At 38.1% G+C, this 144,179-nt stretch overlaps 2 protein-coding genes and 1 pseudogene across 3 annotated transcripts; all 3 read right to left on the minus strand.

Annotated features, from left to right (window-relative positions):
• Window positions 1–50,166: 50,166 nt before the first annotated feature.
• Window positions 50,167–66,141, minus strand: LOC103101884 (butyrophilin-like protein 2). The gene is made up of 6 exons (XM_016433243.2): window positions 66,067–66,141; window positions 63,901–63,988; window positions 58,407–58,760; window positions 56,285–56,641; window positions 52,060–52,413; window positions 50,167–50,237 (listed from the first exon to the last, which is right to left on the minus strand). Exons 1-6 carry the CDS (start codon window positions 66,139–66,141, stop codon window positions 50,167–50,169), a joined length of 1,299 nt encoding a protein of 432 aa, XP_016288729.2.
• A 23,041-nt stretch (window positions 66,142–89,182) lies between these two features.
• Window positions 89,183–117,556, minus strand: LOC130453844 (myelin-oligodendrocyte glycoprotein-like). 2 transcript variants are annotated; one of them, XM_056795029.1, is made up of 5 exons: window positions 117,296–117,556; window positions 110,242–110,353; window positions 106,083–106,424; window positions 102,390–102,521; window positions 89,183–93,088 (listed from the first exon to the last, which is right to left on the minus strand). In XM_056795029.1, exons 2-5 carry the CDS (start codon window positions 110,318–110,320, stop codon window positions 93,009–93,011), a joined length of 633 nt encoding a protein of 210 aa, XP_056651007.1. In that variant the 5' UTR covers window positions 110,321–110,353; window positions 117,296–117,556; the 3' UTR covers window positions 89,183–93,008. The 2 variants fall into 2 exon arrangements, with proteins under 2 accessions (XP_056651007.1, XP_056651008.1); XM_056795030.1 differs by lacking the exons at window positions 110,242–110,353; window positions 117,296–117,556 and adding an exon at window positions 106,586–106,711.
• Window positions 117,557–134,365: 16,809 nt separating this feature from the next.
• On the minus strand, window positions 134,366–136,449 carry LOC100618365 (26S proteasome regulatory subunit 8-like; annotated as a pseudogene).
• Window positions 136,450–144,179: the final 7,730 nt, after the last annotated feature.

Raw genomic sequence — 144,179 nt, forward strand, 5'->3', positions numbered from 1 at the left:
AGAGTTTGGAGGATGTCTACCCCTAGCATGTGAAGACTTTCCCTAGGGGCACCTAGGTGGCACGGCAGATAGAGAGTCAGGCCTAGAGATGGGAGGTCCTGGGTCCAAATCTGCCCTCAGACACTTCCAAGCTGTGTGACCCTGGGAAAGTCACTTAACACCAATTGCTTTGTGCTTACTAGTTTCTTCTGCCTTGCAATCAATACTTAGTATTCATTCTGAGAAAAAAGTAAATATATATATTTTTTAAAGCCTTCCCAGGCTGAATAGGCATATGAGGTCAAGGTACTCCAATGGCCATGAAGGCATCAGAAGCAGAAGCTGTGGAGTGCCTGGAGTGTGGTCAGACATCAAAGCCATCAAGGTCATCCGCTGCATCCCAGGCCATTGCCATTTTCGTCCTGACTTTGTCTTGCTGCTTTGATGACTCTGGAGAAGAGACTGAGACTGACAACTTTACAATTCTGCCTCACTTAAATTGGGTGACCCTGGGCATCATGATTAGTCTCAGTTGGCTTCAGTTTCCTCTTATGTAAGATGGGGATAAATTGGAGCCTAACTCCCTACATCTCTTGCCTCTTTCTAGCCAAAATTCTCAAAAAGGCCTTCTATAACAGGCAACTCTACTTTCTCTTTTCTTACTTTCTTCCTAACTCATTACAATCTGGCTTCTGATTTCATCATTACAATGAAATTGCTCTTACCAAAGTTAGTAATGATCTCAGTTGCTACATCCACTGGCCTTTTCTCAATCCTCCTTTTCCTTGTTCTTTTCAGTCTTTTTTTTTAAAATATATTTTATTTGATCATTTCCAAGCATTATTCGTTAAAGACATAGATCATTTTCATTTCCATTCCCCCCACCCCCCATAGCTGACACGTAAGTCCACTGGGCATTAGATGTTTTCTTGATTTGAACCCATTGCTTTGTTGATAGTATTTGCATTAGAGTGTTCATTTAGAGTCTCTCCTCTGTCATGTCCCCTCAATCCCTGTATTCAGGCAGTTGCTTTTCCTCGGTGTTTCCACTCCCATAGTTTATCCTTTGCTTATGAATAGTGTTTTTTTCTCCTGGATCACTGCAAATTGTTCAGGGACATTACACCGCCATTAATGGAGACGTCCATTACGTTCGATTATACCACAGTGTATTAGTCTCTGTGTACAATGTTCTCCTGGTTCTGCTCCTCTCGCTCTGCATCACTTCCTGGAGGTTGTTCCAGTCTCCATGGAACTCCTCCACTTTATTATTCCTTTTAGCACAATAGTATTCCATCACCAACATATACCACAGTTTGTTCAGCCATTCCCCAATTGATGGGCATCCCCTCGTTTTCCAGTTTTTGGCCACCACAAAGAGCGCAGCTATGAATATTTTTGTACAAGTCTTTTTGTCCATTATCTCTTTGGGGTACAGACCCAGCAGTGCTATGGCTGGGTCAAAGGGTAGATATTCTTTTGTCGCCCTTTGGGCATAGTTCCAAATTGCCCTCCAGAATGGTTGGATCAGTTCACAACTCCACCAGCAATGAATTAATGTCCCTACTTTGCCACATCCCCTCCAGCATTCATTACTTTCCTTTGCTGTTATGTTAGCCAATCTGCTAGGTGTGAGGTGATACCTCAGAGTTGTTTTGATTTGCATCTCTCTGATTATAAGAGATTTAGAACACTTCTTCATGTGCTTGTTAATAGTTTTGATTTCTTTATCTGAGAACTGCCTATCCATGTCCCTTGCCCATTTATCAATTGGAGAATGGCTTGATTTTTTGTACAATTGATTTAGCTCATTATAAATATGAGTAATTAAACCTTTGTCAGAGGTTTCTATGAAGATTTTTTCCCAATTTGTTGTTTCCCTTCTGATTTTAGTTACATTGGTTTTGTTTGTACAAAAGCTTTTTAGTTTGATGTAGTCAAAATTATTTATTTTACATTTTGTGATTCTTTCTATATCTTGCTTGGTTTTAAAGCCTTTCCTCTCCCAAAGGTCTGACATGTATACTATTCTGTGTTTACCCAATTTACTTATGGTTTCCTTCTTTATGTTTAAGTCACTCACCCATTTTGAATTTATCTTGGTGTAGGGTGTGAGGTGTTGATCTATTCCTAGTCTCTCCCACACTTTCTTCCAATTTTCCCAACAGTTTTTATCGAACAGTGGATTTTTGTCCCAAAAGCTGGGATCTTTGGGTTTATCGTATACTGTCTTGCTGAGGGCGCTTTCCCCCAGTCTATTCCACTGATCTTCCTTTCTGTTTCTTAGCCAGTACCAAATTGTTTTGATGACTGCTGCTTTGTAATATAGTTTTAGGTCAGGGACTGCAAGGCCCCCATCATATGTGTTTTTTTTTTTTTCATTATTTCCCTGGATACCCTTGATCTTTTGTTCTTCCAAATCAACTTTGTTATGGTTTTTTCTAAATCAGTGAAGAAGTATTTTGGTAGTTCAAAGGGTATGGCACTAAATAGATAAATAAGTTTGGGTAGGATGGTCATTTTTATTATATTGGCTCGTCCTATCCATGAGCAGTTAATGTTTTTCCATTTGCTCAAGTCTAGTTTTAGTTGTGTGGCGAGTGTTTTGTAGTTGTGTTCATATAGTTCCTGTGTTTGTCTTGGGAGGTAGATTCCTAGGTATTTTATTTTGTCTAACGTGATTTTGAATGGGATTTCTCTTTCTAGTTCTTGCTGCTGAGCTGTGTTGGAGATATATAGAAAAGCTGATGATTTATGTGGGTTTATTTTGTATCCTGCAACTTTGCTAAAGTTGTTGATTATTTCAATTAGCTTTTTGGTTGAATCTCTAGGATTCTTTAAGTAGACCATCATGTCATCCGCAAAGAGTGATAACTTGGTCTCCTCCTTGCCTATTTTGATGCCTTCAATTCCTTTATCTTCTCTAATTGCTACTGCTAGTGTTTCTAGTACAATATCAAATAGTAGAGGTGATAATGGGCATCCTTGTTTCACTCCTGATCTTATTGGGAATGCATCTAGTTTATCCCCATTGCAGATGATATTAGCTGATGGTTTTAGATATATACTGTTTATTATTTTTAGGAACGACCCTTCTATTCCTATGCTTTCTAGTGTTTTTAATAGGAATGGGTGTTGTATTTTATCAAAGGCGTTTTCTGCATCTATTGAGATGATCATGTGGTTCTTGCTAGTTAGCTTGTTGATGTGGTCAATTAGGTGGATGGTTTTCCTAATGTTGAACCAGCCCTGCATCCCTGGTATGAATCCTACTTGATCATGGTGAATGATCCTTCTGATCACTTGCTGGAGTCTTTTTGCTAGTATCCTATTTAAGATTTTTGCATCTATATTCATTAGGGAGATTGGCCTATAGTTTTCTTTCTCTGTTTTTGACCTGCCTGGTTTTGGAATCAGTACCATGTTTGTGTCGTAAAAGGAGTTTGGTAGAACTCCCTCTTTGCTTATTATGTCAAATAGCTTGTATAGTATTGGGATTAACTGTTCTCTGAATGTTTGATAGAATTCACTGGTGAATACATCAGGCCCTGGGGATTTTTTCTTAGGAAGTTCTTTGATGGCTTGTTGGATTTCATTTTCTGATATGGGATTATTTAAGAATTCTATTTCCTCTTCTGTTAGTCTAGGCAGTTTGTGTTTTTGTATATATTCATCCATTTCTCCTAAATTGGTGTATTTATTGCCATATAATTGGGCAAAGTAATTTCTAATGATTGCCTTAATTTCCTCTTCATCGGAGGTGCTGTCCCCCTTTTCATCTTTAATGCTATTAATTTGCTTTTCTTCCTTCCTTTTTTTAATTAGATTGACCAGTACTTTGTCTCTTTTGTTTGTTTTTTCAAAGTACCAGCTTCTTGTCTTATTTATTAAATCAATAGTTCTATCACTTTCAATTTTATTAACTTCTCCCTTAATTTTTAAGATTTCTAGTTTGGTTTTCTGCTGGGGGGGGTTAATTTGATAGCTTTCGAGTTTTTTCATTTGTATTTCCAATTGATTGATCTCTGCTCTCCCTTGTTTGTTAATATAAGCATTCAGGGATATGAATTTACCTCTGATTACCGCTTTGGCTGCATCCCAAAAGGTTTGAAATGGTGTTTCGCCATTGTAATTTTCCTCGATGAAATTATTAATTGTTTCTATGATTTCTTCTTTAACTAAATGGTTTTGCAGTATCATATTGTTTAATTTCCAATTGGTTTTAGATTTGGTTTTCCATGTACCATTACTAATCATTATTTTTATTGCCTTGTGATCTGAGAAGGCTGTATTCATTATTTCTGCTTTTCTGCATTTGTGTGCTATGTTTCTGTGACCTAATGTATGGTCAATTTTTGTGAATGTGCCATGTGGTGCTGAGAAGAAGGTGTATTCCTTTTTATCCCTATTTATTTTTCTCCATATGTCTATTAATTCTAATTTTTCTAAGATTTCATTCACTTCTTTTACCTCTTTCTTATTTATTTTTTGATTTGATTTATCTAAATTTGATAATGGTTGGTTTAAGTCTCCCACTAGTATGGTTTTATTGTCTATTTCTTCCTTCAATTCTCCTAGTTTCTCCATTAGAAATTTGGGTGCTATATTATTTGGTGCATACATGTTGATTAATGATATTTCCTCATTGTCTAGAGTCCCTTTTAACAAAATATAATTACCTTCCCTATCCCTTTTGATCAGGTCTATTTTTGCTTTGGCTTTATCAGATATCATGATTACCACTCCTGCCTTCTTTCTATCAGTTGAGGCCCAGAAGGTCTTACTCCATCCTTTAATTCTGACCTTGTGGGTGTCAACCCGCCTCATGTGTGTTTCTTGAAGATAACATATGGTAGGGTTTTGGGTTCTAATCCATTCTGCTATTCGTCTACGTTTTATGGGTGAGTTCATCCCATTCACGTTCAAAGTTATGATTGTCATTTGTGGACTCCCTAGCATTTTGATAGCCTTCCCTAATTCTAACCTTTTCTTCTTCAGCTCTACCTTTTAGTCCCGTGATTTACTTTGAATCAGTCCCCCTTGTCCCCTCCCTTGATGTTTCCCTTTTTAGTCCCTCCCTTTTTGTTCCCTCCCCCTCCCCCCTCTCTTTCCCTCCCTTTTTGTTCTCCCTCTCCCCCTCCCCCCCTTGGTTTTCCCTTCTCCCTACCCTTGTTGGGTAAGATAGAATTCAAGATCCCAATGGATCTGGATGTTTTTCCCTCTCAGAGTTGATTTCCCTGAGATTGAGGTTTAAGTACCCCCCCCTCTTCCTCTCCTTCTTATAGGAGTTTTCTTCCCCTCTCCTTCCCATGTGAATCTTTGTGTGAGAACAATTATTCTATTTGGTCTTTCTTTACCCCCTATTTATACATTACATTTTCCCCACATATTAGTATATATAGATTGACATAAATGTAGTCCTTATAGAAGAGAGTTTGAGTAAAAGAAGAAGATAACATTTTTCCCCTTTCCTTAATATTTACCTTTTCAGGTATTCCTTGCTCTTTGATTTTCGGTATCAAACTTTCCACAGAGCTCTGGTCTTTTCTTTGCAAAAAGTTGGAAGTCTTCTATTTTGTTGAATGCCCATACTTTCCCTTGGAAGTATATAGTCAGTTTTGCTGGGTAGCTGATTCTTGGTTGAAGACCCAGCTCTCTTGCCTTTCTGAAGATCATGTTCCATGCCTTATGATCATTCAGAGTAGAACTTGCAAGGTCTTGTGTGACCCTGATTGGCATTCCTTTATATCTAAATTGTCTGTTTCTGGCTTCCTGTAGGATTTTTTCTTTTGTTTGATAGCTTTGGAATTTGGCAATTACATTCCTGGGAGTTGTCTTTTGGGGGTTTAGTGTAGAAGGTGTTCTGTGAGCTCTGTCAGTGGCTGTATTGCCCCTTGTTCTAGAATCTCTGGGCAATTTTCTTTGATTATATCTTGTATCACCATGTCCAATTTGGTGTTTATTTCTGGCTTTTCTGGGAGTCCAATTATTCTTAAATTATCTCTTCTCCCTTTATTTTCCAGATCTGTCATCTTGTCGGTGAGATATTTTATGTTCTCTTCTAATTTCTTGGTATTTTGGCTTTGCTTTATTAATTCTTGCTCTTTTACACGATCGTTGTCTTCCAGCTGCCTGATTCTGGCCTTTAAAGCCTGGTTTTCCTTGTCAGTTTCATCATACCGGTTTTGTAGATGGGTGAATTTCTTTTGCATTATTTCCAACTTTTCCTCTCAGAAGGCTTCCATCTTTTTGATCATTTCTGATTCAAATTCTTCATGGGTTTGTGGAGAGTTTCCATTTCCTTTGGAAGGTTTAGGAGCATTTTCTTGTATATCATATTCTATCTGCTCTGTATTTTGTATTTTGGCTCCATAGAATGTGTCCAAAGTCGCCCCTTTCCTCTTATTTTTCTTGGTATTTTGGGGCTTCTGTGCTTCTGTGGAGTTTGCCATCTCTGAATGTGGAGGATTAGTTTTTCTTATCTCTGTCTGGTGTTCAGAGGCTTTAGTCCTGGGCAGATTGTCGGTTCTATGAGCTTTCCCTGGGTTAAATTGAGTATGCCTCACTGGAACTGGAATGGAAGGGTCGGCCCAGGGTGCCATGCTCTCCCCTGGCTCTCTGGGTCGGGTTGCTTTCCGGAAGTTGCCTTCAGAATAGCTGGCCGTGAGGCTGTTTTGTTGGCCTGCGGGGGGATGGGCAGCGGCTTCCCGGAGGGCAGTGACTTTCACTGAGACTTGGATAGCAGGATCCAGCCCGTGAGGCTGTCTTGCCCGCCCTGAGGGTTGCTGTTGTTTTGACCTTGCTCTCTGCCATGGGAGCTCCGAGGGCAGTGATTTTCACTGGGACTTGGATAGAAGGCCCTGAGGGTTGTTGTTCAGACGACCCTGCTCTCTGAGCGGGGCGGGGCTGCGGCTTCCCAGAGCCTTGGACTCTGCGCTCCTACCCCTTAGGTCTGAGTGATCTCGGGTTCTGGCTTTTGAGGGGGGCTGTACCTTTTGATCCGGGTCCAGGTCCAGGAGGAGGGTTCCCAGGGTCTATGCTGTTGATCGTCTTGAATTTCGGCGCCTTAGGAGCTTATAGTTTGAGATCGGTTGGGAAGGGTTTTCCGGAGATCTGAACTTTAGCTTTCTCTAAGCCGCCATCTTGACCGGAAGTCCTCCGTTCTTTTCAGTCTTTGACATTGTTGATCACTCTTTTCTCCTTGATACTTTCTTCTCTCTAGGTATTCTGGATACATTTCTCTCCTGGTGTTCCTCCTATGTATCTCATGGCTCCTTCTGTTTGCTGCTTCTTCTGCTGGATCCTCATCCAGATCCTGTAACTGCAAGTGTCTCTCAGAGTTCTGTCCTTGGTACCTTTTGTGAAGCTAGAATTAACTCTCCCCTTGTCTATTTTTAGTTAATCAAATCAAGAACTTAAAGTACCCCTACTTAGTAGCTAACTAACCATTAAGTAAGAGAGTTCACAAATCACTTACTAGCTCACATCTTCAAGAGCCACAAGCACTACCTATCCCAGGTAGCGCTAGGCAAATTGGAGGGCTGTGATTGGTTCTCTGAAGAAACATACTTTCCCTTGGAGTCATTCTGCTCTGGTGGAACTCTGGCTGAGGATACCATTGGGACTTCTGGCTGAGGACTACTGGGAAATCCATGTGGAGATCAGGACTTGGGGAAGCTCCTGCCAGGGGCTGAGCTGGACTTCACCAGAGGAGCACTTAGGGCTGGTAGGCTAGGCTAGGCTTTGTCTCCTTCCTATATTTCCCCCTTTCACTATCTCTACCTTGTTGTAAATAAAAGCTGCTAATAGTCATTTTGACTTATGGGCTAATATTTTATGAACAGCAACCACAATATTATTTTTACTCTCATATTGAGTCAGACCCTAAATTTAATTGTTACACTTTCTTTTTCTCCCTCCATAATTATCCCAATTCTAGGAGTTCTATAGTAGAAAGTAGGTCTTCCCCTCACCCCCAATTCTTCAATGGAAAACCCAATCTGAATGATCTCTCTGTGGGGAGAGTTTAGTTTAGAAAGCTGAGTGAGACCTATACTCCAACCCCAGAGGAAATCGATCCACTTTTCTTTCTTTGGCTTGCAAGAGAGTTGGTTGAGAAAGGCCCCAAAAGGCTAAGGCTAAATAGGCAATCATATTTTATAATTGTAAAATATTCCTTGAGTTATTAAACATGTAAAACTTTTTATTTAGGGATGATTGTGATTTTCATCTAAACTTGTGAGTTTGTATTGATCCTGAACAATTGGCTCCTCTGAGATTCCTTCCTGTAGGTCACTTGAGGAGCAGGTGAAAGGAATCTTTTGTCGCTCCTCAGAGATCCTAGAGGATTGTGTTCCAAACTGGGAAGAAGTGTGTTTAAAAGGCATCTTGCCAATAGTATACATGTCAGACCTGTGGGGAGTGAAAGGCTTTAAAACCAAGCAAGACATAGAAAGAGTCACAAAATGTAAAATAAACAATCTTGATTACATCAAGTTAAAAAGTTTCTATACAAACAAAACCAATGTAACCAAAATGAGAAGGGAAGCAACCAATTGGGAAACAATCTTCATAACAAAAACCTCTGACAAAGGTCTAATTTCTCAAATTTATAAGGATATAAATCAATTATACAAAAAATCAAACCATTCTCCAATTGATAAATGGGCAAGGGACATGAAGAGGCAGTTTTTAGCCAAAGAAATCAAAACTATTAATAAGCACATGAAAAAGTGCTCTAAATTTCTTATAATCAGAGAAATGCAAATCAAAAAAACTCTGAGGTACCACCTTACACCTAGCAGATTGGCTAACATGACAGCAAAGGAAAGTAATGAATGCTGGAGGGGATGTGGCAAAGTCAGGACATTAATTCATTGCTGGTAGAGTTGTGAATTGATTCAACCATTCTGGAGGGCAATCTGGAACTATGCCCAAAGGGCGATAAAAGACTATCTGCCCGTTGATCCAGCCATAGCACTGCTGGGCTTGTACCCCAAAGTGATAATAAGGAAAAAGACATGTACAAGAATATTCATAGCTGTGCTCTTTGTGGTGGCCAAAAATTGGAAAATGAGGGGATGTGCTTCAATTGGGGAATGGCTGAACAAATTGTGGTATATGTTGGTGATGGACTATTATTGTGTTAAAAGGAATAGCAAAGTGGAGGAATTCCATGGAGACTGGTACAACCTCCAGGAAGTGATGTAGAGCGAAAGGAGCACAACCAGGAAAACATTGTACACAGAGACTGAAACACTGTGGTATAATCGAACTTAATGGACTTCTCCATTAGTGTCAATGCAATGTCCCTGAGCATTCTGCAGGGATCTAGGAGAAAAAACACTATCCACAAGCAAAGGACAAATTCTGGGAGTAAAAACACTGAAGAAAAGCAACTATTTGACTATAGGGGTTGAGGAGACATGATTGAGGAGAGACTCTAAATGAACACCCGAATACAAATACCAACAACATGGAAATGGGTTTGAATCAAGGACAGATGTGATACCCAGTGGAATCGTGTGTTGGCTAGGGGAGGGTTGGTGGGAGGGGGGGGGAAGAAAATGATCTTTGTTTCCAAGGAATAATGTTTGAAAATGACCAAATAATATAATGTTCAAATTGAAGGGAAAAAAAGGCATCTTGCCAATTGGATAAGGATGCAAATATTTCAAATGGGTGGGGGGGAGCTGAAGGGGTCCTTACTTTGTGCCTTGGCACCTCACCTAACATGGAGAGATCTATGTGGGAGATGCCAAGTCTGAGAGAAGACATTCTGTTTCCCTACCACATGCATGGGACAAGCTTCTTTCTATTGGTATAACTGAGACAGGTTGTGCCTTGAAAAGTACCAGACTGGAGTTCTCTGTCTCTGTCTTCTGGGTCCAGAAGAGGTGAAAGTCCTGTTCACTCATAGCATGGATACCATCAACTGAGCTGGTAAGGAAGGACTCTTTCCTTCCTCAAATTAGGCCATATGGTCTTCCAGAAACAGGATTAGGGTATAGGTGAAATCTATTTTTTAGTTTTTTTAATTTCTAGGCTTAGGCTGTGCATTCCTCATAACCCAAGTCATAGTGACCTTGGATGGAGAAATTGAGGAGAAATGTTGATTCCAGCACAGAAGGGAAACACTGATAAGCCAGGGTACCTGGACTTGAGTCTAAGGGAGGTTTTGGAGTTGGAGTTCCTCTATTATTATAGGAATTGTACCAAGCTGTGAACCTGAACTTGTTTTACCTGTTTCTGTAGTGGGTTGATTTCCTAGCAGTGACTTTGCCCCAGTACAAAAATTCTTAATTTCAGCTCTGAATAATTTTCAACCATTAACATATCTTCATATAACTTATTAAATATGAATTATAAACACACATATTAACTTATCGTTTCCCCTCTTTGTGTCCTCTGAAGGAATAAACTGTGCCTTGACTATTTTTATAAGCAATTCACCTCATTCCTACCCCAGAACAGTTTCCTGTCCTCCAGAAGTGTTGAATGAATGTTGAGTTTTCATGACTTTTTGTTTCCCCAAAGTGAAACTGAATATAGTAACATTTTTATCTAATGTAAGATATCATCCTCATGGTAGTCTGAGTAAGAGTTCATTGAACAGAATAGAAATGAAGCCAATTCCCTCAATTACTGACCTTTTCTTTACTTCATCTTGTCCCCCCCCCCCAGAAGAATGTCATCAAAAATTTGGCAAGCCCTGATTCTTCATCTAGGGATGATCCCTCTCCCTCCTCTGATAACAGTAACTAACATTGGTGGAGCACCTTGAAGCTGACATATGAAGTATTTTACACACTGTATCCCATTTTAGTCTCACGACAACCTTGCAATGAATATTTTTATCTCCATTGTACAGATGAGAATACCTAAAACTCAGGAAGGTTAAGTAATTTGCCTCTGGACACAACATAAGAGGCATGGTTTGAACCTAGATCTTCAAGAAACCAATCCTCGTTTTTTAAACTGGTAATCTATTCTGTCTATAGATGGTACCATAGCACATTGTGTGCATTAACTACATTCTAATTTATATCTAACTCCCTCCCAGATGTGAACTAAATGAAGAGTGAAAAGTGTATCACGTCTCAATATCTCCCTTCAACCCTATTGCACAGGTGTCTATGGACATTACGTCCTCAATAAATATTTGCTAAGTTCATGCTGAATATCTAGTCACATTTTCCCACCAAAAAAAGTTAACTCAGAACAATGACTTTTCCTGCCCCCATGGTTTCTGACCTATAGAAGACAATAAAATTTCATTGAATGATATTTTGAAGCAGTCCTTTGAAATAAAGAGGAGTCCTTCCTGGGAGAGAACTGGACTCAGTTCCCTACTCCTCCAGTGTAGGTGTGACTATCAATAGATTAAGTCATTGTCAGGGCATTTGATTTATGTCTAAGGAAATGCCTATAGGCCAGCCAGGGACACTGGGAAAAAGCAACCCCATTATGAGTTCAGGTGCTGAAAATGGCAAAAAGATGTCTCTTCCCAGAGCCACTCCAATTTGGAGACCTCCAGCCTCCATCTGGACAAGATATGGGTTTTCATGGTGCCAGGAGTCACCACTGTAAGAAATAAAGAAATCTCTTCTGAGTTGAAGATCCAAACTTGATTTGTGGCAAATTAAAGCTGGAGAACTCACCACGCCCAGACTGTGGCAAAGACCCCATATGGATGTTCAACAGTGTTTGACAAGTTTTTGACAATTAGCATGTCATTCACAAGGCAAAAGGTACATAGTATGTTAGACATGTTATAGAGTAACAAGGTTTGGTATCATTTGATATGAAGTAACAAATTCTAGTACAAGGTTAAGATAAGAAATTTGAATTAATTCTGGTCCAGAGCTATCATACTACCTCTGCAAGGGGTTAGGTAAAGTAACCTTTCTTGGCCACAATACTCTGGGGGGCCTGTAGTTGACATAGATCATCACAGGATCAACTGACCCCTGGACACACCAAGGTTGTTTTCATATGATCTCATCAGGTCAGCTATGCACTCACCATTCCAAATGAGCACAGCTTATTTCCTGTTGCATGAGTTTCAGCTTCCCTGGATAATGTAAAGATTAAAATTTAGGGAATATGGGAGAAATTAGTTTCTCTCTGCAAGGAGTATTATAAAATTTTTAGAGGTTTATTGAAGATTAAGGATTAAAGAAAATACAGGATAAGAAACACGTGTCCAGGCCATAGAGTGGCCTAGACACAACCTCACCTACATTATGAAAAAAGCCAGGCCTGCCCCAAAACGGAAGTCCAAGAGTCAAGAGAGAGCTCAAAAGCCTTTGAATCAGCTTAAATACCTTCTCGATCTCAGCCCAGGTGAGGTTACACGGCATTCTGGGGAAGTGGAGCAAAGGCTTGTGGGGATTGTAGTCCTGTATTCGAGTCTATTTTTTACAATAATTACATAGACCTGAAGTTCTTATTTCTCCATCAGAAGCTCCTAATCTACTTCATCATTATCATATTCTATTATACCAAACTATATCCTTTCTAATACTACATTTAATATTCTATCAGTAAAATTGATATCTTATTCACAGTTAGTTTGCTAACTGGATCTAATGTTTTCTAAAAATGATAGCTGCAATTACCTACCTAAAAGATTATATGTGGTCACTTGTTTTAGGATCAGTAATATAAAAGCAATCAAAATAATTTTCCTTTCACCATGTGGTCTAGTTTCTAGAATGGTGGCATAGCCCCATCTCTCAGCATCTCTCAGCATGGTGGGAGGAGTCCACCCATTGCCTCAGAGAGATTCAGAAGTAAGATCCTTTGCTTTATAATCCGAAAGTTGTTTGGGGGTAACAAAAAAAAAAGTAGAGGATAGAGTTAAATTTTCACAAGGGGAAACAGTCATAGTAATCTTGAGACCACCAGGTCTAATCTTATAACAAATGGAATGGAATTGTAGCCTAATTCTTCAGTCACTTGGATTTCCCACCCTAAAGGAATGTCAAAAGGAGCTTGCTAAGTCCTGATCCACCCAGGCCTGTGTGATCTCTCTGTCTTCTCTCAAGCACTCGTCACCTTATCATATGTGTTGCTTTTTATGCCTAGCCTTTGGACCACATTTTATACCTTTATGAACTTGTATTTTTTCCTCCACTATCCTTATGCATACCTTCCCTCCCCCTGAAAAAAAAAAAACCCTGAAAATTCTTAGAGAAAAGAAGCCATGACTAAGATAGTCTTCCTAAATTATCACTCCACTCTGAATCCAAAACCCAATTATCTGGCTCCAGGATGAGTCAAAAGTCTATCCAAAAAATCTCATGAAGAAGAGAAGATGTCATGGCATATATGCCAAGAGTAAAAACCCAACTGTTTTTCAATGACTTTTAATAGCACTATCATAAAAGTCCTCAAGGTGGTGGCAAATCTTCATGAAAGATATTACAAAGCCACAGAAATGACACACTGCTCTCCTGGCCCCTTGACCTAGAGCTTCTGGCAAATTTTTCCTGGCCCACAAAACTTTTACTACAGAAGATATTTTTATTTCATTTATTTAAAAAACATTATTGATATGTAAGTGACTCCCTGTCTGAAGGGCAGATATGTTCTATTTCTATCTTCCCCAGGGTTCTAAGATGTCTTTAATGGAATTTGAGGGTTCTATCATTGGCTTAAGCCCCCATCAATTGTGTTTCCCCCTTAGGTGTCCCTGGAACCCCAGTTCCATTTAACCACTCATCAGTCAGATTAGCTTTTATAAGGGAATATTTAATTCAAAGGTATAACCAGAACAAATATACATTCTTCCCCAGAATTTGAGCGGCAAAATCTCTCTTCATTCCACTTCATTCTCTGGATGATTAGGTTCACAATTTGACTCAGTTTCTCTGGATCACAATCCCTGCAAATACAAGTCTTATTTTCTCTTGGGCTTTTGTGTCAGTACCTTAAATTCTCAGGGCTTCCCTGATCAGTTGGCAGAAATGTCCTGCCTGGGATGCTTCCTCCAAGTTCTCTATGACACAAATTCCTGGACCCAAGGACTCCAACACAACAGTCAACCCCCCCCAAAACCAATTCTCAAAGCCATGGGGTCTATAAGTAGTGGTTAGCCATTCACACATATACCACTTAATCCATGATAAATTGGAGGACTTTGGGATCATAGTCCCACAGGAAGGAGAGAAGATTGAGCCAGTCTGGTAGTTTTAAAATGGAGCATATTCTGTCCACAGAGCCAATGGAAAGAGGTGAATGCCACCATGGCAGAGATGTTGCAGAATATCTTCTCCCAGAAGCATATCCCTGCTGTCTCCTACATAGGTGCACCCACCCAAGGTGATCTGGGAATATACAGTAAACTTCTCTCTTTTCTCCTCTAAAATAATTGCCATCCCAAGCAAATAGGTGGGGGTACATTTCAAGTGCAGTCCTCGTCTCCACTTCAGAATAGTCCTATGTAGTCTCCAGGGAAACAGAGTCATGTCCTTTCACTTGCTTCATCTTTACCACACAAAAGTCTCAAAGCAATGTTACACGATCATATGCAATCCTATACAAACAGATGAAAATCACAATTATCCCCAAACATAAAAGTTTTACAGATTCAACAAAACAAGGAACATTTCATAATGTTTACAAATTATGTCTGCTTGTTGAGTATTAACAGATGCTTTACAGTGCTTTGCTCAATGTAGGCATGGGGCCATCCAGTTGGGGTCTGTAGAAAAAGTGTCCCTTTCTACACAAGGAATGTCAACATTCTCTGGGGGTCCCTGAACCATAGGCATTTCCCATAGAGATTCAGGCAATTTTTTTTCTGGATTCTCATTCCAAAAGGCATCAGAAATTACCCCGGGGCCTGGGGGTGGGGGGTGGGGCAGCTGAGTAGCTCAGTAGATTGAGAGCCAGCCTAGAGATGGGAGGTCCTAGGTTCAAATTTGACCTCAGACACTTCCCAGCTGTGTGACCCTGGGTAAGTCACTTAATCGCCATTGTCTAGCGCTTACCACTCTTCTGCCTTGGAACCAATACTTAGTATTGATTCGAAGATGGAAGATAAGGGTTAAAAAAAAAAGAAAAGAAAAGAAAAAAGAAATTACCCCAGGGATCTTAGCCATTCCCAAAATAGACCAAATGGAATTGAAAGTTCACCCAATTGGACAAGAAGATGAATAGGCTCATTAGAATAGTAGTACAAATTGTCAATTATTTGTGGATTTTAAGCACCACCATTCTTATTCTACTCACAGTGTTATTGTCATGTTTCCTTCTTTACTCTTTCTCCACATAAGGTATGCATAACTTAGAGATTATTAAAAATCATGGAAATCTCTATAGTCAACTCATAAGATCCAAATCCCAGCCTTAGCTAAAGATAATTATTTAGCCCTTTAGAATTGCTCCTCTCTTTTTCTTCTGCAGCTGTTTCTCAAACACATGATTTATCTCCCAAAGGGAAGTTTCTTTTAAAGTCACAGGAAACCAGAGTAGCCAGAGGTTTTCCTGCACCACCCAGTTACACTTCCCCACCTAAGTTTTGTAACCTTTATTGTGTCAGGATCCTGTTGCAGTCTGGTGAAGCCTGTGGACCTCTCCTCAAAAAATACTTTAAAATGCATGAAATCAAGCACACACTTTTAAAAAGAAACCAATAATATAATAATATAATAACCAATATATATATATATAATTCAATATAGAAATAGTTCTAAAATTTTTTTTTTGTGATTTCTAGGCTAAGAACCCCTACTCCATTCCTTATCCCAATAACGAAGTCTCTAGAAAATAAGTTACATGTTAAATCTTTCTTATATTTGAACTTTTGCATGAATCATGTTTCATGACAGTGGCAAACATATTTGGCAGGCATATGTTTTCCTTTTTTTTTGTTTCTCTTCATATGAATTTTGGGAGTCCTCACACAGTTATCTCTATTTTTATTGTTTTCAGGTATTCTTGAAAGACTTTGACATGCGTGGGAGAGTTCTTTAATAAGAACCTTTTGTTATGGGGGGGAAGAATCCCTTTGGGGTTCAGGAAGGATACTTTTTACAAGAATGCAAGATTCCAAAACTTAGTTTAAAAACGAAAATAGAAAATTATTAATTTAGAAAGTAATTTTGAGAATGGCCAGGAGGATAGCAAGGTGGGACAGCAAGATGGGGAGTAGTTCCTTGTAGGACAGCATGAAATGGAAAGGCTGTTCCTCCCTGGGGACAGCATGGGTGGAAAGGCTGTCCCCCAGATGACATCAGTTCTGGGGTTTATATACTCTTTAGATGCTATATCCTGGTTTGGATGTGACCTAGAGTGTTAATCCCTCAGGCATTTGGTGGGGTGAGGTGGTCATCTGACTGGGGCCTGCCTGGAAGCATGAAGATGCATTTCTTTGTCCACCTTAAATCTAGATGACAAAAGAGGGTAAACATCTCAGGACCCTAGGGGGATTATTGGGTGTTTCTAGGCTAAGAGTCACAAGGATGCAAAGGCAAGGGAGTTTCCTTGATAATAGTTCCCCTGGGTTTCTGGGGGTACAGTGCCCATGTCATCTCCCCCCTCTCCTAATATGTAAGGGAAAAGGGGCTGATGGTCTCAAGAATTCTGTAACTTCTTCACAGCTGAGAATGGTCGTAGAGATGTCCCTGCCTCATGTTAGGAGAGAGAGGTATTGACTGTAGGCCGTGTCTAGAGCATCAGGATGGGATGGTTACCGAGGCTATGGTAGCATCTGTCATCTGGGTGACTCCCATGAGTGCTTTTACCCTAGAAGAAACTCGAGAGATGAATCAGAGAATTATATGTCCAGCTGGCTGGATATGCATGATTTAAAATATAGGAGACCCAAAATTTAAGGAAAGAAATAGTTATATTCAGGTAGTTAAGAACTAAAGTAAAAGGGGTTGAAGAGAGCAGGAAGGGAAAGGCTGTGGGCACAGGATCATAGGGACATGTTCTCAGTGAATGCCTGGGTCCTAGGTAGCTGGGAATCTGCTTGGAGATGTGAAGTATGTCCAGCGACTGCTTCCCCTGATTGGCAGACAGGTCACAAGGGGAGATTCAATCCCTAAGATAGAATTATAGAAACTAGGACTAGGATAGAAACAAAGAAAATTAGTACAATTGCAATTGGCATTACACATTTCCATTTGGGTATCTTAGCCAACAGACTTCTTCAGAAATCATCTTCTGAGGAAATTGGATTCCTGAGTTGTTTGCAGAGCTGGTATGTGATGTTTCTGTTAAAGAATATTCTTTTGCAAATTACACATTAACTATAACATCTATAAACACTTGAGTAACAATATTTTACAGATGAATTTCTTTGCTCTAGATTCTGGGGAAAATTCAGGAGAGCTTTGAGCTATTCCAAGCTCAAGATCCAAACTTCAATTAAGGCTACAAATACAAGCCATCAATTAATAAACTTCACCTACTTCTGAAAGCATGTTCCCTAACAGTTTTAGAATATCCAATTATTAACCTAATTGGTTGTTTGGGGAAATGGAAACTTTAATTTTCCAATTTGTATTATGCGCTGATTATGGGAATTTCACGAAGGAAGAAGGGCCAGAAAGGGAAAATATATCCTCATGTCACAAAGGACACAGTGAGTGGCTTTGTGTACAAAGCAAGGCTGTCACTACCATTATTGTTTCACTCAAGGATCAGCAGCATAGATGGTCAGGAAAATTCAGTCCAAAGTGAGCCTTGGGCTGCCTTCTCTATAACCATCCTAGGACTTTTCCTCTCCTTAGAGCACTTGCCACTGAATCCCAGAAGCCTTCTTTTTTCCTTAAAGGACAAGTCTCACCCATTACATCTCAGAGAAATTCTGCTTATCAGCAGTCCAAAAACAACTTTCCATACCCTCAAACAAGCTTTTCTGACCATTTGCCCTCTCTAAGGATTCCTTAAAGCCTATCAGTCAACATTATAGTAATTATTCTTACATATTTTGGCAATAATTAATTTGTCACAATTAGTCATAAGACCTGAACAGAAATGTTGAATTCATTAGCTCTATAGTAATATACAAATCAAGGCTAGATCAAATATTGACCTTAGGCCATCTGAAGGAACTAAGACAAGACCAGTCAGGAATCTCTCTAAGTATTTCAGAGAAATTCCAGAATTATTTGTGATTTTCCAAAACTACATACATCAATTCTAGAAATTATCCCTAAGTTAAAGATCTAAATATGAGAGCAGACCATCTGTCTGTTCTCTTTCACCTTCTCTCTCTGTTTTCCTTCAAAACCCTCTGCTTAAAAAGCAGAACACAACTTCCATTCTTCCTTCACAAATCTGCATACTCAAGCTTTATGGACTTTAGTAGATCAAAGTCCCTCTTTCTTCTGAATGCAAACCCAACATACCTTCTCTACTTTCTCTGACTTGCTTTTACCATCATAAGTTAAACAAACATTCCCTTGGTATCACTTCAATTGCTAATTGGTAACCCAGAAGAATTATGATTTAAAGGATTACATCATTAAACCATCTTTAGCATAGGGCTTAACCATTATAAATTTCAGATCATAGTACAAATTGGTAAACTGAGGTAACCACTGAGTATTGAACAAAATCTATGGTAGAGTCAGGTTTACAATGAGCTTTTGTTTACATCCAAACAATATTTAAAATACACATTTCAACAGCAACTCACATAACATTTAAAAAATTTTCATAAAGCATTTAGGAATTTTTTTTTAATTTAGAGATTTTAAATTTACAGATTTGAAACCTTTTAAGGACTGTAAACCTTAAAGCAAGCCTTTTGACAAGCAGGCTGATTATCTATTTTCAAGACCCCGAAGTTAAGTGTAATAATAAAGTTAGTCCAACTTTAATACACTGGGATGAAATCTATTGAGATGAAAACCATTTGATAATTTTAAACAAAAACCCATTTTTGGTAAGTTTAAACACTGCTAAAACCTATTTTACAAAACTGATCTGTGGCTTTTCTATACAAACTGAAATTTCACTGTCCAACAAAATTAAAATTAGGATGTCATTTTTAAAACCCATATAAATACATGATCACAATTTTTAAATAAAATACCAATAAATACCTCTAATAGACAGATTTAAGCATTACTTACTTCTGACTAGCAGACAGGGAAAGGAGATTTATCAGGTCTTCTTATCTCTCCCTGTTTACCTCAAAACAGAAGATAATAGTTTTTTCTACAAGTTGAAAAAAAAACCTTAGTTTTAAAAGTGTAAGACATTTTAAAATCCCCAAAATAGGGCTTTCTCACCAGTTGTCTCTCTGTTCAGAACCAACCCCCTTCCTCTCTGAAGTAGAGGAGAAGGTAGACCTGATCAGTGAACTGATAACTTCCTAGTTTCCTTCCGCCCCATCTCCACCTGGGTTTCTCGGTGGGCCCTTGCCTTAAAATCCAAGTAAAGAGTAGAGTTTGGAGAACTGGGATCCTAGTGAGAGAAAAAAGCTAAAAGATAAGGAGCTTCTGTCCATACAATATGTCCAATTGCCACCTGGAGTTAGAATGTTAGGGTAACAAAAAGCCAATTTCCTCATCATGTTTTTTTTTTCCTTGATGTTGCTCAGCTATTTAACATGAGAGAAAACAAACAAACAAAAAAATCCAACTGAATTTTCTCTCAGGCTGCTTAGGCTTGATCACTTCCCAACAGGAAAGGCCTGCAAGCATGCTTCTCCCTTTTATCTTAATTGGGTTGGCTAGTCCCTATCTGGCTTGACCTCAGGCTGAAAAAAAAAATTGGCCATGGATAGGCCACACCTCTTGCTTACCAAGGATGTAACATGGCCAGTCAACATTACAAAAAGAAATTGGTTGCTTTTCCTTTAGTGACAATTTTTTCCTATTTTTAAGTATACACTCCAAAGGGGAATCTAGGGTTCTCTCTGTCTCTGTCCCATTTAGATGCAGGATGGCCAATTACACACTGGAGGGTCAACAACTGTGTGTCCACAGAAGTTGCCTGACCAAGAGCACTCAGTTCAAGACTGAGGTGAGCCCTCAGTGTAAAACTGAGGCCAGACTCCCCACAAACCAGAACGTCTTCTAGTATCAGAAGGGGAAGCCGGCAGATAGACTCCAAACTCCAGTGGCCAGACTGATCTGGGGCTGATGTGAGAGAGAGCACGAAAGAGTTCCCACAAAGATATCACCCAAAAGATGGGGGTTTCAGGGGTCAAAGAAAAGGCTCCTTCCTATCTGAGAAGCTGTGTCCTCGTGGATGATCTGGAGTACAGGAGTAGCTTTCAGGAGAGCCAAAAATGTTGGGTGTCAAAATATATTATTATAGGGGGTTGATGTGTACCCCTGGGATTTCCCTCTTTCTTCTGGGCGCCAAAATGTTGTGGGGGGGAAAGGATACATTTGGGGTTTGGGAAGGATACCTTTTGCAAGAATGCAAGTCTCCAAAACTTAACTTAAAAACAAAAATAGAAAATTATTAATTTAGAAAGTAATGTTGAGAATGGCCAGGAGGATATCAAGGTGGGACAGCAAGATGGGGAGCAGTTCCTAGGAGGACAGCATGAAATGGAAAGGCTGTTCCTCCCTGGGGACAGCATGGGTGGAAAGGCTGTCCCCCAGATGACATCAGTTCTGGGGTTTATATACTCTTTAGATGCTATGTCCTGGTGTGGATGTGACCTAGAATGTTAGTCCCTCAGGCATTTGGTGGGGTGAGGTGGTCATCTGACTGGGGACTGCCTGGAGGCATAAAGATTCATTTCTTTGTCCACCTTAAATCTAGATGACAAAAGAGGGTAAACTTCTTAGGACCCTAGGTGGGGTCATTGGGTGTTTCTAGGTTAAGAGTCACAATGATGCAAAGGCAAGGGAGTTTCCCTGATAATAGTTCCCCTGGGTTTCTGGGGGTACAGTGCCCATGTCACTTTAATGTAGCTTTTTTCTCTGCTACAACGATTTTTTTATTCATGTTTGATGTTTCCTATACCACCATAGTATCCCATGTATCCCTCCATTTCCACTGTCCCAAAAGACATTCCATAAGACAAATAATATATTTTTAAATATCCCTTGGAATTAATATTCAGTATCAGTTGCAAGGCAAAAGAGTGGTAAGGGCTAGGCAATTAGGAGTAAGTGATTTGCCCAGGGTCACACCGCTAAGAAGTATCTGAGGTCACATTTGAATTCAGGACCTCCAGTTTCAAGGCCTGGCTCTCTATTCACCGAGCCACCTAGCTGCCCTGAAATAGTATTTTTTTAGAGAAGGTAGGAGGGGTTTGAAAAGCTTTGAACACTAAGCAGAAGATTTAGTTATTTGTTTTTCAAGTCATTCATTTATTTATTTATGTATTATGTTTTGCAATAGAAACAGATCATTTTTAAATGTCTTTTTTTTTCTTACTAATGCTTTTTAATATATCATTTCTTCCCACCCATTCCCCATCCAGTAAGTCTTCTTTTGAAGGAAAAAAGAAGGGTTGTTTTTTTTTTTAGAAAAAGAAGAGTAAACTATAATGAACCAATATTATCAACTATATGTGATCCAAGAGGGCAGGTGCAGTTTCTCATCTTCCCTTTTCTGAGGCTAAGCTTGATCATTATAGTTAAACAGCATGCCATCTCATTCTTTCCATATACTCTATTGTATTCTTGGGGGTGGGGGTGTATGTACTATTTATTTTTCCTTCTATTTTAGTGCATTTAAGTAGTTTTATGTTTCTCTGAATATTTGTTGGTTGGAACTGTCCAATCATATTCCATTACATTGTTATAACATAATGAGAACTTTGTTTCCATTTCTTTTATACAACAACAAAAAAATGCTACAATAAACATTCTGTCTTTTGGTTCTGTTTTTGTGCTCCTTGAGGTGTTTGTCTATCAGCAATATCTCTAGGTCAAGGAATATGAACAGTTTTGTCACATTTTTCGGGTTTAATTCAAAATTATTTCCCAAGAATTTGGGGGCAAGTATTGAGTAAGTAAAATGAGTGTTTAATAAGTCTAATAAACAACTTGGAGGTAATTTTCTTAATATGAAAGCTAAAAACACTAGAAAGCAAATTTTAAAAAAGGTTTATAACAACATCTTCCATAATATATAGAATAAGTTTCATATAGATACTTGACAAATATAGAAGTTGACATCCAGGTGTGTTGTGAAGCAGTTCAAATGAAATAATGGATATAAAACATTTTTTCAAACTTTAAAGAACTAATATAAATACCATTTCCATGATCATAATAATAATTGTTCTTTTTATTATTAGCCTCCAGTCTTATGATGACTTCATTCCCTGAGCCTTCTATTGTGTTCCTACCAAGCTCAAGCAATGTTTATCAACCAATACATGTGTGGTAGGTAAATGTGTGACAACAAGCCCCTGTAGAATATATATATATATATATATATATATATATATATATATATATATATATATATATATATATATATATATGTGTGTGTGTGATACACACACACATTTTTAAGTTTAATTTGCAGTGAGCAGGAAGTTCAAAAGAGGGATAGAATTTGAGGAGAAAATGGTAAATAATTTTGGAATTTGAGATTCCTAAAGAATATTCAGTAGGGTGTTGCATAATTTCTAACCACAGGTACTCAAATGATAAGCAAAGTCTCCAAGCCATAGAGAAATAGGGTTATTGTAAGAAGTCCGGTCACACAATAAAGTCAGACTTCTTCTTAAGACCAAAAGACCCCCAGTGCTGGGGGAGACCTTCCCATATACCCCAAGGAATATCACATCATATATACTAGGTTAAAAATATATCAGGACATACTTCTCATTGGTAGAAGTCACTGGATGGTGACTTAGAAGTCACTTGATGGAAAAGGGGAGAGCAGGGGAGCCTAGACTAATGACTCAAAGATAAGAGTGGGTGGTACCAGGCTTCAATCCCTGGGTCAGGCCTATTTCAAGACCATATTTATTACAGAGGGTGCATGATATAGCAACTTTGAAGGGTAAGTTTTTTACTTAATTCAAAACCTTAATACTTATACTAAAATAATCACAAAAGCCTACTAAAATCATCACTTATGCTAATATTATTTAACTATCTTAGAGTTACAATTATGATTAACTCAATACTACTGTTAACATTAAAATCTGATCCTTGTATAGGGGGGTAGGGGATTTTTCACTCACAAGGGAGTACCCATTAAGTATTTGTTAATGCATGACTAGATCTCATAAAGAAACTAGGACTGAAGAGCTTGATCTGAGAAACAGCCACAAAGAGATGATACCCATTGGAAGTGGATGGGATCACCAAGTGAGAGAGTGTAGAGAGAAAAGAGAAAAATGTCACCACAGAGTCTTGTTACATACACCTGTAGTTAGAAAGCATAAAATGGATGATTATCCATGAAGACTAAGAAAGAGTGGTCTGACAGAGAGTAAGAGGAAGTGAAATGAAGAATCATGAAAAAGAGTGGACAGAATATACAGAAGGAGAGGGTAGTCAAAAGTGTCAAAGGTTATAGAAAAAGAAAGATTATGAAGAGGCTTTTAGATTCACCAGTTCAGCAGTCATTAGTAATTTTGGAAAGAATAGTTTTAGTTGAATGATGAGGTTGTAAGCCAATTTTTTGCCAATGAATTTAAACAGCTTTTTAAGGAGTTTGAGCTAGCTAAAAATATAAGAGGGGGAGACAGACCAAAAAACAGACAACGAGGGGAGGGGGGAGAGGGAGAGAGGGAAATGGGAGATATAGGACAATAGTTTGAATAGTAGTTAGGAATTAGTGAGAATTTTTTAGCAATGGGGGAGATTTGAAAGTATTTGTAGGCAACAAAGAAGAAATTAGTATATAGGAAGGAATTAAAGATTAGCAAGAGAAGAGATGATAGTAGAGGCAATTTGCTAGAGAAGATGGGAGTAGACAGGATCAAGATTTTTCTATCATGAAGAGAAGGTTACTTATCACAAGGGACTTTTAAAAAGTGTCATTAATTTTAAGTAGGTAATTTAAGTAGATAATTTATTTGCTTTTTCAAACCCTTACCTTCCACCTTTGAAAAAATACTATGTCTTGGTTCCAAGGCTGAAGAGTGGTTAGGGCTAGGCAATGGAGGTTAAGTGATTTTCCCAGGGTTACGTAACTAGGAAATGTCTGAGGCCAAATTTGAACCTAAGACCTCCCATACTTCTAGGCCTGACTTTCAACCCACTGAGCACTTAGTTGCCCCCTTAAGTAGATCATTTTAAAAGAGTAGATAATCAATGATGGTACCAAGGAAATGTGAAATGAGGAAAATGGGAGAAGGAGTTCATGTAAAATGGTTTCAATTTTCTCTGTAAATCAAGAGGCCAAATTATTGGGACACTAGTGCATTGTTTGTGCAGTGAATTGATCTACCCATTCTGAAAGAAAATTTGGAACTATGTCCAAAGGGCTTTAAAAGAATTCATACCATTTGATCCAGCAATAAAAACTAGGTTTGTACCCTAAAGAGATAATAAGGAAATATGTTTGTACAAAATTATTCATAGCCATGCTCTTTGTGGTGACAAAAAAATTGGAAAATTGGGGGATGTTCCTTGATTGGAAAATGACTGAACAAATTGTGGTATATGATGATGATGGAATGTAACTGTGCTGTAAGGAATGTTGAACTGGAAGATTTCTATATGAACTGGAAGAACCTCCAGGAACTGAGGCAGAGTGAAATGAGCAGAACCAAGAGAAAATTATACATAGAAAGTGAAACAGTGTTGAACAATTGCAATGTAATGGACTTTGCTTATACAAGACATTCCCAAGAGACTTATGAGAAAGAATGCTATCTACATTGAGAGAAAGAACTACGGGAAGGGAAACACAGAAGAAAAACAAATGACTCATCATTTGATTATATGGACATATGATTTGTGGTTTTGGTTTTGAAAGCTTGCTCTATTACAAAAGTGAATAATATGGAAATAGGTATAAGTGCTAACATTTGTATAACCCAGTGGAAATGCTTATTGGATTCAGGAAGGGGAAGAGGAGGGAAAGGAAATGAAATATGTAAACATGAAAAAATATTTTGAAAATTAAAACAAAAGGAGGAGTCCAAGTCCTCATCTGGAAAGTGGGAAGAAAGAGAGTATTAATAATAGGCATGAGGAGAACAAAAAAGTTTTTTAATAACTGCTGTGGTGAGTAGGATAGGGACTCTGTTAGGGAGGTTTAGAATGATTACCTTACTGCAATGAAGACCCAATTAAGATAAAGTAACAAATTTGTGGTGGGTGTAAGGGGGAAAAGGAGTTATTTATTAAAAAGGTTGGACTGAATTATATTTTAAAATAGGGTCACCAGGAATTTAATTTATTCCAAAGAGATTTATTTACAATTTACTTACAAAATATAGAAAGAATAAAGTAAGAAAATCAGAGAGAGGATAGGGTAAGATATCTAGTCTAAGTACTAAGTAATTTACTCCCGGCCCCTGGCTCAAAACCAGGGCTGGGAGAGTTAGTCCTTAGCAGCCTCAGCAAAGCCGAGGACCTAGGGAAGTCTCTCTCAAGAGATAGGTCTCTCTTGAGGCTAGTTTTTTTTCCAGAAAATCTGGGAAAGGAGTCAACCTTTTCACATACCACTTCAGTCCAAAAGGAAGAGATTTAAGAACAGCCTGACCACATACAGAGTCTCAGGTCTAGTCAGCAGATTCTTCACCAGCTTCACCTCCAAAGAATGAAGAACTGTGTCTCATAGGAAGTTCAACTCCAAGTAGAACTCCAAGTAGAACTGCACTCAGCAAGTTGTAACTCCCTTTTAAAGGCACTTTCTTTTGCGTCACTTCCTGTGTCTTCCTCGAATTTTATGTCTGCCAATCACAGTTGAAGCTTTGCTTTAGTACTGCCCAGGGGCATTCAGTTTAATTCTGATTTGTCAACCACTATTGTACATGTGGGTCACAGACCTCCCTCACTAAAGTGTGAATCACCTTTGGTGATATGGGCAGATCTCTCTAAAAATGGGCAGGGGTTACAATTTAATCTTCACAATAAGGGAAATAAGGGAAGAGTTAATTAATTTCCTTTTCACAATCAGGGGAGAGGTCAATTTAATCTTTGTATGGGCCCAGTCAGCACAGTTATGTGATTTTCTTCAACTCTATTTAGGTTGTGAGTAGAAGTTGAGAAGATATATAGTGGAGAAATAATACAGGATTGGGATTTGATATAGTATAAGCAATGGAAGAACAAAGGAACATGGAATGAGATAGTAGGGGATAATGTAGAATTGAACTGGTTAACTAAAGGGTCAAGACTAAGAAGTGAGGATAACATAGATCCAGGACAGGAATGATGATTTGGGAAATTACTTTGGGATGGAGGAGTTGAAGGTCACAGTAAAGAAGAATAGACTTAGGAAAATTAAGGCACAGAGTCATAGATTAATATGGTCAGATGAAAGAATTTCAGAATTCTTGATCATAGAAGAGTGACATGAGTGAATGATGGCAAAATGAAGAGTGTGACCATTCCTGTGTGTGGCTTGGATAGTCACTTAATCTCGCTGAGCCTTGAAATCCTCATCTATAAAATATAAGGGTTAATGTAGATAATCTCTAAGGCCTCATCACTAGCTTAATTTAATATTCATGGGGAAAGATGGGTGGATATGAAGAACAGGAGATACAGAAGGTTTGTAGCAGGGAATGGGGGAGTTGAAGGGAGAGAAGGAATATGACTGCCAGTGAGGCAAAGGAGAGAGATGCCCCATAGCAGGTAAACATGAACCCTCCTGAGGGACAAGCTTTTCCCCAGACTTTGGTCGCCCAGCAGGGATCCAATAAGGACCATTTGTAGTTGGATGACAGAACTGAGGTTCAGCTCCCTCTATGCTCCAGAAAAGATAGTCCACTTATCTGACTGCGATATTCAAATAAGATAACTTTTAATAACCAGTTTGGATTGGAGAGTGTAAAAAATGGAGACTTGAACCCAGGACTCCAGTCCCCAGAAGTCCTTGTTCACTTCCCAGAATGCTTTGTAATCGCACTGAATTCTCACCTGGGTGAAATCACAAATTATTATTTAAAGGAGTTCTCCACCTACTGAAGCTCTTTCCTGTTTCCGCTTGCAAGCAGAGGGCTCTTTCATAATGTAGGAAGGTTAAAATGGGCCTCTTGGCCCAACTAGCACATGCTTCTCTTACTGGTATATTCTCAGATTCTCAACCTTTAATAAAACTCTAAAAATATAATACTCCTTGCAGAGAGAAACTAATTTCTACCTGCTTCAGTTTCCCCCCAAATTTTAACTGTTACAGTTTATGGCAACCACTAGATTGGATGAGAACTTCTCAAAATTGAAAAAAAAATGATAGCCTAGATAATGATTTCTAAGCCACGTTTCTCCAAGATGCTTTTTTAAGAAAACCATTTTGATCAGCTCCTGCAGGCAGCCATCCACTTCAGACTTTCTTGATTCAATATCGATCATCTGGTCCCGAACCTGCCCGCTCCTGCTCTGGCTCCTTCTCCTTACCTCTCTCCATTCTAACCTGGTGCCCACTCTCCCAGCCCTGCCTGCCTGTGTTCCTGCCTGTAGCCATCTGCTGGCCACTGCCTGCCTGTTTCTGTGCCCCAGACCTACGCTCGCGACCCCAGCTGGCTCATCACCCAGGCTGCTGGTAGCAGACCCAGTTTCTTCAGGATAAAAAACTGGCTGGTAAAAAATGGGGGTATTGGCCTCCACGTGGGCGGATTGTAGGAGGGGAGAGAGAAAAAGTGAAAGAAGAAAGTGATTTTTTCAAATAGGAACTTAAAAGCATGGCTATTTTACAAGGATATCTTTTAATTGCATTGATCCTTTTATTGACTTCACCTGTGTGTCAGGGAAAAAATTCAGCTCCCTATAACCATTTAGCTAACTCTGGGGAAAAAACTCTGCAGCTCAGTGAACTAAGAGCCAGGCCTAGAGACGGGAAGTCCTGGGTTGGAATCTGGCCTCAGACAATTGCTGGCGGTGTGTCCCTGAGCAGGTCGCTTAACCCCCATTGCTTAACCATGAACAATTTCCTGCCTTCCGACAATAGGCATCTAAATGGATAAAAATCCAAGGAACTTTAAAGAGACTGGAGGTTATATTTTTAAGGCATTTCAGACTCCAGTGGTACAAATCTCTGTATTCTATTGCATTTTACTGTTTGCTTTGTTTAAGATTTAACTTTGTGATTTTAAGTTCATATATTACTGCATTCAATATTATTCTGTTACACTGAATCATTTTAATGTACTGAGTTTTAACTACTGTTAAATTCTGTTTTGGCCTAGGCCCTTTTCTACTGCTTGTCTCAGCTTGAGCCAGAGCAATTAATTCTCTCTCTTTCTCTCTCTCTCCTTCCCTTAATTCCTTCATTTATATTAATTAAAATCTCCATAAATCCCCAGCTGACTTGGGTATTTTTCATATTTGGGAATTTCCCATGGAGACCACTTATTTAGATTTTAAGTCAAAACACTAAAATTATCTTTACAGTTTGGCCAAAAGTGTTATAGTTTTGGGCATTTACAGTTTTTAACATTTACAGCTAGACATCAAAGAAGCTAAGCATCCTGAGCCATCACTGGTAATCTTGACTTTTGTCTTGCTGCTAGACATTTATGGCTCTAGAAAGGAGAATAAGGCCAAATTTACTGTGCAACTCTGCCTTAAACCATACTAATGGGGGGACCTCAACTTTCCCCTCTCAGAACAAGAGAAGTCTAACCAAGAAAAATAAAGAAAAAAGAAATTCAAAAAGTGAACCAAATTTTAGAAAAGTTAGATTTAATAACCATCTGGAGAAAATTGAATGGCAATAGAAAGGAATGTCTTCTTCTCTGTGGTTTGTGGAACTGACACAAAAACTGACCATGTATTAGAGCATAAAAATCTCATAACCAGATGCAGAAAACTGGAAATATTAAATGCATTCTTTCCAGGTCACAGTGCAATAAAAATTACAATCAATAAGGGGCCATGGAAAGCCAAATAAAAATTATTTGGAAACAAGATGATCTAATTCTAAAGAATGGATGGGTCAAAGAACACAATCATAGAAGTAATATATAGTTTCATTAAAGAAAATGATAAGGAGATAGCATATCAAAATTTTTGGGATGCAGTCAAAGTAGTACTCAGGGGAATTTTATTTCTCTAAATTCTTACATCAGTAACAGAGGGGAAAAAAGATGAATGAATTGGACATTCAACTGAAAAAAACCCTGGAAAACAAGTACATTAGAAACCTCAAATTAAATTAAATTAAATACCTAGAAATACTAAAAGTCAAAGGAGAAAATACAAAAATTGGAAGTAAAAAAACCCATTGAACAAATAAATAAGACTAACATTTTGTTTTATTGGGGGGAAGGGTAGACCTTTGATTAACTTAATTAAAAGGCCAAGAAGAAAATCAAATTACCACTATCAAAAATGAAAAGAGTTCATTCACCACTAATGAAGAGGAAATTAAAACAATTATGAGTTATTTTGCCCAATTATATGACAATAAATCTGAAAATGTAAGTGAAATGGAGGGATATTCTTAAAAATATAAATTGCTCAGAATTATAGAAAGGGAAATAAAATACTTTGATAACTCCGTCTTAGAAAAAGAAATTGAACTAGTCATCAATGAACTTGCTAAAAAAATCCTCAGAGCCAGATTGATTCACAAATGAATTCTATCAAACATTTAAAGGACAATTGATCCTGTTACAATAAAAACTATTGGGGAAAATAGGCAAAGAAGGAGTCAACAAATTTCCATTAAAATTAAAATTGGTATTTGTTACATCAGAATACTAAGATAACTCTCACTCTCTTTTTTTCTTCCTCTATTAGAGAAAGCATAATTTAATTAAAGGATATATTGTTAAATTTAAAATGATATCTCTAATAATAAAAATATTATATTTTATGAGGTTTATTAAGGATTATTAGAAATCAAGGATACAAAATTTTAAAAACCACATGCCCATGGCTGATTAGCCCATTCAGAATCCCCCCGCTTAGCTTACTTGCTACATCATTGCAATGAAAGAGCCTAGAAGAGAGCACAGGAGGTGTTACTGCCAGTTAAATACCAAATGTGAACTTGCCAATGTGGGGACTCAGATGAGATTATAGGGAATTCTTGGAAATACCAAGGACTTCTAGGGATTGAAGTCTAGGGTTCAAAATCTCCATTTTTACATCTCCCTCTGAGGCCCAAGGAAGACTAGGCTCTCCAATGGGTCTTGTAAACATACCAGCTATGAAATTACAATAATTTGAGGATAAGAGGAAAAGAGAACAAAACCAATAATTGCTAGGCATATTAACAAAAAGCCAGTTAGGGGACAGTCCACTTTGGCATAAGAGTATACATATAAAACAAATACATTCAAACCCCATGCAATTCAAATCACCACATCCCAAAGTTAACCCTGGATGTTCTGGTGCAGTATGTTGTCTGTGGAGTCATCTTCATGGTGTCTTCTCCAAACAGTTCACTTTCTGGATTTGGAGAGGTAGTATGTTTCTTATCCTAAAATTACTCTCAAAAAGAATTTAAACTTTGCAATTTAAAATAATAATATTTTATTCATACCCCCCGAAGAGGGTGATTGAAAAACACAGGGATCACTTAGGAATGCATGGCTGAGTTATGAGGTATATGAATCAATTGGCAAGAGAAATAAAAAACATCCAAAAAATCCAAAATAAAAAATGATAATTTCTGGATGAAATATAGACTATCAAAGTGTAGTCGAGGAAGAGCCGTAATGGCGGAAGCCCTCCTCTTCCCCCCGCTTGGGCTGCATAGTCAAGGTCGTGGGTTGAACTGTGTACGACCTGCCCAGCTGCATGCTCAAGGTTGGAATAGTCAGCAGAGGGAGGTTTGATAAGGTTTGTGAGAAACTGCAAGGTTGGAGGGAGGATTGATAATGGCTGTGAGAAACTGTGAGGAACTTGTTTCTCTGCCCTTGTTTGGAATCCTCTCAGTTCTTCCTTGTGCCTGGCAGGTAATGTCATGAATTCCTATGAATCTGCCCAATTATTGGTTCCTGCTGTTGCTGGGCGGTAACTCATATCTTCCTGTGGTTTTAACCTATATATGCTTTGTCTGAATCCAATAAACTTTGTTGTTATGCATTTCATATAGCGTCCATTCGTTACTCTTCATTTCGTTACCCCAAGTAAGGTCACACAGGGCTGGCCGACCCTGGAGCTGAGCCTTACATCAAAGTCTTATGTGTAAAAGTTCTAAATAAATGAAAAATAAATCTATAACAGGTCCTTGAATCAGGGTCAAATTAAATAATTTAAGCAATTAAGCATTTACCCAATCAGTAGCCAGGACTACAGAAAGCTGCCACATTATAAAGAAAGAAAAGGGACTAAATTTTAGGAGCCAGGTAAGAGCCAAATTTGAGATACTTGGTAGAATATGGAACAAGGAAGACCTGCCTTTAACACATGTTAAACAACCACAACCTCAAACCCCAAACATGTTCAAGTCCTCTTGTCATGGCTCAAACTTTTCATCAACCCCATTGGGATTGGGATTGGTTGGTCTCTTTGACCTTGTGCTCGATTGGCACTATACAGATTAGCTTTGTGCTTCTTTGGCACTGTACAATGGCTCTTTTTATATTCTCTTGTCCTGGAATCAGACAGAATGATTAAGCAAAGGTCCATAATTTTTAAAGCAATTAATGGCATCATTTTTTATAGTCTAAAGCTTTTCGGGTATGTATTGATATTAAAGCAAGTGCATTTTGAACTTATATTATGGAAAAATTAAAAAAAAAACCTTAAAGAAAATCTTAATAATGGTGATGTGCTTCAAATATAAAAAAGGAGGGAAAAATAAAAAACTGAAATAGTGTATTGAACATGTAAGAAAAATATAATAATAAGAATCTTAAAATTCAAAAAGATAGCTTATTGTCATTGACCCACTGTGTCACATAAGGAAATATAGAATAGAAAGGTTTCTCACCAAAAATGAGATCCATTTCCTCTTCACTCCTGGCCATGATTCACTGTGAGTACAAGCCAATGATTTTCACAAAGTAACAGTTTTTTTTTTAATAAAGAAAAGTAGTAGAGCAGTAATGCACATTCAAAAAGTATCAAAATCCGCAAAATTCACAATATCCCATTTAATTACAATAGCAAACAAACCCACTATCATATTTCACATAAGTCTTCTGTATTACATATAAAGAAAATGGATACTTGTCACAAGTTTTTCAGGTGTAGCAATGTTTCAACCTTGGCAAACATTTTTAAACAAAGTAAAACCTATTTGGGTGTAGAACATCATCAAGAAATCTTGATTGTTTTGGTGGAAGTAAAGTGAGCTGAAGAGTTATAAATAAGAGAGATGCTCCTCTTTTGGGAGTAATCCAGGGGTACCATGCCCTGGGATCAACTTCCCAGCTCCTTTGGTACAAGACTGTGATGTTCCATCCATTCCCATTTTTTATAAAGTTGAGAGGTAGGGATTATAATTATGGACCTTACCTCCTGTTAGAGGCAGGCAAAATGATCAGAGTTGTTGAAAAAAAATTTAAAAATCAAGTCTAAAAGCCCCTTAAAATCAATTTGAGACATTTATCTCATTAAAATATCCAATGGTTGTTATACAATTGTAACCAGTTTTGATGAAGTCCATGCATTCTCTATGTGACAATTTACAAAGTCAAAATAGAAAAAAAAGGCTGTTTTTATATATGGGCTTATTCAATAATATTTGTTCAGTATAGTTATAGGGGAAAAGCAACAGAATATAACAGTAGTTAAAACCCAGTACATTAAAATGATTCAGTGTAACAGAATAGTATTGAATACATTAATATATGAACTCAAAACCACAAAATTAAATCTTAAATGAAGCAATCAGCAAAATGCAATAAAATACAGAGATTTTTATAAACATTCAAGTCTGAAAAGCCTTAAAAATATAACCTTCAGTCTCTTTAAAGTTCATTTTTTTATCCATTGAGATTCCTTTTGTCAGTACTGTGGAATTCCCCATATAAAGAACATGGGTTTTAGGAATCTCAAATTGGTCAGGTCCAAATGGCAAAGAGTTGCAAGGAGATGAATTTCTCCCCTGAATCTCAGGTAAAATAAGTAAAAGGATAAGTGCACTCAAAAAATATCCTTTGATATAGGCAATGCACTGCTCTCTCATAGAATACGCCATACTTGTAACTTCCTGTTTGGAAAAGTCTCTTCCTTCTCCTCTTCCTCCCCCCCTCCCAAGGTTCCCTGCCATGTGGATTCTAATTGTTGCCTAAGGATCAAACACCCCAGTTTTTACCAATTGGTTTGTGATTCTGAAGACACAGGGGCAGCTACCAGCACGCTGGGTCCTGGGGCTGGGCTGAGCAATCTGGCTCAGAGGCCAAATTAGGAGTAGAGTTGTTGGGCTTGAGGCTGGGTCTGTGTCCTGGGGCTGGGGCCAGGACCAGGTGAGCAAGATGGCTGGAGGCAGGAGCAGGAGCTGGGGCCAGGCCGGGACCAGATGAGCTATCTTGGTCAAGAAGGTCAGGAGGAGTTAGCTGAATCAGAAACAGCTTTGTGAGGGGCACTGAAAAGCCTTGGCAGGAAAAACGTGGCTTAAAAAAATTATCTAGGCTATCTTTAAAAAAAATTGAGACGTTCTCATCCCTTTGTGGTTGCAAGACTGTAAAGGTAAATTTAGGGTTGAGACTGATGTAAAAATTATTGATCAGCAAGGATTTAATTTCTTTTCTTTTTAAACTCTTACCTTCCATCTTGGAGTCAATACTGTGTATTGGCTCCAAGGCAGAAGAGTGGTAAGCACTAGACAATGGGGGTCAAGTGATTTGCCCAGGGTCACAGAGCTGGGAAGTGTCTGAGGCCAGATTTGAACCTATGACCTTCCATCTCTAGGCCTGGCTCTCAATCCACTGAGCTACCCAGCTGTCCCCCAAGGATATAATTTCTTAAATCACAAATGAAACACTCCATTCAGAATGGAACTTTATGGTGATTGAATTACAGTAAGAGGAAGAAATTAAGAAAGAGAGAGAGAGAGAAGGAAAGGAGTTAATTTAAACTGCTCCAGCTCAGGCTGAGCCAAGCAGGAGCTCAAGGCCTTGGCCAAGGGGGCCTCCCCTGAGAATCAAGGGAAAAGGGAATCAGTCTTATCACTCACCACATGACCATCTCAAGGAAGCTATCTGAGGGAGCTCCTCCAGGCTCGAGTTCCAGGATCAAACTGGCTCCCAGCCCTCTCCACAGAAAGTGATAAGAACTACAAAGGCAGTTCTCTATATCACTTTCTGCATCTCACATGTGCCAATTGTGGCTCAAGCATGGCTTAGGACATTCCAGGGGACAGTTAGTTGTTTCTGATTTGTTACTTGCTAGCACATTTCCCCTCTGCAACCACACTCAGTTGGATGGGCTTGCTGATCCTCACCCACAGCCACAATCTGAGGCTGAGTCTGGTCAGCATTCCTGGGCCCTAAAATCTTCTCCTGAGCCACTTCTCAAATCATTCAAAGTCAGTGTATCAGAAGCTCCTAAAGCTGAGACTGATGCCCACCCAGCTGCCACAAGGCCTTGTTATTAGTTGATTACTCAATATCCTCCTGAAGGTATGTGTATTTTAGTCAGGTCTGACCACCACCACAGAGATCTGAGCTTTCTCAGTTATCTTATCTCCAGTTATCTTAAGTAGACCACTATTACATCCTGACTCTTAGCTATTTCTGGTTCTTTAAAGTCCACTCTGAGACATTACTTTAAATTATTTGTGGAGAACTTGGAGAGCCAGGTAATGTCCTGTACTATTCAGTCATCTTCCCATAATCCAGCTCCTCCCTAATTGCCACATCATAAAGGGAATGAAATAAAAAGTAATTAGGGGTAGATACAGGTTAATACTGCCTAGAAGACCAACCATGTAACCAAAACGGAATTAAGACAAATTTTATTATGTAAAAAGAAATTCTTTATTCTTTTTTTATTTTAACAGGGGACCTGGAGGTCCTTTTACCATAGATATATGTAGCAATTAACCAGCCCACAATGACAGGAAGTAGAAGCCATAAAGACAAGGAGGAACCATAGAAGTACTCACCTTTAATAAGAGTGGAGATGTAATTTCACTAAGGCATCATACACTATTCACCTCTCCCCAAAGATATTGAGAGATTCAAGCAAAAAATCCTTTATTTTGAGGATGATCCAGTTGTGATTATTAAAAAACGCTAGAGAGCATTTTTCATACATATTATCCCACTTTAATTTTGCAGGTTTTCACACAAGATCTAGAAAATATTAAGTTTAAGGAGAACCATTTGATACACTTTGTAGATGATATTCCTTTGGTCTCACCAAATGCCACAGCATGCCAAGAAGATAGCAAACATCTTCTTTTGGAACTATATAAGAGAGGGCACAAGATCTCAAAAGCAAAAATTCAGTGATGTCTCCCTAAAGTGGAGTACTTAGGGTTTATTTTAATTGCTGGTGCCTGCTTCATTTCCCCTAAGCACATTAAGAATATCCAAAAATTAAGTGTTCCCTTCACTAAGAAAGAGTTCAGAGCAATTTTAGGGGCAACAGGGTTTTGTAGACAGTGGATTCCTTGCTATGGAGAAATCACTAAACCCCTTATAGCACTGACAAAAAAATTCAGTCACTGAACCATTTATGTTAGAGGCAGAACACCTGTCAACTCTTTCTAAATTGAAACAGGCTATCCTGTCTGCCCTTGCTCTGGGCTTACCAGATTACAAAAAATGAACCAAACAAACAAACAAAAAAACCCCAAACAAACCCATTTACTTTATATGTACACGAATGAAGAGGGGTAGCTTCATATGTTCTAACTCAAACTTTAGCACCTGTTCAAAGTCCAGTTGCTTATTACTTGGCCCAGCTGGACCCAGTAGCTTCAGTCATAGAGCCATAGCTGTAACAGCTTTATTAATAACTAAATCTGCTTATTTAATATTGTGATGTCCACTAACAATAATATGTCAACATGGAACCAAAGCATTGTTGCTAAGGCATAGAACACAGGCATTATCGAACCAAAGACTCACAAAATATAAGGTAAACTTATTAGGCAATGAAAATATCACCTTAAAATGCTGCACAACAGCACTTAACCCTGACACCTTGCTTCCAGATTTACCAGTTACAGGAGAATCATTACACAATTGTGAATCTTTAGTGTCCATGGCTGAAAAACCTCAAGATGATCTCCTCGACACTCCTTTAGACAATCCAAATATAGTCTTATTTACTGATTCTTCTTCTTTCATGAGGGATGGCATATGCTACACTGGAGCTGCTCCAGAAGTTGCCATTCTGTGGTCAGCTACACTGTTTTCAAATATAAGTGCTCAAGGTGCAGAACTTATAGATTTAATACATGCCTGTATAATTGCAAAAGATCAGAAAGCAACAATTTACATGGATTCCAGATATGCAATTGGAATATATTGGGTATGCTTTGACGTCAAAGGAGAGTTTCTTTTAAACCCTTACCTTTCATCTTGGAATCAATACGGTGCATTGGTTCCCAGGCAGAAGAGTAGTAAAGGCTAGGCAATGGGGGCCAAGTGACTTGCCCAGGGTCACACAGCTGGGAAGTGTCTGAGGCCAGATTGAACCTATGACCTCCCATCTCTAGGTCTGGCTCTCAAGCCACTGAGCTACCCAGCTGCCCCCTCAAAGGATATTTTTAACTTCAGCTGGGGAAAGTATCATGAATGCAGAAATCATTAATGAAGCTCTTTCTGCTCTCTAATTACCTGAATGCCTGGCTGTTGCTCATACAGGTGGAACTAACCCTAACTCTAGAGGGAACCACCAGGCAGATACTACCACAAAGCTCGCTGTCTCACAAGGGCCTGAACTAATTCTAACTTTGGTGAGTAGTAACAAATCATATTTGATATTTGATTTTTTTTGATATTTGATAACAAATCATCCCTTTCTCTTTTTTTCACATTATTTTATTTGGTCATTTCCGAGCATTATTGATTGGAGACAAAGATCATTTTCTCCCCTCCCCACCCCCACCTATCCCATAGCTGATGTGCGATTCCACTGGGTATCACAAGTCTTCTTGATTCGAACCCATTTCCATGTTGTTGCATTTGCACCAGAGTGTTCATTTAGAGTCTCTCCTCAGTCATATCCCCTCAACCCCTGTAGTCTACCAGTTGGTTTTCCTCGTGTTTTTATTTCCACAGTTTGTCCTCTGCTTGTGGATAGTGTTTTTTCTCCTAGATCCCTGCTGATTGTTCAGGGACATTGCATTGACACTAATGGAGAAGTCCATTACATTCAATTGTACTGCAGTGTGTCAGTCTCTGTGTACAATGTTTTCCTGGTTCTGCTCCTTTTGCTCTGCATCACTTCCTGGAGGTTGTTCCAGTCTCCATGAAATTCCCCCACTTTATTATTCCTTTTAGCACAATAGTATTCCATCACCAACATATACCACAATTTGTTCAGCCATTCTCCAATTGAAGGGCATCCCCTCATTTTCCAATTTTAGGCCACCACAAAGAGCACAGCTATGAATATTCTTGTACAAGACTTTTTCCTTATTATCTCTTTGGGGCACAAACCCAGCAGTGGTATGGCTGGATCAAAGGGCAGGCAGTCTTTTATTGCCCTTTCAGCATAGTTCCAAATTGCCCTCCAGAATGGTTGGATCAATTCACAACTCCACCAGCAATGCATTAATGTCCCTACTTTGCCACATCCCCTCCAGCATTCACTGCTTTCCTTTGCTGTAATGTTAACCAATCTGTTAGGTGTGAGGTGATACCTCAGAGTTGTTTTAATTTGCATCTCTCTGATTATAAGAGATTGAGAACACTTTCTCATGTGCCTATTCATAGTTTTGATTTCTTTATCTGAAAACTGCCTATTCATGTCCCTTGCCCATTTATCAATTGGAGAATGGCTTGATTATTTATAAAATTGATTTAGTTCTTTGTAAATTTGAGTAATTAAACCTTTGTCAGAGGTTTTTATGAGGATTGTTTCCCAATTTGTTGCTTTCCTTCTGATTTTGGCTACATTGGTTTTGTTTGTACAAAACCTTTTTAATTTGATGTAGTCCAAATTGTTTATCTTGAATTTTGTGACTCTTTCTAAGTCTTGCTTAGTTTTAAAATCTTTCCCTTCCCAAAGGTCTGACATGTATACTATTCTGTGTTCGCCTAATTTACTTATAGTTTCCTTCTTTATGTTCAAGTCATTCACCCATTTTGAATTTATCTTGGTGTAGGGTGTGAGGTGTTGATCTAAACCTAATCTTTCCCACACTGTCCTCTAATTTTCCCAGCAGTTTTTATGAAATAATGGATTTTTGTCCCCAAAGATGGGATCTTTGGGTTTGTCATATACTGTCTTGCTGAGGTCATGTACCCCAAGTCTATTCCACTGATCCTCCTTTCTGTGTCTTAGCCAGTGCCAAATTGTTTTGATGACCACTGCTTTATAATATAGTCTGAGATCTGGGACTGCAAGGCCCCCTTCATTTGTATTTTTTTCATTATTTCCCTGTATATCCTTGATCCTTTGTTCTTCCAAATGAACTTTGTTATGTTTTTTTTCTAAATCAGTAAAAAAAAATTTTGGAAGTTCAATGGGTATGGCACTAAATAGATAAATAAGTTTGGGTAGGATGTTCATTTTTATTATATTGGCTCGTCCTACCCATGAGCACTTAATGTTTTTCCAATTGTTCAAGTCTAGTTTTAGTTGTGTGGAAAGTGTTTTGTAGTTGTGTTCCTATAGTTCCTGTGTTTGTCTCGGGAGATAGATTCCTAGGTATTTTATTTTGTCTAAGGTGATTTTGAATGGGATTTCTCTTTCTAGTTTTTGCTGCTAAGCTGTGTTGGAGATATGTATAAATGCTGATGACTTATGTGGGTTTATTTTGTATCCTGCAACTTGGCCAAAGTTGTTGATTATTTCGATTAGCTTTTTGGTTGAATCTCTAGGATTCTTTAAGTAGACCATCATGTGTCATCCGCAAAGAGTGATAACTTGGTCTCTTCCTTGCCTATTTTAATGCCTTCAATTTCTTTTTCTTCTCTAATTGCTACTGCTAGTGTTTCTAGTACAATGTCAAACAATAGAGGTGATAATGGGCATCCTTATTTCAATCCTGATATTACTGGGAATGCATCTAGTTTATCCCCATTACAGATGATATTAGTTGATGGTTTTAGATATATACTGTTTATTATTTTTAGGAACGACCCCTCCATTCCTATGCTTTCTAGTGTTTTCAATAGGAATGGGTGTTGTATTTTATCAAAGGCTTTTTCTGCATCTATTCAAATAATCATGTGATTTTTGTTGGTTTGCTTGTTGATGTGGTCAATTATGTGCATGGTTTTCCTAATATTGAACCAGCCCTGCATCCCTGGTATAAATCCTACTTGATCATGGTGGATGACTCTTCTGATCACTTGCTGGAGTCTTTTTGCTAGTATCCTATTTAAGATTTTTGCATCTATATTCATTAGGGAGATTGGTCTATAATTTTCTTTCTCTGTTTTTGGCCTGCCTGGCTTTGGAATCAGTACCATGTTTGTGTCATAAAAGGAATTTGGTAGAATTCCCTCTTTGCTTATTATGTCAAATAGTTTGTATAGTATTCAGATTAGCTGTTCTTTGAATGTTTATGAGAATTCACTTGCAAATCCATCAGGTTCTGGGGATTTTTTCTTAGGAAGTTCTTTGATGGCCTGTTGGATTTCTTTTTCTGATATGGGATTATTTAAGAAATCTTAAATCAAGAAGATTTGGTGAAAGGGGGGGGGAAAGAAAGAAATATGCTGTGTCTGAATCCAATAAACTTTGTTGTTATGCATTTCATATAGCGTCTATTCGTTACTCAGTTCCTGAAGTAAATCTTAGTATCATCGACGATTCCCCCCTCCCTATTTCTTCTACTGTTAGTCTAGGTAATTTATATTTTTGTAAATATTCATCCATATCACCTAGGTTGGTATATTTATTACCATATAGTTGTGCAAAGTAGTTTTTAATGATTGCCTTAGTTTCTTCTTCATTGGAGATGAGGTCCCCCTTTTCATCCTTGATGATGTTAATTTCCCTTTCTTCTTTCTTTTTTAAAATTAGATTGACCAGTACTTTGTCTATTTTGTCTGCTTTTTCAAAGTACCAGATTCTAGTCTTGTTTATTAGTTTAATAGTTCAATCACTTTTATTTTTATTAATTTCTCCCTTAATTTTTAGGATCTCTAGTTTGGTTTTCTTCTGGGGGGTTTTAATTTGTTCGCTCTCAAGTTTTTTGATTTGCATTTCCAATTGATTGATCTCTGCCCTCCCTAATTTGTTAATATATGCACTCAAGGATATGAATTTTCCTCTAAGTACAGCTTTGGCTACTTCCCATAAGGTGTGAGAGGATGTCTCACCATTGTCATTTTCCTCAATGAAATTATTAATTGGTTCTATGATTTCTTCTCTAACTAATGGCTTTTGGAGTATCATATTATTTAATTTCCAATTAATTTTTGATTTGGCTCTCCATGTACCCTTACTGATCAATATTTTTATTGCCTTATGATCTGAAAAGGTTGCATTTATTATTTCTTATTTTCTGCATTTGAGTTCTTAAAGTAAATCTTAGTATCATCGATGATTCCCCCCTCCCCTTTTTTTTCTTTTCCCCCCCTTTCACGAAATCTTCTGATGCCCCAATCTTTCCCTATGCATGATTCTTCTAACTACTCTTATGGTGCATACAATTTTTGAAAGTTACACAATACATTTTCCTCACATACTAATATATATCATTTTGATGTAAATGTAGTCCTTATAGAAGAGAGTTTGACTTAAAGAAAAAGATAAGATTTTTCTACTTTACCCTTTCTTTCATATTTACCTTTTCATATTTCTCTTGCTTTTTGTGATTGGATATCAAATTTTCCACTAAATCCTGGTCTTTTCTTAGCAAATACTTGGAAATCTTCTATTTTGTTGAATGCCCATACTTTCCCCTGGAAGTATATAGTCAGTTTTGCTGGGTAGTTGATTCTTGGTTGGAGACCCAGCTCTCTTGCCTTTCTAAATATAGTGTTCCATGCTTCATGGTCTCTTAGAGTGTTAGCTGCTAAGTCATGTGTGATCCTTATGGGGGGCCCTCTATATCTGAAGCTCCTCTTCTTGGCTTCTTGTATGATTTTCTCCTTTGCTTGGAAGCTCTTGAATTTGGTGATTACATTCCTGGGTGTTGTCTTTTGGGGATTTAGTATAGAGTGTGTTCTATGAACCCTTTCTATTTCTATTTTGCCCCCTTGCTCCAGAACATGTGGGCAATTTTCTTCTATAATCTCCTGTTATATAGCATTGAGGTTTTTGTTTATCTCTGGTTTCTTGGGCAGACAAATAATTCTCACGTTGTCTCTTCTTCCTCTGTTTTCCTGGTCTGTAACCTTGTCAGTGAGATATTTTATGTTTTCTTCTAATTCATTAATTTTTTGGCTTTGCTTTATTAATTTTTACTGTTTTGCAAGCTCACTGTCTTCCAGTTGCTTATTTCTGGTCTTTAGGGACTGGATTCATTTTTCAGTTTGTTCTACCCTTTTGTTAGAGACTTCCAGCTCTTTCTCCAATTGTGAAGTCTTGTCTATCAGACTGCTGTTCTCTTTCTCCCATTTTTCTTTCCAGAAGTTTTCCATCTTTTGGATAAGCTCCAATTTGAGTTCTTCCAGAGCTTGTGGATAATTTCCATTTGGGGGGGGCATGTTTTGATTTCATCCCTTTCTTAGAAAGAAAAGGAAGTGAAAAAATGGAAACAAAAATGCAAAGCAAAACAAATTAATGGAGCATAGGTGTCATCTGAATTAAAACCCCTACTCCCTAGAAGTTTTTATCACCAAATATGTCAATCCATTCATTAAAATGGTCATTTTGGAACCCAAGGCATTATGGACTCTGCTAAAATATTATGGACAGTCCCTGGTATAACTACCATAGCCTCTAAAGTGTGTGCTGCCTGCTCTACCTGTCAAGTATATAATCAACATGCCTTTTGTGGAAAAGCTTTTGGTGGACTTCCTCTGGCTTACACACCTTTTGAAAATACACAAATTGAATTTATTACAATGCCAAAGGCCGGACATTATAAATTTTGTATAGTCATTGTAGACCTGCTGACCAGATAGCCAGAAGTGTTTGCTACTGCTTGAGTCAAAGTGGTGTTTGTTGCCAAAGTGTTCTTAAAATAAATTATTCCTCATTTTGGTCTGCAAGCATGTATTGATTCAGTCAAGGGAACTCATTTTACTGTTTTGGTTTTATCTGAAATTTATTCCTGTTTGGAGATAACTCCTAAATTCCATGTACCATATCATCCCAAGAGCTCAAGCCAAGTTGAAAGAATGAATAGAAAATTTAAGACCATAATTGGAAAACTGTGCACTGAGACTCATTTAAAATGGCCTGAGAGGAGGCAGCTGGGTGGCTCAGTGAATTGAGAGCCAGGCCTAGAGGTGGGAGGTCCTAGGTTCTAATCTGGTCTCAGACACTTTCCATCTGTGTAACCCTGGGAAAGTCACTTGGCCCCCATTGTCTAGCCCTTACCGCTCTTCTATCTTGGAGCAAATACACAGTATTGTTAACCACTCCAACAACAATAAAAATTGGAGAAAAGACCTCATGGATACACTGCACACATGTAAAATGGGTACCTTCCATTAAAACTGTCTGACTGTATCCTGTCACATGCATTGAAGATAAAACTGCAGCAACAACTGGACACTATTTGGACTGACATTGAACTCTGGAATTTCATTTTTTAAATAGGATATTTGATTTTCCTTTGAACTTGAAGCATATGATACCAGTATTAATCATGTTTTGATTTTTCCAATAGAATAAGTTTAGACATCCATTAGTCAGTGTGTAAATGTATAATTTGTATTATATTATAGAATTTGTATTTTGTTTTAAATATGTATACTAGCATGTGTTCTTTTTAGAAATGGATATTATTATTATACTTTTATAGGACTACAGAGAAAAGTTAAAATAAGTAAATTATAATCTTTACAAAGTATTTAAATGTTGGTCATCACCTGCCTCAGGGAAAATTGATTGTATATTTTTATGGAGTATCTGATAGATTTAAATTGATATCTCTAAGTTCTTATTTTCCATAGAGTATAATTTTTATAAATCCTAAGATTTAGGATTGTATTATTTGTAACTGGGAATTGTATTTTATAAAATTCAAGATTTGAAATCTTTTAAGAGTAATTTTAGGATTTGTTAACTCTCTGAATCAAGAAAAGTGAAATGTTTTAAGAAGACACCATAAGGAAACCTACATTCCATTGGAAGATCTAAAGTGAACTATGAGAAGTATTGATTGAACTGAAGGGAGTAGTACACATTTAATGAATATAAATTTCTTATGCCAAAGGGGATTGCCCCCATTGGCTTTTTGTCAGTGGACCTACCTACCATTGGTTTTGATTTCTTTTTCTTTGATTTCCCTTTTCCTTATTATTATTTTAGTTTTATATTAGTTAGTGTAATATTATAGGCACCTTTAACTAGAAGATTTTCAGAAGTATAAGTATAAATTAGATATGTCTAACTGATCCACTGGGGAGACTAGCCTCCCAAAGGATCATGGGGGGATTGTAAAAGAGAATTCTTTATTCCTTTTTTAATTTAAGAGGGGACCTCATAGAGATGTGTAGGGATTAACCAGCCCACAGTGACAGAAAGTGGAAACCATAGAGAAATGAAGGAGGAACCATAGTGACAAGAATGAGGTAGGAAAAGATTATAAAAGGAGTCAATTGCTGACAATTGGATCTTTCAGTTCCTGACAGTTAGGGGTAGGAGTTGTAGGGAAGTTGGGTGCTGGGAGTGTGTTGGGTTGGTGATTGGTGTTTACTTGCTGGAATATAAAGGTGAGTCTGAGCTTACCGAGAGGACTTTTGGCTTAGCTTTTGACTTTAGCCTTTAGAGAGCATTTTTGGCTTTTGGTTTGGGCTGTTAGGGTTTTTTCTTTTTTGAACTTTTTGGAAGGTGGTTGGTCTTCGTTGACAGACCTAATTGGAATTGGATTAAACACTGATTGGGTTGGTTTTGATTGGACTGGATTGGGTGGGAACTTTATGGGGTGGTTGTTCTTAGTGATAATTATAGGCAGTTGTAGGTAGATATAGGCAGTTTTAGATAGTAATTATAGGTAGTTATAGGATAACTAGTATAGACATTAGGAAATTTTCTTTATCTACCTCTTTCCTATATTTCCCTCCATTACTACATTCTTTTACTATCTCTATTTTAATTAAATCAAATTGTTCATTGTTAAAAGCTGCTAGAAGTTTTCTTTTTCTGGATTAAAGGAATAATATTAATTTACAACTCTATTATATTCTCATTAAAACTTATTATTAAAAGCTACTCTCTTATTTTTTCAGAACTCCTAATTTAACCCTTACAATTAAAATATTTTAAAGTGCTATAAAAGGATTATTTATAATATAAAATGCTTAGAAATGATACAAAACAAATACTACTTTGTTCTTGTTCAATTGTGCCTTTCACTTCATATTGATATCCAAGGGGTTTTCTTGGCAAAGATCCTGTAGTGGTTTGCCATGTCCTTCTCCAGTGTGTCCCTATTTTACTGTAACAGCCCACACCTGTGTATACACAAGGGAAATTATCCATAAGGATTGTCTTAGGGAAGCCCATGCTCGGTTCCGAGCATGGCAAGAAAAACATTGACCTTTGATCCCAGCATCTCTAAGAGTTAGGCACCAACTCAGGTTTCTTTGTGCTCACCTGGCTGAGACAAACCGCGCCCCTACCATGTCGTAATTTACAATTGAACCAATGGCAATCCACTGTGTATTCATCCATATGTATTATGTAAATTTGCATCTCAATGACAATAAATAGGAGTGACCACAGAAAGCCAGCCCCTTAACTTATCACCTCTCACCTATCTCGGTTTTTCCTGGAGCTTGGCCTCTGGCCAAGCTCAACTTTAACTTCCTTTCTCTCTCTCTCTCTCTTTCTTTTCCTGAAAGACCTTTTTTTCTTAACCTCTTATCCTCAAATGGTTCATGCTTAGAGTTCCAGTTCTAAGGAACTGGCGATTTCTTTCTTAATCTCCTATCATCAAGCCGGACTGGTCTGTACTTATAGCCCTGGCTGTAAGGGACAGTGGCTTTTCTTTCAGGTGATCTCCATGTTCATTGCTTACTCCTGTATGTTGATTCAAAGCTACTTAACTGTTTCATGTCCTTGGGAAAGCTAAGTAGCTCAGCTTATTCCGTGGAGCTCGATTGTTATACTTATTGCATGGGTGTCTACCTCCTTACTTATCCATCTCCTTGGCTCCAGTCCTTCCCCCAAGGTCAACCTTCTATCTTTTCTTTCTTGGGAGGGTTGTGGGCCAGTCCCCCCCCATACATTCACAATTGAGAAACACAGGCAAATAGAGGTCAAGTGATGTTGTTTTTCCACTATGTCTTTTGTTGGTTCTGGTACTCTCCAGTCTGCTCTGAGGCATATTTATTATGATTGTATGGAAGTAAATTTAGGGAAGTTCAGATAGTTCCTTCCTTATTCCATTATTTTGGATCTCAAAAACAGTCAATATGACATCTTTGTAAATGAGAAAAAGAAGAAATAAAAGCTATTTAAAACAGTATAGTTTTAAGATCAATTATGTTTTAAAATAATGGAACATTTAAAAAGTAAAGACAACTGATTGTCTCAAGGATAAGGGAATGGACTTGAAGTTAATTCTAGGGAATTCTAGGTGCTAATTCCATTAGCAATGCTGGGCTGGGCTGAGCCTCCTCTGATATCTCTAGTCTTAGGAAACACTAAGAGGTAGGTAACTCATTCAGAGGCATACAGCCAGGATCTGAGAAAATAAAGATGGAAAAGGTCCATAAGAATGAAAATATCAATGATACTAATGAACCATTAAGGTGATATACTTTATTTTTTATTGTTCAAAACTTATTTCCATATTATTAACATTTGCTATAGAGTGATCATTTAGAGTCAACATCCCCAATCCTATCCCTATCAACTCATGTGATCAAGCTATTGTTTTCTTCTGTGTTTCTACTCCCACAATTCTTTCTCTGGATGTGGATGGTGTTCTTTCTCATAAATCCCTCAACATTGTCCTGGATCATTGCGTTGTTGCTTGTAGAGAAGTCCATTACGTTAGATTGTGCCCCAGTGTATCAGTCTCTGTGTTCAATGTACAAGGAGATATACTTTAAAACAAAAATAAGTTGCTTTCTGAAATATATTTGAATGGAATTAAAAAGACCCAATTCAAGTGATGAAAAAAAATCTTATGAAGGACAGAGTAGAGTGTCTGACAATTGCAGGGGCACAGTCTCTGGCAACGAGTAGTCCCTTACTGGGCATCAACTAGGTACCCTACTGCCTTTAGGATATGATTCCTGGGGGAAGCCCCAGTTATCTCCCCATAGTCTCAAGGCCTCAGTTTACCAGAGGCAAGAGCATGGGGAAGAGGCTCCCTCATTTAGGGCAGAGGACATGGAGGCAAGGGAGGCAGTGATAAGGAAGAGGGAGATTGGAGAAAGGAGCTGGCATTCTGGGACTGAAGTGTTTCAATAAGTAGATAAGTGAGACCCAGATATGGAAAAGTCCAACCCACACCTCCTAGAAATAATTGATTATAAGTTTTATTCAAGCCGAAATTACTTAAATCCTTTAGTCAGTGTGTAGATGGGTAGGCCTGGGATAGGAACAGGGTACAGGGCTAGGGTAGCTATATAACGGCCATTTGAGTAAAGGAGAACAGGCTAAAACACTCAGGGATTAACTGGGACTGGTACCTGGGAGTAGACCCATATTCAAGTATTGAAGGGAATAGCTCTAGGAACAGACTGCCTTGCAAAAGGCAGCCCAAACAAATTTCTCTATCAATGCAATTAGATCTAGAAAATGACCCAGAAACCAGTTCCTAGATGGGAGCATATAGAGAACAAGGCTGAAATGAAGTAAGATTTCCCCCCAAGAGTCCCCCCCAAGAGTCCATTCTTTTGATTCTCAGTAGAAAATCAGCTATGTCACAAACCACCTATCACAGGGACCACTAGGGAGTTTCTTTTTCATCCTAGCAAAGCTCAGGTCCCTCAGCCCAGGATATGATCCTATATTCAATATCCAGGGGAGGTACCCTATTTAGGCAAACAGGAGATCTTTGACTCACTCACAGCAATAATCAAGGGCTCTGGTGAGCAACAGAAGGACTTAAGTATTAAGCCCTTCTCTTACCTTTTGTTTTCTATTTTCTTCTTCTCCTGCAAAAATAAATCACGAAGCAGCAAATGAAGATCACCAGGAATACAGCAATAATTATCAGATAAGATGTGTAGGCATCCTTGGAAACTGGAAATCAAAGAAGAGCAAATCCTGATCCCTGATTCCTGTGGGCCAGGTTAGGGGTGGGATTATGGAGGGTACAGGATTCAGGCAATGCTGGGCAAGGATAGTGACTTTATGTCCAGATGATGTAATCTTCTTTCCCTTCTCTAATCATCCCCCCAAACCAAGCTTCCCCAAGACTTTAGAGGATAGAATATAAGACTGGAATAATCTTAGAAGGAATCTAGCCCAACTGCTTCATTTTGTTTCCCAAATATGAAAAAAAAATCTTTGTATTAAATGATTACAAGGTCCCTTCCAGCTGTAATATCAGATTTGAACTAATCTGCATTATAGAAAGATACCTTTTCAGGGGCCTGATTATTTTCTGATCTGTAGTCATGGCCAGAGGGACTTTCTCTTGAGGCTGGATGATAGAAAAGTCCAGGGTTAAACCTGGCCCCCAGCCTAAAAGTGTCACCTCCTTGCCTCAGATCTCTACCTAAAATGTTTCAGAGCAGGGTTTCTCCATCAAGGCAAGAAGTCTCTACTGAGAATCTTCTATGGACGTCAGAGCTATCCTCAGTCCTTGGGGTAGGGAAGGAGCAAGGGAGAGAAGTCAAACAATGCAGGCTTGCCCGTGAGGAGCTCACTGAGTATTTGGGAAATGAGCTTAATCCCTGTAAAGAAGTTTGTGAAACAGATGACATCGCAGGGTCTGTGTGTGTGTGGTAGACAGACAACTGGGTTACTGCTTAGACTCCATCTCTGATTTCTACCAGATGAACCAGAATCTGGGAAACGATCTTTGGATTTCTTCCTTCTGGCTCAAGAGGCTGAATTGGGAACAAAAGTTAGAAATATGAATTCCTGCTCAGTAGAGCTGCCTCCAGGGGGACAGGCTCCCTCAGGAGGTGTCAAAGCTTCTTTCCAGGGGACCTCCTTTCACTCTTTAGCTAGAGGCTGAATGGTCAAGTGATACGGATGTTTAAAAAGTTTCAGGGATTTCATATCAGCTACTGATTGTACTAAGTGGTCTGAACTCCCTTCTAGCTCTGAGGTTGTGTGAGGAAGCTGAGTCCTGGGGAGACAGCTCAAAGTGAACCTGAGTGTGTCCTCTCCCTTCTTTTCCTTCATCCTCAGAGGTCCTCTTCATCACCACTCATTCTCTTCTTTTTTCCTCTTATCACATTAAGGCTAATTCCTCCTTTTATGTCATTGAATCTGCCCCCTTTCCTCATTACCTCCCCAGAACCCTGCTCCATAATCATCCCCACTCTCACACATCTTCATTTTATCTTCTCCAGTGCCATTTTTCCATTGCCCTAAAAGCATGGTTGAGTCTCCCCTGGCCTACATCTATCCATGATAATTTTACTATCCCTTCACTGCTAAAATTGCAGGCAAAGTTGTCAAAGCACAATATGTCTCGAGAGACTTAGGCTCTACTTTCTCTTCTATGTCCTTCAATTTGACTTCCTCTCCCACATCATTCTGTTTAAATACACTCTCCAAAGTCATCTTTGCCATTTAATAACAGATTGAGGAGACATACTCCAAGTTCTCATTGTCTTTGAACTCTCTGCAGCATCTGATATTTTTAACCACTTCCATCACCTCCTGGGACATTTGTTGTATCCGTCTCCTTTAACTTCAGAGACAAGACACTCGCCTGGTTCTCTTCCTACTTCCCTGACAACTCCTCTGTCTCCTTTTCTGGTTCTTTGTCCCCATCTCAATAAATTAGAGAGAATATTGGTCAAGGATTTGTCTTTTATCCTCTTTTCTATCAACATTTATATTTGATCATTTCATTTTTTTAAATGTCTTTAACCAACAAGTCAAACCACATGACTTTCAGATCTAAATTTCCAGTCCTGATTTCTCTTCTGCATTCAAGACTCTCATCTCCATCTACCCTCAGAGCATCCCCATTTAGATGTCTTTTCAGCATCCCAAATTCCCCATACCACACATTTATATTTGCACCTTTAGTATCATTCCTTACTTTTTGATTTGACCTTTTAAAAATCAGATTAAAGTCATGATTCTCTTATTTCCTGATGTTAGAGGAATCTCTGAAGCTCATTATCTCCCTCACCTCAAGCATCAAAGGCACTGTTTTTTTTTTCTTTTCTTTCTGCCTCCTGAACAGCTTTGCTAGACTTCTCTTCTTCTCTATTCTCCATGGAACCATCCTAGCATAAGTCTTCCTTTACTCCTGCCTGAAGTCTCCCATCAGTTTCCATAGATATTTTTCCTTCTCCACTCTTTCCCTCCATTTGACAAATAGCTGCCAGGTTCTTCTACCATGTATAGACCTGCTCAGGCCATTCCTGACCTCCACAATATTCAGGGGCTCTTTATTGGGGACTGTATGAGATGAAATTATACATTATTACCCACTTTACATTGATTAATAATCATAGATTGGCAACTTCCTATAGAAAATTAGTGAAACTTAGGTGCCCTTCACAAAGGAGACATCAATCTCTTCTTATGAAGGGTAGAGAAACCCCCTTCCCAAGCAGCTTCACATATACATTAATACATAAATATAAGCTTTTAACATACTCTTTTTAAATGTGGCTAAGAGACACCCCCAGACTTCTTATTTCTCTTGGGAAGAGGTTTGAGTGTCCTAAATATCAGGAGAGAAATCCAAAAAATTACAAATTATAATCTTGACTACATGTGCTAAATGTTGCAGCCAGAGAAATGTTGCAACCTGAGAAATATTGCAGCCTGAAAAACCTTGGACAGGCCTAAATTTTGACTAAACTGAGAAATGGCAAGCTTAAGCAATGTTCCCCGTGTTCCCAAACATTCCCAAAGTTCCCAAGCATAGTCTTGGAAGTGTTGGGGAAACTTAAGAAGGATAGAACAAGATAAAGAAATATGACATACAAAAGCATTATGTCACACTCGGATGCTGGGAAAGAAGAAATCGCACTGTGTTGGATTCCTATAAATTCTGAGTAAATTTGAGCATTTAACATCTACTGTTTCTGAGCAGTCTCTCCAGACAGTGCTCCCTCACTCTATGCCCCCCCAAATAAAGCCATATGAGCTCTGCCAGCATCTTAGCAAGTCTCCTGTCTGCTCATTAGGTGATTGATGGGGGTATGAGCCTCCACAGAATTCCACTCCACACAGGGACCTCATCCTATTTTCCATGGTCTTCACACTAGATTAACCTCCTCTTTTTGGTATAAGTCAGGGGGGACCACACATTGTGCCTTTAAGATCACCTGTTCTTCTGGTTTCTATGTCTTTGATGATGTAGTTCCCTCTGCTGGGAATATCCTTCCTCCTCCTCTTCCTGTGGAATCCCTACAAAGCTATTAAAGTCTAATTCAAATGTTACCCCCCTCCCTGGAAGTTTTCCCTGATTCTTGTAACACTAATACTTTCTCCATCATCAAGTTCCATACATTGTCTCATTTTGTACCCTTCTCATTTTCTGATCTTATATAATTATGTATTATATTTATGTCTTACTATCTTAATCCTTTCCTAAATTGAACAGTATGAGGGTGGAGAATCCACTTATCTTAACTTTCCAACCCTCTCCACCAAAGCATAAAGGTCTGTTCACAGTACTGGCTTAATAAATATTTTAAAAATGAACCAAAATAGTGTTTACATGATCTACCAATTCACTATATAGTAAGGTCCTGATTATTTTAAATGATAAACCACTTGAAGTGTTCATATTATTTGAATCCCCACTATATTTCCCCATTGAGTTAGAACAAGTTTCCACATTAATATTATAAATTCAAATCATATGAATTAGCATACATTCATTTGGTTCTAATTGGAACCTAGAAGTATACATGAATACATCAAGGGTCTGAAATTTGTCATATGGATCCAGCTAGAATGAATGATCTTGTGGAATTAAGATGGCTCAGAGAACTGAAATCACCTACCTATGGTCACACAAGTAAGAAGAGTCAGAGGCAGCATCTGGACCCAGTTCTTCCTGACTATAAGTCCCAGACTCTATCCACTAGGCAATACTGCTTTTCACTATCCTGAAGACTATTTACTTTTTGGCATATTAATCTAGCTACAATGGAAACCCTTCAAGAGCTGAGTTCATGTTTTTTTTTTCTTTTTCCCTCTTTTTCCCTCCTCTTCTTCAAAGCCTCTCTTAAAACAGAGCTGGATACAAAGAAAAAAATCTAGTAAATATTTGTTACTGTGTGGAAGCAGGGAAGTAGATGATAGTCAAGAAGGCCTCAAACATATAGTGGCCTGCTTAGTGCATAGTTTTGGGGACCTAGATGAGGCAGGGGGCATTTGAAGGATAGAAAATAATTATCTACATTTTAGAGCCCCTGCACATTGGGAAGTTTCCCACCAGTATTTAATGAGAAAGGATCAAAGAGAGGGAAGAGAATTGGAATCAGGAGTAAAGGTTCACTTCTCCAGGTAAGTCAGACCCTTTATCAAAGCATATGATTTCATATATGCTTTATCCCAGGGGTGTGCAGAGGAGTAGAAAATGACTGAATTAGGATGAAGAAGACCTGAGTATGATTCCCAGCCTGCAGATCTCCAAGTTACATGATTTTGGTCAAGGCATCTTCCCAATCCCTGTCCCATTTTTCTCCTTTGTGAAATGTGGAGGTTTTGATTTAATGTTCTTTCAGAAGGAAGCCATAAACCAAATGAGACTTACCTGCTACTGCTAGGACAGAGTAGGCCCAATTGAAACAGTCAGGTGACCGGAAACGGCAGGTATAGATCCCATTGTCAGAGGCCTGTGCCTGATGGATTTTCAAGGTCACCTTCCCCTCAGCCATGTCATCTTTGAGTAGCTCTGTCCTCCCTTGGAACTGAGGGCCCTCGATTTCCTTCACACCATTTTCAATGGAGTAGTTGTGCACAAGGGTCTGTCCTTGAAACCATGCAATCGTCATCTTTCTAGCATCCATGTTAGATGAGAGCTGACAGGAGAGTATGATATTTTCTCCCTGCTTGGTCTGAATGATCTGCTGAGAACCAGTAACAGAGAATGTGCTTCTGAAGCATTCTAGGGATAGAGAAGAAAATCAGAGGACAATGTAGGACAAGGAGTGAGAGCAGCTTGTGTGGGGGATGGGAGGCAGGAGATCCTAGGAGAGAAAAACTCTGAGTCCTATTCCTGAATCACTTGCTGTTGTATTGAGGGCCACCTTTGGGGTCAAATTTCTTTTTTCTTGTTTTTAAGTAATATTTTATTTTCCCCCTATTATGTGTGAAAACAAGTTTTTTAAACATTCACATTTTGAAAAGTTTTGAGTTTCAAATTCTCTCCCTTCTTCTTACCAAAAGAATTCCTGGAAGTGGTAAATAGGAACTTAAAAAACAAACAAACAATAAAAGAGTTAGAAAAACTAGGAAAAGAAATGAGACTGAAGCAAGAAAAACATGTAATATGAGTCAATAGCTTGGTAAAGGAAACAAAAAATGGGAAAAGATATACAAAAATTCACTGAAGAAAAAAAACTTATTTAAAAGCAAAGCTGGTCAAATGGAAAAGGAGGTACAGAAACTTATTGAAGAAAATAATTTATTAAAAAATTAGAACTGGGCAAAAGGAAGTCAATGACTCTAAAAACATTAAGAAACAATAAAAATCTAAAGAATGAAATAATAGAAGGAAATGTAAAATTTCTCATTGGAAAAACAATTGACCTAGAAAACAGATTGAGGAGAGATAATTTTAAAATTATTGCACCAAATGAAAGTCATGCTCAGAGAAATAATTGGGATATTATACTTCAAAAAATTATCAAGGAAAATTGTGTTAATGTACTAGAATCAGAGAATAAAATAGAAATTGAAAGACTTCGCCCATCACTATCAGAAAGATATTCCAAAACAAAAATCATATTATTATAGCCAAATATTAGAGTCAAATTCAAGAACTCCTAGCTTAAGGAGAAATACTATAAGCAGCCAGAAAGAAACAATTCAAATGTCATGGGGTCATAGTTAGGCAAACATAAGATTTAGCTATTTCTGCTTTAAATGATCCAAGGGCCTAGAATATGACACTCTGAAGGACAAAAGAGATAGGATTACAATCAAGAATTACCTACCTAGCAAAAATGAATATAATTCTTCAGGGGGAAAATGGATATGTAATGAAATTAAGAACTTTTTGGATGTCAAAAATTATTTATTTTTACCAGCCAACTGAAAATTTTTAAAAAATTAATAGAATTTTTTCATAAGTGTTCCAGTCCTGTCTAACACCCTGCATCACAAAAGGCATCACTCAGGAGACAGATATGGTCATACCAATTCTTTCATGTTTTTGCCTTTAATTTCACCCTCTGAAATCAACATTTACAATTTATTCTTCTAATATTAATTCTGTAGCTATATAAGATGTTCCCTTGGTTTTGCTGATTTTGCTGTTCATTATCATTTGTAGTCCTTTCCAAGTGTTTTTTTTAATTACATGCTCTTTAGGAAGTTTCTTACATTGTAATGATATTCTATCACAATCAGATACCACAATTTGTTTAGTCATTTTCCAATTGATGAGAATCCATCAATTTCCAATTCTTTGCCACCATGAATAGAGCTGCTATACATATTTTGGCATATAGGTTATTTTCCTTTTCCCCTGACCTTAGGAAACATACCCAGCAATAATATTGCTGTGTCTAAGAGGATACATACACAGTTCTTGTAACCTCCTGTAGTTAGATCTTAAAATTCTCATGGGTGGACAACTGAGAAGGAGATTAGAAACTGAGGTTAAATGGATAGAGGAGAGAAAGAGAGAGACAAAGGAATAAAGACTCAGAGACAAGGAGTTAAAAAATATGGGCTACATGTTGCCATGCTCTCCTGATGGAATTGAGAGCTCCACACATGCCCTCAAATTTTTATTGGAGAGTTTAGGAATGTGGAGTGGGAGGTAACTAATGAACATTCGACATGGCATAGGTTTTAACATTGGTTGAATTCACAATCATGTAATCGAAGTGGAGGAGGCTAATCAAACATGTGACTTGGAAAGGAATGTGGTCTAACAAGATGTGAACTAGGACCCTGTGGCAAATAATGTCCTGCCCCGGAATTCTTTTGTCCTTTGGACTGAAGATTTGGAAATGCATTAATCAATAATTAACATGACCACGAGTTTGGTATATGAGCACATAAGATACAATATCAATACATCAATAATACTTCCAAGATGCTAATATACCTGGTATGCTACAGTTTGATAACTCTGTGGGTATAATTCCAAATTGCTCTCCAAAATAGTTGCAACAGTTCATAGCTATATATAATAACAGTATATTAGTGCCATTATATCATTGATATGAACAATGATAGATAATAATTTTCCTCATATTAAAGCATCCTTGAATTTCTGGTATAAATCCTATTTGGTTCAATGTATGATCTTTGTGATATGCTTTTGCAGTTTCCTAGATAGTATTTTATTTAGATTTTTTGCATCTTTATTCATTAATGACATTGGTCTATCACTTTCTTTCTCTATTCTTGTTCTTCCTGGTTTAGGTATCAGTATCATATTGGTTTTGTGCAAGGAGTTTTATAAAACTCCTTTACCTGTTATTTCATCTAATTTATTTAATATTGGAATTAGTTGATCTTTAGGTGTTTAGTAGAATTCAATTATAAATTCATCTTGTCTGGATGCTTTTTTAAGAAGATCATTTATAGCTTGTTCAATTTCTTTCTTTTTTTTTTTTAAACCCTTACCTTCCATCTTGGAGTCAATACCGTGTATTGGCTCCAAGGCAGAAGAGTGGTAAGGGCTAGGCAATGGGGGTCAAGTGACTTGCCCAGGGTCACACAGCTGGGAAGTGTCTGAGATCAGATTTGAACCTAGGACCTCCCATCTCTAGGCTTGGCTCTCAATCCACTGAGCTACCCAGCTGCCCCCTCAATTTCTTTTTCTAAAATAGGTTTATTTAGATATTCCATTTCTTCTTCTGATCATGTAGGCAATATATTTTTTGTAAGTATTTGACTTGTTTCACAATGTTAAATTTCTTTGCATATAATTTAGCAAAATGACTCCTGTGTATATCTATTTCTTTATATCAGCTGAAAAAGCAGGGATTCTTGATTAAATTCCAGGTTGACATGAAACTTCCTGTTATATCTATATTTTTAATATTTAATATGAACTTAGTAAACCAGAGAGTAATTTTAAATGACTAATTTAAAAGGGATTCTCAGAGATCTCTGAAAACACATCCATATTGTTCTTTCACTTATATTTTGTACAAGAATATCACGTTTCCCTCTCTCTTCTAGAGTTGAACTAAAGAAATTAAAATTGTTTTCCTACATTACTGACATATTTGAGTCCCTATTATGAAATGTCTTTTTCAAGCATATCCCCTCTTTTCTGGAGCCAGTAACACAAGGGACCTAAACTGGATGAGAACTGTTAAAATGCTATAATTCTACAATGCCATAGGGCAGATATGGGTGCAGGTGCTTAGGAGAGGGATAATGAGCCTGAGATTAGAGATTATGCTTTATTTAAACTTTGTAGTTGTATTAAAACACAGGGATCTGTGTGTGATAGGGACTAAATAAGTCTGAAAGATCAGAGGCCTGAAGAATCTAAGGGAGGGAAGAGAATTGGAGTCAGGAGTCAAGATTCACTTCTCCAGGTGAGTTGGTCCCTTTATCAAAGCATATGATTTCATACATGCTTTATCCCAGGGGTGTGTAGAGGAGAGGAAAATGATTGAATTAGGATGAAGAAGACTTGAGTATGAATCCCAACCTGCAGATCTCCAAGTTACATGATTTTGGTAAAGCATCTTCCCAATCCCTGCCTCATTTTCCTCCTTTGTGAAATGTGGAGGTTTTGACTTAATGCCCTTTCAGAAGGAAGCCATAAACCAAGTGAGACTTACCTGTTACTGGTAGGACAGAGTAGGCCCAATGGAAACAGTCAGGTGCCTGGAAACGGCAGGTATAGATCCCATTGTCAGATGCCTGTGCCTGATGGATTTTCAAGGTCACCTTCCCCTCAGCCATGCCATCTTTGAGCAGCTCTGTTCTCCCTTGGAACTGAGGGCCCTCGATTTCCTTGCTATCCTTCACTCCTTTGGAGTAGCTGTGCACAAGGGTCTGTCCTCGATACCATTCAACAGTCATCTTTCTAGCATCCATGTTGGGTGAGAGCTGACAGGAGAGCATGATATCCTCTCCCTGCTGGGTCTGAATGATCTGCTGAGAGCCAATCACAAAGAACTTCCTTCTTAGGCATTCTAGGGACAGAGAAGAAAATCGGAGGACAATGTAGGACAAGGAATGAGAGCAGCTTGTATGGGGGGTGGCTCAAAATGAACCAAAATAATGTTCACATGATCTACCAATTCACTATATAGTAAGGTCCTGATTATTTTAAATGATAAACCACATGAAGTGGTCATATTATTTGAATCCCCACTATATTTCCCCATTGAGTTAGAACAAATTTCCACATTAATATTATAAATTCAAATCATATAAATTAGAACATATTCATTCAGAACACATATGAAATTTGTCATATGGATCCAGCTAGAATGAATGATCTTGTGGAATTAAGTTGGCCCAGAAAACTGAAATCACCTACCTATGGTCATACAAGTAAAAAAAGTCAGAGGCAGCATCTGGACCCAGTTCTTCCTGACTATAAGTCCCAGACTCTATCCACTAGGCAATACTGCTTTTCACTATCCTGAAGACTATTTACTTTTTGGCATGTTAATATAGCTACAATGGAAACCCTTCAAGAGATGAGTCCATGATTTTTTTTTCCTTTTTCCCTCCTCTCCTTCAAAACCTCTCTTAGCACAGATCTGGATACACAGAAAAAAATCTAGTAAATATTTGTTACTGGGCCAATCTGAGGGGGAAGTAGATGATAGTCAAGAAAGCTTCAGACATATAGTGGCCTGGTTTTGGGAACCCAGATGAGGCAAGGGGCATTTGAAGGAGAGAAAATAATTATCTACATTTTGGAGTCCTTGCACATTGGGAAGGTTTCCACCAGTATTTAATGAGAAACCCCAGGCCTGAAGGATCAAAGGGAGAGAAGAGAATTGGAGTCAGAAGTCAAGGTTCACTCCTCCAGGTGATTTGGTCCCTTTATCAAAGCATATGATTTCATATATGCTATATCCCAGGGTTTTGTAGAGGAGAAGAAAATGACTGAATTAGGATGAATAAGACCTGAATATGATTCCCTGATGTGGGGTGGGCCAGTCTCCCCCAGGGAATGGGGTCTTGGAGGTGGGAAGGTGTTGGTGAAATGATGGATGGGACACAGCTTTCACATTCAACCCACAGCACAGGTTTCACAAGATAAAGTGCTCCACTTTGGTTGAGACCTGACTTTATTTTATACCCTCATGATCACACATCTACTTGGTACAAGTTTCATTCTCAACATACATATTTCCATGGAACCTAACAACAGACAGGAAGCCTAGGGAGATAGTCAAAGAAAGATTGTTGCTAAGTGCAGGATCAGAGGGTAGAATCAGCATGACCCAGATATAGGTTAGGGAATTCAGAGCACAGATTTGCCAGAAGTTTTTATGCCTAGAGAAGAGGGTCCTATCTAAGTGGATAAATAAGAATCTTTAGATTTAATTTTGTAAGTGGGCTCGCCTGGTAATATCCTGCGGGGACAGAGTGGGACATCTGTATTAATCCTGCAAGCATGTTGCTCTCATCTATTTTTCCTAGGGCTATGTAAGAATAAAAATCATAGCAATTCCAATAATAAAGGGAAATTAATAATAAAAGTCACTTTGGGGGTTTCAAATGGGTGTTTCCATCCTTCCTGGGAGCTGCTTTGCAGCCCTCGGTTTCCACATGGACCATGTCAAACAGCATGATCTTTGATGGCTCCCGGCAGTTCCAAGGCTGGAGATCTCCTCAAAGCATCTTCCCAATCCCTGCTCTATTTTCCTCCTTTGTGAAATGTGGAGGTTTTGACTTAATGCCCTTTCAGAAGGAAGCCATAAACCAAGTGAGACTTACCTGTTACTGGTAGGACAGAGTAGGCCCAATTGTTACAGTCAGGTGCCTGGAAACGGCAGGTATAGATCCCATTGTCAGATGCCTGTGCCTGATGGATTTTCAAGGTCACCTTCCCCTCAGCCATCTCATCTTTGAGCAGCTCTGTTCTCCCTTGGAACTGAGGGCCCTCGATTTCCTTCACACCATTTTCAATGGAGTAGCTGTGCACAGGGATCTGTCCTTGATACCATGCAATAGCCATCTTTCTAGCATCCATGTTAGGGTAGAGGCGACAGGAGAGTATGATATCATCTCCCTGCTGGGTCTGAATGATCTGCTGAGAGCCAACCACAAAAAATGTCCTTGTGGGGCATTCTAAGGACAGAGAAGAAAATCAGAGAACAATGTAGGACAAGGAGTGAGAGCAGATTGTGTGTGGGGTGGGAGGCAGGAGATCCTGGGAGAGAAAAACTCTGAGTCCTAATCCTGAATCACTTGCTATTCTATTGAGGGCCACTTTGAGGGTCCACTTTCTTTTTTCTTTTTTTAAAGTAATATTTTCTTTCCCCCCTATTACGTGTGAAAACAAGTTTTTCAAACATTCACATTTTGAAGAGTTTTGAGTTCTAAATTCTCTCCCTTCTTCTGACCCTCACTCTATTCCTCTGTTCCTGCCATCCCTCCTTCCTGAGATGGTAAGCAGTTGAATATAGATTTTACATGTGAAATCATGTAAAACATTTTTCCATATTAATTAAGGGCTCACTTTCCAGACAGTGATTCTCTTGTAGATATAACACATTCTCTCTCTTCAAAATAGGTTTATTTAGATATTCTATTTCTTTCTCTGGTCATCTAGGCAGTATATTTTTTGGTAAGTATTTGACTTGTCTCACATTGTTAAATTTCTTTGCATTTAATTTAGCAAAATAACTTCTGTGTATATTTATCTCTTTATATTAGTCAAAAAAGCAGGGATTCTTGATGAAATTCCAAGTTGACACGAAACTTCCTGGTATATCTATGTTTTTAATATTTAATATGAACTTAGTAAAACAGAGAGTAATTTTAAATGGCTAATTTTAAAAGGATCCTTGGAGATCTCTGAAACCACATCCATATTGTTCTTTCACTTATATTTTGGACAAGAATATCACTCTCTCTTCTAGAGTTGAACTAAAGAAATTGAACTTGTTTTCCTACATTGCTGACATATTTGAGTCCCTATCATGAAAAATTCTTTTCAAACATGTCCCCTCTCTTCTGGGGCCAGTAACACAAGGGACCTAAACTGGATGAGAACTGTTACAGTGCTATAATTCTACAATGCCATAGTGCAGATATGGGTGCAGGTGCTTAGGAGAGGGATAATGAGCCTGAGATTAAGACAATGCTTAATTTAAACTTTGTAGTTGTGTTAAAACACAGGGATCTGTGTGTAATAGGGACTAAATAAGAGTTTTTTAAGTTAATGGTTTAATTGAATTGAAATATTAGTGGGTAGTGATATACAGAGGTCATAATGACAAAGACCAAGGTAACCTTACCTGACATAGGATCACAATGAAGTTTGGAGATGAGGCATGTGAGGCATAAAAGTAGAATGAGGCTGTTGTAGGGAGCTGGCCACTGATTCCACTTTATTATCCAGATCATGGCTGACAAGAACACAAACAGGGAGATGCTTAGAACAGCCAAAAGATGTTGGTAGAGAAGAGCAGGAAAACAGCTTGAAAACAGGTCCTTTAGCTCTAGGAATCAGAAATGTATCCAAGTCTGGGCCACCACATGTTAAAGGGCATAGAAACAAACTATGGTCCAGATTGTGTCTGTCTCACCTTATCTCTCCCTCCTCATACCAATCACACAGATCAGGCTGGTCCCCAAACACCCCATATTTATTTCAGCCTCCATCTCTGACCAGAGATTATTTTTCCAGCCTGTCCTCCCTCCTCCTTTCTATTTATTCCAATATTTCAGTGCCTAACTCAATGGGTCGCCTGATCCCTGAAGACTTGGCACATTTACTACTTCCCCATTGATCCTCCATCTCTTTATTTTACTTAGTATCAGCAGTTCACATGGATTTGATTATGCTCTCTCTGCTGAAGCCTCTCAGCTTCACTGATCCAGTTCTAACCTCTCTCCTGACCTCTAGTGTCTATTGGACCTTCTGAACCAGATGTCCAAGAGACATTAAATACAATATGTTAAAAACGGATCTTTCCACCTAAACTTTCCAAATTTTCTATCTTCTCTCTTATTGTCAAGGACAGCTCCAGGCCCCAACTTGGTGTCATTCTTATCTTATTATTCCCTTTAACCTTGCCTCCTCTTATCTAAGCAGATGTCAAGTCCTGTCCAGTCTACCTTTCTAACATTTCTCGTGTCTCATCTCCTTCTCTTCTCTGATTCTTCAACACTCCTCATGAAGAACTTTATCACTTTGTTGGTGTCCCTTCCATCTGTTTTTCTGCACTCCAGCCCACCCTCCATTCAGCTGTCGAAAGATATTTATAGAGTTCAAGTGTGACTATGCCATCCTCTAATTCAGGACAATACATTGGCTACCTCTCACCTCTGGGATCAAATTAAAAACCCTGTAGTGTTGAAAGTTCTTCCTTACGTGGCCTTTTCCTACCTTTCTAATCTTTTTTATACCTTCTTCCCACCATGTATTCTGCCACCCAGAGACATCAACTTCCTTGCCATTACTCAGACAATACACTCTACCTTTAGAACATTTTTACTGCCTGTCTTACATACCTCTTCATCTCTATGTCCTGGCTTCTCTGGTTTCCTACAGGTCCCAGATCATATTTTACCTTTTGCAAAAAATTTTCCTGATTTCTGTTAATGCTAATAATCTCTTTTTTCTTTTAATATTACCTCCAATTTATCCTTCATATTTTTTGCAAAAAGTTTGAGTGGCATCTCCATCATTAGAATGCAATCTCCTTGAATATAGGAACTGTATTTTGCTATGGTAACTTCTGTGTTTATCAGAGCACCTCTATCAAGAAACTGTCTATAAACCCCCCCACCCCAGATTTACTACTTTTCTTCCAATTTTGGCTACATTAGTTTCATTTGTACAAAACATTTTTTATTTAATGTATTCAGAATTATTCATTTTATATCACACAGTGCTTTCCACCCTTTCTTTATTCATAAATTCTTTTTCTAACCATCAATCTGGTAGATAATATGTTCTATGTTCTAATAATTTGCTTATAATATGCCCATGTCACATATCCATTTTGATCTTATCTAGGTAAATGGTATAAGATATTGACATTTATTTAGTTTCTACCAAACTGCCTTCCAGTTTTCCCAACAATTTTTACCAAATAGTGAATTCTTATTCCAAAAATTTGAATTTTTTCAAACATAACTTTTATATCTGTTTGTTGTATGTCTTACCTCTTACTGACCTACTTTTGTCAAAATTGAGAATTTTAACTAATTTTTTAGTTGATTCCCTAAGATTTTCTTTAAATGTCATCATCATATAATCTGAAAAAAGAGATAGTATTAGTACCTCTTTATTCATTGATTCCTAAAATTTCCTTTTTTCTTTTATTGTCATTTCTAGCATTACTAATACAATATTAAGTAATATTGGTGATAATGAGCATCCTTGTTTCATTCCTGATCTTATAAGGAAGGATTCTACCATCTCCATTATATATAATGTTTGCTGATGGTTTTAAGTATATACATAAAAAGGAATATGCATCTGACTATTCTAAGGAAAAAAGCAGGTATTTATACTTTTAAGTGTTTTCAATAGGGATGAGTGTGGTATTTTGTCAAAAGTTTTTTCTGCATCTATTGATATAATCATGTGATTATTGTTACTATTTGGTTGATATAATCCAATATGTTAAGAGTTTTCCTTATATTAAACCATCCCTGCATACCATATCACAAATTTCATTTGTGAAAAATCTGTGATATACTAGTGTAGTCTCCTGCTTTTTTATTTAGGACTTTGTGTCTATATTTATTATTGAAATTAGCCTGTAATTGTCTTTCTCTGATTTTGTTCTTCCCAGTTTAGGTGTTGACACCATATTTGTTTTATACAAAGAGTTTGGCAGGACTCCGTGACCAATTGTTCTAAATAATTTATTTAATATTGGAATTAGATGATTTTTCAGTATTTGGTAAAATTCACTTGTAAATTCATCTGGTCCTGATGCTTTTTTCTCATTTATGACTTGTTCAACTTCTTTTTCTATAATGGAATTATTTACAAATTTTATTTCCTCTTCTGTTAGTCTGGACATTTATATTTTTGTAAGTATTCTTTCATTTCACTTAAACTATTAAATTTGTTGGCAAAATAATTCTTGATAATTTCTTTGATTTTGACTTCATCAGTGGTAAAGTCACCTTTTTCATTTTTGAAATTAGTGATTTAGTTTCCTTCTCCCCTTTAAAAAATCATACTACTCAATAGTTTATCTATTTTATAGTTTTTAGATGAACCAACTTTCAGTTTTATTTTTTTAATTCAATGGTTTTTATACATTCAGCTTTGTAATCTCACCTATAGTTTTAAGGATCTCCAAGTTGGTATTTTTACTTGTTCTTTTTCTAGATTTTTAAGTTGTATACCCAATTCATTGATCCATTCTTTCTCTTTTTTACTGATATAAGCATGTAGGGTTATAAATTTTCCTCTAATTACTGCTTTTGTTGTATCCCAGGTATTTTAATATATTTTAAAATATCATTTTATTTCCAAGATCAAAGTAAGGTCTTTGATGGCCAAGGTTTTTCCCCTCTCTTTACCTTTTGTACTAATGTAATCACCTGACATGTAGCAGGTTTTTACATATGATTTTATGAATTACTTGGACATCTATGTCCCAAGTCTCTTTGATTGAGGATTAGAAAGTTCATTTGACTCCTATCTATTTCAAACTGTACTTCTGCAATTGCATTATTTCATGGGTTGATTTTCAATAAAAAATAGAAAGGGCTGTTTGCATCTGAAGCATCACTCAGTCCTTCAGGAATACAATATCCTTTGAAGGTTACCAAGGAAATGAGTCTGAGCCAGTTCCAAAACTAAGAGGACTGAGAGACTGGAAATATTAGGATCAACAGAACTATTCAAAGGTTGAACTTTAGTCAGTAGGACCATATCTTTGTCAGAGGTTTGAGTAATGAAAGAGAAGACAAGAGAAATGCATAGTCGATTTGAAGGAGAAAGAGACAAGGGTCTGGGAGTAACAGAGGCTACCTGAGAGAGCTAAAGATATGGAATAGCTGCCGAGGGAGATAGTGAGCTAATCAGTGAGAAATAAAGGACTGCCTTGTGGTTATGAGGGAGAAATTGATTATTGGCTAAAAATTGGCATTTAATTGAGATCATTTAGTGGCATGACTTTTTCTCTAGCAGAAGCAGATGGATCATATGGTAGAAGTTGCTGAGGACTGCAGGGCAGAAGCAGCAGTAGGAAAGGGTAAGGAATTCAAGGTTGGAAGTTACTTCATGGCTTACCTATTTCACCGTCAAGACATTGGGAATTGGGACCTGGAGAATCAAAAGGTTTAGGGAGATTGAAGGTCACTGAGTGGGAAGAGCAGGTCTAAGAGGAGCAAGATAAAGGCATGATGGAAACACAAGACCATAGTCAGTTAAGATCCATCAGGGAGGACAAGTTCTGTTTTCCTTTTCTTAGAAACTCCAATTTCTTTAGTGCTCTTGGAACTGCATAGCTTTGCCATCACAGCAGCCCTGGGAGGCAGAGTTAGAAAGGAGAGAAAAAGGGAAGAATGGGGGGGAAGGAAACAGCAATGGAAGGCAGGAAGTCTTGTGGCTGACCCCAAAGAAGGAAAGAACCTTTCATTAGCCAATGACTGTGTGGGAACCATTTGCTTTTTAAGGAAGTTATTAGTTACAGAGAAGAGAAAGGAATTCCCCAGTCACATCACTCGTAAGTAGTAGAACCAGAATATGACACCAGAAGCCTTAGATCCTAGTTCTCTGTCCAGGGTGCCAGGTTGCCTCCTAATCTTCCTCCTACAGTTCTATCTGCTTCTTCTGTAGCCAGAGGGGGCTGAATAACAGCTTTGGAACAAAACCCACTCTGGCACAAGGACGGCCCCTACCAAATCTGAGCTCAGGCAGGGCACTAGGGATGAGAGCTCTGTGACTTACCTTTGTGTCTGTTGAAGGACAATCTTCTGGGCTCGTTCTTAGTCAGAAAGGAGAAGCAGATTTGTTCTCCAGATGACAGGTCTGCTCTCTCTTCACATGTTAATTTTGTCTTTCCATTCTAGGAAACTGAAGAAAGTTCTTTCTTTATATACTTAATCGTGTCCTTGTCCTTTAGCATATGCTTGTGGGAGTGGTTTCTTCAGAATCTGAATTTATGAGTCCATTGAGTATAGAATTACAGTATTTAGGTTGCTTAGTACATAAAGAGAAATGTAATCACAGAAGACTATAAAAATAGTATCTCTATTAATTTGTTTAAAAATTAATCATGGGGGCAGCTGGGTAGCTCAGTGGATTGAGAACCAGCCCTAGAGACGGGAGGTGCTAGGTTCAAATCTGTCCTCAGATACTTCCCAGCTGTGTGACCCTGGGCAAGTCACTTGACCCCCATTGCCTAGCCCTTACCACTCTTCTGCCTTGGAGCCAATACACAGTATTGACTCCAAGATGGAAGGTAAGGGTTTAAAAAAAATTAATCATGCTAGGGGGCTGCTAGGTGGCTGAGTGAATTGAGAGCCAGGCCTAGAGACAGGAGGTTCAGGGTTCAAATATGATGATACCTCCTAGCTGTGTGATCCTGGGCAAATTGCTGGGGACTGCTACGGAGTCGCAGAAAGACTGGATCATTATCAAAGGAGGAATAATGAACATTTATTGCAAGCAACACACTAGATTTAAAGCTCTTCTTGAGAGAAACAATCGATCCTACCCAATCCTACCCAGAATGTGAACAGGGGAGTTAACCCGTTCCCAGGGTTTCTTGGAACTGTTTATGCAGCCTTGAACTGAGATTTCTATGTTTTGGCGTACTCAGCAGGAATGGTATGTCACAAACACCTGGGAAGAGGAACTCCATTCCATGAAGTCATGAAAGGTTCACTGCAGCAAGTCATGCCCTTGGAATCACTACTTAGTATTGATTGTAAGACAGAAGGTAAGGATTTTTAAAAATTAATCACACTTTTCTCTACTTCTTATTTTAGTTCTCAGATTCATCTTGAGAGGGAGCAAGGTGTGGATAGAACAGCAATTTTAGTCAGAATAGTGTTGAAGTCTCCTAGTGGAGGCTGGATAAGCACTTGTTCCAAATATTGGGAAAAGGGTTTCTGCTGGGGTATGAACTGCTCTAGGCCCTTTGAGATTTCTTCCTACATTGAGCCCATGACAGTCAGAATAGCTAGGATGTAGGAGCATTGAACTTGTAGTCAAATGTTTGAAGCGTGCCTCTAGAAGAACTATGTGACCTTGAACAAGTCCCTTCCTATTTCTGAATCTCAATATTCTTCTCTGTAAAAATGGGGCTATTAGTCCTTTAAGGTAATTTCTTACTGTAGAAAGTAACTGGCTTTGGAGATAGAGGACTTTTTCAAATCTTGTCTCTAAAGTTGACTCCCTGTGTAGCCTTGGGCAAGTCCTCTTACCTTCTTTGGACCTTAATTCACTTACCTCCAAAGTGAGAAATTTGAGCCAGATGTCCTCCAAGGCCCCTTTCATCTGCAGATGTAGGCAGCTCAGTGACATGGTGGATAGAGCCCTAGATTTGAATCTGGAAGATCCAAGTTCAACTCTTAAGTCAGTTAGTGTTTCCTTATTAATAATATGGAGAGCATGACCTCACTCATATACAAGATTGTTGTGCAGGGCCACCTTCCCATCAGCCATGTCCTGTCTCAGCAACTCAGAATTCAAGGGTCTGCACTTCCTCTACCTCCTAATCCCTGCAATGTGCACAGACAGTGGACTTCTGACCCACTTCAGTTTTCTCTCAGCATCCATGTTAGAGAGGTGACCAGAGAGCAGGACCCTCAGGTCAGGGTAGGCTGTGCCAGAGGGCCAGACACAGGAATAAAACAGAAGAGAATGAGAGAACATTCAGGGTGCTGGAGTAAATATGGCCTGGAGAGAGGGGAGAGAGGATCCCTGTAGAGCCCGATGAGCAGGGTCTACAAGACCAAAAGACAAGGGGGTTGTCCTTTGTGGTAGGGACCCGAGGAGAAGTAGGGAATCGAGGAACCAGGGTGAAGAATGACAGACATGGGCAAGTTAGTGATTGAATAGGGCAGGCAACCCCTATGATTTTCTCCTTGGGAGGAAAGTACTAGGATCAATGGAATACGAGGTAGAGGATAAGATTAAGGTAGAGAATGTAAGCCAGACCGGGGCTGGAGCCTCGGGGAGGAAGAGATTCAGAAAGAGAGAGAGATTTAGGAGCTTAGTGGAGCTCCAAGAAAGGGGGGAGGAAGTTCATGAGGAAGTTCAAAAGAATCTATCAAAGGTTGCCTTTGCTTTTATTGTTGAGGGAGCAGGGAGGTGTTTCCAATCACGTAGTAATCACATCACAGAGCATAGACAATTAAGATTGGGTGGCAGGGTAGAGGGAACACCTTTGGGCATGTAGATTACAAACCGCGCTTTCCCTGGAAACTGTGGCTCCGATCATGTTAATGAGTTTGTCCTAGGCAAGGGCCGCATGGCCAGGTCAAGGTTACATTCACAAACATCCTTGGTATAACCTTATGCTTGGAGACACAGTAGCCATACAATCATTTATATTACATAGATGTGAATATGCTTGGAATGCTACAATCCCAGGCCATGAAGTTGTGAATGTGTTCTTACTTAGGAGCTGCTCTGCCTTGAGGTATTCCTCCTCCTCTTGGGAAATCACATTCCACACTGGGACACATTGGTGGGGCAGAGACAAGAAATTCTCCCTCTTTACTAGCTTGTATATTCAAGGAAGTAGGGCAGCTAATGGGAGCTGAAAGTTTGGGGGAAGAGGCAGGAAAGCAAAAGCTCCTGGTAGTGGTCCTTTGGAAGAAATCAGTCTCTGTCCCTCTACTAAGGCTACCCTCTTACTGAAGCAGAGGAAGATCAGGCTTCTTCTGGGCTGGTGTTTGACTCATCTTTATCCTGTGGATGCTCAGCTGAGTGTTATAGAAGTCTGGAGGTTGGGGGAAGAAGAGAGCTATGTAAGACCTCAATGAGACAAGGTGGTACAGCCCAGCAGGAGAGGAGGAAGTATGGTGCTGGAAATGTGGGCAGTTTCCTGGGCATTACTGTGGTGATGGCATCCTGAGTTACTGGAACTGGGAGGAAAGGATTTGAGCTGAAATGTTAGCTCACCAATTGACTAGCTATAGAACTTGTATAAGTCACTGGAACTCTCTGGACCTCTCTTTCTTCAGTAAAGTAAGAGGATTGAACTCAATGATCTCTGGGGATTTTTCTAGTTGTAAAATTATGATTCTGTCTTTGTATTCCCTTTGGTTGAGTGTGTCACTGGAGAGCATCTCTCTGCAGCCCTTTGGTATAGAGTCCACAGAAAAGGTGGACATTTTGCCTCTTGGTGAGAAGGTGAGAAGCAGCTATGCACTTGATGACACATTCTGCCATTTCCTATTTTCTAGGGTGAGTCTGGATCAGAAGTCATGGGACCTTTCCATTCCTGGAGGGCATTGGTTCTCATACCCTCTTTCACATATCAGGTCTAAAGGGTGGTCTTAGGAACATCAACACATTCAGAAAGTTACCCATCAGAAGGATGCAGGAGAGTGGTAGGGTTGTCATTCTTGGAATGAAAAGGCTACTGAACAGACTGCAAACACTCATTTCCTTGACTCTGTTGGTCCTAAGACCTGGAACTCTGGCAGATCTCTCTAGCTGAACCCTCCATCCAGGTTCCCTTCTTGCTAAGAACTTTGCATCTGGAATCCCAACAAAAAGCTGTGGTTCCTAACCTGGTTTGGACTAACATTTTATTCCAAATCTTTCAATCTTGCTCTTCCTTCCCCAATAGTAGCTTTTATTCAGATCCAGTGTTTGCCTTAATCCCTTTTGTTGCTAGCAGATTTCTCTTACAAAGGTAGAAATGTGGATGCTTTGCTTCTATTAACTCTTCTTCTTGTCCTGTGTGAATTTAATATAAATTTTATCCCTTATTTCTTTTGAAATCCATTTTGGTCATTATTGTTCCCATCCTTTTCCTGGTCATGCAAGTGTACTATGGGAGGATGCCAGAGGCCTCAGGGTTCCCTGGCATCCCAGAAGCCTGGCCTCTGACCCAGACTGAAGTCAAGTCTGTCCAACCAGAGAGACCCAGAAGAAGTGACATCAAAGACTTTACAAGAGAGAGTGCTGAAATAGCAAGAAGAGTTTTCTGTTGTTGTTGTTGTTGTTGTTGTTGTTGTTTTGTTTGCTAGCTCTAGGATGGCTTTGGGGTTAGAATCTTCCTGACCCAGCCACTTTTGGCTAGCAAATAGAAGCAAGTCCTCTAACTCAAATTAGATAGGCATGGTCAGGTGATTATGTGACAGACTAGCTCTCTTATTCCAACTTTTACTAATAAATAATTATAAGTTAATATACAATCTCCAAAGAATTTTAATCATAACAGTCTCCTGAATGGTTGAATTAGTTCACAATCCAACAACAACGTATTCCTGTCTCAGCTTTCCCAAATCCTTTCCAAGTTTTTTCATTTTCCTTTTCTTTCATAATAGACTATCTGATAGATGAGCAGTGCCTTAAGGCTGTTTTACTTTACATTTCTCTAATAGTGATTAAGAGCATTCTTTTTTGCATGACTCTAGAGAGCTTTAATTACTTTGAGAACTCTCTCTGTCCTTTCACTATTTATCAATTGAGGAATGAATTGTATTTTTATACCTTCAACCCAATTGCTATGTATTTGAGAAATGAGATCTTTATTAGAGAGATTTCTAGAAAAAAAGTTTGCCATTATGATTACTGTCATTGCTTTCCATCTCATTTACCCCTTAAACAGACCTCCACCTCCTCCAATTTTCCCTATTTTCTATCAGTCCCTCTCCCTTCTCTTATACTCTCCTCCTCCTCCTTTCCTATAGGATAAGAAAGATTTCTATACCCAAATGACTATGTTTTTCCTTCAATGAGCCAATTCTTTTTTTTTAAACCCTTACCTTCCATCTTGGAGTCAATACTGTGATTTGACTCCAAGGCAGAAGACTGACAAGGCAGAAGAGTGGTCAGGGCTAGGCAATGGGGGTTAAGTGACTTGCCCAGGGTCACACAGCTGGGAAGTGTCTGAGGCCAGATTTGAACCTAGGACCTCCCATCTCTGGGCCTGACGCTCAATTCCACTGAGCCACTGAGCCACCCAGCTGCCCCCAATGAGCCAATTCTGATGAAAGTAAGGTTCATATTCTCTTCCCCTGTGGAGGCTCTTTCTTGCTTATTTTGTATGCAAAAATTTGACCCATTTTATTTTTCCCTTCCCCCACTTACCAATGCATTTTTATTTGATGATTCATTTTTAAAAGTTTATATTCTTTAACAATTCCACATAATAACATTTCCACATAAGTTTTCCCAAGTTATATGATTGAACATATCTGCCTCAATCCCTTTTCTTCCTCGCCCGCCCTGGCTCTGGTAGGCAATTTGATCTGAGTTATACATGTATTATTGTGCAAAATATATTTCCATTTTGTTCATTTTTGTGAGTAATCTTATAAACCCAAACCCCAAAACATCAACCCAAATAAACAAGTGAAAAAATGTATGTTTTCATCTGTGTTCCTACTCCCACAGTTCTGCCTCTGGAGGTGGATAGCATTTGTTGTCACAAGTACCTCTGAATTGTCCTGGCTCATTGGATTCCTATAAGTACTTAAATCTATCACAGCTGATTATTCCACAATATTGTGATTACTGTGTACAATGTTTTCCTTGTTCTGCTTATTTCACTCTGCATCAGTTAATGAAAGTCTTTCCAGCTCTTTCTGAAATCATCTTGTTCCTTACAAAATAGTATTTCATCATTATCATATACCACAATTTGTTCATCAATTTCTCAATTAATGGGCATCCCTTCAATTTCCAATTCTTTGCCACCACAAAAGAGCAGTTATAAATATTTTTTACAAGTTATGTCCTTTACCATTTTTTTCTCATCTCTTTGGGATAAAGACCCAGTAGTGGTATTACTGGATCAAAGGGTATGAGTTGTTTCATAGCCCTTTGGGAATAATTCCAAATTGCCCTCCAGAATTGTTGGATCAGTTCATACCCTACCAACAATACATTAGTGTCCCAATTTTGCCATATACCCTCCAACTTTTATTATTTTCCTTTACTGTCATATTGGCCAATCAGAAAGGTATGAGGTGATTCTTCAGAGTTGTTTTAACTTGCATTTTGTTAATCAAGAGGGATTTAGAACATTTGTCTATGATTATTGATAGCTTTGATTTCTTAATTTGAAAACTCTCAACTGGAGAATGACGAATATACTGATAAATTTTGATTTAGTTATTTATACATTTAAGAAATGAGATACCTTTATCAAAGAAATTTGCTATAAATTTTTTTCATTTTGTTGTTTCCCTTCTAATCTTGGTTGAATTAGTTTTGTTTGTAAAAACCTTTTAAATTTAATATAATCAAAATTATTTATTTTACAACTTGTAATGTTCTCTGTCTCCTGTTTGGACATAAATTCCATAGACATGACAGTAAACTATTCTATGTTTCCCCAATTTACTTATACTATCACCCTTTCTATCAAAATCATATACCTTATCTTGGCTTACGGTGTGAGATATTGTTCTAATTTTTTTTATTATTTTTTTAAACATTATTTTATTTGGTCATTTCCAAACATTATTCACTAGAAACAAAGATCATTTTCTTTTCCTCCCTGCCTCCCCCCCAATGCCTATATATCATAGGCATTATATGATTGCTTTTTGACAACTAAAATCGTAGAAATTAGATGGGTCCCTGTGGCTTCTCCATCATCTTGGCTGCTTCCTCCTCTCATTGGTTTTCTTAATCATTCTTTGGAATAAGGTTAACTTCAGGTTTTGGCTGGGCTAAGTGTTTAGGGCTAGACAGTCTGCCCCATTTTTCAAAGTTATCAAGGTTTGAAGACTAAATTGCTGAATTTCCCTTGAGTTTCACTTGTCTTATCTATACAGGGACTATAATAATACTTCTATTCTGTATTTTACAAGGTTGTTAGGTGGTAATATGGGTGTTGAGTTCCTTGTAATTCTTCAAGACCTCTTAAAATGAGAGGCATTGCTGATATGGTGTGACCTTTGGTCCAAGGGTCCCCACAAGGGATTTGCTCTAGATTTATAAAGACCTGAATAAATGGGTTGAGAAAGATGATTGTCAGAAAGATTTCAATCTCTGCCTCTGCCTCAAACCCAGTGTAGAAATACAGGGTAATCTCTAAGGTATGGCTTAATAAGGCTGATGCCTAGTACTTCCCAAGGAAATAATATCATGGTAGAATCTTTCATTGTACCACATAGGTATTAGGAATAATTATTTCTTACCAAAAGTACAAAAATGTAAGGTGCCAAAGAGTTAGCATATCTGCAGTAACAAATACATAAAACATCTCACTTATACACTCTTTCTACCATTACAATTCTATGCATTCCATATTCTCTCCTCTGCTGAATATCGTGAGATGAAGTGACAGTAACCTTATTGCTTGCTTTTCCTTCAATAACACCCTCTAGAGATGTGGCAAAATCAGGACACTAATGCATTGCTGGTGGAGTTGTGAATTGATCCAACCATTCTGGAACGCAATTTCGAAATATGCCCAAAAGGCTTTAAATGACTGCCTGTCTTTTGATTGAGCCATACATACCACTGCTGTGTTTGTACCCCAAAGAGCTAATAAGTAAAATATCTGTACAAAAATATTTATAGCCATGCTCTTTGTGGTGGCAAAAATTGGAAAATGAGGGGCTGCCCTTCAATTGGGGAATGGCTGAACAAATTGTGGCATCTATTGTGCTCAAAGGAATAATGAACTGGAGGAATTCCTTGTGAATTGGAATGACCTTCAGGAATTGATGCAGAGTGAAATGAGCAGAACCAGGAGAATATTGTACACAGAGACTGATACACTGTGGTACAATAGAATGTAATGGACTTCTCTACTAGCAGCAATGCAATGATCGAGGACAATTCTGAGGGACTTATGAGAAAGAACACTATCCACATCCAGAGAAAGAACTGTGGGAGTAGAAACACAGAAGTAAAACAATTGCTTGATCACATGGTTCAATGGGGATATTATTGGGGATGTAGACTGTAAACGATCACCCTAGTACAAACATTAATAATATGGAAATAGGTCTTGATCCATAGCATATGTAAAACCCAGTAGAATTGCTCATTTCCTATGGGAGGGGGAAGGGAAGAGGAGAGGGAAAGAACATGAACCATGTAACCATGGAAAAATTGTCAAATTAATTAATTAAATAATTAGATTTTTTAGATCAAAGGAGGGAAGAAATGATATGAAAACATAGCTCAAGAAACATTTTATGTTTCAGTTGTGTCCTCTTCTGGACACCGTTTGTAGTTTTCTTAAAGAAGAGATTACACAGTGGATAGAGTGCTAGACCTGTAATCAGGAAGATCTAAGTCAAATTCAGCATTGATCTTCTGTCTCAGTATTTTAATTCATGGTCTCAATGAATCACATGTATCCCATTAATTTGAATAAAGGCTTCTCAGCTTTATGGATCCAGCCCTATCCTTTCTCCTTACCTCTTGTGGCTCCTTAGAACTGGATGTTCCATTTAGACATTAAGCACACATACAAAACTGACCTCACTATCTTTCCCCCTAAACTTCCTAATCCCCTAATTTCTCTATTATTGCTAAAGCAGCTCCAGGCTCCAACCTAGAGGTCATTCACAACTTCTTATTCTCTCTTACCCTGTCTTTCCTTATCTAACCAGTTGACAAGTCTTGGCTATTGTACCTTTCTAACATCTTCCATATCTATCTCTTTCTCTCCTCTGATACTTCTGCTCTCCTCATGCAGAACTTTATCATCTGATTGGTATCTCTGACTCCACTTTCTTTGCATTGTGAATTTTAGTTTTACTCCATCCTGCTTAGTCTTTAGAATTCTAGCAACCAGGAATGTATACACCCCCACTTAAGGATTAACTGTGAGGAGGATGACCTATAACTGACATGTGCTAGCAAGTGACAAATCAGAAACAACTGACAGACCCTCTGGGCTGTCTTAAGCTAAGCTTAAGCTATCATTGGTACATGTGAGGTGTAGGAAGTGATGTAAAGAACTATCTATATATTTTGCGTCACTTCCTCTCTCTCTCTCTCTCTCTCTCTCTCTCTCTCTCTCTCTCTCTCTCTCTCTCTCTCTCTCTCTCTCTCTCTCTCTCTCAGAGATGTTGGGCTCTCTTGGCAAGTTTGGGAGCTCCTGGAGTGGTTTGGCGTTTGAGCTTGGCAGTGAGGTTACTGGGAGAAGCTTTGCATCATGGTTTAGGTGAGGCATCTTCCTTGAGTGAGTCTTGGTGAGTGGTTAGGCTAATTCCTCCTTTCCTGAGTCTTTTTTTTAAACCTTTACCTTCTTTCTCAGAATCAATACTGTATATTGGTTCCAAGACAGAAGAGTGGTAAGGGCTATGCAATGGGGGTTAAGTGACTTGCCCAGGATCACACAGCTGGGAAGTGTATGAGGCTAGATTGAACCTAGGACCTCCCATCTCTAGTCCTGGCTCTCAATCCATTGAGCTACCCAGCTGCCCCCTGCTTAGGAATATCTTTTTTTTAATTATTATTTTAAACGTTATTTCATTTGGTCATTTCCAAACATTATTCACTGGAAACAAAGGTCATTTTCTTTTCCTCCCTGGCCCCCCTCCAACAACCTTTCCCTCTCCCATAGCCGACACATGATTCCACTGGTTACTACATGTGTTCTTGACTCGAAACCATTTCCCTGTTGTTGGTATTTGCACTAGAGTGTTCATTTAGAGTCTCTCCTCAGTCATATCCCCTTCACCCCTGTAGTCAAGCAGTTGCTTTTCATTGGTGTTTTTACTCCCACAGTTTGTCCTCTGCTTGTGGATAGTATTTTTTAGATCCCTGCAGATTGTTCAGGGACATTGCATTGCCACTAATGGAGAAGTCCATCACCTTCGATTGTACCACAATGTATCAGTCTCTGTGAACAATGTTTTCCTGGTTCTGCTCCTTTTGCTCTGCATCACTTCCTGAAGGTTGTTCCAGTCTCCATGGAATTCCTGTACTTTATTATTCCTTTTAGCACAATAGAATTCCATCACCAACATATACCATAATTTGTTCAGCCATCCCCCAATTGATGGGCATCCCCTCGTTCTCCAATTTTTGGCCACCACAGAGAGTGCAGCTATGAATATTCTTGTACAAGTCTTTTTCCTTATTATCTCTTTGGGGTACAAACCCAGCAGTGCTATAGCTGGATCAAAGGGCAAGCAGTCTTTTATCACCCTTTGGGCATAGTTCCAATTTGCCCTCCAGAATGGCTGGATCAATTCACAACTCCACCAGCAATGAATTAGTGTCCCCACTTTGCCACATCCACTCCAGCATTCATTACTTTCCATAGCTGTCATGTTAGCCAATCTGCTAGGTGTGAGGTGATACCTCAGAGTTGTTTTGATTTGCATCTCTCTGATTATAAGAGATGTAGAGCACTTTTTCATGTGCTTATTAATAGTTTTGATTTCTTTGGCTGAGAACTGCCTGTTCATGTCCCTTGCCCATTTATCAATTGGAGAATGGCTCGATTATTTATAAAATTGATTTAGTTCTTTGTAAATTTGAGTAATTAAACCTTTGTCAGAGGTTTTTATGAAGATTGTTTCCCAATTTGTTGCTACCCTTCTGATTTTGGTTACATTGGATTCTTTGTACAAAAACTTTTTAATTTGATGTATTCCAGATTATTTATTTTGCATTTTGTAACTCTTTCTAAATCTTGCTTGGTTTTGAAGTCTTTCCCTTCCCAAAGGTCTGACATGTATCCTATTCTGTGTTCGCCTAATTTTCTTATAGTTTCCTTCTTTATGTTCAAGTCATTCACCCATTTTGAATTTATCTTGGTGTAGGGTGTGAGGTGTTGATCTAAACCTAATCTTTCCCACACTGTCCTCCAATTTTCCCAGCAGTTTTTATGAAATAGTGGATTTTTTGTCCCAAAAGCTGGGATCTTTGGGTTTGTCATATACTGTCTTGCTCAGGTTGCTTGTCCCCAGTCTATTCCACTGATCCTCCTTTCTGTCTCTTAGCCAGTACCATATTGTTTTGGTGACCACTGCTTTATAATATAGTCTGAGATCTGGGACTGCAAGGCCCCCTTCATTTGTATTTTTTTTTTCATTATTTCCCTGGATATCCTTGATCTTTTGTTCTTCCAAATGAACTTTGTTAAGATTTTTTCTAAATCAGTAAAAAAAATTTTTGGAAGTTCAATGGGTATGGCAATAAATAGATAGATGAGTTTGGGTAGGATGGTCATTTTTATTATATTGGCTCTTCCTACCCATGAGCAGTTAATGTTATTCCAATTGTTCAAGTCTAGTTTTAGTTGTGTGGAAAGTGTTTTGTAGTTGTGTTCCTATAGTTCCTGTGTTTGTCTCGGCAGATAGATTCCTAAGTATTTTATTTTGTCTAAGGTAATTTTGAATGGGATTTCTCTTTCTAGTTCTTGCTGATGAGCTGTGTTGGAATTATATAGAAATGCTGATGACTTATGTGGGTTTATTTTGTATCCTGCAACTTGGCCAAAGTTGTTGATTATTTCGATTAGCTTTTTGGTTGAATCTCTAGGATTCTTTAAGTAGACCATCATATCATCTGCAAAGAGCGATAATTTGGTCTCCTCCTTGCCTATTTTAATGCCTTCAATTTCTTTTTCTTCTCTAATTGCTACTGCTAGTGTTTCTAGTACAATGTCAAATAATAGAGGTGATAATGGGCATCCTTGTTTCACTCCTGATCTTAATGGGAATGGATTTAGTTTATCCCCATTGCAGATGATATTAGTTGATGGTTTTAGATATATACTGTTTATTATTTTTAGGAACGACCCTTCTATTCCTATGCTTTCTAGTGTTTTTAGTAGGAATGGGTGTTGTATTTTATCAAAGGCTTTTTCTGCATCTATTGAGATAATCATGTGGTTCTTGTTGGTTTGCTTATTGATGTGGTCAATTATGTGGATAGTTTTCCTAATATTGAACCAGCCCTGCATCCCTGGTATAAATCCTACTTGAACATGGTGGATGACCCTTCTGATCACTTGCTGGAGTCTTTTAGCTAGTATCCTATTTAAGATTTTTGCATCTATATTCATTAGGGCGATTGGTCTATAATTTTCTTACTTTGTTTTTGGCCTGCCTGGCTTTGGAATTAGTACCATGTTTGTGTCATAAAAGGAGTTTGGTAGAACTCCCTCTTTGCTTATTATGTCAAATAGTTTGTATAGTATTGGAGTTAGCTGTTCTTTGAATGTTTGATAGAATTCACTGATGAATCCATCAGGCCCTGGGGATTTTTTTCTTAGGAAGTTCTTTGATGACCTGTTGGATTTCTTTTTCTGATATGGGATTATTTAAGAAATCTATTTCTTCTTCTGTTAGTCTAGGCAATTTATATTTTTGTAAATATTCATCCATATCACCTAGGTTGGTATATTTATTGCCATATAGTTGGGCAAAGTAGTTTTTAATGATTGCCTTAATTTCCTCTTCATTGGAGGTGAGATCCCCATTTTCATCCTTGATGCTGTTAATTTGCCTTTCTTCTTTCCTTTTTTTAATTAGATTGACCAGTACTTTGTCTATTTTGTCTGTTTTTTCAAAGTACCAACTTCTAGTCTTGTTTATTAGCTCAATAGTTCTATCACTTTTGATTTTATTAATTTCTCCCTTAATTTTTAGGATCTCTAGTTTGATTTTCTTCTGGGGGTTTTTAATTTGTTCGTTCTCAAGTTTTTTGATTTGTATTTCCAATTCCTTGATCTCTGTCCTCCCTAATTTGTTAATATATGCACTCAGGGATATGAATTTTCCTCTAAGTACTGCCTTGGCTGCATCCCATATGGTTTCAAAGAATGTCTCGCCATTGTCATTTTCCTCAATGAAATTATTAATTGTTTCTATGATTTCTTCTCTAACTAACAGATTTTGGAGTATCATATTATTTAATTTCCAATTAATTTTTGATTTGGCTCTCCATGTACCCTTACCGATCAATATTTTTATTGCCTTGTGATCTGAAAAGGCTGCATTTATTATTTCTTTTGTATAGTATTGGAGTTAGCTGTTCTTTGAATGTTTGATAGAATTCACTGATGACTCCATCAGGCCCTGGGGATTTTTTCTTAGGAAGTTCTTTGATGGCCTGTTGGATTTCTTTTTCTGATATGGGATTATTTAAGAAATCTATTTCTTCTTCTGTTAGTCTAGGCAATTTATATTTTTGTAAATATTCATCCATATCACCTAGGTTGGTATATTTATTGCCATATATTTGGGCAAAGTAGTTTTTAATGATTGCCTTAATTTCCTCTTCATTGGAGGTGAGATCCCCCTTTTCATCCTTGATGCTGTTAATTTGCCATGTTTTTTTTGAGTGCCATGTTTCTGTGACCTAGTGTATGATCTATTTTTGTGAATGTGCCATGTGGTGCTGAAAAGAAGGTGTATTCCTTTTTGTCCCTATTTATTTTTCTCCATATGTCTATTAACTCTAATTTTTCTAAGATTTCATTCACCTCTTTTACCTCTTTCTTGTTTATTTTTTCGTTTTATTTGTCAAAATTTGATAGTGATTGATTCAAGTCTCCCACTAATATGGTTTTACTGTCTATTTCCTCCTTCAATTCTCCTAGTTTCTCTATTAAAAATTTGGATGCTATTCCGTTTGGTGCATACATGTTGATTAGTGATATTTCCTCATTGTCTGTACTCCCTTTTAACAGAATATATTTACCTTCCCTATCCCTTTTGATCAGGTCTATTTTTGCTTTGGCTTTGTCAGATATCATGATTGCAACTCCTGCCTTCTTTCTATCAGTTGAGGCCCAAAAGGTCTTACTCCAACCTTTAATTCTAACCTTGTGAGTGTCAACCCGCCTCATATGTGTTTCTTGAAGACAACAAATGGTAGGGTTTTGGGTTCTAATTCAATCTTCTATTTGTCTACGTTTTATGGGTGAGTTATCCCATTCACGTTCAAAGTTATGATTGTCATTTGTGGATTCACTGGCATTTTGATATCTTCCCCTAGTTCTGACCTTTCTTCTTTAGCTATCTCCTTTTGAACCAGTGATTTACTTTAGGTCAGTCCCCCTAGTCCCCTCCCTTGAGATGCTTCCCTTTCTGGCCCCTCCATTTTTATGCTCCCTTCCCCTCCCCCCTCTCCTTCCCTCCCTTTTTATACTCCCTCCCCCCCTCCTTAATTTTCCTTTCTTTCTTGCCCTATTGGATAAGATAGAATTCAGGATCCCACTGGATCTAGATGTTCTTCCCTCTCAGATTTGATTTCACTGAGAGTAAGGTTTAAGTAATTCCACTTCATGCTCTCTTCCTCTCCTTCTCATATGAGAGTTCTTCCCCTCCCCTTCCCAAGTGTATCTTTATATGGGAAAGATTATTCTATTAAGTCCCCCCCTATTTCTTGAAGTAAATCTTAGTGTTATCAATGGTTCCCCCCCTCCCTTTTCCTTTCTTTGCTCCCACTTTCCCCAAATCTTCTTAATGCCCCAATCTTTCCCTATGCATGTTTCTTCTAACTACTCTTATGATGCATACAATTTTTGAGAGTTACACAAAACATTTCCCCCACATATTAATATATATAATTTGATGTAAATGTAGTCCTTATAGAAGAGAGTTTGACTTAAAGAAAAAGATAAGATTTATCTCCTTTTCCCTTTCTTTCATATTTACCTTTTCATGTTCTCTTGCTTTCTGTGCTTGGATATCAAATTTTCCACTAAGTTCCGGTCTTTTCTTAGCAAATGCTTGGAAATCTTCTATTTTGTTGAATGCCCATACTTTCCCCTGGAAGTATATAGTCAGTTTTGCTGGGTAGTTGATTTTTGGTTGGAGACCCAGCTCTCTTGCCTTTCTAAATATCGTGTTCCATGCTTTGCGGTCTCTTAGTTTGTTAACCGCTAAGTCCTGTGTGATCCTTATGGGAGCCCCCCTATATCTGAAGCTCCTCTTCTTGGCTTCTTGTAGGATTTTCTCCTTTTCTTGGAAGCTCTTGAATTTGGCAATTACATTCCTAGGGGTTGTCTTTTGGGGATTTAGTATAGAGGGTGGTCTATGAACCCTTTCTATTTCTATTTTGCCCCCTTGCTCCAGAACGTGTGGGCAATTTTCTTTTATAATCTCCTGTAGAATAACATCGAGTTTATTGTTTATCTCTGTTTTTTTTCTGGGAGACTGATAATTCGGAGGTTGTCTCTTCTTCCTCTGTTTTCCAAGTCGATGACCTTTTCAGTTAGATATTTTATGTCTTCTTCTAATTCATTAATTTTTTGGCTTTGCTTTATTGATTCTTGCTGTTTTATGAACTCACTTTCTTCGAGTTGCTTAATTCTGGTCGTTAGGGACTGGTTTTGCTTTTCAGCTTTGTCTGCCCTTCTATTGGATGCTTTGAGCTCTTTTTCCAATTGAGCAGTCTTTTCTGTCAGACTGCTGATCTCTTTCTCCCATTTTTCTTTCCAGGTTTTCATCTTTTGGGTAAGCTCCAGTTTGAGATCTTCCATAACTTGTTGATAGTTTCCATTTTGGGAGGCATGTTCTGATTTTTTTTTGGATTTCATCCTCATTCTCTTCTTTTCCTTGGGTATTTCCACCATAAAAGTTTTCAATAGTCACCTTTTTCCCTTTCTTCCTAGAGACTTGATTTTAGGCCATGTGAGCCATCCCTTTGGTGGTTTTATTCCCCTTTCCTTTTTGGTCTGGGGTCTGGGTGGTATGGGCGGTTTTTCTGTGAATTTAGATTGCCTCAGACTAGTTCTTCCCAGCCTCCGAGGTTTCTTAGAGTGCTGGGCCCCTGATCACAGCCAAAGTGCCCAGGTGTTCAGCTCCGCCCAGATAATCAGTGCATGGTCTGCCCCTGGTGTTTAGCTCCGCCCAGATGTTCAGTGCAACCACCCCGAGTACAGCTCCCTGGGCCCCCTTTGCTAGGCGCAGGATTCTCCCATGTTTTTTCCTGGCAGTCCCCAGATCCCAAGGACCCTGGAGTGCCCCCCCAGACAGAGATGTTCCCCACTCACTCGCTGTTCCAGTGAGCATTCCCATGCTCAGCGCAGGATTCTCCCGTGAAATTGCCCTGAGATGTTTTTTCCTGGCAGTCCCCAGATCCCAAGGACCCTGGAGTGCCCCCCCCCCAGACAGAGACGTTCCCCACTCACTCACTGTCCCAGTGAGCGCTCCGGTAGCTCACTCTGGTTTGGTGGGGGAGGTGGGGGGTGGAAGGGCGGCTCAGTTCACATTTTTGTGCAAGCTTTTCCTCCTTCTTATTATAGTGTGGAAATGTTCAAACCCCACATACCTTCGCCTCTGTGGTGTACTGGAGAGTACTGGGGAGTCCTTCTGTTCCTCTAAAAGTGATTTTTATGCTCCTTTGATGTAGTCTATTTCATTCAGTGCTGGGGAGAGGAAGCATGTGGCATCTAGATTGCAGCCATGATTACCCGGAAGTGCCGGAATATCTTAACAAAGCGAAATATTATAAATAATAATTAATCATGAAGGCTTTATACTAGATTTATAAGCATTTGTTAGTAAAGAAAAAGAAAGATAGAAATGAGATTTTTGAGCCTTTCTAAATTAAGGTTAGAATTAGGTCCTGGATTCCAGCCCAGAACTGTCCACTCCATGATGGCCACTTGCCAGAAACTGCAATATCAAATAAGAGCTGAGAGCAAGCCCAGAGATTTAACCCAGAGATAAGTATAGAAAATCTACTCAGGGATCAGTGCTGCTTGTCAATCCCAAGTTCCTCCCCACCAGATCTTTCCATTGGCCAAAAGCTTCCTGCCTGACTTTCATGGCCTCAAGCCATCACGTCAGACATGTGACTCAGTGACTCCTCTGTCCATCCACTAGGTGCATCTTCTGGGATTAAAGTGGGTTTAGAAATCCCTCAGATAGTTTTAATTCACACAATCCCCAACTCTGATTCTCTGAGACACCATGTTAAGTCTCCTCACTCTTAGTTCATCAGTAAATTAACATAGTGTCCCCCATGAATCATTCCACATATGGAATCTATACATTTAGGATTTTCTCACCCTGATGCATAAGAGCACAAAAGATAGTGTACATTTCATGGAGGGAGTTGCTATATTTTGGGTAATTTAAAGAAAGGGAAGGAAAGAAAAAAAAAGATTGATAGATGCATTGACAAAAATGCCATCATAGGGCGTTCTCCTTTCTGGTATAAGTTGTAATAGATGATATTTGAAGGTATATTTGATGGATACAAGATAACTAATATATCAGGTAGTTATCTTCTTTTGTGTACCCTCCTCCCTCTAAACTTCCCATCCTCCCCTCTTCCAATCTCCCTTCCTCCCTTCTTCTTCCCTTCAGTTTCTCCTTCCCCCTTCTTCTTCAGCCTCCTTCTAAGTCACTCAGGGTGAGCTATGATGTTTCAGAGGAAATACCCTTTTCTCTTCTTTATCTCAAGTAAGGGTTTATTGGGGAAAACAGGAAAGATGGAGGATGTAGATAAGAAGGATGGGATTACCCTATTATCTACAGGGAGCCTTAGGTTAGAGAATATTGAGAGAAATGGCAATTCAGTCACTAGCATGAAACAGAGCTAGTCAGAGAGATATATATAGACTATTGTCCTTCTTCTTCTTCTGCCTTCAAAACAGCCAGGTCACCTCCAACTTGACTATCCCAAGTCCCAGAGATCATCCCAGCTTCTTCCTTCAGTCACCACCATCAGCCCAAAAGTTGGAAAAACAGTCACTGTTGGCTTGGCTCCAAACTGCTTTTCCCAGTAACATTCCAAATGGAATTTTCCTTTGATTGACAGCTGATCCATCTCCAGCTTCTGTCCTTTGCATGCATGCCTCTTCCACAATACTTACCTTTTTGTCTTAAAAAAATTGCAGCCCTAAATTTTTAATGATACTTACCTTTTAGACATATTTTGTTATATTTGTAACTATCTAATTCTTAACCTTAAAATATTCATTTACCCTCCCAAAATAATAAATCGTAATCTTACCTTAGCTATTCTGTGTATCTAATTCTATGCTAAGTTTTGGGTATAGGAAAATGGTTTGGGTAATAGGAATTTACATGAAATATAGTTTTGACATAATAACAAATCATGGAACAATTTTTTGAATAATTCCAACAATTTCAATAGCATTTTGAATATGTAACTGTATTATCTCCTAATGTCTATAAATTCAACTAAGTAAAATTTTCTATTACTAACAACTGGTAACCAAAAACCATAATGTAATCTAACTTCTAGTAGTTTTTATGTCTGTCCCTACTTCCCTAAGACTTTGAACAAATTCTCTAAGCTGTCCTTATAGTTGGTCATGAGAACATTAATAAATTATTCTATTATAGTTAGTTAGTTATTCACATATGTGCATAGGTAGTATTTATACAGATTTACATATGTACATTCATATACATTGTTCTTGATTTCTGTGCAAACTCAAAGAAATATCTTTGTCTGTTTGAATTTTCCACAAAAATGCATATCGGTGTGACTTTTGTGTTTAGCAACTATGCATATGTTGTATACTTACCCATTCCATGAGATATCTTCCTACATTATATTCCAGTGTAGCATGTGTATGTGTATATATATATATATATATTTGATGTTAACATGTATGTCACATTCTTATATAACCTCATGATCACAAGTCCATAATTTCAAAGTCCTTCCATGTCCTTTGATGTTGATTGTAGAAACTCTGTGTGTCCTTCGTCATCTATACCACTCTTGTCTGCTGTCACTCTTGATTGTAGTCCCGTGTTCTTCAATTCAGGAACAAACTGGAACAATCAGGAACATGCATGTGTGTAAGGTTTTTACATGTGCATGTATGCAAGATTGAAATTTTCATTGTGCATGGAAGTAAGCTATGAGTTCTTCATGAGTGCTTGTCAGAATTCATTAGTTATTCTTCAGGTGTGGAAGTAAGCATTACATGTGTTTATCTTCATTAAGTAAGCTTTATTTATGTTCATCTTCATGGATAATACATATAATTTTGTTAAGAATATGAATTTGAAGTTTGCTTATCTTTTTGATGTTTGAATTTTCACAAGGAGATTTATTGTATGTTTTCTTTAGTTATGTCTTAGATACAGAATTTAGAGATAATGTAATTCATTTGGTCATGGAGTATGTTTTCATTTGAAATAACAATGTATCTTTCTTTTCTATTACTATGGTTGGCAGAGACTTTGTATAAAATATAGAAGCTATTCTTTGGAGTTAAATTTTAACTGCATGTTTTCCTTTTTCTCTGTGTTACTGGCTGTATTTATTTTTGAAACTGTTTTATTTGCTTCAGGGTTGCTTTCCTGTTATCATTTTAACATGTACAATGCTCTCTTGTCTATATGTTTTGTTGATACTATATTCTTATGTGCTTTCCTTTGTTTTCCATACATAGGCTTTCATTTTAACATGTGCAATGCTTTCTTGTGTGTACTATCTATTGATAGGTACTCTCATGTGTGCTTTCCTTTATTTTCCATAGGGACTTTTATTGAATGTTGATTATTTTCCTAAGGCTACTCAACATTATAGGTTTGATGCAATTTTACATGTGAAGCATGGAACCATGGATTTCTTTGATCAACCTTTATAAATGTTGGAGTTGTCATTACTACTGATGTTGGTCCAATCCATATTGGTTCTGTAGGGGATTCTCTATTAAAGTTCTTGACATATACCTTATCTCCTGATTTTATCTTATGCAATGAAAAATCTAGTGGTATTCTTTGCACAAGCAAACCCAGTTTCCTTAGTTCCTCTATTCTACATTGTATCTGTTTTAAATATTCATGAAGTACACTTTTAACATAGACAAGTATGATGGCTTTACTGTCCTACCATGCCAAAGTGGCTAACCATATGGCATTTCAAATGGTGATATATGCAAGTCAGTCCTAGGCCTAGTTCTTATGTTGAACAAAGCAAGAGACATAACATCTGTTCATTTTAAGTGTGTTTCTGAACAGAGTTTACCTATCTGTCTTCAATTCTTTTTTTTTTTTAATTTTTTTAAATTTTAAAACCCTTACCTTCCGTCTTGGAGTCAATACTGTGTATTGGCTCCAAGGCAGAAGAGTGGTAAGGGCTAAGCAATGGGGGTCAAGTGACTTGCCCAGGATCAGCTGGGAAGTGTCTGAGGCCAGATTTGAACCCAGGACCTCCTGTCTCTAGGCCTGGCTCTCGATCCACTGAGCTACCCAGCTGCCCCCCAATTCTTTTTTCATATGCTTGATCTGACCGCAATTTGGGGGCCAATAAATTGAATGGTAGTTGCATTTAAGACCCAAGTTCTTATAGATTTCTTGTAGAACTTGGGAAGTGAAATGGGACCCCTTGTCCGAATCTATGGTATCGGGATGCCATGTCTAGGTATTATCTCTTTTAATAGAAATCTCACTACTGTAGCTGTGTCATTTTTCTTGGATGGACATCCTTTAATCCATCTAGTCAGTCTATCCACAATAACCAATGCATATTTGTATCCCTTGTCTTTGGGTATGTTGATTTAATCAATTTGAATACATTGGAAAGGCATCTATATAGCTGAGTGGTCTGCCTCCCAATGCTATGCTCTTAAAATGTCCTTGATTATACCTTCTGCATGTTTCACATGCCTGACAAGTTCTAATGGTATTTGTTGTTATTCCTGGTACTGTCCAAAACCTCTGTATGGTATCCAGAATCCCTTACACTCCGTAATGTCCCTTTGCATGAATTACAGTGCATAGATGTTAATACAGCTTTTTAGGGAGAATAGTTTTACCCCCTTGAGCAATCCAGATGCCTTTGATTAGTTTAGTGCCTAGCTGCTCTTTCCATGACTGTATTTCTTCTCCGTTGCAGGCTTCAGTGAGATTATGCCTTTCAATCAGAGAGAAATTCGGCACATGGTAAGGTCCGATCCTAGCAGCGTATTTTGATGTTATGTCTGCTCTGTCATTTCCTAGGGATATTCTGTCCTTTCCATGAGTGTGTGCCTTACAATGGATTATGGCCACCTCCTTAGGAAAATCCACAGCACTTATACGATCTATTAGTTTGCCATATGCAATTGGTTTCCCAGCTGAAGTTTTATACCCTCTGTTTTTCCATATGTATGACAACCAATGTACAGTGGAGAAAGCATAGTATGAGTCCAGAAAAATATTAGCTCTTTTCCCTCTAGCTAATTCTAAGGCCATGAGCAGAGCCTTGAGCTCAGCTCCTTGGGCGCTAACATGACTTGGCAATGATGCATGCCAAAGTGTTCTGTCATTGTCAACTACAGCTGCCCCCGTGAATTTTCTCCCATTTCCCATTTCGAATATAGGAGGACCCATGTGTGTATATCTCTATTTCTGAAACGATAAGAGGTGTGTCTTTAAGGCATTCATTTGGTTTGTGCATGAGTTCTACTATTTGACCACAATCATGTAATTCTTCTCCACCCATTGGCAAATTAGGAATCAGAATCGCTGTGTTCAATGGTGCACATCTATGAATTGTGATGTTATCACTGCCTAACAGAATGACTTCATACTGGGATATTCTTGTATCAGTGAATAAATGCATATTCTGATACTGTAACAGTTTTTCAATTTGGTGTGCAGAATACACATGCAATTTACATCCCAGTACTATATCATATGATTTCTTGACCATTAAAGCTGTAGCTACTATGCTCCTAAGGCAATGCACCATGCAAGCACTCCAGAAGTGATGCCTTTTGCTTCATGGACATACAAGTAGAATTCTTTCTTATAATTTGTATTCCCAAAGCTGGAGCTGATAGAATAGCTCCCTTCAACTGTGACAAAGCATGTAAATGTTCTTTGTTCAATTGTAACGGTTCTTTAATGTCCTTCTTTGTCAAATCAGTTAAATGTTTGGAAATATGAGAATATCCTACTATGTACTGTCTCAAGAAACCAGCAACCCCTAGGAAAAGCTCTAAGTTCTTAGTTCTAGGGACACCTAGCTTCTGTATGTCTGATATTTTTTATTAGAGATTTTCCTGGTGCCCCCCTCCAGGACAAATCCTAAATATTCTACTATTGGAAGGACCCACTGAATCTTCTTTTTTGAAACTTTATGTACTCTCTTATGAAATTCTATCAATAACTTATTTGAATCCTCCAAACATGTTTTTGGGTCAGGTAATGCTAGCAGCATATCATCCACATAGTGTATTAATCTGCTATGTTTGAAAGTTATGGTGGCTAGATCTCTTTGCAAAAGTTGACAAAATATTGAAGCAGACTCACAACATCCTTGTACTAATCTAGTATAGCACAGCTGAGTTTGTCCCAATTGGAAAGCAAAAATATTTTGAGAATCGGGGTGCAATGGTATGGTTAAGTAATCATTGCTCAAGGCCAACACTGTGTACTACCTAGCTTCTGCAGGTATTTGGGTTATTATATCATTCAGTGAACATGTGACAATGTGTCTTTTCCTTATAAAATTATTCACAGCCCTCAGATCCATGACAAATCTCCAAGTGGGAGTGCCATCTTCATTGAGTTTGTTCCTTTTAATAGCTAATTTTGTATTCAGATACCATAGGTCTCAATATGCCTTGTTCTAGCAAACTATTTATGATAGGTGTTATTCCTTCTTTTGCTTCTCTACTCAATTTGTATCTTAGGTGGTATTCCTTCCCTACCCTCAATCCTGACTGGAGTAATTGACTTGATCTTACCCACATCATTTGGATGTTTTGCAAACACCTCTTGGGGTATATCTTTTGATATGTCATACATAGATGTTACAACTTGAATTTTTTCCAGGTTCTTCTTCCAGTTGTTCTAAGTATAACAATGGGTAGTGTCTCGGTGAATTCTTGGGTAAATGCAAATAAATTTGCCCAGATTTTTCACATTGCAAAGTAGCTTGAATCTTATACAAAAAATCTTGTCCTAAAAGGTTTTCTGGACATGAGGGAATGAATAAGAAGGACCCAATTTGACCATAGTGCTTTTAAGCTCAGGGACCTGTTATATTTGTCCTGTCACTCCAGCTACAGAAACCATACCCCCTATGTTGGTATACCTTGGACATGTTTTTAGTACAGATTTTGAAGCACCAGTATCTAAGAGAGCCTTGTAGTTTATCTTTCCCACTTTAATCCATACATATGGTTCTGGCTTCTGTGTAGCTAAGGTATGTATTGCTAATGAGTCACTGTACATTTCTTTGCTAGCCTCTGCCAGCTGTATGTTTAGATCAGTTAACTCTTTTTGATTTAAATTATTTCCTATGAAGTCTTTATATGAGGCTGATTGTACTATATCCTCTACTACATTGGAATTACAGCTGTTGCTTATCTCACATAAGTTTATCTGGCCAGATTCCCCTCTGCCACTTAGAATATTGGCTTCAAGTCTGCCATTTGAATCCTTGGTTGTTCTTTCAGTTACTAAGACTTCCGTTCCATTCCTCTTTTCATACTCAACTGTCATGTCACTTCCATTGCCTTGAATAGGATTATTGTTTTCAAATGAAATGTCAGCTTCATTTTCAGTAAATTTTGTATTATCTAAATCAGCCATTGCTGGATAGAAAGTTTCAGCTTCAGGATTCAAAGTAGATGTTTTTTCTAAGGGCATCTGCCATACCTTTTTTTTTATGTGATATCATGTTGATTCATACCAAAAAAAAATATGGTGCTTTATAAAGGTGCTACTAAGTAAGTCCTATGAACAGAATAAAAACTGCATATAAAAATAACTTGATGGAGGGTGGATGAAGGGGAACTTGGTTGAAGCATAAATCATATTAGAAAAAATACAAGGGATGAAGTTGTGGAATACTCCAGAGGAAAAAATTCCATATAGTTATAATTATCTTCACAGCATCAAAAGCATGGTTGTCTGCTGAACCTTCAAGACAGGGATGCTCTAGCTTGTGGTAAAGATTACATCTCAGAATACAATAGCTCACATAATACATGGCACTACCTTCCATTCAGTAGAGAATAATGATCTTATTCACAGGCTTTAGTGATTTTGGAACCATTCCATAACTCCAAATAAATCAATTTGTATAAGCTCTATAAAAATATGTCTATTTTATATTGTCTATAAACTTTTATGGTTTAATTAATAGATTATATTGTAATATAGATTACTTGTAATAAAAGCTGACATGAGATTTCACTGTCTATTTAATAAAACAAAAACACATTTTGGCAGTGGCCCAGAAGATCACTATCACTAATATTCTTGCATCATTACACTGCCCATGCATTCAGAGCAACATTCTTAAATATTCGTCTCTATTAACAGCTTTAGTATCTTGGTTTCAAAAAGGAACACCACTAGCCTTCTATGAAGGCAGCTACAACAAACCTCATATGAAAGTTCCTCTGCCTCTTTCTATATTATTTGGTATTGCTTTTAATATTCTTCAGAAGAGAATGGTATTCACTGCTTTGAAACACTTTCTGTGTCCTGTCAAAAAAAAAGTTCCATACACCAGCTTAAATATTTTTGGTTTATTTTTCTTAAGTAATGACTATGTCCAAATATTCATTACTGATCATTCTTTTAAAATGCATTTCAAAATTGTTTTGGAAAAACAAAGGCAGAAAGATATACTTATTTCAAATCTTTCCTCAGGCACTAAGAACAATAACCTAACAAAATTTGACCAATTTACACAAAACATAAAGGTACAAGAATTTTTGAAGTACCTCAACTCAAGAATAGATTTTTTTAAGAGACAGCTCCAAAAAGTCAATGGTATAAAGACACCAGAAACAACTCTATGGCATCCTAATACATTTAAGTTATGATCAAAAAGCAATACAAGAACAAAATGTTAAAATTTGTTATAAATTAAAGTTATAATTAAAATGTAAAGTATGTATAAATGTACAAAGTTATTATTTAAAGGCACCATTTTTGTTCGTAATGGAGGTGATGAAACCATTATGTCCAAAATAAGACTGATTTAAAACAATTTTAATTACATTTTACAATTACCCCTGAAAAATATAAGAAAATATCAGAGAAGTTAACAAAAGGTAAATAACAGGTTTTGTAGGAAATCTCACATTACTGTAAATTATATTACAATGTGTAGAATCATTGCCAGGTCAAAGACACTTTTGTTTCCCTCTTAATTGCTGAGCTAGCCAACTGGAAGACAATTTGTTTGAAGCTCCAGATGACTTCGATTCAGAAGCTCTCATTATAGCTGCACACCCTGCTTTGGAGAAAGGATGAGCCCTGTGTTTGCAGTTATGATCCAGAGGATGTCTGTGTTTAATACAGAAGTTGTCTTGACAGTGTTCACACACCAACTTTAACATTTCTTTCTTTTTGCATCCCTCCTTTGAGCACTGGTGTATGAAAATTTGAAGAGTTTGGTGGGATGTCATGCAATTCTGTGAATGATTTCAAAGCATTTACATCTCTAGTTACAGTAACCTGTAGGGAATTGAAATTTTGTTTCTCTGTATCTTTCATTAACTCTTGCTTGAGTTTTTTGTGACTTTGTCTTTTTCTTTTACACAATTTAATCCCTGTGTCCACTCTGCATTGAAAAAAGTTCTCCAAGAATGTTTTGACTTGATTTGCACTTTTTTCCTGTGTGGTTACTATATAGCCTTTCTCTAAGTCTCTTATCTCTGTTGCCATTTGAGACACGATGTCTTTAACTACTGCATCTATCTATATCACTTGTCTCTGCCTGTCTCTTGATTGATCGAATATGCTATCACTCACAGATTCACTTTCTTGCACAAATTTTTCATTGTTTCTCATCTTTATTCTCCTGATTTTAACATCAGTCTCTTTTCCACCATTTCTTCTATCTCCATGTACCAAACTACATACATTATAGGTCTGGCTTCATAATCCTTTCCTAACCATGTCAGAATATTTAGGTTTGGCTCCTGATTTAATAGCCTGTTGCATTTCCTCCAAATTAGTTGCCTGTTATGTGAATTTTAGCTTACAGTGAGAACAGCAAGTGGAATTTTGCTTTCTGTATCTATCTTGTGTGGTTTTGTCGTTATTTACTCCATATTTCTTTTTCAGAAAACAGTCTTTAATCAGGTGTCCTTTCTTATGGCAGAAAAAGCATTGTCTAGTTTCTCTCTGTACTGTTTTTGGTTTATAATTAGGTTTTCTGTATGTCCTACTACTGTTTAGCTCCTTGATTTCCTTAATCTCCTTTTCTCTTAAAATTTTCTCTGTTACCTCGAATTTTTCCTTTAAATCTTGCATTTGTTTGTGTTGTTCTGAATGATTTTCATGGAGGTAACTTGCAGTTTCATGTAATTCAATCAGACTCATAGTATCATACTTTGGGAAGTAATGTTTGAAAAATTTCTTTAAGTGAACTGTGCATCCCTTCAAAAATTGTCTTCTCACATGACTAGTAGATTCCTCACTATTTGCCTCTAAACTCATAATTGATTCAACCATTTCAGAGAGACGATCTATAAATGAAGCTAGATGTACCCCTGTATTTTGCATGAGTTTATCAAATCTTGCCCATGCATTAGGCTTTGAGCAACAGAGCTTAATAGCTTGGAGCAAGTCTTTCCTACATTTTCTTAATAGATCATGCTTGTGAAATTTGCAAAATCAAGGTCTTTTCTTTGCTCCTCTGTGGGCCAACTACTCAGGTTGTTTTCTGACCTGGTCTTCTCAATGAACTGGTGATGCTCATGGAGACTAAAAAGTTCAGGGAGGAGAAATTCTACATCTTGGAAATCTGGGTCAAAGATACAGAAAGCACGTTTGAGTTCTTTCTGCATCTTAAAGGGTTGATCGATGAATTTTGGAACCCATTTCTTCAGGGATTCAAGTTCCTGGGATATAAACTGTCTATAAACTTTTGATTGTAACACACCAGCTGTACTTGATAACATACTGACATCCTTTAGTGGAAAAATTTTTTCAGGTTCACTATCAGACTTAGTGTCCTTATCACTGTCATTTCCCTTTGCATTAACCTTTGTTTTCTTTGCCTTTCTCTCTTTCTCTTTGGGTGTACTATCTGTCTGGCCATTGTTCTTATCCTTAATCTGGTCTAGTCCTTTAGCCTTGATAAATTCCTCACACATGTTCTTAATGACATTTTCCAAGTTAGTATCTACCACCATTATCTGAGCTGCCTTTTGGGGAATTACAAATCTATAAATATTCTCCAAATAGGTCAGAGTCTATAAAGCTGCCATAGAAATGATATGAACTTGAGTCAAAATCTGTCAGAGTATAGTTTCACTTTGAAATGGCAAGTGGAGTATGAACACGGTGGTGTTGCCAAGATAATCCAGAGAATCAAAAATCATGCTGGTCATTTTGCTATAGAGGATGTTATAAACCCAAAATCCAGTAATGGCTGCCAGCACAATTCCACAGAGCACTTGTTTAAACATTTTTTCTGCTGTTTTTTATGGATTGTAAAGTTCAGTCTTTTAGGGGTGCCAATCTGTAATAGATGATATTTGATGTATATTTGAGGTATAATTGATGGATACGAGATAACTAATAGATCAGGTAGTTATTTTCTTTTGCGTACCCTCCTCCCTCTAAACCTCCCATCCTCCTGTCTTCCAATCTCCCTTCTTCCCTTCTTCTTCCCTTCAGTTTCTCCTTCCCCCTTCTTCATCCTCCTTCTAAGTCACTCAGGGTGAGCTATGATGTTTCAGAGGAAATACCCTTTTCTCTTCTTTATCTCAAGTAAGGGTTTATTGGGGAAAACAGGAAAGGTGGAGGATGTAGATAAGAGGGATAGGATTATCCTATTATCTACAGGGAACCTTAAGTTAGAGAATATTTAGAGAAATGGCAATTCAGTCACTAACATGAAACAGAGTCAGTCAGAAAGAGATATATGGACTGTTCTCCTTCTTCTTCTTCTGCCTTCAAATCAGCCAGGCCACCTCCAACTTGACTATCCCAATTCTCAGAGATAAACCCAGCTTCTTCCTTCAGTCACCACCATCAGCCCAAAAGTCTGAAAAACATTCAATTCTGGCTTGGCTCCAAACTGCTTTTCCCAGTAATATTCCAAATGGAATTTTCCTTTGATTGACAGCTGATCCATCTCCAGCTTCTGTCCTTTGCATGCATGCCTCTTCCACAAAGTGCTTACCATCAGGATAAATAGGATAAATAGGAGGCTCAACCCTGCCTCAGTTCAGTTTATTATATCCAAAGATGCACTCAAAATCTGATAATGTAGTGTTTGATTTCTGAAAACATCCTTATAGCATCTTCTCCAGAAGATCTGCTTTCCTAGTCCAGATTTTGGCAATTATCTCTTTCTAACAGTGCTTTCAAAGTATCTTAGAGGACTTCGGGGTAAACACGGCAGCAGACTGGACTCAAGACTCTTCCTCTCTTTAGCACCCACCGATATAGATTACCTCAAAAGACCAAAAAAAGAAAATTCATATGAATTAAGGGACTCTACAGTAGGGTGTAGCCTTGAAGGTACATAGGATTTGGGCATTTCCACATTATAAGGGGGTGAAAAGGATCCCACTAAAACTGCGAGCTGATCTACCCTCCCCCACCACACAAGGGAGCCAGAGTCAGAACCAGCACACCCCAGAATCAGCGAGTGAGTGAGGGGCACCTCTAGGTCCTTGGGAGCTTACTGAGACCACCAAAGACCTACCCCTGAGAGCAGCTACACCTGAAAACCCAACAGGCTGAAGAGTGCAGACTGTGGGCACTCCTAGGAAGATAATACAGAGAAGGGCAGCAAATAGCAGAAGCTGCGGAGATTTGAGAGTGAGCCTCAGGCAAAATCCTTGCTCCTTAACTCTATACACAGAGAGCCTGTGCATCTCCCTCAAATTTATGACTCAAAAGGGAAGGAAAAACCTCCACGGTGATAGCAAATTGTGCCCAGGAGCAACAATCTACCCCCATCAGAAAACAAAAAACAAAGAGAGGGGGTTGACTCTGGAAATTTTTATGGAGGAAAAATCTAGGCTACAGAGGAAATAGAGGAGGAAATTCAAACAAACCCAAAGCCTTCCAAAAAATGGAAATTGTCCACAAGCTCTTGAAGAATTAAATTGGAGCTTATAAAAAAAGATGGAAGCCTTCTGGAAAGAAAAGTGGGAAATAGTTCAAAGAGAAAATAACAGTTTAAAGGACAAGAACTCCCAATTGGAGAAACAGCTAGAAACCACAAAAAAGCAGGACAGACCAAACTGAAAAGGAAAACCAGTTTTTAAAGACCAGAATTAGACAACTACAAGACAATGATCTTGCAAAACAGCAAGAGTTAGCAAAGCAAAGTCAAAAGACTGACAAAATAGAAGAAAACATAAAATATCTCAATGAGAAGATGACAGATCAGGAAAACAGAGCAAGGAGAGACAATTTGAGAATCATTTGTCTACCTAAAAAGCCAGAAATAAACAGAAATCTTGACATCATACTATAAGAAATCATCCAAGAAAACTGCCATGATGTTCTTGAACAAGAGGGAAAAATAGACTTTGAAAGAGTTCATAGAACACCCTCTACACTAAAGCCTCAAAAGACAATTCCCAGGAATGTAATTGCCAAATTCCAAAGCTTTCAAGCTAAGGAGAAAATTCCACAAGAAGCCAAAAAGATACAATTCAGATACCAAGGAGCACCAATCAGAATCACACAAGACCTGGCAACTTCCACACTAACGCACCACAAGGCCTGGAACATGATATTCAGAAAGGCAAGAGAATTGGGACTTCAACCAAGGATGATCTATCCATCAAAACTGAGTATATACTTCCAGGGGAAAGTATGGGCATTCAAGAAAATAGAATATTTCCAAGTATTTGTAAAGAAAAGACCAGAATTAAGTGGAAAGTTTGGTATCCAAACACAAAGATCAAGAGAAACTTGAAAAGGTAAATAAGAAAGAGAGGGAAAAGGGGAAAATTTTTTTATTCAAACTCTCTTCTTTAAGGGCTACAATTAGATCTATATAATACATATTATATTATATAGAGAGAGATCTATATAATATATAGGGGAAATGTTATTTGTAACTCTCAAAAATTATATTCGCTATTATAGTAATTAGAAGAATCAATCACAGGAAGAGATTGGGGCATTAAAAGCTATAAGGTGATATGCCAAAAAAAGGGGGGAGGGGGGAATCGAATATGACACCAAGAGATACTTGAAGAAATAAAATAAATAGGATAATCTTTATCACACAAAGATACACATTGGGAAGGGGAGGGGAAGAATACTTTTATAAGGAGAGGAAGAGAGTGCTAATAGGTAATACTTAAACCTTACTCTCAGTGAAATCAATTCTGAGAGGGAAGAGCATCCAGATCCATTGGGGTCTTAATTCTAATCGTATAGGGAAAGTGAGAAGGGAAAAATAAGGGGGGGAGGGGAGAGGGAGTGCAAAAAGGGAGGGAAAGAGAGGGGGGAGGGAACTTAACAGATCCTAAAAAAAAAAGAAGGGAACAAAAACGGAGGGGCCAGAAAGGGAGAGGGTTAGGAGGATTGATTAGAAGTAAACCACTAGCTTAAAAGGATATAGCAAAAGAAGAAAGGACAAAACTAGGAGAGGATATCAAAATTCTGGGGAATACAATCATAACTTTGAATGTGAATCGGATGAACTCACCCATAAAATGAAAACAAATAGGAGAGTGAATTAGAATCCAAAATCCTACCATATGTTGTCTACAAGAAAGAAACCTGATGTGGGTAGATACTCACAAGGTTAGAATCAAAGGTTGAAGCAAAACATATTGGGTCTCAACTGATAGAAAGAAGGCAGGAGTTGCAATCATAATATCTGACCAAGCCAAAGTAAAAATAGACCGGATTAAAAGGGATAGGAAAGGTAAATACATCCTGATAAAAGAGAGTATAGACAATGAGGAAATATCAGTAATCAACATGTATGCACCAAATGGTATAGCATCCAAATTTCTAAAGGAGAAACTAGTGAAATTGAAGGAGGAAATAGATAGTAAAGCTATACTAGTGGGAGATCTGAACCTACCACTATCAAATTTAGATAAATCAAATAAAAAAATAAATAAGAAAGAGATAAAAGATGTGAATGAAATCTTAGAAAAATTAGAGTTAATAGGTATATGGATAAAAATAAATAGGGACAAAAAAGAATACACCTTCTTTTCAGCAGCACATGGTACATTCACAAAGATTGACCATGTACTAGGTCATAAAAATATGGCAAACAAATGCAGAAAAGCAGAAATAATAAACGCAACCTTTTCAGATCACAACACAATAAAAATAATGATCAGTAAGAGTACATGGAGAGCCAAATCAAAAATTAATTGTAAATTAAAGATATGATTCTCCAAAATTGGTTAGTTAGAGAACAAATCATAGAAACAATTACTAATTTCACTGAAGAAAATGACAATGATGAGACATCCTTTCAAAATCTATGAGATGCACCCAAAGCAGTACTCAGGGGAAAATTTATGTTCTTGAGTTTATTTATTAACAAATTAGGGAGGGCAGAGGTCAATGAATTGGACTTGCAAATCAAAAAACTTGAAAGCGAACAAATTAAAAATCCCCAGAAGAAAACTAAATTAGAGATCCTAAAAATTAAGGGAGAAATTAATAAAAAAAATAAATTAATAAAACTGAGAGTGAAAGAACTATTGTTGCAGGATACAAAGAAGCCCACATAAGTCATCAGCATTTCTATAAATCTCCAACACATCTCAGCAGCAAGAATTAGAAAGAGAAATTCCATTTAAAATCACCCTAGACAATATAAAATACTTAGGAATCTATCTGCCAAGACAAACACAGGATCTATATGAACACTCTCCACACAAAGCACTCTCCACACAATTAAAACTAGATCTAAACAATTGGAAAAACATTAACTGCTCATGGGTAGGACGAGTAAACATAATAAAAATGATCATCCTACCCAAACTTATTTACTTATTTAGTGCCATACTGATAGAATTTCCAAAAAAACTTTTTTACTGAATTAGAAAAAACCATAACAAATTTCATTTGGAAGAACAAAAGATCAAGGATATCCAGGGAAATAATGAAAAAAAAAATGCAAATGAAGGTGGCCTTTCAGTCCCAGATCTCAAACTATACTATAAAGCAGTGGCCACCAAAACAATATGGTACTGGCTAAGAGACAGAAAGGAGGATCAGTGGAATAGACTTGGGATAAGTGACCTCAGCAAGACAGTCTATGATAAGCCCAAAGATCCCAGCTTTTGGTACAAAAGTCCACTATTGATAAAAACTGTTAGGAAAATCAGAAGGCAGTATGGGAGAGATTGGGGTTGGATCAACATCTCACACCCTACACCAAGAAAAACTGAGAATGGGTGAATGACCTGAATATAAGGAAGGAAACGAAGTAAATTAGGTGAACACAGAATAGTATACATGTCAGACCTTCAGGAAAGGAAAGATTTTAAAACCAAGCAAGACAGAAAAAGTCATAAAATGTAAAATAAATAATTTGATTACATCAAATTAAAAAGGTTTTGTACAAACAACACCAATGTAACCAAAATTAGAAGGGAAGTAACAAATTGGGAAACAATCTTCATAATAAAAACCTCTGACAAAAGTCTAATTACTCAAAATTTTAAAATGCTAAACCAATTGTACAAAAAAATCAAGCCATTCTCCAATTCATAAATGGACAAAGAACATGAATAGGCAATTTTCAGTCAAAGAAACCAAAATTATTAATAAGCACATGAAAAAGTGTTCTAAATCTCTTATAATCAGAGAGATGCAAATCAAAACAAATCTGAGGTACCACTTTCCACCTAGCAGATTGAGGAACATGTGAACAAAGGAAAGTAATGAATGCTGGAGGGGATGTGGCAAAGTTGGGACATTAATTCATTGCTGGTGGAATTGTGAACTGATCCAACCATTCTGGAGGGCAATCTGGAACTATGCCCAAAGGGCGCTAAAAGACTGTCTGCCCTTTGATCCAGCCATAGCACTGCTGGGTTTGTACCTGAAAGAGATAATAAAGAAAAATACATGTACAAGAATATACATAGCTATGCTCTTTGTGGTGGCAAAAAATTGGAAATTGAGATACCCTTCAATTGGGGAATGGCTGAACAAATTGTGGTATCTGTTGGTGATGGAATACTGTGCTCAAAGGAATAATAAAGTGGAGGAATTTCATGGGAATTGGAACAACCTCCAGGAAGTGATGCAGAGTGAAAGAAGCAGAACCAGGAGAACACTGTACACATTGTACACAGATACACTATGGTACAATCGAATGTAATGGATTTCTCAATTAGTGGCAATGCAGTGATCCTGAACAACCCGAAGGGATCTATGAGAAAGAGCACTATCCACATCCAGAGGAAATACTGTGGGAGTAGAAACACAGAAGAAAAACAACTACTTGATTACATGGGTCGAGGGGGATATGATTGGGGATGTAGACTCTAAATGATCATCCTATTGCAAACATCAACAGCATGGAAATAGGTTCTGATCAAGGACACATGTAACACCCAGTGGAATTGAATGTTGGCCACAGAAAGGGCAGGGGGAGGGATAGAATATGATTTTTGTAACCAAGGAATAATGTTTGAAATTGACCAAATAAAATTAAAAACAAATAAAATGATCTTAGAATTTGGGCTTTTAGGATAATTACACAAAAAATAAAACTTTTTTGTAACTGGAAAAACAAAAAAATATATGCTACTTAAAATAGGAAAAAGGTTAAAATCATTTTAAAAATAAGACAAATCATTTAAAATGCAATAGCTAATTTTCAATGAATCTTTTAAAAGTCTAAGTTACCCAGTTCTTTGAATCAGTTGATATTTGGGTGAGACTGTAGTAGGAACAGGGCAAGAAAACTGAGGTGGTTTGTTAAAGTTGAAGGAATGAAGGAACGCAGACTAGAATACCCATGAACTGACTGAGGCTGGGACTTCCCTTCATTTGAATCTCACTTATCTGTTTATTGATATAGTTTGCTCCCACGTGCCAGTTCCTCTCCCCAAGCCTTTGGAAAGCCTGCCCCCTGCTTTTATCTCCAGTTCCTAAATGAGGTAGTCTCTTCCCCATGCTCCTACCCCTGATAAATTGAGGCCTTGGAACTGAGGGGTGATAGCTGGTTTCCCTCAAGTACTGACAAATCCCAGGTCTTTCTTTTTTTTTCCCTTTATTTATTTCTTTTTTTTAAAATATATTTTATTTGATCATTTCCAAGCATTATTCGTTAAAGACATAGATCATTTTCTTTTCCTCCTCCCCACCCCCCATAGCCGACGCATAAGTCCACTGGGCATTAGATGTTTTCTTGATTTGAACCCATTGCTTTGTTGATAGTATTTGCATTAGAGTGTTCATTTAGAGTCTCTCCTCTGTCATGTCCCCTCAACCTCTGTATTCAGGCAGTTGCTTTTCCTCGGTGTTTCCACTCCCATAGTTTATCCTTTGCTTATGAATGGTGTTTTTTTCTCCTGGATCCCTGCAAGTTGTTCAGGGACATTACACCACCACTAATGGAGAAGTCCATTACGTTCGATTATACCAGAGTGTATTAGTCTCTGTGTACAATGTTCTCCTGGTTCTGCTCCTCTCGCTCTGCATCACTTCCTGGAGGTTGTTCCAGTCTCCATGGAACTCCTCCATTTTATTATTCCTTCTAGCACAATAGTATTCCATCACCAACATATACCACAGTTTGTTCAGCCATTCCCCAATTGATGGGCATCCCCTCATTTTCCAGTTTTTGGCCACCACAAAGAGCGCAGCTATGAATATTTTTGTACAAGTCTTTTTGTCCATTATCTCTTTGGGGTACAGACCCAGCAGTGCTATGGCTGGATCAAAGGGTAGATATTCTTTTGTCGCCCTTTGGGCATAGTTCCAAATTGCCCTCCAGAATGGTTGGATCAGTTCACAACTCCACCAGCAATGAATTAATGTCCCTACTTTGCCACATCCCCTCCAGCATTCATTACTTTCCTTTGCTGTTATGTTAGCCAATCTGCTAGGTGTGAGGTGATACCTCAGAGTTGTTTTTATTTGCATCTCTCGGATTACCAAGGGGGGGAGGGGGAGAGGGAGAACAAAAAGGGAGGGAAAGAGAGGGGGGAGGGGGAGGGAAAAAAAAGGAAGGGACTAAAAAGGGAAACATCAAGGGAGGGGACAAGGGGGACTGATTCAAAGTAAATCACTGGACTAAAAGGTAGAGCTGAAGAAGAAAAGGTTAGAATTAGGGAAGGCTATCAAAATGCCAGGGAGTCCACAAATGACAATCATAACTTTGAATGTGAATGGGATGAACTCACCCATAAAACGTAGACAAATAGCAGAATGGATTAGAATCCAAAACCCTACCATATGTTGTCTTCAAGAAACATATGAGGCGGGTTGACACCCACAAGGTCAGAATTAAAGGATGGAGTAAGACCTTCTGGGCCTCAACTGATAGAAAGAAGGCAGGAGTGGTAATCATGATATCTGATAAAGCCAATGCAAAAATAGACCTGATCAAAAGGGATAGGGAAGGTAATTATATTTTGTTAAAAGGGACTCTAGACAATGAGGAAATATCATTAATCAACATGTATGCACCAAATAATATAGCACCCAAATTTCTAATGGAGAAACTAGGAGAATTGAAGGAAGAAATAGACAATAAAACCATACTAGTGGGAGACTTAAACCAACCATTATCAAATTTAGATAAATCAAATCAAAAAATAAATAAGAAAGAGTTAAAAGAAGTGAATGAAATCTTAGAAAAATTAGAATTAGTAGACATATGGAGAAAAATAAATAGGGATAAAAAGGAATACACCTTCTTCTCAGCACCACATGGCACATTCACAAAAATTGACCATACATTAGGTCACAGAAACATAGCACACAAATGCAGAAAAGCAGAAATAATGAATGCAGCCTTCTCAGATCACAAGGCAATAAAAATAATGATTAGTAATGGTACATGGAAAACCAAATCTAAAACCAATTGGAAATTAAACAATATGATACTCCAAAACCGTCTAGTTAAAGAAGATATCATAGAAACAATTAATAATTTAATCGAGGAAAATGACAATGGCGAAACATCCTTTCAAACCTTTTGGGATACAGCCAAAGGGGTAATCAGAGGTAAATTCATATCCCTGAATGCTTATATTAACAAACAAGGGAGAGCAGAGATCAATCAATTGGAAATGCAAATGAAAAAACTCGAAAGCGATCAAATTAAAACCCCCCAGCAGAAAACCAAACTAGAAATCCTAAAAATTAAGGGAGAAATTAATAAAATTGAAAGTGATAGAACTATTGATTTAATAAATAAGACAAGAAGCTGGTACTTTGAAAAAACAAACAAAAGAGACAAAGTACTGGTCAATCTAATTAAAAAAAGGAAGGAAGAAAAGCAAATTCACAGCATTAAAGATGAAAAGGGGGACAGCACCTCCGATGAAGAGGAAATTAAGGCAATCATTAGAAATTACTTTGCCCAATTATATGGCAATAAATACACCAATTTAGGAGAAATGGATGAATATATACAAAAATACAAACTGCCTAGACTAACAGAAGAGGAAATAGAATTCTTAAATAATCCCATATCAGAAATTGAAATCCAACAAGCCATCAAAGAACTTCCTAAGAAAAAATCCCCAGGGCCTGATGGATTCACCTGTGAATTCTATCAAACATTCAGAGAACAGTTAATCCCAATACTATACAAGCTATTTGACATAATAAGCAAAGAGGGAGTTCTACCAAACTCCTTTTACGACACAAACATGGTACTGATTCCAAAACCAGGCAGGTCAAAAACAGAGAAAGAAAACTATAGGCCAATCTCCCTAATGAATATAGATGCAAAAATCTTAAATAGGATACTAGCAAAAAAACTCCAGCAAGTGATCAGAAGGATCATTCACCATGATCAAGTAGGATTCATACCAGGGATGCAGGGCTGGTTCAACATTAGGAAAACCATCCACATAATTGACCACATCAACAAGCAAACTAGCAATTACCACATGATCATCTCAATAGATGCAGAAAAAGCCTTTGATAAAATACAACACCCATTCCTATTAAAAACACTAGAAAGCATAGGAATAGAAGGGTCATTCCTAAAAATAATAAACAGTATATATCTAAAACCAACAGCTAATATCATCTGCAATGGGGATAAACTAGATGCATTCCCAATAAGATCAGGAGTGAAACAAGGATGCCCATTATCACCTCTATTATTTGACATTGTACTAGAAACACTAGCAGTAGCAATTAGAGAAGATAAAGGAATTGAAGGCATCAAAATAGGCAAAGAGGAGACCAAGTTATCACTCTTTGCGGATGACATGATGGTCTACTTAAAGAATCCTAGAGATTCAACCAAAAAGCTAATTGAAATAATCAACAACTTTAGCAAAGTTGCAGGATACAAAATAAACCCACACAAATCATCAGCTTTTCTATATATCTCCAACACAGCTCAGCAGCAAGAACTAGAAAGAGAAATCCCATTCAAAATCACCTTAGACAAAATCCCAGGTCTTTCAACAGAGGACCAGAGGACATATTTAGAACTACAGGAAGCGTCTTATTCTAGCAAATAGGGAACTCCATTAATTGTTCCTGTGGTAGTACTAAGAGTCCAGTGAAGAGTGGAAGGGACTAAAGACTTAAGGGTCAGGGTCATTTGCTTACCTCTGTGTTTTTTGCAGACAATAAAAGCCCAGATGATAAAGACAAGGCCAGAAAATGGCACAATAATCCAGATGGCTATGTACAGGACTATCTTCAGAGAAAGATACGAAGTCTTCCAATGTGGAGGAGTCTCTGAAAAAAATGTGTCCCAAATTCCATTACTGTGGAAATCACATGTAGGGGAAACTGTGGCACAGGACCAAGGTGGGAACATAGAGGGCATCAGGATGCAAGAAATCATGAGCAATGATAATGACTTTAGGTTTAGATCCTGCATCTTGCTCCTCCCTGCTCCCCACTCAATCCTCCCATCATGACCAGGTTTCTCCAGGACTTATGAGAATGGAAGGAAACCTAGAAAGTATCCAACTGAATCCCTTTATTTGAAAGGGGAAAGCAGAAGAGAGGAGAGGCCCTACATTCTCCAGATGAAGTCAGAGAGCTAGTTCTGAAGCCCAAATCCTCTGATTCCCAATTCAGGGACCTTTCTGCTACATCAAAGTTGGGCCTTTATAGGCTGGGAGACTTTCAGGGGCTGATGAGACCGTTGGCAGACTCTAGTCCACCTTTATCTTTAGGGGGAGGACCAGAGAGTAAAGAGGAAAAGAGGCTTTCTCATGGGTCATACCTCTTAAAAACAGAAATCTCAGGAGGAACTTACCAATAGGAGAAAGGAACAGGGATATGTTCCAAGGGAACGTTATAAGTAAGAGAGCAGATGAGGTGGGTCTGCAGGGAAATGCAGATGTAGGGAAAAGGTTCTAAAATGTGGGAGTTAACTGAGGTTTGAGATGGGTCCTTCTCTGGTTTGACCTGGAAGGACTGGGTTCTTTCCCTTGGTGGCTGTTTCTCCCTTGTCTTTCCCATCCTACCTGCTTACCTGCTGGCTTGTCATCTAATGAGTTTCCTGGTGTGATTCTGAACCATCTGGGTCATCTTTTTGTAAGATTAGGTCTGGAGTCCTTCTAGATCCAGGACCTCTCCCTGGGCCTTGTCCTACCAAAATGCCAAAACCCACTACCTCTATTACCATCAAAAGGGGGGTTATGGCCAGAGGGATCTATGAGAAAGAACACTATCCACATTCAGAGGAAAAACTGTGGGAGTAAAAATACCAAAGAAAACACCTGCTTGATTACATGGGTCAGGGGATATGGTTGAGGATGTAGACTCTGAATGAACATCCTAGTGCAAATACTAACAATATGGAAATAGGTTCTGATCAAGGTCTAACATCTAACACCCAGTGGAATTGCACGTCAGCTATGGGAGGGGCAGAGGGAGGAGAGGGAGGGAAAGAATATGATTTCTGTAACCATGGAATAATGTTTGAAATTTACCAAATAAAAAAATAAATTATAAAAGGGGGGTTTATGGGTTAGTGTAGGTTTATCTATATTAGGGCCTGGGGTCTTTAGCCAGATAGGTAAGGATCAGAGTAGCTCAAATCTGTGAAGACTCTCGGTGACGAGACATATAGATCTGGGGGAGGTTTAGGTAGTTGTTATTAGTTTAGAATTATCCAAATCCCCTTTTCATCTTTCCTTGTCATAATAAAGCCAACATCCATCCCTGCTATTAAGTGATCTCTGTGTGTCATCTTAAAGTTAGGCTCTGCCTGTACTGGGCTCTATTGGACTTCCCAAACCTCTCTATCTGGTCCCATCCCCCAAACCACCCTCCTTTATAGGAAGAAGACCCCAGGTGATGGTGATGATGAAGAAGATGATGATGATGATGATAATAATAGCTAACGTTTATAGACTGCTTTCTACTTGCTAGGCACTGTGCTAAGTACTTTACAATTATATATTATATTTGATCCTCACAACAACCTTGGCAGATCCCCATTATATAGAATGAAACTAAATCAAACAGTGCTTAAGTGACTTGGGGAAATGCCAATGTGAGAAGCCCAGTAAGGCATGTTTCCCTACTCTCCACTCAGAAAACCACCACCTTAATCTGGGCCCTCACTACCTCTTGCCTAGATCATTCTACTCTTTCTCCCTGTCTCAAGTTCCCTACTCCAATCTATCATTCACTCTAATTACCAGTTATTTTCCCAAATCATAGGGATGGCCAGATCATTCAAAATATTTGATTTTAAAAGTTTCTTGAATTATACTCAGACCACCTAACACTTCTTTTTATACATCCATTTGTCCAGGACCGATGGTATTGTCATTATGGGAATAGTGATTTGTCTTTCTTAAGGACTTGGCCCAAGGTCACACAGCTGAGAGGTCAGAGGCAGCATCTGAACCCAGTTCTTCCTGACTCCAAGGCCAGCACTGGCTATCCACTAGCAATACTGCTTTGGTCTCTTGCCTTGCTATGTTAAAAGCAGTTATAAGAAGGAGCTACCTTGACCTTGCTGGCATCACTGCTGGAAAAAGTCTTGGGAATCTCCCTGGAAACTTGTCACATCTGTAGCCATTTGATCTGATCAGCTATTCACCATACTTAGAGCCTTTAATCTAATCAGAGGTTAATCACACTTCCATGTTTCTGCCTCTTCCAAGCACTCCTCCATGCAGAAGTATATTTAAAACGTGCCCTTCTTTAGGTATTCCTGCCCTGGGGTGCTGTTTGCAATTCCTTTGCTCTGATTAAGAGTCTTACTACTTACTACTTTAGTACTACTACGTAGTACTACTTACTACTTACTTACTTACTACTTACTAGTTGTCGTTATTCCAGGGCACAGCTATGTACCATTAAAAAAAAATCTGGTTATGATATCTTCCCAGCAGACTGTAAGCCCTTCAAGGATGAGACCAGGTTTTCTTCCCTTCTTTCCTCCACAGGCTCTGGACCACAAAGCATTCGTTACTAGGCCAGTGTGGATGGAAGCTGGGCAGGTAGGCTACAGACACTTATACTCGAGCCAGTATATCTCTTTTGGGAGCCAGATGAGGCCTGGCAGAGAAATTAAGCATCCCAGCTGATGATGTTCAAGACAGAGTGAAAGCCTCCATAATCCTTCAGTGAGAAATTCTAGGCTTGGGAAAGATTAAAAGGGAAGGAAGAAAATTAAGCCTCTCCATCAAAGTTTACTTCCTAAAATGAGCATGGACTCTTCTTTCTTTTTTTTTTAAGTCTTTACTCTATGTTAATTCTAAGGAAGAAGGGCAAGGAGCTAAGCAGTATTTGAGGCCATATTCAAAACCAGGTCCTCTGGAATCCAGGCCTGGCACTCTATACACTGTGCTACCTAGATTCCCCAAGCATGGACTTTTCTTAAAAGGCTTAAGACCAGGGAGGTTTCAAGGTGTGTGGTAAGGAGCAGAATTTGCCAAATTTATTATATATATATATTTTTTTTTATTTAAAAAAACCTTTACCTTCCATCTTAGAATCAGTACCAGGTATTGTTTCCAAGGCAGAAGAGTGATAAGGGCTAGGCAATGAAGGTTAAGTGACTTCCCTTGATTTGAATCTAGGACCTCCCATCTCTAGGACTGGCTCTCAATCCACTGAGCCACCCAGCTACCCCCAAAATTGCCAAATTTAGAGTGATAAGACCTAAGTTTGATTCCCATTCCTGCCATTTCCAAGTTATATGTTCTTGGACAAAATACAAATTCTCATTTGTAAAATGAAAAGGTTTTGACTCAATACTCTTTAAGGTGTCTTCCATCACTATCATTTTATGATTCAAAAGAAAGCCATAACCCAAATGAGGCCTACCTGATACCTGCAGCCTAAAGTGGGCTTCATTGTAATAGTCAGGTGACCGGAAATGGCAAGTATAGTTCCCAGAATCAGAGCATCGAACTTTGTAGATTTTCAAGGTTGCTTTCCCTTCAGCCAAGTCATGTTTCATCAGCTCCGTCCTGCCTTGAAACTCAGGACCTTGGGTTTCTTCTACCTTCTTCCAGATGTGGTACCTGTGGACGAGGGTCTGGTCTTGGAACCATTTAATCGTCATGTTCTGAATATCCATCTTTGGTGAAATGTGACAAGAGAGCAGGACATCTTTCCCCTCCAAGGTCAGGATGTGCTGAGCAGGACCATTAACTTTGAATGTCACTGTACCATGTCCAATGGGAGAGAAGAAACAGAAGTAAACAAAATAATTATTTCAGAGGGGGAGCTCATGTGTTCTCTACAGTAGGGCTATGGGACTCTAGGAGTATGAAGCTCTGATTCTGAATCCTTGATCAGTAGTTACCTTGTTCCCCATTCCTCACCTCCCAGACAACTCCCTCTCTTCTCTGTGTTCTTCAGCTGTGAAAATGAATCTTTTCTTCTCTTGACACACTTTCCTAGAAGTTGTGTTGATATTTTAATTTTAATAATCTGGGACTGATATGAAGTTGTCTTTTATTTCTCTTAATATTCTTGGTGATGTTCAACTCTGTTGCCTCATTGTCACATGCAGGGGGTTCTGCATTTCCAGTGCTGATCCAGGGCAAGCAGTGAAGGCTCTGTTTGGTTCTACTATGGTGGGTAAACCATGAGTACAATCCTAGGAGTAGACAGAGTTGGCTATAAAAGGAGTGACCATCTCTTTAGAATTGGAGAGGTCCATCACCCATGGGCTATTTACCAGTTCTGTGGCATTTGGCCTCACTTCCCCTCTCCTGAAGAGATATAATTAGTGACATAGTAGATGGAATGGTTAAATCCTGCTTTAGACACTTTTTAGCTGAGTGACCTTGGGGAAGTCACTTATTCTCTCTCATTCTCAGTTTTCTCACCTGTAAAAAAGGTATAGAATCTGTATCAAAGGGTTATTGTGAGAATCAAATGTAATATAAGCACCATGCAAACCTTAAAGTACTATATAAATTGTTGTTTGATCATTTCAGTGATTTCCAACTCTTTGTGAACCCCATTTGAGATTTTCTTGCAACATTTACTACAGTAGTTTTCCATTTATCTCTTCAGCTTTTTTTATAGATGGGACATTCATGGTTAAGTGGCTTTCCCAGGGTCACACATATGTACATGTCTGAGGTTGGATTTGAACTGAGGTCCTCCTGACTCCAGGCCCAATACTTTATCTTCTATAATACCTATCTGTCCTCTATATAAATGCTAATTATTATTGTTGTTATATGAACTTTAGTGTCCCTTCTAGCTTTAAGAGCTCTCAATATTTAATAATTCTTTTCCTCTTCTATAAGTTTGATATCATATTTCTGGAAATAACTTTTTGAACCTGATCTTCTCCCCTCATATTTTGTAAAGATATTTTCTTACTGCTATATAATTTTCATTTCAAATATTATTCTATAACATTACACTTTATGTCTAATCCTTTTCCTTTTTCTTTTTTCCTGACAGACCTAGGAATTTATATTCCTTGCCCCAAAACAACTTCCAAAATCAGGATAATTAAGATTAAGAATGTAAGTTTGAAGGAATGCACCTTCTTTTCAGCAGCACATGGTACATTCACAAAAATTGACCATGTAATAGGGCATAAAAACATTGCAAACAAGTGTAAAAGAGCAGAAATAATAAATGCAACCTTCTTAGATCACAATGCAATGAAAATAATAATTAATAAGGGGACATGGAGAGGCAAATCAAAAATTAATTAGAAATTAAATAATATGATTCTCTAAAATCAGTTAAAGAACAAATCATAGAAACAATTAATAATTTCATTGAAGAAAATGACAATGATGAGACATCCTTTCAAAACCTATGGGATGCAGCCAAAGCAGTACTCAGGGGGAAATGTATATCCTTGAGTTCATATATTAACAAATTAGGGAAGACAGAGGTCAATGAATTGGGCATGCAAATTAAAAAAACTTTAAAGTGAACAAATTAAAAATTCTCAAAGACTAAATTAGAGATCCGAAAAATCAAGGGAGAAATTAATAAAATTGAAAGTCAAAGAACTATTGATTTAATAAATAAGACTAGAAGCTTGTACTTTGAAAAAACAAATAAAATAGGCAAAGTACTGGTCAATCTAATTAGAAAAAGGAAATAAGAAAACTCAATTGACAGTATCCAAGATGAAAAAGGAGACCTTACCTCTAATGAAGAGGAAATTAAGGCAATCATTAAAAATTATGATGCCCAATTACATGGCAATAAATATGGCATTTTAGGTAATATGGATGAATATCTACAAAAATATGAATTGCCTAGACTAACAGAAGAAGAAATAGAATACTTAAATAATACCATATCAGAAAAAGAAATTGAACAAGCCATCAAAGAACTTCCTCAGAAAAAATCCCCAGGGTCTGATGGATTCACAAATGAGTTATATCAAACATTCAAAAAACAGTGAATCCAAATAGTATACAAACTATTTGACATAATAAACAAAGAAGGAGTTCTACCAAATTCCTTTTATGACACAAATATGTTACTGATTTCAAAGCCAGGCAGATCAAAAACAGAGAAAGAAAACTACAGACCAATCTCCTTAATGAACATAGATGCAAAAAATCTTAAATAAAATACTAGCAAAAAGACTCCAGCAAGTTATCACAAGGGTTATTCACTATGACCAGGTAGGATTCATACCAGGAATATAAGAATGGTCCAATATTAGGAAAACCATTCACATAAATGACCATATTAACAAACAAACCAACAAAAATCACAAGATTATTTTAATAGATGCAGAAAATGCCTTTGACAAAATACAACACCCATTCCTATTGAAAACACTAGAAAGCATAGGAATAGATGGGCCTTTTCTAAAAATAATAAACAGTCTATATCTAAAACCATCAGTAAACATCATCTGCAATGGGGAAAAACTAGAAGCCTTCCCAATAAGATCAGTAGTGAAACATGTCCCATTATCACCTCTATTATTTAACATTGTACTAGAAACACTAGCAGTAGCAATTGGAGAAGAAAAAGAAATTGAAGGCATTAAAATAGGCAAGGAGGAGACCAAATTATCGCTCTTTGTGGATGATATGATGGTCTACTTAAAGAATCCTAGAGAATCAACTAAAAAGCTACTGGAAATAATCAACAACTTTAGCAAAGTTGCAGGATACAAAATAAACCCACATAAGTGGGCATTGCCCAAGCAGAAAAATCTGTCCTTGAAGACAGTTAGAATAGGTGTTTTTTAGAAATTTTAGGTAGGATTAAGATTTTAGGTATAGATTAGAGTAATAATCTCACTTTCCTCCTTTCTAATTTCTATCTGAACTTCTTCTAAATTAAACTTAGTGTTTTTATCAAACTGCTCTCCTCACTTTTGTCAAACTCCTACCCAAAAATCAACCCTTAACACTAGGAGAATCAATTTCTCTTAATTGTGTTCCTATAGTTGGAAATTACAAAACATAATTTTCCTTTGCTGCCATATTGGCCAATCTGCTAGGTGTAAGGTGGTACCTTAGAGTTGTTTTTATTTTCATTTCTCTAATCATGAGGGATCATTTATTACTTATTGCCAGCCTAATTGATTAATTGATTTTTCTTATATGGAACCCAGGTTCCTGGACTTTCTAACTCACTTTTACAAAAGGTAACTTAACTTCCTATTTCCCTGAGAAAACTGAAGCCTTCTGATGGGAGCTCCCTCAACTAAGTCAAGTCCTTCCCCCTCTCTAGACCTATAAAATGAAGTCACTAAGATAGATGACCTTAAGGGTCTTCTGATTACACAGCCATGAGCTCATCCTATTTTCTGAATATAATATTTGAATTTTCATTATTATTATTAAACTGGGAAGGCCATCCCTGCTAAACGTTTTATCTCTCCAAACAGAATGTTCTGTATACACATGATAGGCTCTGAATATAGACCCTGAACACTTCTAAAATTTCTTGTGGATTTGAATCAAAGCATGAGAGTAAACAGATAAGAGATAAGAGTCAGCTATAGGTGCTAAGACCATATTGTCCTTACCTGAGTTGAGATGGCGAAGAAGGATGAAGCACAAAATGGTAAAGAGTTGAATGGTTCTCCTAGAAAACAAGGCCTCCATTCTAGTGTCCAGAGCCAGTTAGTCAGGTAGGTACTTAGAATAAGCAGAAGAGAAAATTAAAGCAATCATTAGGAGATACTTTTATATGACAATAATCTTATAATCCAGGTGAATTAGTTGAATATTTACAAAAATGTAATTTCCTAGATTAAAAGAAGAAATAAGAGTACTTAAAAATCCCATCTCAGAAAAAGAAATTGAATAAGTCATCAATGAACTCCCCAAGAAAAATTCCCCAAGGCCAGATGTATTCACAAGTGAATTCTATCAAACATGTAAAGAACAATTCAACCCAATACTATATATTTGACAAAGAAAGCAAAAAAGGAATCCTACCAAGTTCTTTTTATGACACAAATATGGCACTGATATCTAAGGCAGGAAGACCAAAAACAGAGAAAGAAAATTACTTTCTTTATTTCTTTAATGAACATTGATGCAAAAAATCTTAAAGTACTAGCAAAGTGGTTTAAAATCAATATATTATAAGAATCAATCACTATGACCAAGTAGAATTTATACCAAGAACACAAGACTGGTTATTAATATTATTAGAAAAACCATAGACATAATTGATCATATCAATAATCAAACTAACAGAAATCACATGATTATCTCAATAGATGCAGAAAAAGCTTTTGACAAAATACAACATCCATTCCTATTGAAAACACTAGAAAGCATAGGAATAAAAACACCTCTCCTTAAAATAATAAGTAGTATTTATTTAAAACCATCAGCAAGTTAAATCTGCAATGGGGATAAGTTAGAAGCCTTCCCAATAAGATCAGGAGTGAAGCAAGGCTGCCCATTATTACCATTATTATTTAATATTGTACTAGAAATGCTAGCTTTAGCAATTAGAGAAGAAAAAGACATTGAAGGAATTAAATTAGACAATAAGGAAACTAAATGATTACCCTTTGTGGATAATATGATGGTATATTTAGAGAATCCTAGAAAATCAACTAAAAAACTAGTTGAAATAATTAATAACTTTAGCACAGTTGCGGGATACAAAATAAACACAAATAAATCATCAGCATTTCTGTTTCCCACAAAACTCAGCAGCAAGAGTTAGAAAGAAAAATTCCATTTAAATTCACTCCAGACAATATAAAATACTTGGGAATCTATTTGCCATGACAAACACAGAAATTATATGAACACATTTCAAAATACTTTTCATATAAGTAGTTAGATCTAAATAATTGGAAGAATGTTAATTTTTCATGTTTTGGCCAAGCTAATATAATAAAAATGACAATCCTACATAAATTAATTTACTTATTCAGTGCCATACCAATCAAACTACCAAAAAACTATTTTATAGAACTAGAAAAATAATACAAAATTCATCTGGAAGAGCAAAATGTCAAGAATACCCAGGAAACTAATAAAAAAAATGAAGGATGGTGGCCTAGCAATAATGGATCTTTAATTATAACGTGGTAATCATAAAAACAATATTGTACTGGCTAAGAAATAGAAAGTTTGGATCAATGGAAATTGAGTAGAGGTAAATGACCTCAGCAATCTAGTGTTTGACAAACCCAAAGATTCAAGCTTTTGGGATAAAAACTCACTATTTGACAAAAATTGCTGGGAAATTTGGAAAAAATAAGTTTAGATCAGTATCTCATACCCTATGCCAAGATAAAGTCAAAATGGGTATAAGATTTAAACATAAAAACTGATAAGTAAATTTGGGGAATCTAGAATAGTTTACCTGTCAGGTCTATGAAGAAGGGACATTACAAGATGTAAAATAAGTAATTTTTATTATATTAAATTTAATTTTTTTGTACAAACAAAACCAATGGAACCTCGATTAGAAGGGAGACAACAAACTGAGGGGAAAATTTTATAACAAATTTCTCTGATAATGGTCTCATTTCTCAAATATATAAAGAACTAAGTCCAATTTGGAAAAAATCTAAGTCATTCCCCAATTGATAAATTGTCAAAGGATATTAATAGGCAGTTTTCAGAAGAAGAAATCAAAGTTAACAATAACCATATGAAAAAATATTCTAAATCCTTCTTGATTAGAGAAATGGAATTTAAAATACCACCTCATACCTATCAGATAGGTCAATATAATAGAAAGTAAAATGATAAATGTTGGAGGGACACTCAAATTTGGGACACTAATGCATCGCAGGTGGAGTTGCGAACTTATCCAACCATTCTGGAGGGCAATGTGGAATTATTCCCAAAGGGCTATAAAAGAATGTGTACTTTTTGATCCAGTAATACCACTACTAAGTCTGTATCCCAAAGAGATAAGAAAAAATGGGAAAGGACCTGTTTGTACAAAAAATATTTAGAACTGCTCTTTTTGTGGTGGCAAAGTATTGGAAACTAAAGGGATGTACCTCAATTGGGGAATGGCTGAACAAATTGTGGTATATGATGGTGATGGAATACTCTTGTGCTACAAGGAATGATGAACAGGAAGATTTCAGAAAGAGCTGGAAAGACCTAGATAAACTGATGCAGAGTGAAATAAGCAGAACCAAGAGAACATTATACACAGAAACTGCAATATTGTGGAATGATCATATGTAATAGACTTTGCTACTAATAGCAATACAATAATCCAGGATAATTCTGAGGAAATTATGAAAAAGAATACTATCCACCTCCAGAGAAAAAAATGTTGGAGTAGGAACGTAGCTGAAAGCATATGATTACTTGTTTATTTGGGTATATATTTTGGGTTTTGGTTCTATGAGATTACTCACAAAAATGAGTGATATTTATAAATGTGTTTTGCACAATAATACATGTATAACTCAGATCAAATTGCTTGTCATTTCCGGGAGGGGGAAGGGAAGAAGGGAGGGAGATAATATGGATCATATAACTTTAGAAAACCTATGTGGAAATTTATTATAAAAATAAAAAATCCAAATTTGAAAAGTAAAACTAAAATTTAAAAATCTCCTCCATAATTTCCTATTTCAGTATCTCATTATAGTGTATGAATGACTCAGCATTATACAAAGCTGTGCTGGTAGAAAGAGCACAAACTGGCAGATTCTACTTGTACTGGTCAGTAAGAGCCTTGCTCCTCCCCCTTTTCATCACAGGAGGCACAGAATGCCAGAATGCCTTACAGAAGATTAGCCATCATGGAGGGTTTGTTTTTTTTTAAACCCTTACCTTCCATCTTGGAGTCAATACTGTATATTGGCTCCAAGGCAGAAGAGTGGTAAGGGCTAGGCAATGGGGGTCAAGTGACTTGCCCAGGGTCACACAGCTGGGAAGTGTCTGAGGCCAGATTTGAACCTAGGACCTCCCATCTCTAGGCTGGCTCTCAATCCACTGAGCCACCCAACTGCCCCCCCATGGATAGGTTTTGATCTTCATTATAGATCACATTTCATTGTCTTTTCCCCAACCCTCCAGCTCTTCCAACCTCTTTACTTTATTGAAGACACCACCATTCTTCTAGTTAGTCAGGCTTTCAGCATCACGGTCATTCTCTACTCCTCACTCCCCCTCCCTGCACAATTATGATCATTTGCACAATCTTACGATTTTGTAGCTCCACATGTTTCACATCTGACTTTTCCCTCTAATCGTCAGGCTTTGGCACCTCTCACTTGGATCTCTACATGTTGTTGTTCCATCATTTCAGTACTGTCTGACTCTTTGTGAACCCATTTGTGGATTTTGGGAAAAGATATTGCAATAGTTTGCCATTTCCTTCTCCAGCCCATTTTATAGATGAAGAAACTAAAGCAAACAGGATGAAGTGACTTGTCCAATCACACAGCCAATATATGTCTGAGGCCAGATTTGGACTCACAAAAATGAATGTTCCTGACTCCAGACCCAGGACTCTATCCACTGCACCATATAACTGCCCTGAACCTTCTTTTTCTGTAGTAGTCTCCCACATGATATTTGTAACTCTAGTTAATCCATCCTTTACACTGCCCCAAAATGATATTCCTAGAGTAGAGGTCTGATATGACACTGCCCCATTCAATGACTTCCTGTGATCACTATTGACACTAGAATAAAAGAACATTTCATCTTTTTTAAAACTTTTTTTTTCACTGTTTTAAATAGTATACTTAATAACCACCACCAAAAATATTTTTAAAAATGCATTTTAAAAATACATGCAGGGGGCAGCTGGGTGGCTCAGTGGATTGAGAGTCAGGCCTAGAGACGGGAGGTCCTGGGTCCAAATCTGGCCTCAGATACTTCCTAGCTATGTGACCCTGGGCAAGTCACTTAACCCCCATTGCCTAGCCCTTACCACTCTTCTGCCTTGGAGCCAATACACAGTATTGACTCCAAAACAGAAGGTAAGGGTTTAAAAAAACTACATGCAAGAGGGCAGCTGGGTGGTTCAGTGGATTGAGAGCCAGGCCTAGAGACCTAGGTGGTCCTAGGAGGTCCTTGATTCAAATCTGACCTCAGACACTTCCCAGCTGTGTGACCCTGGGCAAGTCACTTAACCCTTATTGCCTAGCCCTTACCACTCTTCTGCCTTGGAACCAATACACATTATTGATTCCAATGTGGAAGGTAAAGGTTTAATATATATATATATATATGCAAAACCACATACTCCACATTGTTTGTAATTTGTTTTAAAATATGTAATTTATATGTGTGTGATAACATAAACACCCTTTTCTATTGAGTTCTCTTTGGATTTGTTTTACTTTGATACCTTTTTCTTTTGATTTTGTGGCTATTATTTTTTTAATGTAACCATAGTATGAATTATTCTCTTTTCTTCTCTTAATCTCTTCATAAATTTATATTTCCAATATTTATCATTTCTCATTACATAATATAATCCATTACATTCAAATATTTCAATCTAGTCAGTCATTTCTCCCAATCACTGCATTATTATTTCCAGTTATTTTGTCATTCCAAGGAAAGCTTCCATGAATTTTTTCAAGCATGCATGGCTTTTTATCCTCTCAATAATGCCCTTAGCACCTAATCTTAGTCAAAAGATCCCTAGGTCAATGAACATGAAGAGTTCATATCTCTTAATATAGATTTCCACCTTGTTTTCTAAAAAAAAAAAAAACAAGTCAAAGTTGCTCTAGCCATGTAATATCGGGCCTATTTCTTCATGTTCCTATCAACATTTAATTTGATAAACTTAACCCATCTGCTTCTCAGTTAACATTGTGGAAGAGAGAAATTATAAGAAAATGCATGCAAGGGACAGAAAGCTGAGGATGGATCATCTGTCAGCCAAATAAAGATTCCATTTGGAATGTGACTGGGAAAAGCAGTTTGGAGCCAAGCCAACTGTGACTTGGGGGGATTTTGGCTTTGGGCTGATGGTGGTGACTGAAGCTGAAGGCTTTTACTGGCTGGCTGATTTGAAGAAAGAAGAGAAAGAAGAAAGACCATAGTCCTTATATCTCTATGACTGACTCTGTTTCACAATTGTGACTGATTGCCATTTCCTTCAATATCCTCGAACCAACACTCACTATAGAAAACAGGGAAATCCCACTCCTCTTACCTTATCCTCTACCCTTGTCCCGTCTTCCCCAAATAAACCCTTATCTGAGAAAAGAAGAGGAAAAAGTATTTCCTCTGAAACTTTACAACTCACCCTGAATGACTTGAGGGTGGCTGAAGAAAAGGGGGAGGAAAACGGGAGGAGGGTAGGCAAAACTTGATCCATTAATCATCTAGTATCAATCAAATATACACCCTCAGAAATATATCTATTACAACATACATCTTTTTCAAAAACTTTTAAAATACCTAGTTTTGTGTAAGCTTAAGCAGGAGGGCAAATAGTCTGGGTACACAGAAAAACCAAGCTGCAGGAGGGGAGAGCTGAGGAGTTAGAGAATTTTCCAGCTCTTCTGGAAACAGGAGTCATTGAAAACTGTTGTGTAATTTCTAAGCATAGGGACACAAAGTCTCCAAGAGAAAAAGAAATGTTTATTGCAAGAGGGCTTGTGGTGAGACCAAAAGACTCCAACCACTATAAGAGACCTTCCTATACCCAAAAAATATCACAACTTACATAGCAAGTTAAAAATAACCCAAGACCATGTTAAAAATAGAGCAGGACAAAATTAATTAAATAAACATTTTCAATTTTAAAAAATAGAGCAGGACATACTTCTCATTGGTAGAGGAAGTCACTTGACATTGCCTTAGAAGGCACTTGGTAGACAAGGGAGGGAATGGGGGAGTCTGGATTAGGGACTCAAATGAAAAGACTGGGAGTTGTTGGGTGGCACCAGGCTTTGAAGCCAGGGTCAGCCCAAGTGATTCATACTGGATCACAAGTTCAAGACCATAATTATTGCAGAAGGCACTTGATATAGCAATTTTGAAGACTCAGGCCCCAAACTGAGTTCTTTACTAACAATGATTACCTATGCTAAAGCAGTTATTTACTTAATTCAAAAGCTTAATACTTATACTAAAATGCTCACAAAAGGCCTTCTGAAATCATCACTTATGCTAACATTATTTAGCTATCCTCGAATTACAATTATAATTATCTAAAGACTACTGCTATCATTAAAATCTAATCCTCAGATAAGGAGGTAGCGGATTTTTGACTGACAATCTATGTGTAGGTTTTCTAGTTAGCAGTTAGAAACTGCTGGCCAGAGCAGTGTAGGGGCCCCAGGGTTTCTCCAGAGTGGCTGTATAAACGCAGAAAGCAAGCTCTCAGCGAGGAAGTTTAAGAAAGTTAGAACTTCTGTGTGGCAGCTTACAGCAGTCCTTTTAAACATTTGTAGCCTTTCTCCCCTCCTAGGAAGGATAAGTTCACAGGAACTCCCCAATAGAGAAGCACCCTGAAAGTCTCCGGTTTCAGAGTGCTTTGGGGAAAGGAGGCTCACACACATCCCCTCCCTCCTCTCTTCACCCAGTGACAACGGATCCTCTTTTTAGGCTGTTCCCAAAACTATTTGAGATTTTTGGTTGGTCCCTGGAGAATTGTGAGATTCTTACCTCAAATTGCTAGCCCCAGGGACTTCCTCCAGAGCTTCCCAAATCCATGTCTTTTTTGACCGGCAGCTCCCAACCTGAGAAGCTCGTGGACTGAAAGGCTAGTAAGGAAGAGGAGGATCAGGAAGAGGAGGAACAGGAAGTGGAGGAGCAAGTTAGTAAAAGTCTGCAGAAAAGAAAATGAACCAGCCCAAAGATAAGTACATTTGTCCAGATTTGTTTGTTTTTCATCCAGAGGAAGTGATGTCAGAAGTGGCTGGAACCCAGGCCTCTTTGGTGGGGCAGGGAGATCCCATGGCAATCACAAGACACAGGAGAAACATAAAGAGTACTTGAGGAACTCCATCCCGACCAAAGGAATTCACAGGACAAAGAAAGGATTAATTAAATTAATTAAAGAGACAATTAAAGAGACAACTGTGTAAACAATAGATTCTGCATTTCCCCTACTTTTATGTTGAAGACTTTGGCATGGATATGTACCTTCATAAATGAGAAGAGCCACCTGCTCAAAAGAATCTTGAACTTGGTGTCGGTGTGTCAAAGGTTCTTTTATTTCCTCCTCATGAAAACAGGTACTCACGAGTCAGTGTTAAAAGTATTATAGCCAGCGAGCAAGTATGAAGATGGGAGCACAGAGTCTCCTTTTTCTCCTAGTCCCTGATGCTAAGATGGTCCTTCCTTCATTCACCATTGGCTGGTAACTTGAGAGTTACAATTTACATGCAGTTTACAAAATCAATTATCCTAATTATACAAGCAGGTTTTAATCAATCAATACAAGGACTATTTCAATCCTATCTGAAATGGGCTTTAGGTTAGGAACACAAAACTTAACTTGTTTTGATGGAAAGACTCACCTGACTCTGTCTTAGTGATTCATTGAGAGGAGTCCAGCATCTTTCTGAAATTCATCTCTCACAATGAATATGTTACAAACATTGTATACCTTTTGTTTGGAATCCAGACACCAAGGTGCCTTGTACAGTAATGTCACTGAATTCCCCCCTCCCATTTTCCCCCTCCTCTCCTTTCTTTAAACTCTCAGCTGGTCACATAATCTCCATTTCTCTCTGGTATAAAAATCCTGAACCTTCCATCCCTCACTGAGGCAGTTTCCACCTACATTCTGCCTCCCAGTTGTAAAAAATAGACTCGAATACAGGACTACAATCCCCACGAGCCTTTGCTCCACTTCCCCAGAATGCCTTGTAATCTCACCTGGGCCGAGATCGAGAAGGTATTTAAGCTGATTCAAAGGCTTTTGAGGCTCTCTCTCTCTTGGCTCTTTTTGGACTTCAGTTTGGGAGCAGGCGGTCTCTTGCGTGATGTGAGGTTATTTTGTCTAGGCCTCTGGCCTAGGCACATGTTTCTTACTTGTATATTCTTTAATCTTTAACCTTTAATAAACCTCTAAAAAATATAATACTCCTTGCAGAGAGAAACTAATTTCTACCTGCCTCAGTCTCCCCATCTCCCCTAAATTTTAATCTTTACAGTTTGGCGACCACAAAGGGACAAAAAACTCAATCTTCTGAATTCTTTTCTGATCTTTAGTAAAACTTTTAACATCTAGTACCTAGAAAAAAAATTTTTTTGAGCCATATCTCTCTGGCCAAGGTTTTCTACCCTCACAAAGCTGCTACAGGCTCCGGACCTGCTGCCCACCCCACCTGGCTCGGCCCCGCCGATTCCTGCCTGCAGCCTGCAGCCCCGATCGTCCTCACCTGGTACCTGGTCCCGGCCTTGCCCACCCCCGCTGCCGCTCCTGCTCCTGGCCTCTCGCCGGCCCGCAGCCTGCCTATTTCTGCGCCCCAGACCCTCAAGCACAACCCCAGTTGGCTCATCACCCAGATCCTTGGACCAGATCTCTCAGGACTCATTGCGCCCAGCTGGTAACAGTATTGGCCACGTGGGTGGAGGGGAGAGAAGAGAGGGAAAGGAGAAGGGCAATTTTCCCTTAGGCTAAGCCTCCACGTGGATGGGGGTATTGGCCACAGGGGTATCCGAGAGGGGAAAGAGAGAAAAGACTAGAGAGAAGAAACAGATCTTTTCACACAGAAACCTAAAAAGCAATGGGTTTTAAAGGATTTTTGACTCTTCTGGCAATTTCATTGATTTTACCTGCCTGTCAGGGAGCAGACTCAGCCCAAAGATTCAACTTTAACTTTGGGGAGGAAAATGGGTGGCCCAGCGAACTGGAAGCCAGGCCCAGAGACAGGAGGTCTCTAGTTAAAATCTGGCCTCCGATGCTTCCCAGCTATGGGGCCCTGGACGGATCCCTTGAACCCCATAGCCTAGCCTTTACTACTCTACCTTTGGACAATAGACATTTAAATGGATAATTAACAAACAAACAAACAAACAAAAACCCCAAGGAACTTTGAAGAGACTAAAGGCTATATTCTAAGGCATTTCAGACTCCAATGGTTTATAAAAATCTCTGTATTCTATTGCATTTTTTGTTTAAGATATAACTTTGTGATTTTAAGTTCATATATTACTGGATTGAATATTATTCTGTGAACTGAAGGTTGATTGAATTTATTTTGAATGTACTGAGTTTTAAAATTCTGTTGTTTTTCCCTTATAACTGTGCTGAACAAATATTGTGAATAAGCCCATATATGAAAAAACAGCTTTTTTCTATTTTGCCGAGGATAGATGGACTTCAGAACTGGTTATAATTGTATTAACAACCTTTGGGATTTTACTGTGCTAAATACCTCAAATAATTTGATTTTAAGGGTTTTTTAAATATGATTTTTGGAATTTTTTTAACAATCTGGTCATTTTTGCCTGCCTCTACCATGAGGTAAGGCCCATTAGCTGAAGTGAAATACATTTTATAAACCCTCAACCTTCCCACATGTGAATGGAAGTTGGGCAGTTAATATCAGGGCCTTTGTATCCCTATAAGCCTCCAAGAAAAAGGAGCACCCCTTTATTTATGCTCTTCAGCTCACTATTTTACTTGCACCAGAATGATATCTAGATTTCTTGATTATGTTCTTAACCCTAGATGAGTTTTACTTTGTTTAAAAATATGTTTAAATACCAAGGTTGAAGGATTGCTATGTTTGTAAAAATTGTGACAAATGTCCATCAATTCATAGGTTTTTAAAATATCATACAGCAACTTATGTGAAATATGAAAGTGTGTTTGTTTGCTATTGTAATTAATTGGGCTATTGAGAATTTTGGGGATTTTGATATCTACATATTTGTACTACTGTATTTTTAAAGATGAAAAAATTGTTAACCTTGTTCAATTCATTTGCCTTCTACTCATAGTGATCATGGGCAGATACAAAGAGGAAATGGATCTCATTTTTTGGTGAGAAAGCCTTGTATTTTATATTTTCTTCACTGACACAGAGTGTCAATGATTATAAGCTATATTTTTGAATTTTAAAGCTCTTTTATTATTATATTTTTCTTGCATGTGCAATATACTTTTTCAGTTTTTTTATTATTTTTTCTCTCCTTTTTATATTTGAAGCACATGTCACCAGTATTAAGATTTCCTTTAACCTTTTGATTTTTAAGTTTAAGATACATTTGCTAATACATGCCCTAAAAGGCTTGTGACTATAAAAATGATGCCACTAATTATTTAAATAAATTATAGGACTTTGCTTAATGATTCTGTCTGATTCCAGGACAAGAGATACACACAAGAGCCATTTCATAGGGCCAAAGAAAGGCCAATCTAGGATGGATTGATGCACTTCTAGGCCAATACAAAGGTCTTGAACCTAGTGTGAAGACTCAAGGTTACTGTGTTTAACATGTTGTTAAGACATAGGCTTTCCCTGTATCCACACTCACCCTGAAGATACTCACAGACGAGTATCCCCCAAACCTTGGCTCCTACTTGGCTTCTATAATCTGGTCCCCTTTTCTGCCTCTCATAGTGTGGTACCTTTCTGTAGTCCTGGCACTGACTGGGTAAATGCATCATTACTTAGATCATTTTGATTGGGCCCTGATTGAAGGACCTGTTATAGATTTATTTTTCTTCTACTTGGAATTTTTACACATAAGACTTTGATAGTCTATATTTTCATCCAGAAATTTTTCTTTTCTTTTGGATTTTCTGATGTCTTTTTAATATCTCTTGCCAATTGATTCATATACCTCATACCTCAGCCATGCATCCCTAACTGATTCTGAATCTTTCAATCACCCACAACATGGGGGAATGTAAAAAAAATATCATTATTTAAATTGCAAAGTTTAAATTCCTTTTGAGAAGAATTTTAGGTAAAGAAGATGCTACCTCTCTGAATCCAGAACTGAACTGTTGGAGAAGCCACCATGAAGAAGCCTCCAGACCACAAGTTGCACAAAATTGAACTTTGGGTGTGGTTGATTGAACATTTATTTGTATGTATACTTTAATGCTAAAGGGGACTTCCCCCTAACGGCTTTTTGTCAATGTGTTCAGCAATTATTGGCTTTATTCTTTTTTCTCTTATCCTCACACTATTGTAATCTTTTAAGTTTATTATGTTTTTATGATCCTTTTGGGGAAAAATTAATTTTTCCAAAAATGATCACACGAGGAAATGTAAAAAATAGACTCTAATACAGGACTACAATCCCCACGAGCCTTTGCTCCACTTCCCCAGAATGCCTTGTAATCTCACCTGGGCCGAGATCGAGAAGGTATTTAAGCTGATTCAAAGGTTTTTGAGGCTCTCTCTCTCTTGGCTCTTTTTGGACTTCCGTTTTGGAGCAGGCGGTCTCTTGGGTGATGTGAGGTTATTTTGTCTAGGCCTCTGGCCTAGGCACATGGTTCTTACTTGTATATTCTTTAATCTTTAACCTTTAATAAACCTCTAAAAAAATATAATACTCCTTGCAGAGAGAAACTAATTTCTACCTGCCTCAGTCTCCCCATTTCCCCGAAATTTTAATCTTTACACAGTCATTCAACCTTTTTTCCTAATAAATTTCTAAGATTTGTTTGAACCCCATAATTCCTTGGGTGGGCACTCTCCTGAACCAGATAAGGAAATTCTTTCCTGCCACAACACCTTGACTGCATACTTTCCCACCATAGAAATAACTGAAAATGTAGAAAATTGAATTGAATGCAAAGCCCAAAGGCAAGAAATAAAAACTAAATAAAGAAATCAACATAGTCACATTGAAAACTAATAAGGATTGTTACTTTTTTTTGGCTCATCGGAAGTAAAGACTGGGGTGCAATGAACCAAAAAAGAGCTTTATTATTATTTGGGGCAGTAAAGAGAACAAAAAAAACCCACCATACACATTATATGACAATATGGACAGGCAGAGCTTATTGAGCAAGGATAAAAAAAAGTCACCTAGTAAGGAGAGGGACATAAATCAGGGGGGAAACACGCTCAAAATTGGAGTTCGGGTAGCAAAGTTATCTATATTTAAAATGGACTTGGCAGAGAATAGGTAATGGATGCTGGATATGGGAGGAGGCATTGCTAATCAGATCCAGATGTGGGGAAGTTCTTGGGATCACTTATCCATACAAGGCTTGAGTAGAGGAAGTTTCTTTATTGCCAGGGGAAGGTTTTCAAGTTCAAGTATGCGCGTGGGCACACACACACACACACGTGTGTGCGCACGCACACACACACACACACACACACACTACCAGAGATTGCTAAGAGAGGAAGTGCTTGCTTTGGGCAGCTGGACAGAGGGGTGGGACATGCAAAACAATGTCCTCCAGAGCTGGGAAGAGGGGAAACAAGAAGCTCCCTGTTCTGGGACTGGCACATGTGCCAATACTTTGCTAATGCTGCTTTATTGGGACCTGAATTTAGGTCAGTAAGTTGGCTATCTAAGGCAGCAGAAGAGGAGTGGTTTACAGGATGCTGCAATCAGGCAGGAGTTTTATCCAATCAAAAGGTAAAATTAAAGGTAAAGTACAAAACTTTCCATCTTTGTCTAGATACTTTCTGGGCATTAGGAGCACATAGCCTAAGTGATTCCATATTAGAAGTCTATCATTATAACTAGAATATCAAACAAGGGTTTATGGGGTGTTCAGCAAGGACAAGCACCTCTAGTAACAGCGTTTACTGAGTCTTTGGGGGGGCTGTTTTTCTCCTTTGGTTTCCTCTTGCCATCTGTGGCTCCAAGAAGCTGTAGCATACCCAGTGATCACACCCCAATAAACCTTCTCAGCAAACGGGATAAACCAGGTTAAAGGAAACTGACAGGCCTCAAACCTATCAATGAGTTAGGAGGATGTCCACTCCCAATCATATGAAAGCTTCTCCTAGTAGAATGGGCTGGTGAGAACAGTTTGTTCCAATGTCCATGAGGTGAGGTGAGGTGAGGTGAGGTAAGGTGAGGTGAGGTGAGGGGAAGGGAAGGAAGAGGAAGGGAAGGGAAAGGAAGCTAATAAACAGACAAGAAAAGAGAAACAGGGAGAGGAGATGTAGCCAAGGAACAGAGAAGAGGGAGATGGAGAGAAAGAGGTGGACAGGAAAGGAGGTAGAGAAAATTAGAGGAGAAAGAGAATTAGTGAGATGGAAAAAGGGGAGGAGAGAGGAGAAGCAAATGGGGGATCTGGGAGAGGAGAACTCAAGTCAAATTGACAAGTATTTACGAAGTTCTCATGAAGTTCCAGGAAGAGAAGGATACAAGGAGGGGAAGAGGGATTGAATTGATCAAAGGAAGAAACATAGAGAGGGGGCATATAGAAATGAAAAGAGAGCTGGGAAATCTGGATGGAAGCATCAGGTATCTTCCCTGTTTTAAACACACAGTTTTGAGTCTTTTTTTCTGAAATGCAAAGAGAAAGAATGTCAGTCCCACTCTGGGGTCCATTCCCTACCTTGCCTCTTACCCAAATCTACTGTAGCATATCATTATCACTTCTGGGCAACAGAAAGACTGGAATTAAAAGCCATCTCCTCCAAGAAGGCTTCCAGAACCCACAGCATAGGTACATACTCCCTTCTCTGAGTCCCACAGTCCCATGCTATCTTTTGCCTATTTCCCATATTGTAATTGTTACATGTGTGGGCATGTATGTTCCCCATCTGAGGGTGAGCTGTAACAGGAGGAACTCAGCCTTATCTGTCTGTGTTCTCTGAAGCATAGTTAAGCATATAATTAATGACACACAGTGGAAATGAGTTAAAGAGAAGGTTGATGAACATGTATAACCCTGTGCAACTGCTAGCCATTGGGAGGGGAGGAGGAAATAGAGGGGAAGGGAACAAATCATGAATCATGGAACTATGGAAAAATATTCTAAATTAAAAGGAGGGGGAAGAAGGTTTCAACACCCCCTTTTTAACCTCAGGTTTTTCCTTTGGTAAAAGGGAATATGACTCCTTTTTCTGTCACCTGCCCCTATCTCAACCACAGGTTATAGGGAGATAACTTTTGGCCAGAACTCTGATATTAGGCCAAGCAGAGTAGGTGAGCTTCAGTCTATACAATAGCTTTCTGGGGTAACAAGATAATCCTTACTTACGTACCTTGATTTCAGGGTCATGAAGAGTTTTCATATACCTGAAAGATTTATAGGTGCAAAGGAAACTGAGGCCTAGAAAGGAAGATGGACTTGTGGATATTCCAACGTTGAATTAGTATCAGAGCTAGAACACAAGTTTTATCACTTGCAAGATTCTTGAGTTCCACCATGATGCGTCCAGAAACTTCCTCTTTCCTCCTCTTCTTTTTCCTACACTATGATTCTCCCATTCTTGTACTCCAGTGTTCCACCTCCCAGCCTGGTGGGGTCAATACTCACTCTTCAGGTAGGCATAGTTGAAGTTGCTACAGGTCCATTTGAGGCTTCTGAGAGTTAGTTAAATGTTAAAAACTGTAAATGCCAAAACTGTAAGGGTTTGGCCAAAACTCTAAAGGATAATTTTAGTGTTTTGACTTAAAATCTAAAATAAGTGGTCACCATGGGAAATTCCCAAATATGAAAATACCCAAGTCAGCTGGGATTTATGGAGATTTTAATTAATATAAATGAATGAATTAAGGGAAGGATAGAGAGAGAGAATTAATTGCTCTGGCTCAGGCTGAGTCAAGCAGTATAAAAGGAGCTTAGGCCAACTTGGCCTAGGCCTGAGCCTAAGGGAGAGCAAGTCAGTCTTTATCACTCACCACAAGATTGTCTCCAAGAAGCTGTCTGAGGGGGGAATCCTCCAGGCTGAGTTCCAGTTCTCCACTGAACTAAAAAGCTCCTGAACTGAGTTCAACCTCCACTCAATTCAATTGACCTCCTTTTAAAGAGAATTTTCTCTTATGTCACCTCCCCTAAATTTTCACGTCTGCCAATCACAGTAGACGCTTTTCCCCAGGACTGCCCATTGTTAGTTCTCATCTTCTTTGGTTCTCACCTTCTCTGGTTAGAATAAATCCTCTGAGTACTTCACAACTCTTTGTTAAGCTTGCCTTTTGTAAGTTACTTGACCTTTTAGGTGCTAATTTAACTTTTATAGGTACTTTAGCACCTTTTTGTATTAGATATAAAAATAGACCACCTAGCTTAAGGTTCTAGCTTTACTATAAGGTGTGAGTTGGGGACTTTCATTGTTCAATCAGGAGTTTTCAACTTTATCTTCCCCTAAGGCACTGTCTGAGTAGGGTGGAGTAATTTTTAAAGTTCCCAATACATTCCTGATTAAGCATCTTCATTGTTAAAAATGTGGAATAGCTTAATCAAATCTTCTAAAGTAGAATCTGAGTAGTTTTTAGATTCACAGTTACCAGATTTTGAGCTCCCTTCTAAGAGAAATTAGACACTTGGAATACCTCATTTGGTAGGATGAACACTTCTTGCTCATTGGGGAAGACTGAGAGTCTCTCGATGGAAGTCCCAAAGCATGTAATCAGGGTAAAGAGGGTGGACTTTCCATACATCTGGGCCACCTTCCACTCCTCAGAGGTGGAGGTGAACTGACCAAAGCGAATGCTCTCTCTAAGCTTCCTGGGCTCAAAGTGGATACTTCCCACATCTCAAAAAGTGCTAAGCCTCCAGCAGCAGTGGGAAACTCTGGACAGGTAAAGGCGCTGGTATGGAGGGAGTACCTTATGGGAAGGGCTGTGCCAGGCTCTTCTATTCTAGAACAAGAGGGAAAAGTGGAGATTGAAAGAATCCACAGATCTACCTACTATACTTAATCCCCAGCTGACAACACCCAGGAATGTTATAGCCAAATTCAAGAACAATAAGACCAAGGAAAAAATATTACAAGCTGCCAAGAAGAAGTCATTCAAATACCATGGAACCACAGTGAGGATAACACAGGATCTGGCTACATCTATACCTACTGAAGGACCAAAAGGCATGGAATATGATATTACAGAAAGCAAGGGAACTAGGTCTACAACCAAGAATCAACTACCCAGCAAAACTGATTATATTCTTACAGGGGAAAGTATGGTCATTCAACAAAATAGAAGAATTCCAAGCATTTGTTAAGAAAAGACCAAACCTGAACAGAGAATTTGATGCCCAAGCGCAGAACTCAAGACAATCATCAAAAGGTAATTAAAAAGAGGGGGGAGAAGAAAAACAAAACAGATTGAGTTCTCTAGCTGCCTGGAGGAGATCCTCTGGATATTCCAATGGAATCTCACACCCCACAAGTTCTAAACTGAGCTCATTATTTTACTTCTTAAACCAATTCTCAGAAACTTCTTTCTCTAACTAAAGTCTTGACTTGGAATCCTATTTACCTCTTTCTCTCTGCTTCTGTTTCTGGCTCTATCTCTGTCTTTGTGAATCTCACTCTCATCTCTATGCATCTTAATTCTAATCTATAATAGAAGTTTGCAAATGAATTTAGTCACCCTTGACTTTCCCCATTCATTTATGTAATAATTATCATAGCTAGGATTTATAGAGGGCATTAAAGTTTGTGAAGCATTTTATAAGTATTATCTAATTGTATTTTCACAACAATCCTGAGAAGTAAAAGCTAACATTATTGTTTTCCAGAAGAAGAAATTGAGGCAAGCATAGGTGAAGTGATTTGCTCATATGAATTTTAGATTTACTCCACCCTGCTTAGTCTAACAAAACAGGAATGTCTACACCCCTACTTAAGGATTAAGTATTGAGAAGGATGGCTTATGACAAACATGTGCTAGCAAATGACAAATCAGAAACAACTGGCAGACCCCTGGGCTGTCCTAAGTCAAGCTTAAGCTACCATTGGTACATGTGAGACACAGGAAAGTGATGTAAAAACAGTCTATATAGTTCGTGTCACTTCCTCTTTCAGGTCTCTTTCAGAGGAGAGTTGGCTCCGGCGGCAGTGTGCTGAGCATCTTGGCATCTTGGCATGGCTGCAGCTATTGTCTGGGATTGGCAGTGAGCATCCTTGATACAACACTGGGAGAAGCTTAGTAGCCTAGTTCAGGTGAGGCATCTTTACTGAGCTCTCTTGGAGTTTAGGCTGATTCCCTTTCTCCTTTACCTTCCAAAACACTATCCTCTTAGGAAGCTGCTAATCTTCTGAGGAGACCTTATGGTGGAGGTCTTTGAACTCCCCCTGGCACAGGCTAGCCCAGAGAAATCCTATACCCTTTCCCCTCTCTCTTCTTCTTAATTCCTTCTCTCTATATTAATTAAACCACCATAAAATTTCCAACTTACTTGAGTATTTTATTTGGGACTTTCCCTGGTGACCAATTAAATTTATTTTCAGTCGCAACCCTAAATTTGCCTTACACTCAGTGATACACAGCCAGTAAGGGCCAGAGACTAGATTTGACCTTAGATCTTCCTGACTTTTAAAAAACATGCTAGATTTTGCACCTTATGAAATAAATCCCCAGGTGGTCCCCTTGACCATAAAGTTGGGGAGTGGGGTTCTAGGTAACATATTGTAAAAATAATAAGTAAATGAATTGATTATGAATATAAACTGATTAGATACTCTACTTGTGCTTACAAAGTATCTTCAGTTTATATAAGTGAAGTGAAGCTCATAGTGAACTTCTCTTCAGGGCCAGGTGCAAGGACACTAAAGAGACTCTTGTTATACAAAAATAAACTATTTATTGGGAATATAAGGATATAAAAGGATTTCTAACATTAAGAAATTCTAACTCCACTCAAATAAAACTCCCTAGTTCCACAAGGAACCACTTCTCCTGTTTCTACAGGCTACACTGATCCTTCCTGACCTGACTAACCCAAATTTCCCCTATTCTTCAATAAACTAACACTATTATCCTTTTATGAAGTATATAATTCTTAACTTTTATCCCAAGTTATAAAAATAACAAAGGCCATCTGGCTGAGCCTCAGCAAGAACCGAGTCAGGACTCTGAGCTTTAGCAGACTCAGTGTCCAAACCAAAGATTAGGTCATTCTTTGGTCTTCTCAGAGATAAAACAATATATGAAACAGCAATAGAGAGTCACTAGTGTTTCCCAAGTTGGAAAAGGAAATCACATAGCTCCTTCAGGTTTTTCCCTCCTTTCCTTCTGCCTCAGACAGTGAGGCAAGAAAGAAAAATGTCACCTGTTCCCAGCACTCCGAGAAAACATAACTGCCATCTCCCTCAGACCAACTGCCACTCCCAGAGTGTAACTGCCACAGAGAGAGAGTAACTGCCACACAAAAAGAGTTTCCCATCTCCCACACATGGTCAACATTTGAAACTGATACTCTTTCTCAGATCTGGTTTAAACTCCAATTCTTTCTCAAGCCAGCTTCTCTACTTCTTATCTCTAAACTAATATAACAAGACTTAATTTCTAATATCCTTATAATATCCTATGAAATATTTTTTAAAACCCATATAAGCATTGTATTCCTCACCCCTCAAACAGAGTTAGATCCAGCAAACCACTGGAGAAGGAACTCTTCATCTAGGAATCTAACCATACATGTACACAAACCACCACCAGCATGAAATAGTAAAAGATGTATTTAAAAAGAGTAGAACCCATTTGGAAATTTGGTGGTGTAGTGAAAAACAAAGGAAAAAGAAGATTCTCTACTTCTACCCCTCATCTCCTATAAGTCAATGAACAGGAAGCCTACTACAACTCAAGCTTTTCTGGGCTGTAAGGCCAGACATTATACAATTCCAACACTGGACCTTCCAGACCACAAACCATCTTCCCATAAAGGGCTATACATTGGGACTCTGGAAGCTTTAGGGAGGAAATATACTCCTTTGGTATTTCATTAAAGTGCTGTCTTTCTTGTGAAGCCTCCTTGGACCCCTTGCTATCCTAACCTCCTAACTCCCACCAATTTTCTGACACTCTTTTCTTCCTCAAATTATCTTTGTGTTTTGCTTGTGTAAGTTCATGCTATACTCTCTGAGTCTCAGGGAAGCTCCTTGAGGACAGAGCTTATTTGGATTTTTTTCTAACATTTTCATCAATAATGTCTTATATGTAGTAAGTGCTAAATATTTGAATTTTACCTGAGAGTATGAGGGCGAAAATTCCAGGCCTAAGAGATAGTATTCAGAAAGACACAGAGGCAGGAGAATATGGAAAGTACTATATAACAGAAGGAGGTTGGCCACTTTTCCTGGAGAAAAATAATCTGAGCTATATCTGGGAAAGGTAAGGTAGTACCACATTGCAGAAGGCTTTGATGGCCAGGCAAAGAAATCTGCACTTCACTTGGCAGTCAATATAGAACTACTAAAGATTTTGGAGTTCATATGTTATGACTAGATCTACATATAAGAACTGTTCTGGTAGTGTGATGGAGAATGAATTGAAAGCAAAAAAAAGATAGAGGAAGGTAGGTTTATAGGATCTAGTGTAACCTAGGCAGGTAAATGTAATAATGGATAGAACTCTGGACTTAAGAGTCAGGAAGACCTGAGTTCAAACATGAGCTCAGATATTTCCTATCAGTGTAACCCTAGGCAAGGCTTTTTAACTTCTGTCTGCCTCACTCTCCCCATCTATAAAATGGAGATAAAACCACTTAACTCTCAGGATTGTTATAATAACAACAACAACAACAACAATAAAGATGATGATGATGATGATGATGATGATGATAATGCTAGCATTTATATAACACATGCCAGACACTGTGCTAAGTGCTTTACAGGTATTGTCTCATTTGATTTTAACAACTGTAAACCTTAAGATTTCTTAGACTTATAAATGTTGGAAATTTCACCAATCGGAAATTTCATACTTGAAAATTTTCCTAGTGATAGTCTATTGGAATGTGAACCCCCTTGGCATGGGAGGGTCTTTCTCCTCCCTACTTAAGATTACTTTAGGACAGAAACCTTTTGCTGAACTATGGAAAGGGCTTTGACCTATGCTTAAGCATAGAACAGGAAGTTCTTTGAGTCATGATTGATTTTAGAATTGATACAATAGAAATACTTGGAATGACAGAACCAGGTCTTGGAACTTCCAATCTCCACCCTACTCAGTCCTAACAGGATTTAGGAAGGGCTGCAGCATAGATCAAGATTTAATTATTTGAGAAGATGACCTTCAACAGACATGTGCAAAGCCACAGACCTCTGGGCGGTCCTGGGTTAAGCTAGAGCCACCATTGGCACAAGGAAGACATGGACAGTGATTGGTAGATGTGAGAACTGAGGGGAGGGAACTTGGATGGTTTCCTTAAAGATAGCGGGGTCTGAGGGCTAGGAGGGGGGGAGAGGTTTTGCTCTGAGAGGTGGTGCTCTGAGAAGTTTGGCTCTGAAGGAAGCTGGAGGTGGAGGCCCCTGAGACTGTTTCTCCATTTTGGTCATGTGAGTGATAGGGACTGATCTCTTTTCTTTGCCTCAGCTATCTAAGGGCTTGGGCCTTTTGGCCCAGCCTAAACAGAGGGGGTATTTAAGCCCTATTCCCTTATCTCTCTCTCTCTCTCTCTCTCTCTCTCTCTCTCTCTCTCTCTCTCTCTCTCTCTCTCTCTCTCTCTCTCTCTCTCTCTTTAATACTTTTCTTCCTCCTGTTTGTAATTAAACTCCATAAAAGGTTGACTGCTGACTTGAGTTTTCATTAAGGAATTACATAGCTGAATTCCTTGGCGACCTTAAATTAATATATATCAGTCTTTTAAGTGATTTCCTTGTCACACAACCTTGGGAAGTAGGTGCTCTTAACACTGCATAGTTCCACTGGGTTGGAGCCTCTGACCATATTTGACATAATTATTGACAAAAAGTACTAATTAAAGTATATTAAATTCATAATAATCAGGACTTAAGGATATTTATCAATACCTTAAGGGTTCATGATTTTGTTAGTGTTGGAACAACAGTATTTGTCTTTTGTATTTAGACTTGCATAGTTTCAGTGACTTGCCCAAGGTCACACAACTAATAAGTGTTAGGGGAAGGGGCAGTTAGGTAGCATAGTCGTCTGGAGTCAGGAGGTCCTAGGTTCAAAACTGGCCTCAGATACTTCCTAGCTATGTGACCCTGGGCAAATAATTAAACCCTATTGTCTTGTCCTTGTATTTCATCTGTCTTAGAATTTACTCTAAAACAGAAGGTAAAGGTTAAAAAAAAGGAATCAGAGTCAGCACCTGGTCCCAGTCTTTCTTAACTTCTATCCCAGACTTCTATCTACTATTCCTTATTCCCTTTTACTCTTCTATATACTTTTTTAAAGCAGGTTAAGCATCATCGCTCTTGAGGTCCCTGAAGGGGTAAGATCAAGTTTCTTATCTTCTTTTCTTCACTTCCTCACCTAGCAGAGGGGAAGGTACACAGAAACATCTAGTAAACATTTGTTACTAAGGCCACATGGATCAAAGCTATGCACATGATAGTCAAGAAGGCTTCAGACCCTTAGTACCAGGCTCATTATGTGGATTTTGGGTGCCAGATGAGGTCTGTCATCTTTGAAAGAGAATAAGAGCATCCCTATCTTTGAGCCCCAAAACATCAGGGAGGTCTCCATAATCTTTTAGTAGGAAACACCAAGTCTGAAGGATCAAAGTGGTGGGGTGGGGGGAGAGAATTGAAGCCAAGAGTCAAGTTTCACTTCCCAAAATAAGTTTGTCTCTCTCAAAGCAAACAAATTCACACCTGTGGGATCCAAAGGGTATTCCAAGGAGAAGAAAATGGCCAGATTAGGAGCAAGAAGAATCGAGGCTGATTCCCAGCCCTAATTTCCAAACTGTATGATTTGGGGTGAAGCCCTTTCCCCTGCTATGCTTCATTCTCCCCACTGGTTAAATGAGGAAGATTGACCCAATGTTCTTTCAAATTTCTTCTAGCTTTAACATTCTGAGATTCATAAGAAACCCATTAACAATGCAGGACCTACCTTCTACTTTCAGTTTCATGTTGGCAGCATTGTGATAGTCAGGTGACTTGAAATGGCAAGTGTATGGACCAGAGTCAGAGACCTGGACCTGAAGGATCCTTAAACTCGCCTTCCCTTCAGCTAGGTCATGTTTCAGCAGCCCTTTCCTCCCTTGGAATTCAGCATCCTGGGATTCCTCCAGGCTCTCCCCACTGATGAACTTGTTTCTGAACCAGTTCACAGTCATGTTCCTAGTATCCATCTTAGGGGAGAGTTCACAAGCGAGTGTGACATTTTCCCCTTGCTTGGCTTAGGTGAGCTGACTAGCGTAAATCATTGAGAATTGTCCTTTCCAGCATTCTAGGGCCAGAACAGAAGAAAATGAGGGGACAATAGAAGCCAAGCATTAAGAGTATTTCTTTGCATGACTGTGGGATCTTTAGGACATGAAGCTTTAGTTTCTTTTCCTGAATCTGATACTACTCTGCTCTACATCCATTTTTGGGCAAATCATTTTCCTTCTGTGATCTACCTATTGAGACACTACTTTGTAGAGTCAGAAGAGGAGGGGAGCTTTTTGGATGCTGGAGGGGGAGGGATGGACACAGGGAAGGCAACAGCTGCCATCAATGGCCTTAGGAGGCACAGTATCAGTGTCTGCTCCATCACTGCCCATAGGTAACTTACAAATGCAGAGGGAGCCCTGGATTCTTGGGCTGGTATTTGTTTGTGTATTGGCTTATATTGGCTATATAGCTGAGTTAGAAGGAAGGAAGGCCAGAAAGTCAGGTGAGGTCTCTAGGTGGCAGAATTGTTCAGATCACTGAAGACTGTTAAGAAAGGTGTTGAATGTTTATAGGTTTTAGATGTTTATAACAGGAGTACCCTGGTTTGTCTCTAGTACACCTGGGGCTCTACAAACATTCCTTATTTTTCTCTGAGCACTGTAATTGAATCAACACTAACCACTGCCTCTGAGGAAAGTGTGTCAATGATTATCCTACTGTTCCTCTCCATGAAACACAGTTCCCTTCCCTGGCAAACACTCTTCTTTCCATGTTGTTGTTACTGTTGGAATGTAAACTCCTCGAGGGAAGCAACATTCTCACATTTGTATTTCTCTGTCCAGTGTTTATCATATAGTGTGTGCTTAATAAATATTTTTCTTTTATTTTTAGCTATTCTGTTAGCTATCTCATTGGCCATTTGGTTACTTACTTGATTGTTCATGTTCCAGGCTTCAATTTCTTTCTGCATAAAATAAGGGGGTTTGACAAAGTATCCTCTAAGGACCCTTCCAGCTTTAATTCTGTGCTCCTATTTTGTGGATGATTTCATAATTACTAAACTGTCATCTGTAGTTTGTATTCTGTCTTTTAGTTCAGGATGGGATTTTGAATGATACAGGATACCTTTGCACAGTAATAATCTTCTTTGCTGAGGATAGACGCTTCAAATGATGCAGACCATTCCTATCTTTGTTGCCTTTATGAAGTTATTTTCTTCAGTGAATTTTTATACTTCTTCCATTCTACCAATTCTGCTTTTAAGTTGTTATTGTCTTCAGAATTTTTTGTGTCTCCTCTGAGGGAGCATTCTTCCAAGTTTCTGGTTTTTCATGCTGTTTTTTGAGAGTTATTGGGCAGGAAATTCTGTAAATCTTGTGTTTCCATGGCATGAACTAAGGAAAGGTGTGCTCACTGTTCTGGCCTGTGCTCTGGTCTATGAGCAACCAAAAGCAATCTTTCTATCCTGGGACTGTGAGCACGATGCCTATTCCCCTGAAGTTGCATGAGTTAATGCTTCTCTCCCCTGAAGCTGCATGAATGCTTCTCTCCCCTGAAGCTACATGAGTTAATGCTTCTCTTCACCCTGGGGCTCAGATTTGGTGCATGAACTGCATCCCATTTGAGCAATGCAACAGAATCCCAAACACTGTTCCAGCAAAGAGTCTTCTCTAATCTTCTGATCAGTTATCTGACCCTGTTACCACCTGTGGCTGAAAAGCTCTGGAAGTTGCCATGTCTGCTGATGCAGCCACACAAAAGACTTAAACAGACTTGCCAGGTTGTTTCCTGTACTGGATTGCCTTCCACTCTCACCCCAGTGATATGTATATATTTTTTCACATCAACCTTCTACATTTTCTTGGAATGTACAATAGTTTCATCCCATCATTTGTTGTTACCATTACTCTAGAATTAATTTTAAGATATTATTTCATTTTATTTATTTTTCATAAGAGAAGAGACCCAGAGGGCTTTATTTGGGAGATGTTAGGCTGACCACTTCATTTCCATAGTTCCTTGATGGACATGTTCTTCTCACTATCTTTTTGCATGACCTTGGCTACTGCCACCTCATAGTCTTCTTGGGTGACATGGACACACTTTTACAGAGGGCATATATTCCAGCTTCTGTGCACACACCCTTCACTTCAGCCTCTGATGTCCCAGGCATGAGCTTTGCAATTTTCCATAGATTGATGCTTCAAGTCAGATTCATTTTCCAAGGATGAATCTTCAGGCTATCCAGTCATGCCTTCTCATTAAAATTTAATTGAATTAAAGGAATTCAGTCAATTCTACGAAGGCAAAGTAAAGCAGATTCCAGGATATCGATTTTGTTGGTGGCCATGATAACTTTGATGTTCTTAGTGGCTTCAAAGCCATCCAGTTGGTTAAGCAACTCTAACATCATTCACTGTCCCCACCCTGAGCCACCTTCTAACCATGAAGAATCAATGAAATCAATCTCATCCATGAAGATGATGGAGAGGTAATGTTCTCAGATCACAACAAAAAAATCTGGAACCATTCATGCCCTTTTACCAATAAATTTCTATGCTGGTTCTGAGCCTGAGACACAAATACATGTGCAGTCAGTGTGATGAGCCATAGCCCAAGCCAAGGGAGTTTTTCCAGTGTCTGGAGCTCCATATAGTAGGACACCCTTGACCTATACAATGCCTAGTGCTTCAAAGAACTCAGGATTTATAACAGCAATTCAACCATTTCTTTGATCTCCTTAATCTGTTGTCTAAGCCACTGATCATCTCAAAAGTTGAATCAGGCATTTTTTCCACCATCATCAATGATACCAATGGGTCTACTTTGTTGGAACTTTGTGCAGGATGTACCCGTCATTTTGCAGAACCAAATGGCAACCGAGGGTCACATCAATGATGTTAATGTTCTTATGCATCCATCACAAACTTCTCAGAATGTACCTTGATCAGAAATTCCTTATTTTCCATAGCTCAGACCACTTCCCCTACATAGGACCTCTGATCCTGTAACAGATCCTGTAGCAGGCACATCTTTGCTTTAAGCTAATTTCTTTGTGCTTGTAGACAATGAAGGTTTTGACTCTTATTATTAACAACTAGCTGCAGTTCCTTGATATTTAACAAGTAAATTGTTATAGTCCATTCTTTGCCCTTCCTTTCTCCAGCTCCCTCTGCTGGTCCAGTTCATTCAGTGCTATCTTCCCTCCTTGAGGCATTATTTTAAAGTTGTTTGGATGGAAATTTGGGAAAGCTTAGGTGAAACCCTGCCTTTACTCTGCCATCTTGGCTCCTCTTTGTTGCTTTTAGATGCTTGTAACAGGGGTACTGTGGTTTGTCTCCAGGACACTTGGGGCTCTACATACCATCATGTTGATTGACATGTTGATTATATCCTTCTAAACCAGAAGAATGAATGTTGATGTGAGAGGACCTGAGCCAAGGTAGGTGAAGGAGCCTGGATTCATGGGATTTGCCAGCTAAATTGCTTCTTTTTGTACCCTTTGCCCAGGTACTATCAAACACACAACCAAAATGGAACAGTATATTTTTGTCTGTGAAGTGAAGATTATACTATCATACGTACATAACATTAGTAGTAGGAAGGAAATAATCACTTACTAAGTACCTATTATGTTCTAGGCACTGTGCTATGGACTTTATAATCATTATCTCATTTGAACCTAACAACAGAAAGAGGTTAAATGGCAGCCATTCTCTGAAGCTGTATTAGATTCAGGTCTATCTTGACTCTAGACCCAATACTCGTGCCACCTAGTTGTCTCTTTACCTTAGCCATCTGGAATCTCATTTTCTTCATCTAAAATCATTCTCTTTCAAAAAATAAAATAAAACCATTCTCTTTCTTTACAAATTGTAAACCTCAAAATTTCTTAGACTTATAAATGTTGGAAATTTCACCATTGGGAAATTTCATACTTGAAAAATTTCCTATTGATAGTGGGTCTTGGCTATTGGAATGTGAAACCCATTGGCATGAGAGTTTCCTCCTCCTCCCTTCTTAAGATTACTTTAGGACAGAAACCTTTTGCTGAACAATGGAAAGGACTTTGACCTATGCTTAATCATAGAACAGGAATTTCTTTGAGTCATGATTGATTTTAGAATTGATACAATGGAGATACTTGGAATCAATCTCCACCCTATTCAGTCCTAACAGGATTGAGCAAGGGCTGCAGCCTAGATCAAAATTTAATTATTCCAATCTCTACCCTACTCAGGTTAACAGGATTTAGAAAGGGCTGTAGCAAAGGATCAAAGATTTAATTATTTGAAAATATGACCTTCAACAGACATGTGCAAAGCCAGAGACCTCTGGGCGGTCCTGGGTTAAGCTAGAGCCTCCATTGGCACAGGGAAATTGATGGACAGGTGATTGGTAGATGTGAGGACTGAGGGGAGGGAACTTGGATGGTTTCCTTAAGGATAGGGGGGTCTGGAGACGCGAGGTGCTGGTTGAGGAGTTTGTCTGAGTGGTGGGAGTGTGCTCTGAGAAGCCTGCTCTGAAGGAAGCTGAAGGTGGGGGCCTCTGAGACTGTTTCTCCATTTTGGTCACGTGAGTGATAGGGACTGATCTCTTTTCTTTGCCCCAGCTATCTAAGGGTTTGGGCCTTTTGGCCCAGCCTAAACAGAAGGGGTATTTAAGCCCTATTCTCTTCTCTCCCTTTTTCTCTCTCTCTATCTCTAATTCCTTTCTTCCTCCTATTGTAATTAAACTCCATAAAAGATTGACTGCTGACTTGAGTTTTCATTTAGGAATTAAATAGCTGAATTCCTTGGCGACCTTATATTAATATATATCAGTCTTTTAAAGTGATTTCCTTGTCACATTGTGGCTGACCACACGGGAGTCTAAAGAATCCTCTCAATAAACTTTTGAAATTCCTTGCCTTTTTACTATACCGTCTCACACTTAGTCCCTTCTTTTAACAAAAAACTTGGCTTAAAGACACAGCTGCTAGAACACGTGAGTATAAAAAACTTTTTCTCTTTTCTCCTTAAGTTAAATTGGAATCAGCAGTTTTTCTTTTTCTTCCCTTTAATCTTAAGGGACAGCTGGGTAGCTCAACGGATTGAGAGCCAGCCCTAAAGACAGAAGGTCCTGGGTTCAAATCGGACCTCGGATACTTCCCAGCTGTGTGACTCTGATAGACAGAAAACAGCTGTTTTAAATCTCAGCAACAGGACTCTAAAGTCCTGGCTGGAAGAGCTGTTTCTAAATATCCTTTCCCTTAAGGAACAACTTCCTGGATTAGAGAAAAAAAAAACAACCTTGTGGAAAGTTTGTGGCTTTGCCCTGCTCCCCATGTGTTTTGTAAAATTACAAAATATATATAAAAAAATGAGTACTACATTCTTTGACAATTATATGGCAGCTGAAGAAGTAGGGGCATTGAGGAATGCAGGATACCTCCAAATTTTTATATTAATAGGTACTGTCATTTTTGTACTCCTCAATACTATATTTAGAGATGAAAAAATAAAAAAAATTGAGGATAAAATAAAAAAAATGAGGATAAAATAAAACAAAATGAGGATAAAATAGAAAATATTGAGGATAAAATAGAAAATGTTGAGGATAAAATAGAAAAAAATGAGGATAAAATAGGAAATATTGAGGATAAAATAGAAAAAATTGAGGATAAAATAGGAAATATTGAGAATAAAATAGGAAATATTGAGGATAAAATGGGAAATATGGAGGATAAAATAGGAAAAATTGAGGATAAATTGCAAGCCCAATTAGAAGATCTAAAAAGTTTCTTACAGGATCAATTGGCAAACAACCACTCTACCAGAAACAGACCTGTTTCTGAACCTTTGAATGAGGAAATTTCCTTCCCTGAAATAGAGATGGAAAACACCTTCCCTATAGCCCAGTTAACAGACTGCTTCTCTCGTGTAGTGCAAATCTTGTCTGAATTTAATCCCCAAAACCCTTCCCCTGCAATCCCAGTTTCTCATGTTCCTTCTCCTACAGAAAACCAAATTCCAATGCAAGGGAGATCTTGTCCTCCTAGAGAAACCTGTCCTTGTCAAACTGACCCACAGGTACAAAATTCAACTAAAGGCCTGTTTCCTCTAAGAGAAGTACCTGAAATAGGACGGAATGGGGATGTGGTGACTTTAAGACATAGGATACCATTTACTCCCCAAGAAATAAATGAATTTACACGAAATATCCCCACATATGAACAAGATCTTTTTCTAGTAACAAAAAAGATGGGAGACATATTTTTTCAGTATAATTCATCTTACAAGGACATTGAGAACTTACTACAGGCTTTTTTAAGTGAACGTGAAAAAAATAAAATAATTGCTCATGTCAACAAAACCCGGGGGTGTAATGCAGCACATTGGCCATCTCAGGATCCCGAATGGGACTATAACAATCCTGAGGATTATCTACAACTATACCGTTGTAGAGAGGCCATCCTCATGGCTATGAAGGAATGTGCAGACAGTACAGATAAGTGGATGGAACTGGAAAAAATTAAGCAAAAGGAAGACGAAACACCCTCCAGATTTATGGACAGAATTATCGAGTTTGGGGACAGATACTTAGATTGGGATCTACTAAAGAGAGTAGCTTAAGACAAGTTAGAAGGATCTTTGTAAACAATTCTTGCAAAGCAATTAAGAATTATTTTAGAACACAATGCCCAAGATGGTCAGATATGGACCTTGAAGAATTGCGAAAAACAGCTATATATGTTTTAAAGGGAAACAAGGAAAAGGAGGAAGAAAATAATGATGACATAGAGGAAATAAAGAAAAAAAATGAGATATTTAATAGATAGGATGACTAAATTAGAAAGTGGGCATGATAATGAACCAACGACAATTGCCCCCCTCCAGAAATCCAATTATCAATCCATTACTTGCCACTTCTGTGAGAAGAAGGGCCACAAAATGATGGAATGTAGAACCCTTCTTAAGATGTTTGGAAGGAATACACAGTTTAATAATAGTTTTAGAAATAATAACGATAGAAATGATGATAATGGTTATAGAAACCAGAATTCTAGAAATTATAATAATGACTATGGAAATAACTATAATGAATATAGAAATAAGAACTTTAGAAACCAGAATTATAGAAATAGGAATTGGGAAATTAATGACAATGCTCAAATTGAAGAAAATTATAATGATAATACTCAACAACAATATATGAGAAATGGCGCTCGTCCAAAAAATACTCAAGGTACTAATGACCCTCAGAGAGGTGCCCTTCAGGAGGGTGCCCAGGGAACTTCCCAGTATAATAAAGATGATTCTTCTTAGATTGTATTGATTTTGTTGATATTAATTAACCTTTTTCAGTTTTTTTTCTCCTCTCCAAATAGTAGGAAAGATGAATAAAAAACTTAAGACTATGATTGGCAAATTATGCACTGAGACCCATTTAAAATGGCCTGAAATTCTCCCTCTGGCCCTATTTTATCTTAGAAGCAGGCCTAGAGGAGACTTACATATTCCACCATTTGAGATGCTTTTTGGACATCCGCCTATACAGGCTAAGCCTTTCTCCCCAGCTTATACATCGCTATTAGGGGGAGATATTACTATTGCTTCCTATATACAGGAGTTACAGCACAAACTACGTGAACTTCATGAATCTGGAGCTGCAGTACAAGCTGGACCATTAGACTTTTCTCTGCATGACCTGAACCCAGGAGATAAAGTTTATATCAAGAATTTCAAGCGAACTGGAGCAACTCAACCTTCATGGGAAGGACCATTCCAAATATTATTAACTACTCCAACATCTATAAAGATTGGAGAAAGAGACTCTTGGATTCACTGCTCACATGTGAAGAAAGCATCTTCTGCTGAGACTGATTGACTCTATCCTATCATATGAATTGTGACTCTATCTTATCATAAGAATTGGAGATAATAATCCATAGACAAATGGATGCTGTTTTTTTTCAAGAATATATTGAATTACTGATTTTTTCTTACTTTTTCTTATTTCTTTTCTTTTATTTTTTGATCAGAATATTTGATTTTTTCTCATTTTTGTACTGAAGGTACACATAATTAATATTAATATTATTTTTCCCTGCAGTAATACAAGTTAATATATATACTCTTGCTATAATATCAATATATGCCTAAAAGCTTTAAACTATGGGAATCTGCCATTTATTGATAAAATATTATAGGACTGTGATTAATGTTTGTGTCTGATTCCAGGAAAAGGGATAAAAACAAGGAGCACAGACTAAACCTGAATAGTGCCAATAGAGCACACAAGAAATATTAAAGTGAGACTCGAGGTTGCAACGCTTAACTTATGTTTAAGTCGTAGGACTTCCTTGTATCTACACTCTTTTCAAAATACTCAAACAAGTACAAAGCTTGACTATCATGCTGGCTCCCTATATCCCTGAGGAAAAAATCAGACAAGGGAATGACATTTCCCCATCAAAATAGAATTCTAATTCTTTTCTTCTAACATTATGGCAACTTCCTGTAGTCTTGGCTACAAATGGCTAAGTGAAATATTACTGCATTCTGTCCTACATATTGTGGGATAGAAATTACTTTAAACTGGACCTATACAAGGTCTATTTTGAATTTTTCTTATGTTTTTGATTATTTTTCTATTCTTTTGATAATTGACACATACACCCCCATAACTGAACATTGCATTCTGAGCTAAACTTGATATTTTTTTTAAATACTTACTTCAGGGGGGATTGTATTTTAATTTAAAATCTAAGAATTTTTGAATTTTTTTTGTTTGCGATTGTATTTTTATAAAAATCCAAGAATTTTGTTTAAGATTTTACTTTTATAAAAAAAAAATTCAAAGATTTTGATTTTGTTCGAGAAAAGATCTTCAAGAAAGAAGCTTGAAACTTTTATATCCAGAGAATGAACTGTTGCAGAAAGATGCCGAAAACCTATACTTCATCAAGAAGATCAAGAATGAACTTTGGATGTGATTGATTGGACTGAACTTTTGATTGAACATTTATTGTAACTGTACACATTTATGCCAAAAGGGACTGCCCCTAATTTGGCTTTCTGTCAATGCGCCTAGCAAACATTGGTTTTGCTTTCTTTTCTTTTCTATTTCCTCTCTCACTATTCTAATTTCTCTTAGAAAATTGAATATTGTGTATATCTTTAGTTAGAAGTGAATTTAGAACTACAAAATGATTATGTTAAATGATCAATGGGGAGACTAGTCTCCCAATGATCATCAGGGGGGATTGTAAACCTCAAAATTTCTTAGACTTATAAATGTTGGAAATTTCACCATTGGGAAATTTCATACTTGAAAAATTTCCTATTGATAGTGGGTCTTGACTATTGGAATGTGAACCCCATTGGCATGGGAGGTTCCTTCTCTTTCCTTCTTAAGATTACTTTAGGACAGAAACCTTTTGCTGAACAATGGAAAGGACTTTGACCTATGCTTAAGCATAGAACAGGAATTTCTTTGAGTCATGATTGATTTTAGAATTGATACAATGGAGATACTTGGAATCAATCTCCACCCTATTCAGTCCTAACAGGATTGAGCAAGGGCTGCAGCCTAGATCAAAATTTAATTATTCCAATCTCTACCCTACTCAGGTTAACAGGATTTAGAAAGGGCTGTAGCAAAGGATCAAAGATTTAATTATTTGAAAATATGACCTTCAACAGACATGTGCAAAGCCAGAGACCTCTGGGCAGTCCTGGGTTAAGCTAGAGCCTCCATTGGCACAGGGAAATTGATGGACAGGTGATTGGTAGATGTGAGGACTGAGGGGAGGGAACTTGGATGGTTTCCTTAAGGATAGGGGGGTCTGGAGACGCGAGGTGGTGGTTGAGGAGTTTGTCTGAGTGGTGGGAGTGTGCTCTGAGAAGCTTGCTCTGAAGGAAGCTGAAGGTGGGGGCCTCTGAGACTGTTTCTCCATTTTGGTCACGTGAGTGATAGGGACTGATCTCTTTTCTTTGCCCCAGCTATCTAAGGGTTTGGGCCTTTTGGCCCAGCCTAAACAGAAGGGGTATTTAAGCCCTATTCCCTTCTCTCCCTTTTTCTCTCTCTCTATCTCTAATTCCTTTCTTCCTCCTATTGTAATTAAACTCCATAAAAGATTGACTGCTGACTTGAGTTTTCATTTAGGAATTACATAGCTGAATTCCTTGGCGACCTTAAATTAATATATATCAGTCTTTTAAAGTGATTTCCTTGTCACAAAATCCACCTTTCCTCTACATTTCCTCCTACTGTTGAGAACAACATCATTCTTCTAATCCATTGAGGGTTACAACATTAGTGTCATCATCCTCATCTCCTCCCTGTATTGCATCCCATAAATGTAGTCAGTTGTCAATTCTTGAAGTTTCTGCTTCCACAATGTTTCTCACTTTCTACCTCGTCTCTACACTCACGTAGCTCAAACCCTCATTTTACCTTCATCATGTCTCACCTGCAATAACTGCCATGGACTTCTCACTGGTCTCCTTGTGCCAATCCATGCTTCACTCAGCTGCTAAAAGGTTTTTCCCAAAGTGGTAGGTCTGACTATGACTCTCTGCTCAAGAAACTCCAGTACCTCCTTGGTACTTGTAGGACAATACAAATAGTGTCTTTTACCACTAGTGCCTACCCCCAACTTCCCATTCTAGCATGTCACATTACTTTCCTTCCTATGTACTCTGGTCAAGTCAAATGGGCCTCACACATGACACTTCTCTCCTCCTCCCGTCTCTCTGTGTCTTTGCACTGTCTGTGCCTCCTTCCTGGAACACTGTCCCTCGTCACCTCTGACCTCTAGTTACCTTGGCTTCATGCAAGATTCAGCTCAGTTCTTCTTTCAGTAGGAAGCCTCTCCTGGTTCTCTAGTACTGCTAGTGCCCTCAAGAATGCATCAGATATAGGAAGTGGTTGGGGGGAGGGGAGGGAAGGAAAATGAGTCTTGTAACCATGGAAAATTATTCTAAATCATCTAATTAAATAAAGTCTTAAAATAAACAATTAATGTATTTTCAAAAATTAATTTAATTAAAAATTTTAAATAAAGAATGTTTCCATTTAATATTGTTGTGTTGTCCATTTGAACTGGAACAACCTTCAGGAATTGATACAGAGTGAAAGGAGCAGAACCAGGAGAACCTTATACACAGAGACTGATACACTGTGGCACAACTGAACGTAATGGACTTCTCTACTAGCAGCAATGCAATGATCTAGGACAATCCAGAGGAACTTAGAAGGAAGAGCTCTATCCACATCCAGAGAAAGAACTGTGGGAACAGAAACACAGAAGGAAAACATATGAGTGATTACATGGTGTGATAGGCATATGATTGGGCTTTTGATGTTAAAATATCACTTTATTG

This window comes from Monodelphis domestica, chromosome 4 (genome assembly GCF_027887165.1).
Source record: "Monodelphis domestica isolate mMonDom1 chromosome 4, mMonDom1.pri, whole genome shotgun sequence".
NCBI lineage: Eukaryota > Metazoa > Chordata > Mammalia > Didelphimorphia > Didelphidae > Monodelphis > Monodelphis domestica.

Coding starts and splice junctions, on each gene's coding strand:
- LOC130453844 (XM_056795029.1), bottom strand. CDS start 110,320: ATGGAGGCCTTGTTTTCTAGGAGAACCATTCAACTCTTTACCATTTTG. Junction 106,425..110,241: donor TCTTCGCCATCTCAACTCAG/GTAAGGACAATA, acceptor GACATGGTACAG/TGACATTCAAAGTTAATGGT. Junction 102,522..106,082: donor CTTTAGGCTGCAGGTATCAG/GTAGGCCTCATT, acceptor CATTTTTTTCAG/AGACTCCTCCACATTGGAAG.
- LOC103101884 (XM_016433243.2), bottom strand. CDS start 66,141: ATGTCACTGAGCTGCCTACATCTGCAGATGAAAGGGGCCTTGGAGGAC. Junction 56,642..58,406: donor CTCTGTCCTACCAGTAACAG/GTAAGTCTCACT, acceptor CTCTGTCCCTAG/AATGCCTAAGAAGGAAGTTC. Junction 50,238..52,059: donor CTCTGTCCTAGCAGTAGCAG/GTAAGTCTCATT, acceptor ATCCTTCTTAAG/TTTCCCCAACACTTCCAAGA.